We start from the raw sequence: 144,179 nt of genomic DNA, 5'->3' as shown, positions 1-144,179 counted from the left end.
GGATTCGTGCCGGGGACCGACGTGCTTTCGTTCTCGGGAAGCAGCGCGTTAGACCGCGCGGCTAGCCGTCGGGCTTATGAGACACTTATTAATCAGGAGTTTCTACAGAAGTCACTGTCAGGTCTTTTACCCGTAGATCTCCAAACAACACGTAGCTCATTTTTAATACTCTCATTATTCTGAGTATCTTCTTGAAGTCTAATCTTGTAACATCCTCCCCCACCACCACCACACGTGCACTCAACCTCCAGAAGTGTCTTATGTGTAGCCAGTACGTTCATAGCGGATGGTATAATAGGCGTACGTTATCACTGGACGTGCTTTTCCATCCGAGTTTAAGACTGTACGTTCTTTGACTATGTTAGAGAGTCGTCCAGTAGTACGCTTTCTACCTGCTTTCCCGAGAAGCTCTCTAAGATTATGTCCCTCGCAGAAGCATTACCACTGCAGTGGGATTCTCTGTAATGTGCAAGTCTACGTCCCGTGATTGTAAGTGATAAATTGGGAAGCTCTATTATTGGAAATAACATTCAAAAAGGATGCCACTATGATAAATTTACTTACTAAACCCCATAAACTGATGTCGTCGACACAGATGATAATGATTAACTGAAAACAATTGCCTGAGAGTAAGGTCTTACGACAGGACTAGATCGGAAGGCGATTGCCGACTATGGCGAGTAGCCTGCATCCTGTACTCCTTACTTACACTGGTGATATTTCGTAGCCGTTCGTAGGTTTTCCTTTGCTTAAACATTATTTTTTTATTTATTAAGATGCTCGAATATTGGCGTTGTTTTATTGTTGTAAGAAAGTACTCATGATCTGTAGGCTTCTCTTAATATCTATATTGGAAAAAACGTCTTTTATCAGCATATATTTATTAAGCAAAGTTACTGGCTTCGAGCTAGGGTATCTGTGCTTGCCGTAAGTACCTCGCTGCTGACATAACGGGCGTTCTCATGTTTAGCCACAGCGCCTCACACCATCGTCCACTGAAACCTTACTCCCGACTATAAGCCCTCTTCTGTACCGCTTTACTGATTGAATGCTGCATGATATCTGCAGACGCGGTACAACATTGTGAAATTGGAATACAAAGAAATAAAATGCGACTTAAATACAAGAGTACCTTGTACCCTCTGCGAAATTGACATAACATGCTCCACACATTTGTCTGCAGCGAACAAACCTGTTCTATGGATTATCTGTCTGGAACTTATTTCGTTAAGAAATGTAGGTTGACTCTTACACAGAAGAGTCCAGCAACCAGTAGGAGTCACCCTGTATTTTGTGCTCAGCCACGGGCTCAATATGTCAGTTTTTGACAAAACTGCGTTAAGAAATTTATGAAGCCCATTGAAATCGTATTCAGTTAATTGAATAGTTTTGTCTTGTTTTTGTGGTTTTTGTGTGTAGCAAAAAAAGGCGTATATTTTTAACCGCATTTAGAGGAGGTTATAGGTCCCAGTAGTAGCAGACTTTTTCCGTTGCATTACAAACTGACAAAATTTCTCAAATAATGGATAGCGACACAGTCCACAGTCAACACTGGATGATAGTTCTTGCAACGGATCTGGGGACGATAGCGCCCAAAATACCGAGAGTGGCCAACGGGGTTTCCAAGATCACAACCGCGTCCCACAAAGAACAGACCCCAGAACAATACCAGCTCCGCGTCGTCAAGCTAGCTACCTGCCAGTCGTCGCAGGCTCCATATGAAGTAGGCTAAGACTCAACACCAGCAGTGGTACGTTTGTAGCGAAAGCCCAAGACCCAGCCTCTGGATCAGTGAAATGACAGCTGTAAAACTTGTTATGTATGAGGCGGAAATATGGTCATCATGGAAAAAGGGTGACCAGGCTGAGTCACTCAATTTGACTCTTAGTATGATCACGAGGTGTGGCCATTAATTGCACGCGTTGATCACGTAGGCTGACGAGAGGATCTATCAACTATACTTGACGGGATGTATCTGGAGCATCTTAGGTGATCAGAAAGTCAATAGACAGGAATACAACAAAATACTTAGCTTTAAATCAGCATCAGCGGTGAACGTCGATCTTGACTTTGTACAATAATATTTACAAGTGCAGTTATAGACTGAACTGCGAATACTTCTATGCAATTCTGATTGCCTCACACATATAGATCAATTGTCAATGCATAATGTATGTCGCGCCTGGCTAGGTTATGGCTACTGACCTAGCTGAAGGCTATGCTAACTAGCGTCTCTGAAAATGAGATCTCTGAAGCTATAACAAGTGAACCATTCCTATGAAAGTCGGCTGTAGAACTGGCCAGTGTGCTAGCTTGTCTCGTAAGACCAGCCGAGTTGGCGGCGCTCGGTCTGCTAGCGTCAACAGTGGCGACTCGCGGGTCCGATGTGTACTGACGGACCGCGGCCGATTTGAAGCCTACAACCCAGCCAGTGTGATGCCTTGCGGTGACACCACAATCCTCCCCAGCAAATCGGCAAACGGCCGTGGGATACGGCTTGCGACCGCCTGGGGGAGGACCCCATGCTGACGTATGCGAGGAGGTGGGGAGCCGAACTTCAGGCGAGGTGGTTCCACCCGCACCCCTCCATTCGGACGGCGGGGAGAGAGGAAACGCCTGTAAACCTCCCCCAGAGTGCACGCCAACATGAGGTGTCGGAGCCCTTATAGCTGTGGGAGGGGCCGAAGGGTCGACCTCCATCGGTTCAGGGCCTGTAGATTAGCTAAATGTTCTTCCTCCATCCTTCCCGAGACTACAATACCATAGAGCTCACAATACTTCACGTCAAGTTGACGGAGAACGTATTGTATTTCCCACTCGCAAATTCCGTTGGCTATAACTCCATCTCAGATAGGTAGATAGGTCCTCCGCACACATGTAACCCTCGCAAAGAAAAAGCTCTGACACATTTTACGTGAGAGACGTGGAAAAAGTCCTGAACCACGAGATGTAGAGCGAAAACAACAGTCCCGTCAGTCAGTGTTTGTGAGCGCAGCTGCTTCCATCTTCTCAGTGCCTGCGAGTGTAAACACTCGTGTTACATCAGATTACATTCCGTATTTCTACTTTTTTATAGTATCATACCAACAGCTTGAGTTGTGGATGCTGAAAAGAAGGTGAGGTAAACTCTCGCGACAGTTACTGGTCAAGTGATAGTAGCCGGACTTTTCGCGTATTAAGGTGCGTTGATTAATTACGTGAGGAGCTTAGGAGGGGGGGGTGAAGGGGTCAGGCCGAACCTCTAACATTGTCCCGTGGGGGAGGGGGCGGTCTCGGCAAATGCCACGTAATTTTTTCCGCAAGACACAGTGTAAAATTGCTACAAAAATTAAGTAAAACTCGTATCTCCACTAAAATATGGCTAGATCTTTCACAATAATTATATCACAGCCATGCGAACCCCAATAAAGTACCACAGTAGCCCGTAGATGGTTCAGCCGCCACCGGCGGACAAATTCGTGACTTGGGAAACGCTACGGCGTAGGAGCCGGGAGGCAGCCAAACGCGGATAGGTCATGCCCTGCTGTGTTTACGCTTTCTTCCGTTATTCTAGGTGCTCACTCAACGCTGTCACTCGTTCAGTGTGAGTTATCATGTTTATTACGCTGCATGCGTGAAAGGACACGCGTTCGAGATGAAGAAATGGTGCCAGGAAGGAATGACAAAGTTATTAAGCACATTGAAGCAGAGATTACCTAAAAAGGTAGGCTTTGTGCTGCACGTTCAGCTTGAGATCAGACAGCTCCCAGAGAAGGGGCGGAGAGAAAGGCCCGGACTACTCTGGCATTCCTTAGTACGGTAGGGTAAATACCTTTGTATTTATAAACATCGGGAGACCGTGATTCGAAGGGGAATACTCGAGCACTTTCTACTTGGGTTTTTACCACCGACGGTTCTGTAGTGAAAACAGGTATGTACCACACACAATGCCCAATGCACATATGTAGTGTTTAAGGGGTGCAATCCATCCACGGAACTCTGGATTTTGTTCCCATTATTTTCGGTATTGGTTTTTGTGTACCGTATTCGTTGAGCTTCAATCCCTCTTTTCTCTTTTTCCCGATTCCACAACATTTTGTATTGTTTATTTCTTCATAACTCTATCTTTCGGAGTCACACATTAAAGTAAAAAAGTAGTTCAATCCTAATTTTAAACCGTAATACCCGTACAGAAACACACGGTTAGTACACATTTTGAGAAACTCAAGTGAAATTAGGGCGTTGCGGGTAGAGGACGAGCCAGATATCATGACCTCGCCTATAAATCCGCAAGCTCTCTAGGCAACAAAATGAACTTGCACACATAAAGTAGGAGAAACGGGAAAAAATGGAGAAAAGAGACAGGAGAATTCTTAAAAAATTTCTGGGGCACACCGTTGACGAAAATGGTAGCTACAAATTAAAAATCCAAAAGTCTTAGGTAAATAAAATGATCTTACGGCATTGTTGGCCGGGAGGGCCCATTCGAGTTTGGACCCGAAGTGCATGTCTTATTTCAGTCGGCGCCACATTGGGCGACTTGCGGTCGATGATGAGGACAACCCAACACCCAGTCCCCGAGCGGAGAAAATCTTCAACCCGGCCGCGAATCAAACGCGGGGCCAGTGTATGGGAGGCAACCACGTTACTATCGAGCTAAGCAGGCGGACATTTTTAGGTGAGGTCAACAAGAAGACATTAAAAACGGAGCATTAGTCGGAACCGAAATAAACTTCAATAGTTTTCGAGAAAAAGTAAAGAAACGAGGAAGAATCGGCATCAAGCAGAAAAAATAACAGCAGTGCGATGGTATGAGAAAGTACGAGGGAGGCAAGAAGAAGAATCTCATACAAAAGAATAAATCCTCTAAGTACATATTCCACATGGTCCACAGTTGGCCGTAGTGGATGCAAGAAGAATGCAAAAAACAATTTAAGTCGATAATGTTCGTAAAGGGGAGGGAAAGGAAGAGAGGGGAGTTTGATATTTTATGCAGACCGTGTTCTTTTAGATCAAGTGCACGAAATTTTATCAAGCTAGGAATGAAATTGTTGTTCTTCAAAAGAAACAAGCGTACAGATACTCTTCTTTATATAGGCAGATGCAAATGTGTGGCTAGGGCCTCCCGTCGGGCAGACCGTTCGCCTGGTGCAGGTCTTTCGATTTGACACCACTTCGGCGACCTGCGCGTCGATGGGATGAAATGATGATGATTAGGACAACACAACACCCAGTCCCTGGGCGGAGAAAATCTCCGACCCAGCCGGGAATCGAACCCGGGTCCTGAGGATTGACAGTCTGTCACGCTGACCACTCAGCTACCGGGGTCGGACATATACGCAGATGAGAACTACAAAGCGTAATGCGGCTCATCTTCATGATAACAGGTGACACAGTGATATGGTCCCCAGTGGACGCAGGTACTGCTCTGAGTGACGGACGACAGCGGAGGTTTGACTGGCCTTCTACAGTCGCACCTTGTAAAGTCGTTCCCCCGTTGTTGAGTAGGCCATCTGGTCTCCCTTAAGGGGGGATGTAACGGAAAATGTAAGCATTTATTTAAAAATCATTACAGCCATATTTATAAATGTACAAATCTAAAATTTTGCATGTGTAAAGAAAGAGAGCTGTATTTAAACGGAAAAATATAATGAAACATGCGGGATTAATATTTTGCCGGAAACTTTAATTTTTAATTTTTTTATTGTCTTTTGTATAAAAAGCCAGAACTCAAATTGTAATCGTGCAAATAGTCTGAAAATTTTTTGTAGTGTCCTAAAAAGGTTATAAGACCACTGAACTACAGTTACTATTTTATGCTACAAATTGTATCAATAACAGAGATTTTAATCCTCCCATCCAAAATCAACTTCTTTTCTATATACAATCATCTAAAAATCAGTATGTAATTAGAGGATACCGTATTTTTTAGTTCCAGGGAAGCAGCAACACGTTGCGAACAGTTCATGAAAAGTTAGTAGCATTAGCGCATATACTTTTTGACAAAATGCTTCTAATAACGTAGGAAAGTAAAACAGAGAAAATGAAGTTCAAAGACTTTCTTCTCGTACTTCTACATGTAATAAGCTTAAATCAATTTTGAAATCCTCCATACTGATACTCATCCTCTAGGTTTCTCTTTTCTCCTCTTGGAATCTACCTGGCCTGTATTTGTAGGTAAGACACTGATCTGTTAGCTTTTTTGAGCCTGCTCTCGTCGATGGCTTAAAATGCTTTCATCTACATCTACATCTACATGGATACTCTGCAAATCACATTTAAGAGACTGGCAGATAGTTGTTGTAAACACATTAGGATCTATACCAACTCTTCTTCAGTACTTCAGTTCTGCCATTATTTCCGTTATTGTAACATAAAAGTGCATCATAGTCATCTATTTTGAGTAGTTCAAGTCCACAGAATGTCCTTTTTGAGCATCTAATCCAAATTAAATTATTAAAGCTTTCATTTGCATTTTGTGTCTTTAAGTGAACACAATTCCTCAATAAATCAGGGTTTGTAAGAAACCTGATTGTGGGCTTAATTGCATTCATAACAGGTTCTGGTAATGAGTGTTTATGTGAATACGGACTCCATCCCACTTAAGCCACTATAATTTTTAGAGCATGCTAGTGCATGCTTTTCTTGCCACAGTTTCTCACTGTCTTTATTGCTGGACATTTTCCTTATTGCACACTTGTGGCAGTATTTAGAAATAATTTCTACATCTAAAACTTTACCTGAGTCAATACCAATACAGAAGCAACCCCATACAGAGATGTCTGACCCTTTTTCATCCTGATGTCATCTACAGACACACACACAGGTCAGTAACATTTGTAGGAGATTCACTGTCATGAATATCTACCCCAGGATCTAATACTTTTTTGTTTATTTCCTCCAATTCCTCCACTGCTTTCTTCATAGATACTTCGGCAGTATCGCATACAAAATCAGACATTTATTTCTTTTTTCAAACCTTGCGCCATGTGGTGCCATGTTTAGAAAACCACACAATAAATTACATCCTTCCCTGCCCTGTCAAAGGCATCTCAGAGCATATGCTAACCTAAAATTGCTTTCATAGGTACTAATGTCAGTGCCGGCCGCGGTGGCCGTGCCGTTCTAGGCGCTCCAGTCCGGAGCCGCGCTGCTGCTACGGTCGCAGGTTCGAATCCTGCCTCGGGCATGGATGTGTGTGATGTCCTTCGGTTAGTTAGGTTTAAGTAGTTCTGAGTTCTAGGGGACTGATGACCACAGCAGTTGAGTCCCATAGTGCTCAGAGCCATTTTTTTACTAATGTCAGTGTTTTTGGAGGAGGAAAATGAAAATTCATAGCCACACGAATTACAAATTAATTTAAAATCACAAGCTATTTCCACTTTTCTTTCTTCAACAACAATAATGTATTCCGTATTTTTACAGCTAACATATGAACATGAAAACTTTATCGCCTGGCAGAGAAGCTCTAAATCAATAAGTCTGAATGCAGAGGAAACCATTTCAACATTATTCACGCACCTGTACTACTCTCGTGTCCCAAGTTTTTAAGCTGAAGCTGAGAGCTTCTGTTCTACATTTCGAGCTGCTTCCCCTTTTTTGATTGTAAACCGATTTCCGTGAAACCTTCGTTTCCTAAACACATTTTCTCCACCACACATTATGCATAAATCATGACTTACACGTAAAGGTTTACGAATTCAACCTTACACCTACTAATATGTGTTAGTACTGTCAAAACGTAAATAAACTACATGCAAGAAAGTTTTCAGGCAAACATATAGATGTCAACCAGAGGTATAGATGTCATCCAAAGATATCGAAAGAAAAGAACCTTCACACAAACAAAAATTCCGCTGAAGCAAGCAGTTTCTCTAACGTCGGAAAAGATGGGAGTGGCCGCCAGTGTAGAGTTAATCAGTTTAACAATTTAAAGGCATTTTAAAGCTGCTGTCACGATAAAATTCACACACAACTTAGATTAATAGATAATATTTTTGAAAAATCGATTTTTTTGGACTAAAATCCATTACATTCCCCCCCCCCCCCCCCCTTTCGTTTGGGTCATCAGTGTTCGGACTGGTTTGATGCGGCCCTCCACGAACTCCACTCCTGTACAACCTCTTCATCTCAGAGGCACTTGCAACTTATGTCCTCAATTACTTGCTGGATGTATTCCAATCTCTGACTTCCTCTACAGTTTTTGCCGTCTACAGTTCCCTCTCGTAATATGGATGTCATGCCCTCATGTCTTAACAGATGTCCTATCATCCTGTCCCTTCTCCTTAACAGTGTTTTCCACATACTCCTTTCCTCTCCGATTCTGTGCAGAACCTCCTCATTCCTTACATTATCAGTCTACCTAATTTTCTAAATTCTTCTGTAGCTCCACATCTCAAATGATGCAATTTCTTCTGTTCCATGTTTCACTACCATACAATGCTGTACTCCAGACGTGCATTCTCGGAAATTTCTTCCTCAAATGAAGGCCTATGTTTGATACTAGTAGACCTCTACTGCCCAGGAATGCCCTTTTTGCCAGTGATTGACTGATTTTGTTGTCTTCCTTACTCCGTCCGTCATTGGTTACTTTACTACCTTGGCAGCTGAATTAACTTCATCTACTTGGTCACCATCAATCTTGATGTTAAGTTTCTCGATGTTCTTATTTCTGCTACTTCTCATTACATTCGTCTTTCTTCGATTTACTCTCAATCCTTATTCTGTATTCATTAGGTGGTTCATTCCGTTCAGTAGTTCATGTAATTCTTTTTCACTCTTATTCAGGATGTCAATGCCATCAGCGAATCGTATCACTGACATCCTTTCGCCTTGAATTTTCATTCCATTCCTGAACGTTTCTTTTATTTCCATCATTGCTCCTTCGATGTGCAGATTTAACAGTTGGGGGGAAAGACTACATCCCTGTCTTACACCCTTTTTAATCGGAGCACTTCGTTCTTGGTCGTGCACTTTTATTATTTCCTCTTGGCTTTTGTTCATGCTGTATATTACTCGTCTCTCCCTATAGCTTACATCTATTTTTCTCAGAATTTCGAACATCTTGCACCATTTTACATTGTCGAAGGCTTTTTCCCTCTTAAGTACAGACCTGTTCGCTGTCCGTGCCGCAATTGTACTGGCTATCTAAAGTACGAGGCAAGTCCGGAAAGTAAGTACCGTTTTGAAGAAAAAAACGCAATAGTACATTTTGACTTGAAAACAAATATTTGTATAAGAAGGAGCATTTATAAAACTATTTTTCTGTGTAGTTGCCACAATTGTTCAGACATTTGTCATAGCGGGAAACCAAGTATTCTACGCTCGCTTCATAGAAAGATACCGCCAGTGAAGACAGTCACCGCTTCACACCGTTTTTTGCGTCATCATTGCTGTCGAAATATCTTCCTCCAAAATCAAGCTTCAAGCAGAAGAACAAGAGGTAGTCAGAAGGAGCGAGACTGGGGCTGGGCGCCGGCCGGAGTGGCCGTGCGGTTCTAGACGCTACAGTCTGTAACCGAGCGACCGCTACGGTCGCATGTTCGAATCCTGCCTCGGGCATGGATGTGTGTGATGTCCTTAGGTAAGTTAGGTTTAATTAATTCTAAGCTCTAGGCGACTGATGACCTCAGAAGTTAAGTCGCGTAGTGCTCAGAGCCATTTGAACCATTTGAACCTTGGGCTGTGCGGCGGGTGATCGAACTGCTCCCAACCGAACGCCACGCAAAACAACAAGGAATGCAAAGCCCTCTCCATGAAAGACACGACCACACCATAACACCACCGCCTCCGAGTATTACGTTTGGCACTACACACGCTGCCAGATGACGTTCACCGGGTATTCACCATACCCACATTCTGCCATCGGAGCTCCACATTGTGTACCGAGATTCGTCACTCCACACAACGTTTTTCCACTGGCCAGTCGTCCAATGTTTACGCTCCTTACACCAAGCGAGGCGTCGTTTAGCATTTGCCGGCGTGATGAGTGGCTTATGAGAAGCCGCTCGACCATGGAATCCAAGTTTTCTCACCTCCCGCCTGACTATCATAATACTTGACGTGGATCCTGATGTAGTTTGGAATTCCTGTGTGATGGTGTGAATAGATGTCTGCCTATTACACATTACGGCCCTCTTCAACTGTCGGCGGTCTCTGTCAGTCAACAGACGAGGTCGGCCTGTACGCTTTTGTTCTGTACGTGTCCCTTCACGTTTCCACTTCACTAACACATCGGAAACAGTGGACTTATGGATGTTTATGAGTGTGGAAATATCACATACAGACGTATGGCAGTCGTGGACTGTGCGGCTGGTCCCGGCGGAGGTTCGAGACCTCCCTCGGGCATGGGTGTGTGCGTTTGTCCTTGGGCTAATTTGGGTTAAGTAGTGTGTAAGCTTAGGGACTGATGACCTTAGCAGTTAAGTCCCATAAGATTACGCACACATACATACACACACACACACACACACACACACACACACACACACAGACGTATGACACAAGTTACACCCAGTCACCTGACGACATTCGAAGTCCGTGACTTCCGCGGAGCGCCCCATTCTGCTCTCTCGCGATGACTACTGAGGCCGCTGATATGGAGTACCTGGCAGTAGGTGGGAGCACAATGCACCTAATATGCAAAACGTCTGTTTTTGGAGGGTGCTGGATACTTTTGATCACAAAGTGTATGTATATAAAATTGACGTCGTGGATAACGCCGGAAGTTCCACGAGTGTTTTCGAAGTCGGAGCGCTAGAAAATTGTAACGAACTGCAGGAGGATCTGTGCAGGATCGAGGCTTCGTGCAAGGACTGGCAGTTGACCATCGACATAAACGAATTTATCGTATTATCCATAAATTGCCAGAAAGCCATTATTGTACGATTACATGCGTGCAGAAAAATCACTGGAAGCAATCACATCCATTTAACTTGTAGGGATACGCGTACGCAGCGATTTTAAGTGGAACGACCAGGTATGAATAATCGCACGTAAGGCAGATGTCAGACTGAAGTTCGTTGGAGGAATTTCAGGATCCACACAGACAGGAAGCAACTCACGAAACCCTCGTTCGACCAGTACGTGATTATTGCTAGTCACTATGGGTTCCGTACCATATAGGATTGGCAGAGAAAATAATTAATAACCAAAGAATAGCAGCACATTTGTTTACAGGTTCGCTTACCAATGGCAAAAACGTCACTGAGTTGCTCAGTAGCTATAGTGGCAGATGTTACAAGAGAAGCGTTATGCACTACGGTGTGGTTTGCTGTTAAAATTGTAAGAGCGTACGTTTCTAGAAGAATCGAATAATACATTTCTTCCTCCTGCGTATATCTCGTGAAAAGGCCATGAATATAAAACTAGAGCGATTCGAGTTACCATGGGCACTTAGCAGCAGTCGTACTTCCCACATGCTATTCGCGAATGGAACAGGAATGGGGATGTAACAATAATACACAAAGTACCTTCCATCACTCACCATAAGGTGTCTCTAAGAGTATAGATGTAGATTTAAATACAATATTCAAAAATTAAGGATTATTTTTCTCTTAGAATAGCTCTTTTTTCCCTTAATTGAACTGTTGCCAAATGTATTCACCATTTGATCTGTCTTAGTAAGGAGGAAATTTAAAATATGAGGAGCTTTTTTATGTTTCATTATTACAAATTTGTGGCTTTTATTGCAACGCCGCTGTCAGAGGAAAGTAAAATTATCTGGGACAGTAGTTCTCTACTCTTTATTAAATTTTCTTATGTAGTATATTCTCTTTTATATAATGTTATGAAGACAAACAAATGTCCTTTTTCTTTCATTTCGTGGCATAGTTATTTCTGGTGACATGATCTTTACCTGAAGTTAATAAATAAAAAAATGGAAATTAAGAAAAATAAAAGGCAATACAGCAGTAGCAGCTCCAACAAACCAAAAATTCAGGAACTGTACTGACATGGACCGAAGGGAAACATAACAGGACTTCAGACATAAGAAAATAATGACCCAAACATAGACTTACTAAGCGAACTGGATGAGTATATGATGATAAACACACAGAAAACATCTCAACGACGGTAGAGTGGTCATAAACTAATTTTGTACAATAATAACTGCGAAACAGTGAGTTTAAATATCAACAAGCTTGTAATCAAGTTGAAAGTACTGACATACCGGTTGAGATTGGACTCGTACAAGAGATAAGCACGGATGACGACTAGAAACCATATGTAACACGGCAACCTTGCTACGACCTGCTTTTCACATGTCTGATGCCATCCTGGCCAGATGAGTAAGAAAAGCGAAAAGAAAAAGCCTAAAACAGCTGCAAGACATTGAGAGAAACATGCAATAAATTCTGTCGTCATGTCCCACGCGTAAGATTACTTCACAAGATATTTCAGCTAGAAGAAACAATCAACGAATAAACCTCAGACATTCGGCATTACTTATCTCCTTCTCTTTTCGGTAAGTTAAACCATATTTCCAGCTAGTTTAATCTACATTACACACCTCACATATCCCATAGTCCTATACCGTCGTCCTTTCTCCTGTTTCACTCGTCTACTGCGAAGAGGAACTGTTCTTATTCTACCAGTGATTCTGTCTGCACAACAACATCCTCCAGTACCTGGAAGAGCAATATCTTAGCATTACTTAGATTGTCAACAGCATCGTCGTCATCAACATCTCCTGGAATACCAGATGCAACATCACAATCAGCGGTATCGACAGGAGTACCAGCTACAGCATCATCATCACCACCTAGAGTACTAGCTTAACATCATCATCATCAGTGTCATCAAAAGTATCAGCTCCAGCACCATTATCAAAATCATCACCCGGAACACCAGCTGCAGTATCATCATTATCAGTCAATACCTGGAGTACCACTACCAATATTATCATCGTCATCTCTTGAAATACAATCTCTAGCACTATCAGCATCATCACCTGAAGAAGCGGCTGTGGCACTATCAACATCACCAAAAAATGATAACAACCCCTTCGCGATACCACTTCAACAAAGAATAACCATAACAACAGCGTCCATATGTAAATGTGAATAATCACATGTGTACCGTATGCCTTTTTGAAAAATATATTCGGCTTATATGTGTATAACTTTGTATGGTTCCAGAGCAGTAATGCCCCCCACTTAAGAGATGGAATGAAATTGACGATGAAGAGTAAAAAAGAAAAGCAACATGGAAAAAAACAGAGATAAGGCGCTGAGTTAGTCGAAGAATGTGATCACAGTGACAGTCATCGAAAGAGCTCAGCGTTGTTTCGACCAACTACCCGGCTTGGAAAACGAGGAACTTTAAATTAATAACGGAGGAAACACGGCGCCGCCGAACGCACTCCAGCAGACGTCTCCTGTAACAGAGAGTCGAAAACCATAACGTAAAACCGAATTTGAAGACCAGCGCTGGAGATAAATTGCTGGAAGCCGACGGATCTTAACGTAATTCTATCTCGCAGTCTGGCGTATTGTAGGCTAGAAACTGACGGAGATGAATAATGAGATTTTAAAGTGCCCATAGCTCAAAAATTCTGTCGGAATTTTTCTGCAAAGGGTGGACACTTCTCATATCTGAGAAGAGAGCTGCCTGCCGCTTCAAAGGCTGTCAGCTAATAACGCTGCTCGACGGTGACAGCAAAATCTCCATAAAATGCACAGTGACAAACATAGAACGCCCGATGAAAAAAGTTATCAGCCCCTGTCAGACGTGCGCAGACAATTCGGATAGGCCTATAGCTTAGGTTGCCACATTTTTATCTTTCTTACATGTAGTGTGATGGAAATAACCACGCAGTTCAGTTAATAGACTTGTATTGACCCTCAACCTCCCCAGTCCGTATTCAGCGGCTAAATCAGTTACAGAGAGAAATACAATAGGTCTAGGTGCACTGTAGCATGTCCTTCGCCGGTTCCTTCTACGTAATTTACCACTGATCAAAGACTCATGTTCAAGTTGAATCGGATGCGATGATTGTCGCATTACATTTTCACACCAATCTCGTAGATTAAATTTTGATTGATGAGAGCCTTAATGAATGTAGCACAACCTGGGCCACTTTGCCTGTCTGGTTGGCTACATGCCAGGAGCTAACTCAGGACGTCACAAGCCACGCCCACCCACATCTATCACGTGACGAGCAATGCCTCCTTATCTATGATGTCAACAATTGGGCGGTAAGCCAAGCTACTCTCCTGCAATCACAGTGCAAGATTTTACGACGAAACAGCCAATCACATGAAGTAATTTACTGGCCATTAAAATGAAACACATGAGGCAGTATGTACTGGTCGGGTTCAAAAATATCAGAAAGAACTTTATCGTCTATCAAAATATGGACAATATTTTTATGTCAAATACTGTACATATCAACTAATATGTAATGGCTGTAGCTTGCGGTAGTTACACAACTAAAATACGTCGGCAACTTCCGCACATATCCACTGTCACGCACCCGCCTACCTACCCACAAACCCACCCATCCATGCGCACGCATCCCCTCCCCCCTTCCCACACACACACACACACACACACACACACACACACGCACACACACAGATGCATACAAAAACCCAACCCCGCCCCCACCACCTCCTCCTCGCAACACTCACAAAATATTATGGAATGAGCTTACAGGCTATGTAGGGCTCGCGAATGTCCATGGTTCGTTCTCTGTACCAGACTTAGTGTAAGGCACAATGAACCCTAAAATTAGGTATTTACACGTCTAAATTGTTCTGAGAGGCTTGTCAAATGTCACAATGTTTTCTCAACATGTAAAATGTCTACAAAGATACGCCAACAACACGAAAAATGGAGTGAAAAGAGAAACAAAAATGTTCAAGCAACCCTATGGCTTTTGTGGAGCATTTATTTAGATTACCGGTTTCAGCAAACTTTGTTGCCATCCATGGATCTTATTCACTACACTCCAAAGAATAGCGTATATGATCAGAAAGATGACAGCGTAGTTTGCTGAAACCGGTAAAGTTTGAAGTTTTTTGCTTGTGTTTTCATATTACTGTAGGACGCCCCCAAACAGGACAAATGTGAAGAATATACAAATAATGCCACATTTACATCAGGTGTCACTATCCTATTTCAACACACACACACACACACACACATACACACACACACACACACACACACACACACACACACACACACACACACCTGTCAAAACTGAAGTCCAAAATATATCTGGAGGCTCACATATGCTATTTCCACATCTAGGTGGTTGCAAAAACATGCTGGTAAAAATAACATCCTAGGTTATTAGTTGACATTTCATTTTAAGGCCTAAATGAAGCTACGTATCAAGACTGACCTCAATAGGCTTGTAACTGCACAAAAAGCAAGTTCTCTAAAATATGCTGAACAAGCAAGCATCACTGGCAGCAACTGGAAGAATGCAGTTAATGTTATATTAGCCATAAATGACGATATGAAGAAAAACAAAATTGAACAAGAAACATATTAGGAGGAAGAAGGCAAAAAGACCCCTAACGTATATGTCATTTGTCGCAATGTTATATTCATTTTCAAAACGTCCATCAAGCAGATAAATTTTACTTTTTATCACCAAACACCAAGTTTTCAGGGAAGAAGACGGTTTAACAGTGTCTTTATTGCGCTGTATCACGTCCACTACATTCTTTCGTAATACCCAAAAGTAAGTTCATATGTAAAGATGGCTGAAGACAGTGGAATACAAGCTTCGACACATAGAGATAAAATTTCAATACCTCTTTGCACCACAGACGTCTGATCAAAAAATTAAAAATTCAGTCTTTGCTCTAAAATAAAATTATTTATCAAAATATGTAAGACTCTGGGCACAAAGTACATGTGACACTTCTGTCGTAATTTAAACGTTTCGCAACAGTAAAAAAAGAGAGGAGAGAATGCACAGCTTGCATAAAGGCAATACTGATAAAACTTACAGCCGCGCGGGATTAGCCAAGCTGTCTTAGGCGCTGCAGTCATGGACCGTGCCGCTGGTCCCGGTGGAGGTACGAGTCCTCCCTCGGGCATGGGTGTGTGTGTTTGTCCTTAGGATAATTTAGGTTAAGTAGTGTGTAAGCATAGGAACTGATGACCTTAGCAGTTAAGTCCCATAAGATTTCACATACACATTTGAACATTTTGAAAACTTACAGGTTAACATCACTTGCTGACGAACGAAGTTCGGTATCTGGCCACACTTTGCAAGCACACTGAAGCTTCTAATTAAACAGTGCCACTTATAAAATATGTTTTACTTGTCAAAATACAAGTGGCCAGCTTATATGCACTATGAAAATCAATTATAAACTACTCAACGCTTATTTCGATCTTTGTACCATGCATTAAATTTATCATAATGCATAAAAATTTGTTGTATCACATTAATTCCACTTACAGCTTAAAGTGCGTTTGACGATGAATATTGAGAAACTAAATCATGTTATTTCCATGATGTTAGCATTGAAACTATTGTATGCTAGTAAAAAGCAGTTTCACCATTCATCCAAGCGTCTTTCCAAGTTTGGATTGCATTTAGCATAGCAATATGATCTGAATGCCTATCGCTAGCGAATGCTTTTGTTGTTAGATCAAAAAGTGATTGCCCATTAACGTGATGAAATCGCTTCCCATGTTCATCACTTACTTCACCACAATCTTTGGGGAAGAAGTCAAGATGACTATGTAAGAAATGCATTTTCAATGACATGTTTTTCATTAGATGACAACATATTATCTACAATCTCCTTGTAATTTATTGCTCGTTTGTTCCCTAAGAACAGTAAATAGACTCTCTGAAAACATTCCCATGCATGCTTCTCATCACCTTGTGTGATTCCATCAAAAGTATGGTCTCTAAAAAGCTCTCGAATCTGTGGGCTTACAGAGATGCCCTCCTGACATTACATAAGTAAGGGACTTTTTGCCTTAAGTCCTTAAATGCGTCACCATCTTTGTTCATTCTCTTAACAAAGTTTTTCATAAGACCCAACTTGATGAGCAAGGGTGGAAGCAGAATCTTTTTATGGTCTACTAGAGGTTCAATCTTAATGTTCTTTATTCATGGTTGAAGAGATTTTCTGGTGGGCCATTCATGTTTAATGTAATGCGATGCACGAGCTCTGCTTTCCCATTCACAGAGAAAACAGCAATATTTAGTATACCCTAACTGCATATCTAATAGCAGTGCAATCACTTTCAAGTCACCACAAATCTGCCATTGGGAGTCGTTATAGTTGATGGCTTCTAGTAAAAATTTCATCTTTTATTATGACTCATATGCACACTATGCCCAACTGGAATAGAAGTAAGCTCATTACCTACATGTAAAAGCACAGCTTTTAAGCTCAACTTTGATGAATCACCTAATGTGTCTCGACTCATCAGTGTTGTAATTCATTCTGAGAGCCTTCATTAGACCATTTATGTCTGCACATGCCACAAGACTATCTTGCATGTTAAAAAGAGGACTGAATTGTTGCTGTCTTCTGCGGTAGGATGAAACATTTACATTGCTTTCCAGACAATTGAGCTGCTGCAATCTTGATGCTAAAAATCTCAGCCTTAGTTTTAGAGAGCTCCAAAACGCTCATGGGATCACTTAAATAATTTTGAGATAATTTTTGTGAATCATCAGTTGATATATTTGGAAGAAACTCTGGATCTTGTGATGTACATGGTTCAAGAGATTGTGTATCTCGACAGGTACTCTGTCGGTGGTTCAGGTATTGGCAATCCTTCCCCGTGTGGAACTGGACTTATGGCAGATGGAATGTTAGGATAGATCACTGTCCGCTTCTTCTTAGATATTCCCTTCTTGCTAGGAGGAACCATACAAAAGTAGCAGTCACTGACATGGTTAGTTGGCTCACGTCAGATCATGGGCACCGCAAAGGGCATTGAACGTCCTTTCCCATGCATCCAATTCCTGAGGTTGCTGGCACAAGTGTTGCAGATCACATGTGAAGCACAGGGTTTATCCTGATAACCTATTTTGTGCCTAAAATAACAACTGTAAGCTTTTTTAATCAATTGAATTATTTGCTGTTTCTCTGAAGTAAATGTCACTTCTCCCCACACATAGCAAAATCTGTCAGCACTGTTGACACAAAGTCGTTGCATTTTTGTTCACTTCAGTAGCAGTCAACTTTAACAACTGGTAGTTAATCTGGGAGCAAATGTGCAAAAATTATTACATGCATAAATAAAGCCACTGAAGTCGCAGAGGAGGGAGACAGAAAGATCACTAAAATTTGTATCAAAATGTTTATATCCAAAATATTGCACACAAGTAAGACCAGAGGCAATAACATAATCCTTTGTTACTAGTTGTTATGACTTTGACAAACCATTATAATATTTGATTTTAAACTTAACATAAAAATCCGTACATAGTTATCTCACTGTAATAAAACAGTGTAAAATGAAAACTATAGCTAATTTTGAATGGTCATCGTGATAATCGCGATCAGCACATTGAAATTGATAGGGATTGGCTATTTTCATTCGATTTACACCTTAGTGATGGATGATTCAAAACAGATTGGATGATGATATACGGGCGATGACGTTAAAATAATACATCCTGTGAGGGGAATGAATTTACTTACAGTAAATTTGGGCATATGGGATGTCCCAGCTGAAGATAATGTGGCGAATTTAAGCCAATGATTGCCGGCCGGTGTCACCGTGCGGTTGTAGGCGCTTCAGTTTGAAACCGCGTGACCGCTACGGTCGCAGGTTCGAATCCTGCCTCGGGCATGGGTGTGTGTGATGTCCTTAGGTTAGTTAGGTTTCAGTAGTTCTAAGTTCTAGGGGATTGATGACCTCAGATGTTGAGTCCCATAGTGCTCAGAGCCGTTTGAACCATTTTTTTAAAGCCAATGATTACGTGTGACGTTGGACTGTCGGCTGGTGTTAAATGCGCCGATGCTAAATGAGATGTGTGACACCTGCACTGTTTGTGACACTCCCTTGTCTGGTGTACAGACTAACACTGGATTACTTCATGACAGTGTTTCCACCAAAGCTCAAGCTTTTAGGATTCAGCCTCAGTTGGCGCGTACAGGAAACATTCTCCAGGGTTTAACTAAAGTTTATAAAGTTCTAGAGCAAATTACATGAATTGAAGTTTTAAAAAGAGTGTTGGTTCAGCTAGAGTCATCGTCTGGAAAAGTGGGATTAGGTCGTAAGGGTTAGGAACAGGATGAGCATGTTTCAGTAAATTTCCGAATCCACTATCGTCAGTGGCGCAGAACATTCAGAGTGTGTCCATAGATACCAATCAGCGAGTAATAGGTAATTTATATTACTCTGAAGTATCAGGTACGCCAAGATCGCTTGTAACTCTTTTATTGCTTACCAGTTCCGACTGATCTGTGATGTCATCATCCGATCTTCTAACACATTAAGTTCATGATCCTTACGAACTTGCAAATCACATAATGACATCGCGTCGTTTTACATTAAAATGTAGCGAGTGACATTAGCATGTGAAACATAAAATACCTTAGAGATAAAACATACGTTATGTCGCACTAATGTTCTAGCTCAATCGTTCACTTAACGCCACTATGGCGACTGTGGTTTTAACTGAACGAATGCGCCAGGACATCGGTGAAATATGATGTGCGTTTTATTTTGGTGTTATTTTATGTTTGACATGCTTATGTTCCTTGCTACCCGATATTATAAAACGACAGAACAGCATTATGTCACTTGTAAGTTTGTAGAGGTCATGGACTTCTGTTAAGATCCGATTATGACAGCACGATATTTCGAAACCGGTTATCAATAAAATGATTTACAAGCGAGCTTGATGTATCTGATATTCCAGAATAACAAAAAAATTCAAGATTATTTGGTTTTTCAAGTAGTGTATTCTCTAGTGCAAAACAAGTTACGCCACTTGTTTGTGAAGCAATTAATAATAGTGTCTCCATGTTCGTATTTCGGAAGTCATTATTAGGTCATTTGTCCAGTAGGGTCATTTGTCACGAGCTAGTGACGCAGCTGTGTTACCAGGTAAAAAGCGGAAATGAGCCGCTGGTGCATTACACTGAATGTTTACTTGCATAAAATTATAGGAAGCAGACATAATTACAGATATTTTTGAGGTTTACGACCTGAGTACCGTATATGTCTTCTGTTTGTTGAAAGACCGAGAGGTTTTGTGGTTTTAGATAAGATGGTTCTTCAAATGGAGAAAATTCAGTTTTGTGACTGTCAGTGTGTAACTAACTTGGATAATCTCGAAACACATGTGATGGAAGAATTTCTGCCGCAGAGAATGGCTAAGCAAAAGACACGCGAGGAAATGTTGTATTATGTGCGCCGGCAAAAGTGCCATTTGGTATGTGACTTTACAGTGCCTTAGAAAGTTAAAAAAACTAGCTGATGCCAGAAGGATAACGGCAAAATTAGAAGACATGAGTGGTCTGATCGGGAGTTGTAAGAATGATAAGGCGGTGTCATGTGTTTGTTTTGCTATCTGTCTGCGTGACTGTTAACCATGAACCAATGTGTGCGCTAGTGGATTCTGGTAGTAACATCTCAAGTGTTACAGTATGTTCGCGAATATTTGCTAGTTGCCTCACCTTGTGACATTCAGTCAACGGACAAGAATTGGCAGTAATGGGGAATGTTAAAATTAGACGTGAGATTCAGAGGTTGGCATATCCTGTTGAATTTATTGGTGTGAAAGGTTTGTGAACGTCGGTTTTATTTTTGATAAAAACTCAGTGTGGTTCAAACTACAGCTGCAAATGTTATATGGTCAAGTATCTGCCTGATAATTTTTTCTTGTGTACGCATGGTGGACTTGAGTGGTTTTTTTTGTCAGTGCACGTGACACAGGTTTCAAGGTAGATAATTTAGAGGAAAAGAATAACATGTTGTTTGTTAAAGATTTTGGAACTGTTTCCTGACCTTTTGACGGATAAACTCGGTGTGACAGATGCAATAAAATATTAGCTCGTGATAACCGATCATGCACCAGTTTTGCAGTCACCATATAGGCTTACACAGCTAAAGATGAAAGAGATAAGGAATATAATTGATCAACAGTTAAGAGACGGAGTAATTAGGTCCTCTGTGTCGACTTACGCGTCGCAGATATTTTCAGTAAAAAGCCGACAGGGGAGGGATTCAAACCGGTAGTAGATTATAGTCTATTTAACCAGAAGGTTGTGTTAGAGTCTGGTGCCTCTTCCTGACTTGCATAACTGCTTTACATAATTTGCAGGCGCTCAGAATTTTATGATGCTGGATTGGAAGCAGGCGTACCACCATGTCCCATTAGCCGAGGAGTCAAAAGCAATTAAAACTTTTGCAACGGATTAGAACTTGTACGGATGTAATGGGTACCTTCTGGTTTAGCCACAGGAGCCGTAGTTTTGTCTAAATTATTAGATTCTGTGTTAGGGGATCTGAAGTACAAATTTGTCTATAATTACCTCGATGATGTGGTAGTATACAGTAAACCTTTTGAGAAGATTTTAGACATGTGCAGAATAGTTTGAATAGATTTCTAGAAGCTGGGTTGACTGTAAAATACTCCAAAGTGGATCTATCCAGGTGGTGAATTTCCTTTCTTCAACATGTAGTTTCCTCTTCTACGCGAGTTAAGATGGATCAGGAAAGAGCTCAAAGTACTCATCAGTTTCTCCCTTTGTCGTGGTGAAAATGAGTTGTGTACTTAATTTCGATGGTAGAGCTTTTTAGGAAATTTGTGCCATACTTCGCAGAACTAGTTGGGCCATTGAACCAACAGAGGCGAATAAACGAAAGTTTCAGGTGGACTAAAAGCTTTAGAGTAGCTTTTGAAGGCTTAAAACAGACCCAAGCAAGTGCACCGTTTTTTGCTGTTCCAGATTTTTAACATGATATTATCCCCCAAACGGAAGTTTCAAATTTTAGGCTGGCTGCATTATTAGTACAGACAACGAAGGCTACTGCTCTTGCTTCTACGAGGTGCATTCAAGTTCTAAGGCCTCCGATTTTTTTTCTAATTAACTACTCACCCGAAATCGATGAAACTGGCGTTACTTCTCGACGTAATCGCCCTGCAGACGTACACATTTTTCACAACGCCGACGCCATGATTCCATGGCCGCAGCGAAGGCTTCTTTAGGAGTCTGTTTTGACCACTGGAAAATCGCTGAGGCAATAACAGCACGACTGGTGAATGTGCGGCCACGGAGAGTGTCTTTCATTGTTGGAAAAAGCCAAAAGTCACTAGGAGCCAGGTCAGGTGAGTAGGGAGCATGAGGAATCACTTCAAAGTTGTTATCACGAAGAAACTGTTGCGTAACGTTAGCTCGATGTGCGGGTGCGTTGTCTTGGTGAAACAGCACACACGCTGCCCTTCCCGGACGTTTTTGATGCAGTGCAGGAAGGAATTTGTTCTTCAAAACGTTTTCGTAGGATGCACCTGCCCTTTGGAACGCATTGGGTAAGGATTACGCCCTCACTGTCCCAGAACATGGACACCATCATTTTTTCAGCACTGGCGGTTACCCGAAATTTTTTTGGTGGCGGTGAATCTGTGTGCTTCCATTGAGCTGACTGGCGCTTTGACTCTGGATTGAAAAATGGCATCCACGTCTCATCCATTGTCACAACCAACGAAAAGAAAGTCCCATTCATGCTGTCGTCGCGCGTCAACATTGCTTGGCAACATGCCACACAGGCAGCCATGTGGTCGTCCGTCAGCATTCGTGGCACCCACCTGGATGACACTTTTCGCATTTTCAGGTCGTCATGCAGGATTGTGTGCACAGAACCCACAGAAATGCCAACTCTGGAGGCGATCTGTTCAACAGTCATTTTCAACAGTCATTCGGCGATCCCCAAAACAATTCTCTCCACTTTCTCGATCATGTCGTCAGACCAGCTTGTGCGAGCCCGAGGTTGTTTCGGTTTGTTGTTACACGATGTTCTGCCTTCATTAAACTGTTGCACCGCCGAATGCAGTTTCGACACATCCATAACTCCATCGTCACATGTCTCCTTCAACTGTCGATGAATTTAATTTGGTTTCATACCACACAAATTCAGAAAACGAATGATTGCACGCTGTTCAAGTAAGGAAAACGTCGCCATTTGAAGTATTTAAAACAGTTCTCATTCTCGCCGCTGGCGGTAAAATTCCATCTGCCGCATGGTGCTGCCATCTGTGGGACATATTGACAATGAACGCGGCCTCATTTTAAAACAATGCGCATGTTTCTATCTCTTTCCAGTCCGGAGAAAAAAAATCGGAGGCCTTAGAACTTGAATGCACCTCATATATGACTGAGAGTGGCCAAACAGAAATATTCTATTTATGAGCTCGAGGCCAAAGTGGAAGCTGTAAAGGTAGCATGTATAAGTGTCATAATCCGAGGGCCCACTCTAAAGTAACATGAACAATTCATACTTGAAACTAACAACCAAGCTCTTTCATTGCTTTAGTGCGTCCCAGAAAAACGGGTACGCTTGCTTTCTGGGTCATTAGAATATTAGCATTTAGTTTTAAGGTGGAACATAGCAATGGGATAGAAAACTAATTCAGCAGTATGCTGGATTGGTGAATGGAAATGTAACTGGCATAGAACAGGCATGGGTGGCTGGGGTACTTAGTGAAATTCCAGCCCTTTTTGTAAACCTGAGGGAGTGACAAGAGGAAGAGCTAAATCACGGAAATTAGACAACAAATGACGTTGACGTTCCAAGCTATTCTACGCAATGGGGACTTTTGTGTTTTAAAACAGCTTTTGATAAAAAACGATATCTGTCTGCCTACAGAACTAGTATATCTGGTTTTCAAATATTTTCATAGTCAGTTGAAGACATTTTGGTCGTTATAAAACCATTAAGTACATTAAAAAGTACTTGGCTCTGTCAGATCTTTATAAGGACATCTTGAAATTAGTATGTCGATGTCATGAGTCTAAAAGAAGTAAACCAGATCAAAACTGTAGGAGAGGAGAGCTTCATTCAGTCAGGAAAGATCATCCTGTAGATAAAATACTATCGCATGATTTGAGGTCCATGCCAAGTACTAAAGAGGGTAATCCTTATTTGCTTTAATTCTGCTAATTACACCAACCGCTGATGGTTTCAAGGTTAAAATTATTTTAATATATTACTTAGTTATTGCAAGTGCCTTAACAGTCGTTTGTAGGAGCTATTATTATGTGCTGGAATTGAATTACTAAAATTTATGTAAGGCCAGACTGGAAGCTGTAAAGGTGGCATGTATAAGTGTTATAATCCCAGGGCCCACTCTAAAGTAAATGCCGCCATGTAAATGGGGCTCCTTTGGGAGCGAGTCGCCTGTTTCGTACTTACTGCTAAAGGGATTGGTCTACTTGCCATTTCATTGCTCACTTTTTAAAAGACTTAAATTTGGTGATAAATTTTGGAGATCTTCTTTTTTTTATTTTACTTCAAGGTTTATAAAATTACGAAACCTTTGAAAGTCGAAAGCTTTAAATGTTTGCTTTTTTATTTCTTATACCGTTTTTCTTAAAAACTGTTTATATTTGGTTTACTAAAGTTCATTTGAATGCAAAATTAAACTGTCACTGTTTGGAAACCAAAGTAAATGAATGCATTGTTTAAAATAAAGAGATATCTGCAAGTTGTAATTTTGAAACTGCCAGTCTCTTGTAATTAGTACAATGGAAATGGAAATGAGCGTTTGGTGTCATTGGCTGGGAGGCCCCTTGTGGGGCAGGTCCGGCCGCCTTGGTACAGATATTATTACATTCGACGCCACATTGGGCGACATGCGCGCCGTTTAGGGGTGAAATGATGATGAAGACAGTACAACACCAGTCCCTGAGCGGAGAAAATCCCCGACCCATCCGGGAATCGAACCCGAGCCCGCAGGACGGCAATCTGTCACGCTGATCCCTCAGCTATCGGGGCGGACATTAGTCCAACAAATAAGTTTCTTTTAAGCTGGTGGTTAAACATTTTTTTGTCCCAAGATCTCCTACTCTACAAGCTTGAAACTACCTGTTTAGTACAAAATAATTTATATTTATCTGTTTCCAACTGTCTTTGAACTTATATTTTTAAAGTTACTTCATCAACGTAGACCAGTTTATGGAAATTAATTGTATTCCTGTGTAACATAATTGTACTATTCATATGTATCATAATTTGAATTGCATAAATAATGTTCTACACATAAAATTTGTTCAGCTATTGGTTTACCACACTTTTCTACCATCTGAATCGAATTTTATGTTCATTGCGTTGCATATAATTTCGAGAATCTTCCCCAAAGAGAGAGCTGTTCATTAACTTATAAAGATTCTTTTGAAATTCATTGATAGGTGTCTTTCACATCTATGCAGTAAAGTCAACATACTTTTTCAATCATTGACTTTGTCTGAATATTAGGGCACTATGTACCTTTGTCATTCCTAAAGAGCAATGTAATGATGTTTAATGTGTAATGTAGCTAATAGTTTCTGCTTATCGTCAGGTGCTAATGGGAAAATCTTATGTTTTCCTTGTAGCTTCTTTTGGACACTTCAGATCAACTTCAGGTATATTTCCAGTACTTTAATTATCAGTTATCTATTCACATCAATATTGAAATCACTTTGAGTTAGAATTCGACGTTGCAAACCAATTTAAATTATTTGAATCTAAATACATCAGGAAAGGTCATTCTTGGTCATTATCTTTCAAACATATATTATTTGCTTTAACATACCTCTTACAACACTGTGATATGCCACCTTTTGTTTAGTTTTCAAATACTGGAATACAACTATGTAATAATTCAAGTGGTTCTGTAGTCATTTTCAACATTTCATCCCATAACAAATCGGTTGCAGTGTAATGCACCCTGTGTTCCATTAGATGTAATAACATATTTCTAAAATTTTCAAACACAATACATCTGCAAATAATAGCACATTAGTTTTTAGAGAAAATTTGATATTCATCCACAGCTCTTGTATCAGACCTATTTCACAGTAACATCACATCATTCACATTACATTCATTCAGCTTACTATAGAATGATTTCATAGGTGGAAGCTGGATTTCATTCTATCTCTTATAAACATTGATATACTCATATGAATAAAAACCCTTCCTAGTAACCAGATTCACTTGATGCAAAAAGAATTGTTCAATGATAAATTTGATGCTAGCTTGTTGTATAGTGATTGCATGGATCTGACAGTATCAAAAAATAACATTTTAAGCTACTTGCTTGCTTACCAAAGCTTATAGAGTGCTCTTCAGTATTTGGAATAAAATAAATCTCCTTATCACCACATCCAAACTCTTTGACAATAAAGTATTAGTCATAGTCAGCATTATTGTGTAAGAATACAGATACAAACATTTGTTATTGAAGTTTAAGATTATGTACATTACACATCGGAGCAATGTAATCTGCAGTGAGATGGTCGTGATTATATGTCTTTTTATTCTCTGATGTAAACGTGCTTCACACTGTAGACATCATTTAGCTTTATATTGAATTCGTTTTTGTTATTACTTTGTTAGGTCAATCACTGGGGCAGTTTGTAAAGAACCATGTCCAATTGTTTCAGCCTCATTTTTTATTAAATCAGTAAATCATGGCAATTATATATCAATGGCTCTTTGTAAAGTCCATGAATGTATTTTACCTAATAACAAAAGCCTGAGGGTTGCTGTTTTTGGTATTCAGTTGTAGATGATTCATTTGGATTTGATTTGCAAGTATTCATCTTCAAAAGGAAATGTAAAACATCAGCAGAGATAAGTGGAACAAGCATTGCATATTTGCAGTTTATAAATTCCATGTATTCAGATTCATCAGGTAGTGTAATTTTAACTAGCTCATTTTTGAATAACTATCATTGTGCATATTTAGATTATCTTCTCAAGTAAAGTGTAGCACACACGTTTCACACGTATCTATTTTTACGTGATGTGATGTGTACTGCGGTCGAACTAAACCAGAAATATTCTTATTCCAAAAATAGTAATAATTATTACCATCTTTCGTTTAGAGTACACGTATGTGTTTTCCTTTTAATATTAAGTTAGATCTAATGGATGTACTGCGTGCTTCTCATCGTATGTGTGTACATTAATGGAAGTACTGAGTTTACATTTAGATATATCATAAATTTTAATTGGATCTTATATTGGGTCAGTTCCGATCTTTAATTTTTTGATGTATTCTCTGTAGTTACCAGTTTCATAAAGAATTTTACACTTTTCAGGATCAACCAGGTACAATACTGATGCCAAAAGAAAACACATTTTAACATTATTCTTACGAGTTATACAAGCCTCTTATTGGTACCCGCTTTTTTAATTTCATGTTCATGATAAACCAAGGAGTCATTTGTATTTCTTAAAGCCTAGATCTGAACGTATTGTCCTATCCAACAATGAAGAAGTTCCATGTTGCACTGCATGTACTGTAGCAGGAGCAACTTCGCTATACAGTCAAAGGTGGCAAGGTCATACTAAAATGAGACTGAAGTATGGAGTGAGAGAAAAAACAAAAAGAAATTGAAACTATCCTGAGTAGTATACAGTGATGAGTAGCTACAATGGGTGAGTAGGCGAAGCACAATAAAATCCAGTAACCACTCATAGTAAGAAATTTACTCCTCATTACCAAATTTTGGATCATGGTAGAGAGAGCTACACTAAAGAAGCAAGAATAAATGAACTTTATCTATCCCCAACAACGGAATACAACTAAAAAGTAATTCGAATTTGAATCAATACTACGATCTGAATCAATACTACCACTGATAAGCACTCAGCACTGGGAAAGTTGTGACTGCAACATCAGTGCGGCCACATCAGAGGAGATTTGTAGGGTGCGAGGATGGCTGAGAAGAGAGTTCTTGGTGAGGCGGAAGCTTGTGGCCAATCGGAAGAAGCGTGGCTGCTGTGAAGAGATGGCTGCGTCGGATGTGGCAGGTGCTCAGGTGTTCTCCATGAGTGATGGTGAGTTGCACACAGATGGGCCTCAGGTGCGGCCAAGGCCAAGCTCAGCGTGGAGAGCTAGCCCAAGGTGCTGAATGAAGACTCGGGATGCTGCTCAGAGCATAGGTATCGGTGCCAGTACGTAAACGTGAACGAGGCTCGAAGTGACGATTCGAACACCACTCGGATTAAAGTCGTCAGTGGCTACTGCAGAGAACTCAGGCAAGACATGGTGTGAAGACTAAGACCTGACTACGAGAGGTGGACTGGGCTGTGATGACAGGAGCTCAGATTGAGGGACCAACTATTCGATCGTCGCTTGGTCCAGAGTTACTACTGACGCAAAACGGCTCTGGTTGGCCGGGTGGTGTCCTTTACAGCCATCCGACGCTACCATACTTCCACAATGATCGACTGGCACGTGATCTACAGAAGAAAAACCGCTACCCGTGATGGTAGTGTTAATTCTGGTGCTTCTCGCACCGCTATCAGCGAAACTGGTGCCATTTGTTACATGGAGGCTGCGGAAAATTTTAATATTAGTATCTGTTTCGAAAGCTTAAACAAACTTACATTTAATAATCTAACCACGCAGGTTCACAAAACCCATCTGTGTAAAAATATCTTAGATCGTCGCTGAGCAGCGACCACCCGATATTTCAAAGAATACCTTACGCGCCACGGCGCGGAATACGAATTGTTCATAAATTATATCGATAGAGATATTTTGTGTTTCTTATTTTTGACAGTTGAAGAATTGTAATCCTCTTCTGTTAACACAGTCGTGATATTTTTTAAAGACGGCGGACGCGTATATGGCGTGGTCCGCAATCACTAATTAGTTATTATAAAATATTACTATTGTGCAGTGCAATATAAGAAGTTATGTGTGCAGCTAAGACGAAATGTCGAAAATGTTAAAGGACTTTATTTAAAGAAACAGCCAGCAAGGTATAAAATTGAAATGTACGGATCCTATTGTTAGAGATACTGACTAAGATAATTAAATTGGTTATTGTGTTCTCAAATGCTGTAGTGCCTACTTATTACTTAAAGTATGTCTATACTATCCATTTCCTATTAATAGCAACAGAAATAACGATGTTTTTAAAGTTTTCAAAAATGGCTCTGAGCACTATGGGACTCAACATCTTAGGTCATAAGTCCCCTAGAACTCAGAACTACTTAAACCTAACTAACCTAAGGACATCACACACACCCATGCCCGAGGCAGGATTCGAACCTGCGACCGTAGCAGTCCCGCGGTTCCGGACTGCAGCGCCAGAACCGCTAGACCACCGCGGCCGGCTTAAAGTTTTCATACAGCTACGGGGGACTGACTGCATGTCGGCAAACGTCATAGTTAAGGCAGAAGGCGCATTGCTATTTACCTTGGTTGTTATTTAAATCCAACTTCTTTTAATGTGTGGTGTAGAATAGCAAAGAAAATTTCCAGTTCTGTCTGGTCCCTTTGGTTTCACTGTTCGTAGTTGCTATGTCTCATATCTGGTAGTGATCGAACATGATCACGACACAAATAAATTAAGTGGCAATGCGAACTCTGTTCTTAATCTTGAGAACGCTACGCCTTCTGCAAGCGATTTCAGGCGATATATAAACTATCACTTACAGTACTTAAGTTTTTTGAAAAGTCTTTGCTCTTCCCGCAAAGAAGTTATGCAAAACTCACAACAAATTTCTGAATCTTCACAAGAGAATAATAATCTAATCAAAATATAAATATTTTTTTTTTTAAAAAAAAGAAATACACTACAAAATGTGGCTGACAGCAAACATGGTGTCCTTATATCGTGGTCCTTCGTTTATCCTGCGTCTCTCACAATGGGTTGCGAGTCTCTTTGAGAGGCAACAGCCCTCAGTACATTGTTGTTGTTGTTGTTGTGGTCTTCAGTCCTGAGACTGGTTTGATGCAGCTCTCCATGCTACTCTATCCTGTGCAAGCTTCTTCATCTCCCAGTACCTACTGCAACCTACATTCTTCTGAATCTGCTTAGTGTATTCATCTCTTGGTCTACCCCTATGATTTTTACCCTCCACGCTGCCCTCCAATACTAAATTGGTGATCCCTTGATGCCTCAGAACATGTCCTACCAACCGATCCCTTCTTCTGGTCAAGTTGTGCCACAAACTTCTCTTCTCCCCAATCCTATTCAATACTTCCTCATTAGTTATGTGATCTACCCATCTAATCTTCAGCATTCTTCTGTAGCACCACATTTCTAAAGCTTCTATTCTCTTCTTGTCCAAACTATTTACCGTCCATGTTTCACTTCCATACATGGCTACACTCCAACAAATACTTTCAGAAATACCTTCCTGACACTTAAATCTATACTCGATGTTAACAAATTTCTTTTCTTCAGAAACGCTTTCCTTGCCATTGCCAGTCTACATTTTATATCCTCTCTACTGCGTCCATCATCAGTTATTTTGCTCCCCAAATAGCAAAACTCCTTTACTACTTTCAGTGTCTCATTTCCTCCATACCCTCAGCATCCCCCAACTTAATTCGACTACATTCCATTATCCGCGTTTTGCTTTTGTTGGTGTTCATTTTATATCCTCCTTTCAAGACACTGTCCATTCCGTTCAACTGCTCTTCCAAGTCCTTTGCCGTCTCTGACAGAATTACAATGTCATCGGCGAACCTCAAAGTTTTTATTTCTTCTTCATGGGCTTTAATACCTACTCCGAATTTTTCTTTTGTTTCCTTTACTGATTGCTCAATATGCAGATTGAATAACATCGGGGACAGGCTACAACCCTGTCTCACTCCTTTCCCAACCGCTGCTTCCCTTTAATGCCCCTCGACTCTTATAACTGCCATATGGTTTCTGTACAGATTGTAAATAGCCTTTCGCTCCCTGTATTTTACCCCTGCCACCTTTAGAATTTGAAAGAGAGTATTCCAGTCAACATTGTCAAAAGCTTTCTCTAAGTCTACAAATGATAGAAACGTAGGATTTCCTTTCCTTAATCTTTCTTCTAAGATAAGTCGTAAGGTCAGTATTGCCTCACGTGTTCCAGTATTTCTACGGAATCGAAACTGATCTTCCCCGAGGTCGGCTTCTACTAGTTTTTCCATTCGTCTGTAAAGAATTCGTGTTAGTACTTTGCAGCTGTGGCTTATTAAACTGATTGTTCGGTAATTTTCACATCTGTCAACACCTGCTTTCTTTGGGATTGGAATTATTATATTCTTCTTGAAGTCTGAGGGTATTTCGCCTGTTTCATACATCTTGCTCACCAGATGGTAGAGTTTTGTCAGGACTGGCTCTCCCAAGTCCGTCAGTAGTTCCAATGGAATGTTGTCTACTCCGGGGGCCTTGTTTCGACTCAGGTCCTTCAGTGCTCTGTCAAACTCTTCACGCAGTATCGTATCTCCCATTTCATCTTCATCTACATCCTCTTCCATTTCCATAATATTGTCCTCAAGTGCATCGCCCTTGTATAGACCCTCTATATACTCCTTCCACCTTTCTGCTTTCCCTTCTTTGCTTAGAACTGGGTTTCCATCTGAGCTCTTGATGTTCATACATGTGGCTCTCTTATCTCCAAAGGTCTCTTTAATTTTCCTGTAGACAGTATCTATCTTACCCCTAGTGAGATAAGCCTCTACATCCTTACATTTGTCCTCTAGCCATCCCTGCTTAGCCATTTTGCACTTCCTGTCGATCTCATTTTTGAGACGTTTGTATTCCTTTTTGCCTGCTTCATTTACTGCATTTTTATATTTTCTCCTTTCATCAATTAAATTCAATATTTCTTCTGTTACCCAAGGAGTTCTACTAACCCTCTTCTTTTTACCTACTTGATCGTCTGCTGCCTTCACGACTTCATCCATCAGAGCTACGCATTCTTCTTCTACTGTATTTCTTTCCCCCATTCCTTTCAGTTGTTCCCTTATGCTCTCCCTGAAGCTCTGTACAACCTCTGGTGCTTTCAGTTTATCCAGGTCCCATCTCCTTAAATTCCCACCTTTTTGCAGTTTCTTCAGTTTTAATCCACAGGTGATAACCAATAGATTGTGGTCAGAGTCCACATCTGCCCCTGGAAATGTCTTACAATTTAAAACCTGGTTCCTAAATCTCTGTCTTACCATTATATAATCTATCTGATACCTTCTAGGATCTCCAGGATTCTTCCACGTGTACAGCCTTCTTTTATGATTCTTGAACCAAGTGTTAGCTATGATTAAGTTGTGCTCTGTGCAAAATTCTATCAGGCGGCTTCCTCTTTCATTTCTTAGCCCCAATCCATATTCACCCACAATGTTTCCTTCTCTCCCTTTTCCTACACTCGAATTCCAGTCACCCATGACTATTAAATTTTCGTCTCCCTTCACTATCTGAATAATTTCTTTTATTTCATCATACATTTCTTCAATTTCTTCGTCATCTGCAGAGCTAGTTGGCATATAAACTTGTACTACTGTAGTAGGTGTGGGCTTCGTATCTATCTTGGCCACAACAATGCGTTCACTATGCTGTTTTTAGTAGCTTACCCGCATTCCTATTTTCCTATTCATTATTAAACCTACTCCTGCATTACTCCTATTTGACTTTGTGTTTATAACCCTGCAGTCACCTGACCAGAAGTCTTGTTCCTCCTGCCACCGAACTTCACTAATTCCCACAATATCTAACTTTAACCTATCCATTTCCCTTTTTAAATTTTCTAACCTACCTGCCCGATTAAGGGATCTGACATTCCACGCTCCGATCCGTAGGACGCCAGTTTTCTTTCTCCTGATAACGACATCCTCTTGAGTAGTCCCCGCCCGGAGATCCGAATGGGGGACTATTTTACCTCCGGAATATTTTACCCAAGAGGACGCCATCATCATTTAATCATACAGTAAAGCTGCATGCCCTCGGGAAAAATTACGGCCGTAGTTTCCCCTTGCTTTCAGCCGTTCGCAGTACCAGCACAGCAAGGCCGTTTTGGTTATTGTTACAAGGCCAGATCAGTCAATCATCCAGACTGTTGCCCTTGCAACTACTGAAAAGGCTGCTGCCCCTCTTCAGGAACCATACGTTTGTCTGGCCTCTTAACAGATACCCCTCCGTTGTGTTTGCACCTACGGTACGGCTATCTGTATCGCTGAGGCACGCAAGCCTCCCCACCAACGGCAAGGTCCATGGTTCATGTAAGGAAGCTCAGTACATTATTGTGTTACATAACGGTGGATACGAGGGTTACCATAATTGCTTTTATTCGACGTTATTTTTTTCGCGTCAATTTTAATTCTCACATTTAATGGAGGATTCCATGTTAGCAGATTTTTGGCCGAGCTGGTATTCAACTTTATTACACCCTGTCACAAAATGAGTATATACGTAATTCTGCTTTGAATGGTTTTGCTTCTTGCCACCGAGTGCAGTTCACAGTGATTTGCAGAGTATGACTGTTGATGCAGTTGAGCATGCTTTGCAATCTTAGTGAAGAGAGCATTCTTCCTTGCAAATGCTAAAAGTACATCAATAGTTGCTGGAATGTGTTTGCAGGTTATTAACTGGTTCTGTACTACAAACAACACATTTTAGCAGAAATGGATGTACAAGACTCATCCTCTCATTACAATACAGGATGAGCCTTGTACATTTATTTCTGATAAAAGGCATTATTTGTAGTACAGAACCAGTTAATAACCTTCATACACATTCCGGCAACACACGGGTCCGTAAGCACTAACAAACAGACGTGAGTCTGCAGAATACCATGTGACGAAACGAACTTCCGTTTCATATGAAAAAAGGAAATATGAAATCATTTACGCCACCCAACACTGTATTATGGATGACCAAAAGTTAAGCAGAACACGAGTAACATATTTACAATGCATTTCATAGAGTGCAATACACATTAAATCGTAATCAGGAACAGAACGCGATAAAAACTGCTCCTGTTTTAACAGGTGCTAAAGTGCGATTATTTCCACTTCATAATCATCACACTTGCGATATTCGCTTTTAAAAATAGATAATTTTACAGCCAAAAGATACGATGTAATTTATAAAATTTTACGTGACTGTGAACCCCAGCTATCAGAAGTTAAACTTAGTTTTCAGTTGAGATTTCTCGGATATATAACTTTATAAGGACAAAAAATAATTTCCAAGTACTCACTTTACGACCTGACTATGAGGCCCGCCCATAGAGTGTAGATGTAAAATATATAAACTAATACTCGGAGATTGCAAAGCAAGAATACCAATTTGCGCACCACATTTTTTCCGTATTCGAAGTTCACTACCACGTTACTAGGAGTGCTGCTGTCGTTCTTTGTTTCATTATCATAACATGGGATATGCACTTCTTGTAATTCGGTGTTCTGTGCAAACAGTCGAGTGTACCTTTCCGAAGAAACAAGGGATTCCACATAAAGTAGCAAAAGATAATTATAATAATGTCTTATCAACTTTAATATAAGTCCACATAAAGCTGCGATAGAATATTTAATTATTACAAATTCAGCGTTACAAGAGCCAGATATGGAGTCCGCCCAGTCTGGTCACCGAACTTATTTACTCTTTGGATGTAATATGTCGGCGATTTCGATTTGAGCCACGGCGTGGAAACTCCCTCGCCCACAAGTCATGAGTTCAACAGATTACAGTTTCCTCTACTCTCGCTCCATTTCTCTTCAGCGTGACAGAGAATTTCATTAAAAAGTTGGTCACGTCCCCAGCGCAGATGGGGCTCGTACGAACTCACTAATGTATTACATGCGAGGTTCTGACGTCGACCTTTTCCCTTCTCTGTTCCATCCCTTCTCGTCTTGGAGAATGAAAGAGATTAGCGGTCGGAACCAGTAGGAAGGTAGAACTGTAAGGGCAAGAGGAAGAGTTAGCACATGAGAAATTGTAAGAGGAACTATAGGGCTAGACTGAAATGTAATTTGGCAAAAGAGTTAGTGTATGGGCGAGAGGAATCAGTCTACTGATATCTGCTCAAAATGTGGAAGCCAAGTGGGCGATGGATACTTTGTATACTAGATGTCATGCACAACAAGAGAAAATAGTCTGAAGATAGCTTAAATAATTAAATTGATGCAAGTAAGATTCTTTTGAAAACTGCGCACGCAGCTGTGTTTGAAATAAAAATCTTTATGAATTTGCAATCGATGAACTGCTTGACAAACGTGTTTCTAACATTGCTGCAGGAACATAACGTGTCCAGGCAACAGCATTTGATCAGAATTAGAAGCAGTCTCATTTTCTCATTCAGAATACACAACTTCTAAAGTGTCGCGAGAAATTAATAGGTCATATGTCATTTCCTACATACATTTTCACCCAGCATAGGTAGCAACAAATATGCTTTTCTCACGTTGTGCTAAAGCGGTATAAGAACTCCACGTTGTACTGCTGATATACACTGTGAAAACTATTCATGTTTTTACGCGGAGTTTGTAGCATACAGTAATCCTTCCGTTGTTACTGGTGAGATGAAGCATGAATGCCTGAACATGATTACTCTTGATTCACGTAGTGATTTATTTCAGATAAACTAAGAAGCAGTACTGACGCCTTGTTAGTGATGTATCATTACAGTACAAACGAAGATAGGTGACACAAAAAATAAAAACAAGTCGTTTCCCCATTTGTTTCTTTCCCTCTGAACATCAATGTTGTATAAATAAATGAAATAGGATTCACTTTTTTCATGCTGCTATTTTCTATTCATGTAAAAAAAGATAAATCATAAGATGCAAGGAAATAAGGAAGATTAACAGAATACTAGGAATTCCCTCTGCTGCAGCGTTCTGTCAGCAACGATCATATTTTACTCCAGTTTTAAGAAATTATGTGCTGTTATGTATCTTCCCCGTGATAACAAGTGATTTCTTCCCTCTACAAACTGTGCCGATAGCAACACAGTGCATGCAACTAATCAGAGTGACGAACATGAAGTAGATACGATAATGACGATGCATTAAGAATTTTTAAAGGAAATTCTTTTGCTGGTTTTCTAGAGAAAGGCAATGTTGAATTTGTTTTCATTACTTTATTGGAGAGTAGGTGAAAGCGATAGTGTGAAGCATAGAAAGTAGAACATGTTCCTTACATCACAGAAACGCTGTCCAAAGAAATATATTTCGTGGTTATTAACTGTTGTCGTAAAGGAAGAACAGAACGTCGACGATGAACACAAGATGAACCATTTGGTGAAAAAGTTCGTTTTACAGTTTTTCTCTCTACAAGTAACGCTTTGACTTTTAATAAGGTAGCATAGATTAACAAAATGGGAATACTGAGAAACCAGACGTGTCATCAATTCTAAACTTTTCAGGAGATACAAAACACAATCCAGGTCTTAAAAAAATACAAGATTCCGGTTTCTTTCTCATTTTTCGTGAAAATGAATGTAGAGAGGGGAATGCCAGTACAGTGTAAAAAAATGTAATACATTTTCTTGTGAGTTAAAATTTATTTAGTGAACCTGTGAGATTTCTCAATATTTTGTATTAAGCTAGTATAAGCCATTATCTGACTCATACTTTTTTGTTAATATGGATAAAAGTCAAACACATTATGCCTCTTGTCCATTGAAATGCCTGGGCTAGCAGGACAGAGCGGATTAGGTTGTGGAAAGGGGCCAAAATAAGTTGCTGCCAGTAGCACTCAATATACAAACTTTATTTATCAACACACAGTATTACAACAAGGATGCAAAACACTACAAAATTTAATCGACCTCCTTTGATTAACTTTAGATCGGCTGTAGGCCACACTCAAAATCCAAGACAAGAGGCCTAAGCAAGAAATTGAAATACAAGGTGCTTCTGGAGGTTTCACCCAAGAGTATTTTCTAAATCTTCAATCTAAATAGGCTGAAGGCCTTACCAATTTAATTTTAGTGGAGCTTGGCTGGAGGCCGTATATCAAGCAATAAGAAGAGTTTCAATCAAAAGGCAGAAGGCCTTATCTTAAAACATTTCATGCAAAATTCGGCTGAAGGCCCCATACAAAAGCATAACAATCTTATGCCTTAAGGACAAGAGAATAAAATTAATTTGAGAGATATTAAAACTCGGCTGAAGGCCGCACATCAGCAAATAATAAGCCCTAGAAAGAAGAGTTTCAAATTTAAAAGGGAGAAGGCCGTATCTTAAATATTTTTCATATAAAATTCGGCTGTAGGCCAAGATAAATCTTATGCCTTAAGAGAAAGACAGGAACATTAATTTAAGAGATATTAAGGGGCTCCAGAACGCCCTATACTTGCAATGTTAAAATAACGCTTATGAATTACATCTTTCCTCACAAAGTATTTGAGGTAGAAAGTTGAACTTTTTACAGATTATTTATTGGAATATGGGCTGCAACTTAACACAGGGATTTTACAAAATTTTAGTTCAGTTATTAAAGATGATTTTTTTTTCAATTGTAATGAAAATTCACAACATTTTCTTGTAATTTTTTATTTATATATTCAACAATATACAGTTTTTTGGAAAAAGGCTGTGTTAAATTATGCAGAAGGTACTGTGTAACATTTACTGAAAGTTTGAAACAAACATGTTTGGAAGATCCTTAGAAAACATGTAATTAGTATGAGAAAATAAAAGTTTTGGGAATCGAGCGACAAAGATTGGATTAACTTTTTAGTGCATACCAGGTCCATAGGATGGATTATCTTCGTCCTCTGCAAACTCCTCCTCCAGCTTCCTCTTGTTCCTCCTCCTGTTTACTCTTGCTTGTATTTCTAGACTCTTTACAGCCCTGTCTGCAGCCCGAAGGCGTTCATTGTCTAAAGCAAGCATCGCTCGTTGTTGTGTTCGTAGATTTTGCTACCATTTTCTTCAGTTGCAGTTACTGAAACACTGTTCCAAAAGGTGGTCATGTATGAACACTTATCACATTTCAGTTGTATTTCGCTAGCAAGTCCTACGTGCTTTATTATGGAGAGTTCCAGACCAACTTCACTACAATGAATACATCTTACACAGTTTAAAAAAATTCCTTTGAGAACCGACATATCAAATATTTCATTCACATCCGATTCGCCCATAAAACATTCATAATTTTCACTCATTGAACCAAGCTTCTTCTGTGAAGTATTTTTTTTCCCACTTTGACTGCTATGGGCAGGTGTACTTCAGAGGTTAGGTTCACTCACTTGGTTATCGTCTTTATTGTTTACAGTAATAACACATACCTTTGGCTTTCCAACATTTCTCCTTTTCTTAAAAGCCTTCAGAGGATTTCTAATAACTTTACCTTTACTCATTATTATACTTCAACAAAACAGAGACTCAAGAAACAGAATTATTTTCGAATATTTTCGAGATAACGACAGAGTAAATAAACATGAATCAATCGACAATCACACCAGCGATATATATTGAACCATCACAGGTTAGCCACAACACATACTTTATCTCACATCACTAAAATGTACCTGATGAACACGGACGTTAATAATAACACCATTTGACAGCAGTTTAACAGCGCCACAGTGGGTCACGCCTATATAGAACACATTTCAAAAAAAATTTAAAAATTGTTGTAGTCTTCGGAATTCAATAAATTATATACCTATTAAAAGGTAATAGTCTGCAGATTCAGAAAACGCAAAAAAGTAAAAATTGAACTTTTCATGATTTTGAGCCTTTCCGGAGCCCCTTAATACTCAGCTGAAGGCCACATATCAACAAAATATGTTTAACGGCTTAAGGCCTTGAAAAGGGTTTCGATTTAAAAGGCAGAAGGTCTTATCTTAAAACATCTCTTGTTAAATTCGGCTGAAGGCCCCATATAAAAGAATAACAATCTCATGCCTTAAGGGCAAGACAAGATCATTAATTTAAGAGATATTGATACTCGGCTGGAGGCCACACATCAACCAAATAACTAAAACCCAAACAGGGAAATTGCTATGTAACACACAAAGAACGGTGCTCAAAAGTTTCCAAGGGTCGGCCTGGGATTGTAACACTAACGCCCATTTAGGTCAGACAGGCAGCCTGTCCAACGACTGCTGGCCGGAGTGGCCGTGCGATTCTAGGCGCTACAGTCTGGAGCCGAGCGACCGCTACGGTCGCAGGTTCGAATCCTACCTCGGGCACGGATGTGTGTGATGTCCTTAGGTTAGTTAGATTTAATTAGTTCTCAGTTCTAGGCGACTGATGACCTCAGAAGTTAAGTCGCATAGTGCTCAGAGCCATATTTTGTCCAACGAGTTCTTAATCTGAAGGCAACCCAACCGATAGACAGCCGACCGACCAACCAACAATATCAGTTCCTCTCCACGCAACCAGCAAAACGACCACAAGATTTCTGTGGGAGGCACAGAATATTGGCGCCCACAACGACTAACAACACCACAGCTGTCGAACTAAACGCTGCACTGGACAGCAACAACACGACGAGGAAAATACACTGCCGAAAATTACGTCAACGACCAGCGCAGGTAACTGGAACGTCAACGGCCACAAGGCAGAAGATACCTCTGGCCAACTTCAGTAATAGGGAATAAATTTAAACTCCACAGGAAGACGGCTGGAATCTTAGCCGACTTGGATACATACACGTTGTTGCTCAGGGGAATGTCCCAAAAGCAACAACCAGGATCAAACGAAAAAATGTAAACAGTTGAGGCTCGATAGTAGATTCAGCGAGGACCCAACTTTCATGTCCAAGATCTGTGGACGACGAACTTCGTAGCACTCGCAAGCAGCACCTCACACTCCAACCGCACGTGCACGTTGCCAGCGGCCCCGGCTAGAGTACGCGCAACGGAGATTTCCTCGCTGCTCCACGTCAACCGACCGACTGCCCAAGCGCGAAAACGGTGAAAGGACCAAATATACGTCGGCCGATGAGACGACCAATCGTCCCGGCGCCTCACCGGCGCTCCGTCCCCGACTTCACTGCTACTGCATCCCGACTGCACTGCTGGTCCATCTCCAACTGACTGCCAGACACACGACGACCCGGACATACTATCGGCCGCTCAAGAGATGGTACGACAGCGCACTTATCGATACGCGCTGCTGCTGCTGCCGCTCACGGACAAGTAAGGCACGAAGTTAGTGACGCCAGTGAATGGAACAAGAAAACTAGGCGGCAGTACCGTAATAGAAGATGACAAACAATAAATGGCACGAACACGAGCCGTGCATGGCTTATCCATTCTCTTATGAATTATGTTCGACACATAGTTCATTCTTTGGTACATGACGGGCAATTGCATATGCCAATTTGCAAATGCTGGATGATTTCTTCTTTGTTTAGGAATGGTAGAAATCACTTTCGGTCATAGATTTTGTTAGCATATATATGCACATGTCGAGTATTCGATGTGTTCAAAACGGTGCTGACAACATGAAAATCTGAGAAAGCACACATCTTTGGTACATGTTTTGTCAAAAAATGAACTTGTGTGGTTTCTCAGTATTCGAATTCAACTGTTTTCACACTGATGTTTGCACGGCATGATTTCTGGTGATGTCTATAAAACTCTTAAATTGCTCTTTAGAAATTATGATGATGTATCGCCACATGTAACTGCCTATACAAAATGCACCAATGTTCCCATACGCTTGAACATCTGTGGTGTGTGCCAGAATACTGATGGAAGCCACTGACAGTGACACATATCCTAATGTTACTTCTTCATTGTCCATAGCAAGCAAAATATTTAAAGTGTGACGTGCTGTTACTAACAGTTCGTACATACATTTCGCGTTTTGCAAACTCTGCTGCTGAACACCTCATGTTGGGGACTATCTCTTTAAATGGCATACCGTTAGCTTGTCTCAGCTTCTCCAAAATTATTCAGTGCTAGATTGATGGTTTTGCAGGACATATTCGCTTCCAGCCTTCCTCCTACCGTGATCTGCCACAGACAACGTAAAACACTCACATACCGACATACACATTTACATGAAAGCGACAACTACAAATATAAAATGTGAATGATCTACGTATTGCTTGAAAGATAACCCATTTTTCAGATTCTCCGAAAATTATCGCTGTATGTGATTACACGAGAGTATATTTTTTACAATGTGAGGCCAAGAGTGTATAAACTAAAGTGAACAGTTTATGTTTACTGATTAATCTATACGTTATGTGATAATCTGAATGACACTAAGAATAAGACTTTTCTGCCGAAGTACTGATGGGGTATTAATGTATTAGCTTTTATACAATAAACTCGCTGACGTTTGAATTGACCTGGCTTGTTTAAATTCATAGAACCCCTTCCGTAATTTAAAGCTCAAAGAGACAATAATATATATCATCTATTGTTATACACCTCGGTATTGCATAATTATAATTTTGCTCTCGTTAAGTATAAGTGAATTTGCATTATTGCAAACGAATGTACTTACCGAGTATACTGAGTGTCCAGTTCGTCTTCTGGTTAACTGATTTGATTTTCAGTGGTCCCTCTCAAACGTGAATCTGCAACGTAATTATTCTTATTGAGATGCAAAACATTGTTTGAAACCAGAAATGAACCACTGTAATATTTTCTTGTCCCACCCAGATGCCATCGTCCTTGCTGACAATCTCTGGTGTCATCGAGTTGCAGATGTTCGACGGTTCACAGGAACAGGACAAGGCAGTGCGAGCTATCTTAGCAATAAGATAATAACTGACAAAAAAAAATTTTTCCACGTAATTCTAGCAGTCACTCTGATTCGTTGTCCAGTCGTAGAACTCTCTCTTTAGGACGAACTATCGAACCCTTTTCTAAATGGTGTTCGACTGGCATGTACCGGGATGATAAGCAAACACAGTTTCTTGCAGACTCAGCAATAGGCGCCCGAGTATCGATGCATTTAAGTATGGTAACGTTACATAATTAACGTTGATACCGTACGCTTTCGCCCACACAATAACTAATTTTACAACAGATAGTCCACTGACATTCCAATACAACAAATACAGAAGATGGATAGTCACTCATCGTAAAACAGCCCACAGTCCAGACGTAGTACCGTCTGTCCTCTATTAAAATAAAGAGGATAATAGTTCGGTACACCACGTAACTTAATTCACAGTATACTCGCGTTTTGTGATGACATCGCTTCTGGTTCACCTCTTCCTAGCTTAGCGCACTGTTAGTCTTGCTTCCCTGTTGTCTTCAGCATTGATTTCTCGATACATATTCTGTCTTGGAAATCTGGTTCCTTGATTTCTACTTCCCCTCTTGCGACTTCTTTGTTAAATGTACTGGACCAGGCCTGCTGTCCAAAATTTAGTGTTTTATTGCAACAGTTGTTCTACAGAAAATTCTATGTTTCCTTTGTCTCCAGATGCTGATAAACCACCCTCCATCTGAGAACAATACTTCTCTTCTCCTCTTAAAATCTTACGATTTCCCACAAACGAAAACTGCTTTGAAACTTCCTGGCAGATTAAAACAGTGTACTGGACAGAGACTCGAACTCGGGACTTTTACCTTTCGCGTGCAAGTGCTTTACCGATTGAGCTACCCTGTCTTTAGAGCCTGAATTACGCCAGTACCTTGCGTGACTCGTGCTTGGGTAGCTCAGTCGGTGGAGCACTTACTCCAAAAAGGCGAAAGTCCTCCAGAGTTCGAGTCTCGGTTGGGCACACAGTTTTAATACGCCAGGAAGTTTCATATTAGCACACACTCCGCTGCAGAGTGAAAATTTCATTCAAAAAATTGATTTTCCTTCCACGAAAAGACCACTTTTTGTACTAACGACACGTTCTCAACTGTCCAGCATTACATGACTTAGTCCCAGCATAGACTAACGCCTTTCACTTGTTATTCAACCATGAATAAAAACTAAGTACAGATAAAACTATATTACTGAGTCAAACTGTAAGCAGTTTACAAACATAAATTACAGACAGTTAAATTTACATGAAATAACAAACCAAATTCATCAGTTTCATTACGGTTAATTCATTTTAGAACACCAAGTAAATAAAAGTGATTAAGGATGTATAAGTAATTACAATCTTGATTAGGTATGTAACCGAGTATTAAAATTGCGTTACGTTGCCTTGTGATAAAATAATATATCTGTTAAGGTATTGTGGAAAGAGAGCAAAGGGTTGAAGCCGTCAATGCGCCTACATTTCTTTACGCGGCTTTGGTTAAAATATTTGAAACAGCCTAGGATGAGATAAAACTTTGTGAGCGACGTCAGAACCATTCTGTCCCATTTCACTCACATTTATTCACGCGTTCACACAGTAACACTAGAAACATAAAACTGACTCAACGGTTAGTGTATGAAATCCGTAGCTATAATACCAAGTAAGAATGTAAGCCCTAAAATTGTGGCTGGCTAGTAAGTGAGTGGAATGAGGTATATCGAAAAGACTGGGCTCCTCCATGCCAACCAGCAAGGATTCGGAGAGCCTCCTTCATGTGGAACCAAACACGTGATCTTCTCCACTGCCACCCTGAAAGCCATGGATCAAGAAAATTAGATATACTTTAAATTGCAAGAAAAAAATTTCACTAAGTAGCACACCCATGGTTATTAAAGAAAGTACGTCTACATTATGTATCCAAGAAATGTCTGTGATACACCGAGCGAAGTGGCGCAGTGGTTAGCCCACTAGACTCACATTCGGGAGGACAACGGTTCAGCCCTGCTTCCGGCCATCCTGATTTAGGTTTTCCGTGATTTCCCTAAATCGCTCCAGGCAAATGAGAGATGGTTCCTTTGAAAGGGCACGGCCTACTTCCTTCCCTATTCCAATGAGATCGATGACCTCGCTGTTTGGTCTTTCCTCCCCCCCCCCCCCCTCTGGTCTCCTCCTCCAAACAACGCCAATCCAATATCTGTGATACAAGATTTATTAGTGGGGGAGGGGAGTGAGGTTGAATGGGGTTGGAGACGAGAGCATGATATTCTGGTGGGAATGCCGTCAGCAGACATAGAAGTTACCTCTGGCTTGAAGTTGGGAAGTACGTTTTGTATCAATGTCTTATCAAACAATATGAAGCTCAGACAAATGGTTCAAACGGCTCTGAGCACTATGGGAATTAACATCGGAGGTCATCAGTCCCCTAGAACTTAGAACTACTTGAACCTAACTAACCTAAGGACAACACACACATCCATGCCCGAGACAGGATTCGAACCTGCGACCGTACCAATCGCGTAGTTCCGGACTGAAACTCCTAGAACCGCTCGGCCACCGCGGCCAGCGAATATCGGACATTCTGCAGATGATGATTCATCTGTAATGAAGGAATAATGTAGTACATGGAAGCACTCCCAGAAATTTATGTTCGAACATAAATGCATATGCTAAAATAGATCGTTGTACCGTATTTTGCCGGAAACAGCATCTGCGCAATGCCATCAATACGCTGCAAGTGTCAGCAGTTGTCAGAACACTGCTCTACGTAGGTGTGAGTGCTTTATGTCGAAACCGATTGAGTTCGACCATGGGAAAGTTATTCATGTATGCTTTCGTAAGCAAGGGAGTGCTGGCCGAAGTGGCCGGGCGGTTAAAGGCGCTGCAGTCTGGATCCGCAAGACCGCTACGGTCGCAGGTTCGAATCCTGCCTCGGGCATGGATGTTTGTTATGTCCTTAGGTTAGTTAGGTTTAACTAGTTCTAAGTTCTAGGGGACTAATGACCTCAGAAGTTGAGTCCCATAGTGCTCAGAGCCATTTCAACCATTTGAAGCAAGTCGAAATGTTTCTTGTTTCAACAGGAATCGTATCGAAGGTTTACAGATGCAGGGAAAGCAGAGGAACATCATTCGCTAATCGCCCACGAAGACGAAAGTGTGTTTTGAGTGATCTTGACAGACGCTCAATGAAAAGAATTGTGACGAAAAATAAGAGGATGACAGCTGCAAAAGTTACTACAGAGTTGAGTGTCGCAATCCCGAAAACTGGAGCACGAAAATAACACGAAGGGAACTGCATAAGCATGGAACTGTAGGTCGAGCTGGAATCCCAAAACCAGTCATCAGTGATGCAGTTCCCCTAACCGGAAAAGTTGGTGGCAAAGCCCTAAAATCTGGCCCATGGTGTAACAGAAGGATGACTATTGTCTCAGAGCATTTCCAACTTCCGGTCGCGTTTACGTTCCCAGTGTGAAACATGACGGGGTTTCGGTGATGATTTGGTCCGCAGCTCGTGGTCTAGTGGCTAGGGTTGTTGCCTTGGATCACGAGGTTCCGGCTGCGATTCCCTGCCAGGTTGGAGATTTTCTCTGCGGAGGGACTGAGTGTTTGTGTTGTCCTCATCATTTCATCATCATTATCATCATCGTGACAGTGGCACGATCGAATTGTGTAAAAATTGGACTGTTTAAAAATTGGGTCTTTGTACAGGCGCTGATGACCGCGCAGTTGAGCGCCCCATATACAAACATCATCATCTTCGGTGGTGGTTTGGGCAGCCATATCGTGGTATTCCATGTGCACCATTGTAACTGTTGCACAGTCGCATTACTGCCAACGACTGTACGACCATTTTGGCTTATGACATCCATTCCACGGTAAAATGTTTGTTTCCCAGTGGTAATGCTTTGTCCGAAGACGACAAGGCCCCTGTACACGCTGCTCGCATCATCCTGGACTTGTTTTGTGAGCTCGAGGATCAACTGGGATCAACCGTCAGGCCTCACCTGGCTACCACAGTCACCACATCTCAATATTATTGAGCCTTTGTGGTCTCCTTTGGAGAGAAGGTTGCGTGACTGTTATCGAGATCATCATACCTGGCGTTGCCACTGTTTTTCTAAACCTATATTCATCTATTCCTGTATGACTGGAAGCTGATTTGAATGCCAACGTGTTTCCTATATCATATTAGGTTTGGTAATGTGTTGATTTTTAGTGTTTCCACAGTTATATCCAAATCCTGTATGTTAACAGAGCTGCACGTTCACTGAGTCAGAGCTTAGAAGGAATTGAAAGCAGTGGCCGACCTTTGTGACCGAGCGGTTCTAGGCGCTTCAGTCCGGAACCGCGCTGCTCTGCTGCTACGGTCGCAGGTTCGAATCCTGCGTCGTGCATCGATGTGTGTGATGTCTTTAGGTTACTTAGGTTTAAGGAGTTCTAAGTCTAGGTGACTGATGACCTCAGATGTTAAGTCCCATAATTCTTGGAGCCATTTGATTTAAATCGAAAGCAGTGCCGAGAATTTGGAACTTGCTTTAACTGTTCACAATTGTAAAACTGAGTATATCACAAAAAATAAAAATGTTGCACGCTATGATTACAATACCAATGAATTAGAGTGGGAATAGGGCAATTTGTACAAATATCTCGGTTCGACAATCTGTGGGGATATGGAACAGAAAATTCACGTAGGTTCTAACACACTTAAATCAAGTGGCTTCACTTCATTGGTGAGATATTGGCAATCTTTAATCAGTCTACAAATCGGGTTGCCCACAAAACTGCCGGTGCGACGGTACTGCAATGCCTATGTTATTTCGAATTACGATGCAGTGTTTCTTCGGACATGCACTCATGTTCGAAAGAACATTGAATCGTAATGCGGAATAACACAGGTACTGCAATGTCGTATTTATCAGGCGACACCGGGCAAGCGGCTTTCAAGTAAAATGTCTTCCCTGTACGGGAGTATTCATAATGGATGCACGAGTACCGGTTGTAGTGACGTGGTTGACGCCATTGGAAGTTTGGGTCTGGCCGTGAGTCGTGCTCGGTAAGTCAAATGGCAAGTCGACCACTCGCGATAAGCGGGAGAACTGGGTTCGAGTCCCGGTCCGGATTAATTTTTGAACTGTCGTCATTCCATGACGCAATTGATGGTTGTCCCTAATCGCAACTGTGAATACATTTCATGTTCTTCCTGTAGTAGTGCTTTATTACGTGGACCCATGTCAAACAGGAGTGAGGGGGGATGCTGAAAATTTTGAAGATAGTGCAGCACAAATGGTCAATATGCTCTATGCAGAAAAAAATGTCATGGGAATTCTGAAATATCTGAATTACAGACACTTGAAGGCAGACGCCGTCTACCCGATGAAAGCCTGAATTTTCAGAACCTATACTGAGAAATACACTGCAGTCACCTATATACTGCTCCTGCTGGGACCATGAAACTAATTACAGTAGGCACAAATGCATTTCAGACACGAATGGAATGGGAAAAGTCCTAATGCGGGCTTCATTGGGAACAACCCTCTGCCATGCAATTCACAAGGGTTTTCATGGTGTAGATGTAGATGTGGAACGACATGTGATGAATTAGACAAACTAAGATTTCAGTTATGATACCTTACTATATTCATCTCATTGTTGTTGAAATTGAAGGTAGTTCATCAGACAAAACACCGGCTTTCCTCTCGTGACATAGATCACTTTGTTAAAATTAGTGCACAGATATCAGTAACGTACATGCACCGTGCATTGCTAGGGGGACGATTGTATGCTATCCAAAGGTGGATAAAAGTCACTTCGTCTCCCGTCAGTGGTCAATAGAAGATTTCTCGCACAGTGAACAGACGGCAATAGCACAGAGACTGGGGCCTGCAGTTTGCACTTGCATGTATAGTGAAAGGAGCGGAGTGATGGAGGGGGCAACGGCCAATCCATATAGGACGCCGACACGAGCAGAGTAGCCAGACCTAACAGATATCCATCCATGTACGCCGACGACACAGACTAGTCGTCCTCAGCACCATCGACTGCATTAATTCAGAGACAGACCAGTAGGTACAGAAATTACTGAACTATATGACAAAAGCGTAAATTTGTTACAAACTACTGCATCCACACACTTTATTCACCATTCTAAAGTCACTACACATAATCGGATTTACGTTATGATATGTTCAGTACGCCTGCCATCATTGATTATAATGTGATGGTGAAGCGCAAAGAAATAGCGAAATTCTGCATGACTCGCAGAAGTGTCGGAACACAGATGCTTCGATGACCTCCTAAATGGCTGTTTTCCGCTCAGCAACGGTTTTGGGGTTATTGATGTACGCCTTCTGTTTAATATAGCGCCACAAAAATCAATTGCATTGAATTCTGGTTTCGCAGGACAGAGCGGATCAGGTTATGGAAAGGGGCCAAAGTCAGTCACTGTTAGTTACACAAGATCACAGAACTTTATTCCTCGAAACCCAATGTACAGTTTTCTCTTTAAAACAACAAGGATCAATTCACGGCTGAGGGCCCAAGTAACTTCTCAATAATAAAGTTTAAATAATTCCTTTTAAAACACAAGAATTTTTGAGAAACGGCTAAAGGCCTGAATTAAATAAAATTAAAATATACTCTCCGCTAAAGGCCCAATTAATATTACAAATCAGCAAAGGAAATTCTTAAAAGGCAAGTATTTACAAATTTCGGTTAAAGGCCATATTAAGGAAAATCAAAATTAATTCCTCGGCTGAAAGCCCAATAATATTTCAACATAATAAAAGGTAACCTTTAAAGGCAAGCATTTACACAGTGCAACAGAAAAGCATCTTAAGAAAACTTGAAATATCTTGACGGCTGAAGGCCCAAGATAAGCTGACAAACCTTAAGATAAGCATTTATACAGTGCGGCTGAAGGCCATTTTAAGAATTCAGGATAAGTAAAGAGAAACCTTACAGATGGGAATTTACACATTACGTATGAAACCCACAAATTTTAAAACAAACTCAGCTGAAGGCCTAAATACAGAGAAAACAAGAATTTTAAACAAAACACGGCCGAAATCCTAATCTTAAAATACTTCACATGAGGTTCGGGTGAAGACCATGGCCAGCCGGAGTGACCGTGCGGTTCCAGGCGCTGCAGTCTGGAACCGAGCGACCGCTACGGTCGCAGGTTCGAATCCTGCCTCGGGCATGGATGTGTGTGATGTCCTTAGTTTAGTTAGGTTTAATTAGTTCTAAGTTCTAGGTGACTGATGACCTCAGAAGTTAAGTCGCATAGTGCTCAGAGCCATTTTTGAAGACCGTGCCGCGCAGGGTTAGCCGAGCGGTCTCAGGCGCTGCAGTCATGGACTGTGCGGCTGGTCCCGGCGGAGGTTCAAGTCCTCCATCGGGCATGGGTGTGTGTGTTTGTCCTTAGGATAATTTAGGTTAAGTGGTGTGTAAGATTAGGAACTGATGACCTTAGCAGTTAAGTCCCATAAGATTTCACACACATTTGAATATTTTTTTGAGGGCCATGTACTGAACATAGAACAGACAAAATTAATACACGGCTGCAGGCCTGGCGCAGTACTTGCGACAAAAGAAAATCACAATCACAAACAACAGAACAGTGGCGCTCAGAAGTGTTCCAAGGGTCGGCCTGGGGAGGAAACTCTAACAACAATTTAGGCGAGACAGGCAGCCAAGCGTAACACTAAATAATCGGGTGGCAGCACGACCTAGGGACGGCTGAAGAACCAACCAACAACCTAATCTATTCCCTGCTATGTTGCAACCGACCGACTGGCTACTCCAGCACGCAGACAGCATTCATCTGCTCAGCGGAAATCACAGAAGCTACACACCTTTCCACGTAAACACTTGCACAAAGAACTCCGACAATCCTAAAACTAATCACCGTGGAACAACAAGGAGAAATGTCAAGTCACACACACACACACAGAGTTTTCATTAGCGGTCGGCGACCAAATACACGTCGTTTGATGAGACGACCGAGCGAACGACCAACCAAGGTCGTCCCCACTCAAATTATGGGTGTCGGCAACGGTCAGCCGGGTCTTTGGCTGTCCGGAGTTCACTGCAGCTTCTAGTGTTACAGATTTTGCTATTCACACACACTTAATCAAATATAGCAGTAATGATGATAATGTCTGGCAATGTTTGCCGACAAGATAGAGAATGCTACCTATAACACTAGACTGCGTACTCAACGGCAGTTCTGCTTTTCCGTTTTTGGTACGACTTGGAAAGAGAGAAAAATTAATGGATGGTCGCCGATGCGCCGGTTCTCGGTTGTGTTCAGGAGACGTAAGGTTTGATTACGCGAAGGTGGTTTCGTGACTGACCTTTGACCCGTAATCTTCGATGATTTGGGAATGAATGAAAAACAGTGAAATTTTGTAAAAAGTTATCAGACTGGAAATTGAACACATTAATGTCCTCCCGAATACAATCGAGATACCGCGATGAAGAGCGAACCTGTAAAAATGCTTACATACGAGGGTTATTCCAAAAGTAAGGTCCGATCGGTCGCGAAATGGAAACGACTATGAAAATCCGATAAAGCTTTGCACAGATGTGTTGGGTAGTGTCTCTAGTATAACCCCAGTTAGCATCACGTCGCTCTTCTCATTTCTGCGCTCGCAGTGAGTGCGTAAAGATGTCTAGAAAATAGTGTCTGCCGCCAAGTACGAGGGCCTGGTGAGAAATTTCGCCTGAAGCTATGCAGCCAACATTACATAACTGTCGTGCTGTTTCGTCTTCACGACAATTCTCAGCCGCATTCTGCAGGGGCAATGAAGATGCTCCTGCATCGTTTTCAAATAGAAATGTTAGATTACCCACAATACAGTCCGCAATTGTCTCCCCCTGAGTTTCATCTCTGGTCACATGAACCGCTGTCTTTGACGACAACATTTTGACACAGACAACGAGGTGTAGGCCAGCGTGGAGAATTGGCGGAAAGCACTGGCGGCTGCCTTCTATGATGAGGCTATTGAAAAGTTGGTACAACGCTATGACAAAAGTCTAAGTCAGAACGACGACTAAGTAGAGAAGTAGCTGAAAGGTGTAGCTAATTGTTACAAGTAAAACATTTCTGATGTTCACTGTGGTTTCAATTTGGCAATCAATCGGACCTTACTTTTGGAATAACCCTCGTACATTGAAAAATCGTGGTAAGTTTAAAGAAAAGAATAAGCAGAGATTTCCTGTAAAGTGAAGCATCAATATCTTCTCAAAGACCAAAGGCGTTAAACTAATAGACATTAACAAATACATACGATGAATACAAAACTTACGTTTTTCTGTTTCTCTCATATATGTAACAGTTCAACAATCGCTGCTTTTGTCTCTCCGAGATTTCTTAAAAATTAAATGTTCTGGCGTGCGCATAAGTACTAATTTGCGTCACACTGTTTACCAAAGCACTATGCTTGGTGATTAACGTGGTTTTTGACACTAAATAAAATAAAACTTGTAGCGGTGCTACACAACACGCTTAACAAGTCGGCGACCAAACATAAAAAAGTAATAAGTCTCTAGAACATTTCTTAACAAATTATTGATTGTTCTATCAAATGTTTCGCAGCTTATTGCTACCGAGCGCTGTGGCAATGATTTGAATACCTGGTTACCTGCGCCCAGTTGGTCAGAATGTTTATTTGAAATATTTTCAAAATGGTTCAAATGGCTCTGAGCACTATGAGACTTAACTTTTGTGGTCATCAGTCCCCTAGAACTTAGAACTACTTAAACCTAACTAACCTAAGGACATCACACACATCCATGCCCGAGGCAGGATTCGAACCTACGACCGTAGCAGTCGCGCGGTTCCGGACTGAGCGCCTTAACCGCGAGACCACCGCGGCCGGCTGAAATATTTTAACGCTGGACGCGCGTCTTGGTGTAGGTGCACATTATAAAGCATTCCGTCTCTTTACACATGCGCTGTGATGCTTAATTTCTTTACGAACTACAGCTCGATGGCTGTTCCTTTCTTTTATGACAAATATCTCATTTGCAAAGTATCTGAAATCCAATAATATTACATTGCTTCCCGCGTGAAGAGCGGTGACTCCGCTAGGATTATCGCGACTCACGCGTGATTGTAATAATATTGCTTTCGTGCAACAAGTTAGGATTATTCGTTGAAATTCTTTACAATAAATCACACATATGACACTAAACAAAGTGGTTGACATAAGGAATAAAAAGTAAATATATTCGCACCCATGAAATTAATTCTGACTTGTTTACAGAATAATTACATGACGATCGACTTGTACTCTTTCTAACGTATTCTACTAAGATAACAAATGTTCATTTCTCAGTAAGAAACAATGAAATTAGGACCAAGATATACATACATAGGTACATAATACATGGCATAATAAATATTAAAATAATAAAGAAATAAATTATTTGACTTCACAGGAAGCCTTGGTGTATTGTGCACTCTTGGAAGAACATATTACAGAGAATTGAAATTCTTATTCTACCGTGACATTTACAGGAACATTTTTGTCGTGGTTTTGACGAAGATTTCTTGCGGTAAACACATAGTTCTTTAGTGATTTATGGCTTTCATGACGTACTTAAAAAAAAAAAAAGATTTCACTACACTTGGGTAGGTCTAACTTGCACTGGGAGTGACAGAACTTCGGGTAAAAATGATACCACTGTACATGAGTGAGGAAATTCATTGCACTTCCACAATGGAGGAAAATTAGGGCATCACTTTCACTGTGATGGTTAAAGTGGTTGTCTGGACGTGATGGTCCGTTGGGAATACGTCGTGGATCAGGAAATGGAAGACTGGTTCTACAACGTGTTGAGCCGTTTGGCGGCGGTCTCTATTTCACGTGACACATGTTCGAGCTTCCATTCATGTTCCCATACATGAAAATACAAAATCTGTATTAGTATGTGCTTACTTACTGATAACTTGGTCTAAAAGGAAATTGTATTAAATAAGGATAACATTTTTTTGTGTACATGAAGTCTCATTATTTTATGAGTCTTTAGCATTCGTATTGTTTCAACTTTGTTGTTTAATTTTTTGTTGATACCTTTCGTTATTACTTGGCCTGGTCTATGAATTTGGTAGCAATTGTCAAAGTCGAGTTTAAGATTTTTATTATTAGTGCCTTTACAATTTCATAAGGTATATGAGTGCTTAACTTATTGTTTTATCATAGTTTATTCTGGTATTATTTCAAACACATTTGGCGACCACGCTCGTTGTGTAAAGTAATGTGGATTGTTGACCGCGCAGTGTACACTGTGTTAGGTCAGTTTGTCATAGTCACATGATAATAGCTTGACGGTTCGACAACGCTGGCTGCAGTATTCTGCGAGAAGCAGAGCATTTGGTTACTACAAGCCGTGCTGTAAGTTTTACACACTTTCATCGACTACGAAATACAGGAGCAGACAGAAACGACAACTTCCGCATCTGTGTCGAAGGTTATTTCCGTAGAAGGGTGTACAGTACCGGTAGAGGTAAGTACAACACCTATTCACTTGCACTGTTCGGCTTCGCATCGTGGTTTCGTCATACAAGTACTTATAACATTACTTCACACGCGGAATTCCACAAGTGTCCATGGAGTTGTCACCTTTTCAGTTCACAAGTTATTATAAATTCGTGTCCACATGCATTTGGTCGTCATTTTAAGGTTCAGACACTACATTTTTATACGTGTCCTTTAATTGCTTGTCTGTAGTTATTATGTCTTGGTGAATTTGAACAGTTGTAAGCTGACATAATATTTCCATGAAAATAGATGTCTGAAAGGCTAACAATTACTGTTTGTTGTAGGTTGCTTGACAACTATCTTTACATGATACGATGCACACTATCGTCATCTGTTTAATCTGGTCTATCTAGACTTAATACAATGAAATACTGTTACATGCAATATAATTCTTTATAATTACCCATTGTCAATGTATTCTGTAACTTACGAGTGTTTTATTCATACGTGCTGCTGCTTGAAATATCTTCTACCTCTACTTTCAAACAATGATATACTGTCACGTGCAACATGGTTCTTAGTAACCACTCATTATCACTGCTCTTTTCCCTTCAAAAGAAATATATTACTTTCATTAGATCTACAACTTATGGGCACAAAGTTAGAGCTAGCGATGTGTTAACATATATTATACCATGATACAATGTCACATGCAACCTAATCCTCTGTAATCGCTCATTGTCAAGATAATCTCAAACTTACTTCTGTTTGTTTATATGAGTTGCCACTTGAAATAATTTTGTTACAAGCACTGCATGAAATAGTCCTTGGACTTACCTATGCCTTGTCAGTTGAGAGGAGAACGTATACGATGTTTGAATGAGAATCCAGAAAATTAAACCTTGTATCTCAGACCTGCCTCCTACTTAATTTTGAAAATGTGACATAATTTTTTTTTTATTTTCACACTTGGCTTTATGATGTTTAGCAAATATACTGATGCATAAGAAAGTACTTTTCATAATGTGAACATTATAGTACTTGGATGATTCCCCCCCCTCCCTCCCCCAAAGAGGCATCTAACTTTATTTATTGACATGGGATATGCAGTAATTCAATGTGATATTTGTGTACCTTATTTCTATATTTTCATGTTTATGTACTACTTTATGTTTGAGCTGCAACAACTATCATAGTAACATAGTAATTCTGTACCTCGCTTAAGTTTTTCCATGTTTATGTATCAGATATGTCACAGCTTTCAATATTTTCATGTTTATGTAATTAATTATGTTTAATCAAACCCAGATATTAGAGGGACTGCTTGTAAGTCAACTGGTTATATCCAGCATTTGTTACTTGAATTAACCAACACAGTGTTATATATGTCATTCACTCCGTCTTGCACAATACTAATTGTTTACCCTTTGTCGATCAGTCAGTATGGAGTGTTGGGGTTAATTTTAAGGGACTGGGAAGGTGAAGCTGTGGAAAGTCCGTTCTGTAGGGAACGCCAAACACACTTCACCCTCCAGTGCCACAGTGAAGTACTGGAACAGTAGGGGGTCCTGGGGAGCGAGGTAAGGGGGTTTCCTGTCTGTGGGGTCTGTAATCTTTTCTTCTTCAACTCCAACACTCCGAATCTTCTATTTCATTTCTTACTTCTCATCAGAGTATCAAGCTATCCTTCCCTCTGTCCACATGCATATGTCTCTATTGCTGAGACCCTTGTCATTTACCATGTCAGTGACTAAAGCCTATTTTATAAGAGGATCTGGGGAACAAGCTAGCTTTTCTGCACTATTGAAGATACTGAATTTATGTAAATATGTTTTAAATATAGCGCTCAAACCAACTTACAAATGTATAATGTCTATTCATATTTTTGTCGTGACGTACCAGTCACGCATAATTAATTTATTGTGTATTGACACCCAAGAGGTGAAAACTTACCTATGTATAAGGCCCAACCACATAACTGTTGAGATGTTTCAATCACTTACAAAACACAACCAGTATGATGTATTAGTCACTTATTCAAGCTATTGTATATTGTCACTCAGAGTAATATGTAACCACATACTTATGTACCATTCCGTTATATGCTAGCACTTACTGTTAAGGGAAAAGCAACTGCGTTGCGCATATATTCCTGAAAAAATGCATTAATTAATGTTTGAATAATTGTAAAGGTGGGAAGGAGGCGTTGGAAGTGTTCTTGACAAATGAAAAATAGTAAGATTGGTCATTGGTCAGACATTTCATCCTATAAAGCAGTCTGTGTACTGCAAACTTCAAGATTACCCATAAAGCAATCTGAGTACTGAAAACTTCAAGATTCTCTACAAAACAGTCAATGCACTGAATTCTGAATATTTATGTAAAGTACAGAGATTAATGCATTTACACTTAGGAATTTTGTACTAGTTATGAGACTCAAAGTTACATGTTAGCTCATTCAGTTAAGAACCAACCTGTTCTTTCCTTGTACTATTGAGTAATAATTTTTGCATAATGCTTTATATTAATTTACATGTTTAATCAAACACAGGATTTATGTCATACCATAAGTAAAATGACTGTTCCTCCAATTTATTGTACAATGTGTACTGTTGTGTAGATATGTCAGAAAAGGCTTTGTTCAACTTTTAGTTGCACAAATCCTTTTGTGGGTTATTGAGACGTAACCGTCCATTAAAACCGATTTAGAAAAAATATTTTAGACCATAAACAGAAAATTTCTGGCGTAAATACTATAGGTGTGTAGATAAGCATGTAGATGTGGAATAGTTACCAATAAGATAATTAGTACACTGAAATTATACTGAAGAGTGTAGGTCCTGTAATTGGTAGGAATGTTCACGTCAGTGTGAATCTTCTGTAATTAGTAAAAATATCCTAAGTATTGTTAATATTTCATTTTTGATTGTTTTCACTTTTATAAAATATCAAATGGTTAAAGTTTGTTATATGTATTCGTTCTATAAATGCCAATGCAACTGATGGAATCAGCCATTGATATTTAGATACCAGTTATAATTGCAATTTTATTGAACCCTTTATAACAATACTGAGGATTGTTTGGATTTATATATATATGGAGCTTTCTTAGGATAATAAATGATCCTTCATATAAGTGCTGCCACTTGCCACTCTTGTGATGAATCAAAGATGGTTTGAAGTGGGTCTTTAACAGCACTCATTCATTTGTACGATACGATAAAATTTTGCTAATGTGCTTGTCATGCGCCTTTTCTCTTAGGTTGGCATGAGTGGTTAAAGATATGAGAACTTGCGTTAACTTGTCGTCTAATGTTACTTCAGGGTGTTATAATTTCGGAATAGGGTCCACCCATTCATTTCTTTATAGTCGTTTAGAAAGTAGTTCAGATGTGTGAAACCTGTTGATGTGTGAGGTAGCTTATTGACAATCTCTTCAAAGGATGTGACGAAATCAGTTCAGCGAGTCTGCTGGTTTGGAATATAAGTTCGTATGAAACGATTGAACTCTTTGAAGATTCTATCTGTTGGACTACTCTGCGGTCTATATCGGGATATTAAGATTTGCCTGATGTTGTTCGTTGCAAGAAAATTTCTCCACCTTTTTCGTACAAAAGTTGATGCGTTATTGGATAACATGGTTTCAGGTTTGCTAAAGCGAGGAAAATAGTCCTTTTCAATTCGTCTGATCAGTGGAAGTGCGTTAGATGACTTCATTGCATAGAGTCTTACATCCTTGGTAAAAAGATGTAACAATACCACCAGATACTTCACACCTCCTCTTCCCTGAGGAAGCGGACCTGCATAATCTAAACTGACGATTTGGTTTGATCTTTCAATTCGTATCGGGTTTAAAGGTAAGGCATTTGATAGATTCAAATGTTTCGCATTTTGACAAATGGAGCAATTTCTTAACAGCTTGTGAACTTTCGTGTGAAGATTAGGTACATAACAATATGATGAAATTTGGCGTTTATATTTCTCTGACCCCAGGAAAGGTGAGTGTACCAGATGAGATGTTCAACATAATCTTTAGGAACACAGACACACCACCTCCTTGTCAAAAGAGAAGTTAGATGGAACCAAACTTCATTATGTATTTTATAAAATTTCGACAACAAGTGATTGGGACTATTTTGAAGAAGCTGTTTAATTTTTAACCAGTTGCGATCTGTGTCTTGAAGAGTGTTCATTTGACGGCAAAGACGAAGAAAATAACTTCGACGCAGAGGACCTCTCATGAGAAGTATCTTGTGACTAGAAATCTGTTCTGTTAATTCAGTAGGCTCTGTCAATCCTTCCGGTATACGTGACAGTGCATCAGCAATAATGTTACACTTGCCTTTTACGTAAATAATTTCAAACCATACTCTCGTAAAAACAGGCACCATCGCGTAAGCCTAGGATGATAAAGTTTGCAAGAGAGTAGAAAGCTTAGTGCTCGATGATCTAAGTACACCTTGATTTTGCGTCCATAGATATAGAAATTAAAATGGCGAAAAGCACACACAACCGCTAATCCTTCTAATTCAGTTACCGAATATGATCTCAACACTAGGTTAGGACTCGACTGGCCAAACTGATTATTTTGATTTCATCCTGGCCACCAGTTTTTCTATTTGAAATAAGCAAGCACCCAATCCTTGAAATCATGCATCGCAAGAAATGCAGAAATCTAAACTCATGTTCGGAAGACTTAAAATGTTACTCGTTAGAAGAGCTGCTTTGATTTTCTGAAAGGCATTTTGATATTCAGAAGTCCACATCTAGTGGACGTTTCTCTTGAGTAAATTCAACAGCGCTGGATGATTCATTGATTGATCTGGAATGAAACTACGAAAGAATGAGATTAATCCGATGAAACCTTTTAATTGCCTTTTAGTGCAAGGTACGGGAAAATTTTTATAGCTGTTATCTTGCTGGGATCAGGAGAGATTCCTTCCTAAGAAATTAGATGTCCTAAAAACTTTACTTCTCTCTTGGCGAATTTGGATTTCTGAAATTGGCGGTAACTCCGAAATCAGAGAATCTCAGAAAGATCTGTTGTGGAAGAGTTAAGTGTTCCTCCAATAATGTTACAAGCTCCAACCCGGCTCAACTCGATGTCCGTTCGGAACTCGCAGACACGGCGACCCGGGAACACTGGCTCGGATCCGACCATAGAGAGGTAACACCTGGCCATTGGCCACGACATCTCTGCTCAAGGAAGGACCTGACCCACATCCGGCAAGATGAACAACTGACGAGGCCCAGAAACGGTCAAAAGACCAAACACACGTCGCCCGATGAGACAACCGACCGAACAACCAACCGGCGGTCGTTCCCGCTCCAATCTCCTTCCGTCGGACAGGCCAAGTGTATGACCAGCGGTCGGCAAGTACTGGCTGTCCGCACCCCACTGGCGCTCCGTCCCCGACTGAACTGCAGACACGATGACCCGGAAAATACTAGCGATTGCTCCAGAAATAGTACGACAGTGCACTTATCGATACACGCTGCTGCTGCCACTCACGGGCAAGCAAACCAGCAACCTACTGACGCCAGTAAATCGAATTAAAATAAAAAGAGGCGACAGAACAACAAAAACAAGATGACGAGCAATAAACGGCATGACAGAGAGCCGCGCACGGCTCACGCATGTGATCAGATCCAGAGAATGTGACGGCCAATCGAGGCTCATGCTAGTGGCCTCTGGGTATGCCAGAGCCAGCATGGGGTCCCCAGAGTGGTCCTCCGGGACATTAATTACACTCCCGCATCGATGAGATCGAGCTCCGACTTGCATGAACCACATCTTGTCGAAAGCAGGGTCACTTTGGATAATGGGAATGAAATCGTCTTCCAAAACCTTCACATACCGTTTGGTAGTCACTTTGCCATCGACGAATATCGCACCGGTTATTCTGTGACTGGACATTGCACACCACACAGTCACCCGGTGAGTCTGAAGAGACTTCTCTATCATGAAATGCGGATTCTCAGTCCCCCAAAAGCGCCAATTTTGCTTATTGACGGATCCATCCAAATGAAAGTGGCTTCGTCACCAAACCATGTATACGCATACTAATTCCAGTCATGCCACGTGGCCAACCGTGTAGTTTGAACATCCTAAAGCAAACGTTTGAGAATTTATGACGATTTTATTTCATGTAAATCAGTAATTTTCACCCTATACCTATACCGACTGGAGACACAGATGAAGCAAAGGCGAATAAAACCTAACCCAGGCAAGACTCAGTCCTAACCTGCAAACTCAACCTCCAACAATGGAGATTCGCCCTCTCTGTCACGACAAAATACCGAGGAATCCACCTGCACTAATGCCTAACTTTGAAGATCTAAGTTAAGCACACGCTAGACAAAATCTTCAAAGACGAGGACTGATCACACTTCCTCGGATGCAGTACGCCCGCAGCCATTGACACGTACAAGACCGGTAATACAACATGCAACAGCACCAGTAGTTAGAATATGGGGCAACCCACAGTTGGGGGCAGGGTTAAGGAAAATTTGTGGGCTCATCTATTTTCCAACTGAATATCTGTAATGTTTATTTAATTCGTTGATGTTTAGTATACATGTTGAGTTGTTTTAATCAAGGACTTTATTCTTTTCAAAGACATTTTTTACTAAATGAAATAAAAATCCCAAAAACACGGTTGTTGACAAGTAAGGCACAGTAATTGGCACTACTTTGTACAGTTTTTGACAGCTTCGTCAAAATGAAGATATTAATGGCAAAAGAAACCATTCGGTTATTTATTCAGTCTCCTCGCATATTAAACTATCATTTGAATCTCTCTTATGTGGACTGACATTGCTAGCACACGTATAACAAAGGCCTTCCTTACAGGATTTCATACTTCCTGCGCCAATTTCTGTAGAGTTATTAGTAGGCCTTTTATTGCCTTTTCTTCCTGAATTATTTTCCAGGCTTCGCTTGAAGAACAAAAGGAAATTGTTGTATTTGTCGCTTTCCTTTTCCCATGGGTCATTCAAGCTACTCCGAAATTTCATGTAATTGTGGGAGTATGTATGAGTTTCCAGAGCAAGAAGCAACTTGTGCTACACTGGTAAAGGTGCCCTGATTTGGTGTACCCTCATCTCGTGTTGTTGTTGTTATCTTTAGTCCTGAGACTGGTTTGATGCAGCTCTCCATGATACTCTATCCTGTGCAAGCTTCTTCATCGCCCAGCACTTACTGCAACGTACATCCTTCTGAATCTGCTTAGTGTATTCATCTCTTGGTCTCCCTCTACAATTTTTACCCTCCACGCTGCCCTCCAATGCTAAATTTGTGATCCCTTGATGCCTCAGAACATGTCCTACCAACCTTCTTCTTCTTGTCAAGTTGTGCCACAAACTCCTCTTCTCCCCAATTCTATTCAATACCTCCTCATTAGTTATGTGATCTACCCATCTAATCTTCAGCATTCTTCTGTAGCACCACATTTCGAAAGCTTCAATTCTCTACTTCTCCAAACTATTTATCGTCCATGTTTCACTTCCATACATGGCTACACTCCATACAAATACTTTCAGAAACGACTTTCTGACACTTAAATCTATACTCGATGTTAATAAATTTCTGTTCTTGAGAAACGCTTTCCTTGCCACTGCCAGTCTACATTTTATATCCTCTCTACTTCGACCATCATCAGTTATTTCGCTCCCCAAATAGCAAAACTCCTTTACTACTTTAAGTGTCTCATTACCTAATCTAATTCCCTCAGAATCACCAGACTTAATTCGACTACATTCCATTATCCGCGTTTTGCTTTTGTAGGTGTTCATCTTTAATCCTCCTTTCAAGACACTGTCCATTCCGTTCAACTGCTCTTCCAAGTCCTTTGCTGTCTCTGACAGAATTACAATGTCATCGGCGAACCTCATAGTTTTTATTTCTTCTCCATGGACTTTAATACCTACTCCGAATTTTTCTTTTGGTTCCTTTACTGCTTGCTCAATATACAGATTGAATAACATCTGGGACAGCCTACAACCCTGTCTCACTCCCTTCCCAACCGCTGTTCCCTTTAATGCCCCTCGACTCTTATAACTGCCATCTGGTTTCTGTACAATTTGTAAATAGCCTTTCGCTCCCTGTATTTTACCCCTGCCACCTTTAGAATTTGAAACAGAGTATTCCAGTCAGCATTGTCAAAAGCTTTCTCTAAGTCTACAAATGCTAGAAATGTAGGTTTGCCTTTCCTTAATCTATTTTCTAAGATAAGTCGTAGGGTCAGTATTGCCTCACGTAATCCAACATTTCTGCGGAATCCAGACTGATCTAGGCCGACGTCGCTTCTGCCAGTTTTTCCAATCGTCTGTAAAGAATTCGCGTTAGTATTTTGCAGCTGGTTCTTATTAAACTGATAGTTCGGTAATTTTCACATCTGTCAACACCTGCTTTCTTTGGGATTGGAGTTATTATATTCTTCTTGACGTCTGAGGGTATTTCCCCTGTCTCATACATCCTGCTCACTAGGTAGAGTTTTGTCAGGACTGGCTATCCCAAGGCCGTCAGTAGTTCCAATGGAATGTTGTCTACTCCCGGGGCCTTGTTTCGACTCAGGTCTTTTAGTGCTCTGTCAAACTCTTCACACAGTATTGTATCTCCCATTTCATCTTCATCTACATCCTCTTCCATTTCCACAATATTGTGCTCAAGTACATCGCCCTTGTATAGACCCTCTATATACTCCTTCCACCTCTCTGCTTTCCCTTCTTTGCTTAGAACTGGGTTTCCATCTGAGCTCTTGATATTCATACAAGTGGCTCTCGTTTCCTCAAAGGTCTCTTTAATTTTCCTGTAGGCAGTATCTATCTTACCCCTAGTGAGATAAGCCTCTATAACCTTACATTTATCCTCTAGCCATCCCTGCTTTGCCATTTTGCACTTCCTGTCGATCTCGTTTTTGAGACATTTGTATTCCCTTTTGCCTGCTTCATTTACTGCGTTTTTATATTTTCCCCTATCATCAATTAAATTCTATATTTCTTCTGTTACTCAAGGATTTCTACTAGCCCTGTTTTTTTTACCTACTTGATCCTCTGCTGCCTTCACTACTTCATCCCTCAGAGCTACCCATTCTTCTTCTACTGTATTTCTTTCCCCCATTCCTGTCAATTGTTCCTCTATGCTCTCCCCGAAACTCTGTACAACCTCTGGTTTAGACAGTTTATCCAGGTCCCATCTCCCTAAATTCTCACCTTTTTGCAGTTTCTTCAGTTTTAATCTACAGTTCATAACCAATAGATTGTTGTCAGAGTCCACATCTGCCCCTGGAAATGTTTTACAATTTAAAACCTGGTTCCTAAATCTCTGTCTTACCATTATATAATCTATCTGATACCTTCTAGTATCTCCAGGATTCTTCCATGTATACAACCTTCTTTTATGATTCTTGAACCAAGTGTTAGCTATGATTAAGTTATGCTCTGTGAAAAATTCTACCAGACGGCTTCCTCTTTCATTTCTCTCCCCCAATTCATATTCACCCACTATGTTTCCTTCTCTCCCTTTTCCTACTCTCGAATTCCAGTCACCCATGACTATTAAATTTTTGTCTCCCTTCACTGCCTGAATAATTTCTTTTGTCTCATCATACATTTCATCAATTTGTTCATCATCTTCAGAGCTATTTGTCATATAAACTACTGTAGTAGGCATGCTGTTCGTGTCTACCTTGGCCACAATAATGCGTTCACTATGCTGTTGGTAGTAGCTTACCCGCACTCCTCTTCTTTTATTCATTATTAAACCTACTCCTCCATTACCCCTATTTGATTTTGTATTTATAACCATGTATTCACCTGACCAAAGTCATGTTCCTCCTGCCACCGAACTTCACTAATTCCCACTATATTTAACTTCAACCTATCCATTTCCCTTTTTAAATTTTCTAACCTACCTGCTCGATTAAGGGATCTGACATCCCACGTTCCGATCCGTAGAAAGCCCGTTTTCTTTCTACTGATAACGACGTCCTCTTGAGTAGTCCCCGCCCGGATATCCGAATGGGGGACTATTTTACCTCCGGCATATTTTACCCAAGAGGACGCCATCATCATTTAACCATACAGTAAAGCTGCATGCCCTCGGGAAAAATTACGGCTGTAGTTTCCCCTTGCTTTCAGCCGTTCGGAGTACCAGCACAACAAGGCCGTTTTGGTTAGTGTTGCAAGGCCAGATCAGTCAATCATCCAGACTGTTGCCCCTGCAACTACTGAAAAGGCTGTTGCCCCTCTTCAGGAACCACACGTTTGTCTGGCCTCACAACAGATACCCCTCCGTTGTGGTTGCACCTACGGTACGACCATCTGTATCGCTGAGGCACGCAAGCCTCCCCACCAACGGCAAGGTCCATGGTTCATGGGGGTAGAGTCATCTCGTATTGTATAAGAATTTACACCTCCTTGTAAAGTGACTTCTTCTATTTCAGCTGCACTTTTTTGTGTTACAGTAAAATCCTCTTCCCATGTGGCTATAAAAGACTGGTAGGACCCTGGATCATTACGTCACTTATAGTTGGGGCTGTATCAGTAGTCCCTAGGACGATGGTGGTTTCATTAGCAGTGCTGATACATCGCTGTTTCTCTTGGTCAGTCCTACTCTACCTTCTTGAACTATAGCTGATACAGTTTGTTGGATGCTTTTATTAAATATTTCATTCCACATACGAAAGACAATGTAAAATTCATCTGTATGTTCCTCTGTACATTCATTTTCTATGTTGGCAGACTTTCGCAGTAACTCATTTCTAACCATATTAGTTTCAATATTTAACTGGCATATTTCGCCCACTTCATTTGCTTTTGTTGTCACGCGTCCAACATTTGAACTGCCAAGATATTTTGTGAAACCATTCCGTCTGCATTCCAATGGACTGGACCAGAGGCACAGATATCATTGTTTAGGTTCTCTGGTTTCACTTGTTTGTCTAAGACAGCTTTCAAGAGAGGAGAGAAGTGACTCTTAGTCATGTCTTTTTCAGGATGATTGTTCCGCCACCCAACAACTCCTCTTGTCCACCCTTCCTTATTTGGCCTAAATGCTCCTTCGCCTGCAGATTGTATAATGCGGGTGGCATAAGGATGAAGAGCTACAATTAAAATTCCAAACTGGGGGCACAAATCACACCTGACACGTGAGGTGATTTTTATGGCCGTCAACAAAAAGTATTTTTGGGGATATGATATTATTGTTTTTGATAAATGAAGCAAACATAGTACTCGATGAATCAGGAGCAAAACGCAGAATATCCGTAGGAATGCTCTGATACGGAAAAATTACCATTGCTGGGACCATCAATTCTAATGCAGAAAATGAAGACTGTAACTGAAGTCTTGGTCTTTCTTCTTTCGATTTCATACACATTTTTAGCGCGACTTGGTCCCTACACTTTACTGCTTTGTGGATCAAGTGAAGAAGATGTCTCTTCATCATTAAATACTGTTGTTGGATCTTTTAATACATAAACGACTTTCATCGTTAAGGACTGACTAATTTGTGTGAACCAATAACGAATGCACTTCTCACTCTCACAGCTACTAGCTGCCGTCACAGCTTCACTAGTTCCATATGTTATCTCTGCGTGTCCAAGAAGAAACACTCGATACCAACCAAGTCCAGGAGTATTTTTTTTTTTGAAAGGATTTTCCCTCTCGTTCATTTCAAGAATCTTCTTTAGACTCAGGATGATATCTTGCACATGTGTAGATAACCATTATTGCATCTGTCGACTATCCGTTGGTTTTCAGAAAGGATTGGCATTGCTCCTTGACTTGTTTTTATAACATCCTGTTTCATATCAAACTGGATTGCCGCTCTTGTGATGTATTTTTTGGCAGCAGCGTTCTTTGAAGGACCATTATTTACATGTTTAACTGTAGCAGGAAGATCTTCAGGCAGGTATCTCTGCTTCTTAGATGATATCTTAGATGCTGAGAATGCCTATAACGGAAGTATTTTATTTAATCCAGCAGCATATAAGTTATAAACTCAATAACTCTTAGAAATGTAAGACGTAGTTTACAGCTCTTTGGCCCACTCCATGTCAACAATTGGCGCCCATACCAAAAACTGTAATAGTAGAAGGAAATTTAATTTCAAATATGTAAAACTGCTTCTTCAGGTGAGGGAAAACAAATAAAAAGAACTTAATGCCAACCAGACACTTATAGTAATTGGCATTGGTTGTTAAGACCTATAAATAAGCAATATATGATTAAAGGTGTAAGCACCCTGCAGGATGAGATTTATTTGGGGTAAAAACTTGAAAAGTTTGTACAAAATTAATTGGAAGAACCTGTACCATTACAAAAGTGAATTTCATTAAATTTCATTCAGGTACTTACCCAGTTGTATGATGGACGATTTCTAAATCACTAACTACAGCACCAACAATGTTGTACTATTTACAGACACTAGCAATGGAAAACTGTATGGAGACCAGACATAAAACAGTATAGGCAACGTTATATATCCCTTAATAAAAGCGCCCAGTATAAAATATGTTTATATTAATGTAAAGAAGCAAAGGATGAACTTCCAGTAACTGTCAAACGGCCAAGAACTGTACATTGAACCCACTTGACTACTCCCAGAACAGGCGTGTACATTGTAGTGGAGGTCTTTCCCCTGTAAACAGGACTTGCCAACCTTCGTAACAGATACAGACGTCACGTAATCAAAAACAGACTAAAGATGTTCTCCCTACTCATCCAATGACCACGTCCCACGATCAAACCAAAATACAAATACATATATCCGGTCCTTATAACAGCAAACAACACAAATGACAACTACGAGGACGTAAACGGCGAAATGGGCAACCTACTAATAAGCTCCACCTTTGCTCCCCACCCCGTATGCATCGCAGTAGATGAGAATAACTAAAACGCATAATAATAGAGGTTGTCCACACAATTACCACGAGATGCCTGCCCTGTCCTGACTTGACCTGGCCGATCAAGACTTAATTATAGATTTAGCATGGTCAGTGGAGACGTGGCGAGGCACACGGCCGATCGTCATTCCATGCTCAACAGAGACAAGGTGAGGCCCATGGCCAACCGTTATTCCATGTGCAATGGGAACACGTTGTAACACATGAAAAAGAAAGGGACGATTTCAATTAACCTTGGTAAATATTTAGGAGAAATAACTGTGACAGACTAGTATCCTAACAAACTGAAAGAAAGATAGTTTTTGCATTTGTATTTAAAAATATTTGAGTTTGAAGACTTTTATGTGTTAGCAACAGATCCTTATTTGCGATGCATTTAAAATTTTTATCTTGACACAGCGATAATATTTCCTTGTATTTAATATTTTTCAACATGTTTAAATTAAGAAAACCTAAAGTTATCATTTCTTTGGAGGTTGAGATTCTAATGTGTGATAGGTTTGTCAAAAATAGAGGATAGATAAATATGAATGGGCTTAGGTATTCCACGATGTCCGTTTAAATTTTGTAAAGTAATTAGTAGGATTAGAAATTTAATATGTTTGTAAAGGGCAAATCCGAAAATTTTTGTAAGGTTATAATGCATAGACTTAAGGTTTTTGGGGAATATAAACATGTTTATGAATAGGATCATGCCCGTAAAGTCATAGGAATCATTTGGCTGAGTTTAAAATAAATCTTAAAGTTTTATTATAATAAATGAAACTTTCTTAGTTTATAATTGATATGAAAGCTGGAGATATTGAAAAAAGGGGAGGATAATGTTAAATAAAGGTTCCCTCAACTTCAGTGCATATCTGTCATCTTTTAATATAAATTAAGTAGTGAAAGAAAATAGATGAGTCTCAAAGTTAAAAAAAATTGGGGTTGGTACAAGATTACAGATAAGCTCAAACTGTTTGAATTGAAATTAGAATTAAAATGTAGACAACTGTACTGAAAGAAAAAGATCTTAGATTAATTAAATAGAATTGTATAAAAATCAGAAAATTTGAAAGAATGTTAAATTTTGAAAGAAAAAAGGGCATCAATTAAGAGCTCAAATCCGTATACATGATAAGGAGACTACATCGAACCACTGATTAAGGTATACAAAATATTAAAATAGGAAGTTGATCAGTAAATACGTCAATTTCTACATTCAGCAGTTGCAAACAATTTTGCACTGACTTCAATCAATTTCTCAATCATTGATTGACCCAGCTCAAAACTGAACACAGAAGGAGGAGGATATGTAAGATGGCAGAATAAATATAGGTCAATTTCGCACGTCACATAAGAGTTTTATACATTGTAATGGGAAGGTGAATATGACACCTGACTTACTTCTGCAGTCACAAGCAGATTTGCCTATAAGTATGTACTCAATCGATGGTATTAACACACGGCTCCTATATGAAGTATGTCAATGAGCAGAAGGTGAAACAAGCAGCGAGAGGAAACATTTTGTGTGGAAACAGGCGTGGGCAGAAGCAGAGGCCACGCCACAGGAGGCAGTACAGAAAGCTCTTAGGGGGCTAAGCGACCGGACAGGTGACGCATACTGGAGAGCAAGTAGTGGGCCTCCAGAAGTAGGACAGAAATAAGCTTTAGAAAACCGCGTTTCAGAATTCCAAATGGATACGTCAAAGCCAGTGACACTGTTGATCACGTGAACAGTGATTGGTACACATGTTCTGTACGCATGTAACTTTTAGGCGTCTGGAGCGTGCACAAAACGTCCGATTGGCGGAAACGAACTAGGAAGGAGTAAAGTGCCGAGATCTCGACGCAGTTCAATGGTAGGGCCCTTGCGATTCGCAGAGAGAGTTTCCACAAAATAAGAGGAACACTCCCATTGGTCGAAAAATCCGTGACATGGAGAACGAAAGAACCCAGGTGGGGAGAGAGTTCGGCTACGTGAAAGACAAGAGCGAAATTTTCGTGGACTCTTCTCTGAATTGGCGTCAAGTGCAGAACGGGGCACATAATGCTCTGTACGGCGCAGAGGAGAAATTTGTGTGAACAGTGTGTTCACTGCGGCTGACATTCAGCTGCATATTAGCTGAACTGTCGTTGAGCTCCAACTGTGGAGTAACGAACCAGCCAGTTACTTGATTGTTCTTGCGAAGACTGAGAGGACATTTTAATATGCACCCTGCTCCAGCCCCCATGCATGTGCATGTCACCATATTCTAAGACTAGGGATGAGTATTTTTTTTCTTGCGTCATGAGAAACACAGGAAAAAAATCAGCAAAGGCTTGATTAGTTTTTATGGGAATTTCAGTGGGCGAAAGCAGCCATTCAGATGACAACTCATCGCAGCTAAGGTAAATACTGCGAGTAGAGGTGTAAACTTGTTGGTTCACCAGCTTGCGTCCGCTGTAGACTCGAGTGACCTTGGGTAATCTTTCGTTCAACCGGTCACAAAACTAACCATCCTCCGTAGACTTGATTGTCATTCTAAATAGTACCAAATTTTGAACCGGAATCGGATGACTTATCATAGTACTGGCCAACATCATGACATAGCCGTAAGAATAACTTTGTAAAAAAACTTCTCGTTATAATTATGCTATTGTGGTGTTTAAGATTGTTTCACTTTCTGAGGACGAGATGCGTTTTTTTCACAACTGTCGTAAAATTGTTACATTGTAAATTGTGTAATTGCGTGTACTTCTGTGATAAGATTGCATCATTAGATCAAAAATATTTATTGCTCACGCAGTTGTTGTTCTTACCTCAAAAACCTTACAACTTTAATGTTTAGAACTTGGTCTTAGACTTCAGTAAACTCAATGACAGAGGTTATCACTGCAAGCAGCTAAAACAACTGAAATAGGCTCAAATACTGTAAACCTAGATGTAGAATACAGTAACAAAAAAATCTGTAAAACGAAATAGAACATATTTAAAAACAGAACTAAATTGTAAAGCTCGCGCCTTCAGAGTAACACTATACAATTTTTTGGAAGTAACCTGTGTAAAATAAAATAAAATAGTAACTATCAGGGAATGTATAATAATCGCGTTATGTAAAACATAAAAGTTTGTAAATAACGTAAATCGAAAGTAGAACACAGGCCACAAAGGGCCTGAGAACTCTCATCCGGCCTGTCCCTTATACTCAGGCAGGTAAATGAAGGGAAAAAGAAAGTTATAAATGAAAAGCATTAGTTTGCTTTTGTACCACAGTAGTTGTAATGTAGGACAAAAGTAAACTAGTTCTTTTCATTTATTATACTGTTGTTCTACCAAGAACCGACGGAAGATACTGTTAATATAAAAAAATATGAGCAGCTGTCACCAAGAACCACCAGAATACGGCAGCAAGTCTGTTTGCCGAATAACTGGGGAGAACTTACGTCATGAGCCAGAAAGACACACAAGAATTCTACAAGCTAGAAATATTAGAGGCATTGAAAAAAAAAAAAAAGAACGAACCTCTGAAATAGCCCCTCAACCGGAAGAAAGAGAGCGCACTGCAGCTACTGAGCGCACAACAGGCTGTTACCGTTAGCTGCCAAGCTGCAGTCACCACCATGGACGCATCCACAAGCTCTTCGTCAGATTAGTGACAAAATGACAGTGAAAGAGCTCGAAGAACCTCTTCTCTCTCTCTCTCTCTCTCTCCCTGTGTGTGTGTGTGTGTGTGTGTGTGTGTGTGTGTGTACGAATTTTCTTACAAACGTGGTCAAATTATCACAGTAACGTTTGATTGCTTAGGCAGTTCTGGTAGTGGCGGACAAACGGTCTGCTTGGCCACCATGTCTAGAAGAAGCACACGAGTAGATCGCTCTTTTTTTTATATCTGAGTCAATATCCATCAGGAGTTTGTACCACCTGGTCAAACGGCAGACGGTAAACAGGAAAGTCTGTTAACGAGGTTGACAGATGTGTGGCTCGAAGAGGCCTCAACTGTGGGAAAATCAGACTTGATTGTTACCTGACGACATTGTGTTGACACCCGCGCGGGTCCTTGAGCACACTACCTGGCAAAACATCAGGCTTCCGCTGTGCTCCAACCACCGTGTTCTCCTGAACTAACCCAGACTTAAAACTATATTTCCAAACCTTAGAGGATGGCTCTGAGCACTATGGGACTCAACTGCTGTGGTCATCAGTCTTCTAGAACTTAGAACTACTTAAACCTAACTAACCTAAGGAAATCACACACATCCATGCCCGAGGCAGGATTCGAACCTGCGACCGTAACCTTAGAGGAGATTCAGGACAATGTGACAAGGGACCTGCGTGCCACACAGAAAGTACGTTGCAGGAAGGTTTCTAAAAAAGGGAAGAAACCTAAAGATTGGTAAAATACCAGTGAAGGTAAGTACTTTGAGTTGTACAGTGCTTAAAATGTAGTGTGGTGAGGAAGAAAGATATTATAAGCAATGTTCGGTCTTTCTTTGTAAACTATCGTAGACCACGAAAACATTAGACGTAATAGGAGAGTTCTTGTCTTCATTGGCTGCTGATTCTTGTTCCACAAACCATGCCACCCTTCCTACGATTGTGTCACAGTATCACACGCAAGCATGCTTCCCTCAGACCCTTCGGCATACACACCTGTAAGAACATATGATTACATGAACTGCCTCAAGTCTGTTGAATTGTAACGAAGATGCACTGAAGATGGTTACTTACAGCCGAAATCCAGATTTGCGTGGATTATAGAAAATAATGGGTCTACCACTGACTGCTGTACCCCTCGCCTTCCTTACAATTACGGTCGCTGTCCGCAACGGTTCCCGATGGTATCAAAGTTACTTAATGCTTGTTTGTTCCTGGAGACGATTAATTTCATGGAATTACTACGTGATACGAACCCTCCTCAAACCGCTACTGCTGCCGCTGTGTCTGTAGACGGAGAACAGTGTTATCGATTATCAGGATTTCGTTTATCTGCAGCATACAATATAGCTAGGAGCAGGGTACAAATGAAGTTTTTCATTGTCGTGGTGCATCAGTCTTTTGACGATGCAGCCTGCCACCACGTCCATTCCTATGCCAGTCTCCTTATCTTACAGTAGAACGAGCATCAAACTCCTCAGTCGTTTGCTCGATACATTCCATTCCTTGTGTTTCTCTATATTCTATACTCTCTGCAGTTACTTTCTAACTAATTTGAAATAAATTTGCTGAGCCCGAATATCTTGGCATAGGCTGTTTTAGGTTTAGACATACTATTATGCGTCTATAAATCATGCGATTCCGTGATGACAGAAGTCTTCTAGGAAGATGGACAAGGTTAAATGTATGAATTTGATCTAAGGGACCCTGAGCCGAAAACGAACGAGTCGAAAGTTGTAAGCGAAAACCGTTCTGATACCTCTGTCAGTGGCTCAAAATGGTTCAAATGGTTCTGAGCATTACGGGACTTATTATCTGAAGCCATCAGTCCCCTAGAACTTAGAACTACTTAAACCTAACTAACCTAAGGATATCACACACATCCATGCCCCAGGCAGGATTCGAACCTGCGACCGTGGCGGTCGCACGGTTCCAGACTGAAGCACCTAGAACCGCTCGGCCACACCGGCCGGCCTCTGACAGTACACAGCTTTCAGAGGTGATAGTATGGACCAAAACAAGAAAAAGTGTCTAGTAAACAAGGGCTCTAAAATGCTCACCCTAAGAGCATATGTTCAAAAGAGGAGATGTGTTTCATACTAGCGAAGATGAACAAGTGGTCGTAGCTGCTCAGGTACGGATTTTAGAGCCCATATTTACCTGAAATTTTTTCTTGTCTTGGTTCACCCTACGACTTCTGACACTTGCCTACATTCGTAGCAAAAACAGAATCTGTACACGTATTCCAGTGTCAGAGATATCAGAATGATTTTCGCTTTTAACTTTCGACTCGTTCAATTCCGAACGAGGGACCTCCGGCCCTCACCTCAAACTGATGCATTTATCCGTCTTCATCGTCCTTGAATGACTGTAGTATCATCACGGAATCACTGTGTTTATATATACATTTACAGGTGCCGATGCCTATAACTTTGAGGTTCTGTAGCGCAGTTGGATGACGTTTTTGAACCTGGGTTCATATGTAAAGTTGATTTACTAAGTCCCCTCTTAAAGCTCTAGAAGTGTCTATCACCCTGTATATCCGTAAATATGCCTTGTACAACTAATGCAAGGTACTCCCGCTCAGCGAATTTATTTCGAGCTAATTTCACACGGCTGTCTGTCGTCAACAACGTCTGTTCTCTCAGATGTGCATGTGGGTATTACTTTCTGACGTCTTGACATCTGTCATATCATCCTGTCCTTTCCATTCGTCAGTGTTCTCCTTATGATCTTTTCCTTGCTGAAGCTGCGAGGAACCTCCTCATTTGTTACCTTATCATTCCACTTAATTTTCAGCATCCTTGTACAACACCATACATCTAACTCTTCGATTTCCTTCTTTTCCAGTTTTCCCACAGTTCGTGTTTCATTTCCGTACTTGCTGTGCTCCAGACGTCCACTCCCAGAAATTTCTTCCTCAAATTGAGGCTGACATTTGATACTAGTAGGCTTCTTTTGCCTGGGAATGCCCTCTTTACATGTTATATCTGCTTTTTGTGTCTTCTTTGCTTCGACCATTTTTTGGTTGGGTGGAGCCTGGGACTTAAGCGGGGAGACCGCTGTGGTGGCCCGTGAGATGCGTATTTAGAGGCATGCCGTGCTGGATTTGGAGGAAGTCGACCACAGGAAGTAGTAGCTGGTGTGGTTAGTGGCTTGAGTGTGCCGCAGGTCGACGCGCGGGATTAGCCGAGCGGTCTGATGCGCTTCACTCATGGTCTTTGCGGCTGGTCCCGGCAGAGGTTCGAGTCCTCCCTCGGGCATGGTTGTGTGTGTTTGTCCTTAGGATAATTTAGGTTAAGTAGTGTGTAAGCTTAGGGACTGATGACCTCAGCAGCTAAGTCCCATAAGATTTCACACATATGTGAACTTTTTGTGCTGCAGGTCGGTGTTGACATGGGGCAGGCTGGGTTTGGCGAGGAAGGCAGAGATGCTTCTGCAAGGCATGTGCGCGGCAGTGGAAAGTGGGCAGTTAGCGCTCATACGCGAGACGGCAAACCCAGCAACAACCATTGAGGAATCTGCACTCCGTTCGGTATCCAGAACACGGTGAGAATACTGGTGTTTGAAGATGTGTTTGTTCGTGAAAGAGCATCCCTGGTGTTTTGGGTGTAACAGTGTGCCACTGAATTACTCTACAGCCTTAGTGGTGACGATGTGCCTGGTGTACTTTGATTAAGATTAAACTGAAGTCACTTGTGGCTCTGTGTCGGACTTTGTGGATTTAAGAGAAGTCCTGTTGGTAGATCAGGCTAGACTGTTAATTTAGCTTGCTAAGGCTGTAAGTGAATGTCAACGGCATTAGGATCCCAAGTGTAAACATTGCATGAAGGAGCAGGATTTCTTGCCTTCAAGGGCGCTTTTGTTGAACTGTGTGTTGCCTTGAGCGCCGGATACCATGTCTTAAATTACACTACTGGCAATTAAAATTGCTACACCAAGAAGAAATGCAGATGATAACCGGGTATTCACTGGACAAATATATTATACTAGAACTGACATGTGATTACATTTTCACACAGTTTTGGTGCATAGAGCCTGAGAAATCAGTACCCAGAACAGCCACCTCTGGCCGTAATAACGGCTTCGATACGTCTGGGCATTGAGTCAAACAGAGCTTGGATGGCGTGAACAGGTACAGCTGCCCATGCAGCCGAGTGATACGCCAGTATGTCGACGACGAATACACGCTTCCAATGTGCGTTCACCGCGATGTTGCCAAACACGGATGCGGCCGCCATGATGCTGTAAACAGAACCTGGATTCATCCGAAAAAATGGCGTTTTGCCATTCGTGCACCCAGGTTCGTCGTTGAGTACACCATCGCAGGCGCTCCTGTCTGTGATGCAGCGTCAAGGGTAACCGCAGCCATGGGTCCGAGTTGATAGCCCATGCTGCTGCAAACGTCGTCGAACTGTTCGTGCAGATGGTTGTGGTCTTGAAAACTTCCCCATCTGCTGACTCAGGGATCGAGACGTGGCAGCACGATCCGTTACAGCCATGTGGATAAGATGCCTGTCATCTCGACTGCTAGTGATACGAGGCCGTTGGGATCCAGCACAATGACGAGCACCTTACCGCTTCCAACACAGCCACAGCACCACCGCCTCATCTTTCATCCTCAACTTTAATCCCACTCCTGGACCTTCCTTTTATTTCACCATTGTATTGTATTGTATTGTATGTTAACCGGGGACCTACAAACGACGGAGAGGCTCCGTCCCCGCCGCACCCGCAGTGGTCCACAACCCCACGACGACTACCGCAGTCCACTCCACCCCTCCATCGCCCCACACCGAACCCAGGGTTATTGTGCGGTTCAGCCCCCGGTGGACCCCCCCCAGGGAACGTCTCACACCAGACGAGTGTAGCCCCTATGTTTGCGTGGTAGAGTAATGGTGGTGTACGCGTACGTGGAGAACTTGTTTGCGCATTAATCGCTGACATAGTGTAACTGAGGCGGAATAAGAGGAACCAGCCCGCATACGCCGAGGCAGATGGAAAACCGCTTAAAAGGATCCACAGACTGGCCGGTTCACCGGACCTCGACACAAGTCCTCCGGGTGGATTCGTGCCGGGGACCAGGCGCTCCTTCCCGCCCAGAAAGCCGTGCGTTAGACCGCACGGCCAACCGGGCGGGCTTATTTCACCGTTGCTTCATTGTATAAAGTGAATAGTAGTGGCGAAAGATTGTATCCTTGTCCTAAGTGAATCTTCGCAGATAAAATGTTTACGGTCCCAGTTGGATCTCATCGTCTCCAGCGGTGCTCTCGAATTCAGTTCATTTCGGCAAAAATACAGTTTGGATCAGTGTATCTTGACAGCGTATTCAGGAAATTTGGCAGAGCACCCTATGGAGGCCTGTACGCAAAAATTTCTAACCGTTGCGTCCCACACAACCTATAAACATGCCCTCGGAAGGGTCTGTACACGGTAAGTCTAAAATACTCTGGATCTCTTTATAACGCCGTCTTGGGAACGACTCCTATCTCATTTACATACAGCAGCAGGGGTCATGCCAGTACTTGCTTAAGTCGTTAATGGGGACGCTGATCGCGGTCGATTCATGGATTTTCTCTCCATGGGAGAGCAAAAAACTGTATGGAATTTTTGTGACTGTGGGACTGATAGTGGGCTATACCTATGACACACAAGGGAAGTGCCACAGACTGACACGTGGCGGTTCACCAGCTTCAAGACGTCTTCTCAGGTCGCACCTGATGAAGGTTACGAGCTACGTGACCGAAATATCGTGCAAGTACGACGCTGATATCCGGCAGAACACCCGACAACCCAAGATGTCATTACATCGCCGGGAAAGCCTGAAGAGTTACATGTTTACGGTTATTTGAATACAGCTACAATACAGTTTAAATTGCTGTTTCTCACTGCACACCACTCGTCGAGGGCCTTCTGTCCTTTACGCCCTTTTCTGATGGGCATAAATAACGCGTAACCGGGACACAGTCACACGCCACCGACAAATAGGGATGCATTGGGAATTTATTAAACGCTAGAAAAACGTTGGGACTTGCGCCAGACATAAACCATATTGCGCGCTACTGTCCTCATTAAGAAGAGCCGGAGGTGCCTATGCTGCCCCTGTTAAAATCACAAAGTTTCATGAACATTTATGAATAATCTACCAAGTAGAAAAATTTGAAATTTTTTCAACATATAGAGTGATTTTGTATTGCAGTTAAGAAGGAGGGGTATTGGAGTATCTTTTCTAGTTTCCTTTCAATAATTTTTTTATTAATGACCCAACTTTTTTACAAAAAATTGCTTTATTTAATCAAATTGAAATGAAACTACTGAACATATTGCCAAATGGATGTGTTACACTGTAAGTTTATTGTATAAAAATTTCATCCGCCTAGCTTGAGTGGATTTTGAAAAAAAAGTTCCTTACATTCGAAAAATTCTAATTTACAGGAAGTGGCCGTCAAAATTTCTCAATACGTTCCTGCACTATAGGATGGATTATCAGGGTCCTCTTCTTCATGCTCCAAAAGCTTCCTTCTTAGTCTTCTTTTCCGGCCTGTTGTTCCATCATATTTCGCCACTTGGGGTCGCCATGTGGTCTAGGGCGCCTAGCCACAGTTCGAGCGGCTCCCCCCATCGGAGGCTCGAGTCCTCCCTCCAGTAAGGGTGTGTGTGTGTTGTCGTTAGCGTAAGTCAGTTTAAGTTAGGTTGAGTAGTGGGTAAGCCTAGGGACCGATAACCTCAGCAGTTTGGTCCCACAGGAACTTACCACAAACATCCAAAATTTTTCCATCATATTTCATATCCCGTTCTCTTGTTTCTGCTCCTCTTAGCCTCAATCTGTCAATATTTCTTAGTGCTTGTACAGTGTTCACCCCACCCGGAATTCCTAATGCCATCAATACTTCACACTTTACAGTGTTCCTTTGGTTGTAGGTTGCTAGTGAATCATAAATGCCAAAGTGCAGTGTTTCTGTGCTTACAAACACCATTTTAGGAATCGCTATCCAAATGAAATTGTTAACGGTCCCATTAGGATTCTGCATGCATAGACATTTGTGTAACAATTCTGGCTGTGCTAAGTCATGAAAAATTGATTTTATTGCGTTTATCACAGCTGCTGGCAAACTATGCTTGTGACCATTGTCCTTTTTGGCATTATACTTGCACCACGAATCTTTTGGGCACAGGTTGTGTTGAGGGCATTCATTGGAAGAGGAAGTATGAAGGAACAATGCCCACACCGCTTTTCGCATGTCACTAGCATTACTAGTATTTTGCCTTGTAGCATACCCATACTATCTCTGCAGACATTCAATCACCTCATCAGTAAGCCAGCCTCTCCCTCCTATTGACTTTCCATCACTGACCTTTCTTGAACCCAAAATTTGTTTGAGCCTTCGAAGCTGTTCAACCACATGTTTTTGCACCAGTGTTTAAGAAGGGTAGTAGGAGTAATCCATCTAACTACAGACCTATATCATTGACGCCGGTTTGCAGTAGGGTTTTGGAGCATATACTGTATTCAAACATTATGAATCACCTCGAAGAGAACGATCTATTGATACGTAATCAGCATGGTTTCAGAAAACATCGTTCTTGTGCAACGCAGCTAGCTCTTTATTCGCACGAAGTAATAGCCGCTATCGACAGGGGATCTCAAGTTGATTCCGTATTTCTAGATTTCCGGAAAGCTTTTGACACCGTTCCTCACAAGCGACTTCTAATCAAGCTGCGGGCCTATGGGGTATCGTCTCAGTTGTGCGACTGGATTCGTGATTTCCTGTCAGGAAGGTCGCAGTTCGTAGTAATAGACAGCAAATCATCGAGTAAAACTGAAGTGATATCAGGTGTTCCCCACGGAAACGTCCTGGGACCTCTGCTGTTCCTGATCTATATAAATGACCTGGGTGACAATCTGAGCAGTTCTCTTAGGTTGTTCGCAGATGATGCTGTAATTTACCGTCTAGTAAGGTCATCCGAAGACCAGTATCAGTTGCAAAGCGATTTAGAAAAGATTGCTGTATGATGTGGCAGGTGGCAGTTGACGCTAAATAATGAAAAGTGTGAGGTGATCCACATGAGTTCCGAAAGAAATCCGTTGGAATTCGATTACTCGATAAATAGTACAATTCTCAAGGCTGTCAATTCAACTAAGTACCTGGGTGTTAAAATTACGAACAACTTCAGTTGGAAAGACCACATAGATAATATTGTGGGGAAGGCGAGCCAAAGGTTGCGTTTCATTGGCAAGACACTTAGAAGATGCAACAAGTCCACCAAAGTGACGGCTTACACTACACTCGTTCGTCCTCTGTTGGAATATTGCTGCGCGGTGTGGGATCCTTACCAGATGGGATTGACGGAGGACATCGAAACGGTGCAAAAAAGGGCAGCTCGTTTGGTATTATCACGTAGTAGGGGAGAGAGTGTGGCAGATATGATACGCGAATTGGGATGGAAGTCATTACAGCAAAGACGTTTTTCGTCGCGGCGAGATCTATTTACGAAATTTCAGTCACCAACTTTCTCTTCTGAATGCGAAAATATTTTCTTGAGCCCAACCTACATAGATAGGAATGATCATCAAAGTAAAATAAGAGAAATCAGAGCTCGAACAGAAAGGTTTAGGTGTTCGTTTTTCCCGCGCGCTGTTCGGGAGTGGAATGGTAGAGAGATAGTATGATTGTGGTTCGACGAACCCTCTGCCAAGCACTTAAATGTGAATTGCAGAGTAGTCATGTAGATGTAGATGTAGATGTAATGGATTCCAACTTCTCAACTAGAAATTCAATTTCATATGGTTTCAGTTCCTCTATAGTCTTGAAACCTTTGGAGTCACTATCCCCGAGGTAGTATTTGTACCTAACGTTGTATCTGGGATCTGAACGTTCAAAAATTGGTTTCACTCCTTCCAATTCCTTTGCTCCACTTCATCCACTAAAATTTGCCTCACAGGTACCGCTGTGCTCTCCTTTGACTTTATTTTTGCACCTACAGTGTTTTGACAGTGTTGCAACATCTATCACTTTTGGACTATCACCGCAAGCACCAGTTACGACCCCATTCAGGGATTTATGACCGCTCTTCTTCCAGGAACCACCTAATACCACTACCAAGTCCCTAGAATCACCGCTCATTTCTAGAGATTCCTCCACTGCTTCCTTCATGGTTTTCAAAGCCACATCTTCAACAGAGGAACCTATCAGTTCACAGTAGTACCGAAATTGGCTTGGAGGCCATGGCAAGTTCATAATACCACAAAACAGTTAACCAGCAGCACACCCTTTTCCGATGGATCGAAGACCATATACAAGTCGAACAATCAGATCAAACACTTTAGATCGCCCGTTTTCATCAAAGAAACTGGCAAGCGAATTGTAGAACGTCGCTTCATACTTGCATCATGTACAGATTATCCTCGTCGCTCACAAGCTAAAACGAAGTGCTTTGTTATCTCTAGTCCCACTCCTACACTTAAACAAATGTTGCACAGAACACTTTCTTTCAACACAGAAGAAAGCAGTCCAGTATTCACTGTCACTGCCACTCACATATTCACAAAATCTGTCACTTCCACCAGTCACCTTCTTGCTAGAAGATGTCTCACGGCAACGCCCAGCCATTTGTTGCTTATCAGAAGAACGCACTGTTTCCGTAATTACTGTACCACAACTTCCTATTAATGTTAATTTTCTTTTCCCTACATTCTCTCTCTTCTTATATATTTGATTACTAAAATGTTCCATCGTAATCAGAAGATGACACTGAAGTAATTCGAAACAATCAGTAACAAAGAGACCATGTTCGGCGCTCTTTGTGCTTCATTTGTCAGAGAAAACAATCTAGCCAACACTTGCACACTCGCTGTATGGGTAACATAAGGAAATATTCAACTTCAGGACGAGAAGATGCCAAGTAGTTCGCCAAAAGTCACGAGCGGATGTCAGATGCATTCAGTGGCCCCGCCCATTTCCTCTGCAGGGTGGGAGAAAAATGGTAATAACTCCACTTCTAGGGCGAGTAGAACAATAATTGAAAGTTTGCATTAAAGAGGAATGTTCCAATTAATTTTTGATCCCACAAAAGGAAATTGTAGTTTTTTGGATTTGACAACCTCCTGCTCCCCTTAACGTGTCTAAGTGCTGAAAACCATTCCATTCACTCAATGGTGGTTATTTCACCCACCACTACCAGCTCCTTCACAACAGTCACCCCATACTTGACAACCTGAGCAAAGATGACCATCTTGAATTCTGTCTCTCTGACATTCAATTCATGACAGCCATTATTCTGGGTACTCCTTGTTCCTTACAGTCCATGAGCGCTCAAATATGACTGTCCCACCCACGGCTTCCTTATTCCACTACTTGGACAAAATACCACAAACAGAATTAAATATACCAATCACAGCACACGACATCACAAAAAAAGCAACACTTCCTCTGGCCAAGACCACATTGCCAATCGACACCTCAAAGAAAGCACCCTCCCCTTTTTAGTCACCCATGTAACCCTTCACATCACTATCCTCACCACGGTTACTATCCTGAAATGTGGAAAACCTCCAAAATCCTCCATTTACCTCAAAGTGCACAAAGTGATAACTCCTCCTGCTACCCTACATGCCTCACAGCAGCATTTAGCAATGTCTGCTCTCGTAAAGCATCCATCAACACCGGAACCAACACCACCTCCTTGTCGTTAAACAGTGTGGCTTCCGCCAAATTTCTTCCCTGATGAAACCCTCAAATGATATCTCCTACCCCACCATTTGCCTCACTACAGTATTTAACAAGATACCATCTTCCAGTCCATCAGCACCTAAACCAACACCATGTCCTTAACATTAACTAGAGTGAATTATGTCCGAACTTCTCTTATAATGACCAGCTCCTGTACCTCTCTCATAGCCTTTTCCACCAGCTCAACAACCGTATTTCCGCTGTTTTTGTCTCTCTCGACCTGAAGAAATATTATGGCTGTTTACGACATTCCTTTCTCCTTTTCAGACACCAGACTTAGATATTTCCAATTTACTAAATCTGCCTTATTGCATTCTCCCTACCTAGTTGCCAATTCTTTTTCGCTATTGACAATACCAACTCACATACCATCCACATACTACATGTGTACCACAAGACCCCATCCTCTCTCCTCTCCTTTATCTCCTAAACACTGCCGACAACCTCACATCACCTCCACCAGTCCTTCTCCTTTAGTACACATGTGACACTGCTTTCCTCGTCCTGTATACTACACTCATGAAATCCCAACCATCCCTCCAACCCTGCCACAAACAGTCTACTTCTTGGTGTAACCAATGACTCCTCAGGATCAACTCCTCCAAAACCCAGGCAATGATTATAGGGCGAATCGTTCACACCTTCAACTTCCACAACTTCTAAGAACCTTTTACGTCTGCCCAATCTAAGTAACTTTCACGCTACTATATCTCAGACAAACCATCGATGGGCAACTAACATGGAAACCTCAACTAATAATCATCCAACAAGATAACCAGACAAGAACTGGATAGCAGGCCTCCACAGTCCTCCACACCTACAAATTCTTGATCCGACCCATCTTCTCCTATCCAAATGCTGCATGGGTATCAGGCCACCTGTGTTGTACAAGTCTCTCCAAATCCTTGAACATGATGCACTAACCTGACTTCCGCATCCGTGGATCCTCTTATCATCTCATCAATTCCCCACTCCTCCTCACCAACATCGAACATCTCCCAAACCTTACACTAAAAGTAAACTACGTTACTATAACCGCATTTTTCCCCTCTGATGACCAATCCAGGTGTGCTGCCGCGCCTTTACACAATCCCAGCCCTGCAAGCGTTCAGTATTATATCCCAATGCAACTTCAACCGACTGCCTCTCCCAGATAATGAGATCCGCCCCAATATTTCTGAAGAAGAGAAATTTGTTCATATCGAGCATAGATTTAAGTGTCAGGAAGTCGTTTCTGAAAGTATTTGTATGGAGTGTAGCCATGTATGGAAGTGAAACATGGACGAGAAATGGTTTAGACAAGAAGAGAATAGAAGCTTTCGAAATGTGGTGCTACAGAAGAATGCTGAAGATTAGATGGGTAGATCACATAACTAATTAGGAGATACTGAATAGAATTGGGGAGAAGAGGAGTTTGTGGCACAACTTGACAAGAAGAAGGGACCTGTTGGTAGGACATCTTCTGAGGCTTCAAGGGATCACAAATTTAGCATTGGAGGGCAGCGTGGAGGGTAAAAATCGTAGAGGGAGACCAAGAGATGAATACACTAAGCAGATTCAGAAGGATGTAGGTTGCAGTAAGTACTGGGAGATGAAGAAGCTTGCACAGGATAGAGTAGCATGGAGAGCTGCATCAAACCAGTCTCAGGACTGAAGACAACAACAACAACAACTAACTATTGGTTTTCTGCACCTACCCTACTCCACATCAGGGCTCCGCACTTTCCCTCGCCGTCTTTCCCCATACCTTCTCCATTTACTACCACTGCACTGCCCACACACAAAACACCTTCTCCCCTTCGGTCATCCCACTATCCACCCACACATCTTCTTTAATCTCGATAGTTCCCTATGTAATGGGCGCCTTTATTTTCCTACGCACACACACACACACACACACACACACACACGCACACACACACACACACACACATATATACATACGTACGCACACACTACCAAATATTTTTCTCCCAGTGCAGGTCCTTTAGCTTGTAAGTGACAGTGCAGTGCTGCTTCTTAGAAGAATATCATCATTCCTGTGATAAGTTTTTAAAGTATAAAATTTTGTTTCCCCTGCTTTTAATTTTTTTTCAAAAGTCAAGTCTATTTATTACACAAATGCCAACAAAACTGATTCCGTTTATAGTTTTAATACCATAAGTGAATTTCCCACATCTTAATACTTTGTTTTAGTCTTTAAAGTTCTTGGTTGAAGAGCGGAATGTGGCACCGCTGACAGACCACCACCACTCATGTGGGGTGGGGGTGATGAAACAACAATAAATAAAAACTGTATTCCTACAGTACAGACGAGGTTGTTTTTGATAGATGCACCGTGTGACTGTCATGCATGAGATGAGCTGCGAAAGTCGATTTATTCCTAGGATTTTCCTATTGAATCCTCTATGTTCCTTTTATGGCGTTTTAAAATTCCTTCCCCTTCGTCCAATGTAGGTAGTCTTAGAGCAGTAAATTTTGTATATGTCACCGTTCTGGTATGAGCCTTGCATTGTGTTAATGTCGTATACTGTGTTTATATGAGACCTGGCCGCAGAAGGGAGTCAATACGAATTGATTATTCTGTTGTTCCTCGCTTCGTGGCTGTTGTCATCTTTTAGAAATCTTGAAATTATAAATTTTATCGGCTACTATGCTGTGGTAGCAGTTATGACGGGCCAGTGAAATTACTTTTCACTTCATCGGGACCTAATGGCAGTTAAAGAGCCTGTTTATTACACGTCTTCCATTTTATGTAGGATGATACGATGAGGCAGTAATAATAACGTCAGAAGTTGTAGATTTATGATCAATTCCAAAAACGTATTCCTCTTTATTCTTGGTGTTCAACAGTAAAAGTAACGTTACTGTACCTATTGCTAAAAGCAGTTGCGAACTGGTTAGTATCTTTTTACGAGCCACAGAATAAGACCAGAACGCTATCAACATGTCGTTTGTAGTAAGTTATACAGGCATTAATTTCAGGGCGGGCTAAGAAGAATTTATTTTCCTAATGATCGATGAAAATATCTGCCAGTGTACTTGCCAGCGGGGATCCCATACTAAAATTACGGTTGGGTTACAACGTAGGAAGGCAGAGATTCCCAAATTCCGGGAGTAGATATACGAGGTGTTTTATACTTCTCGGAGAGTGTTATTTATTCGTTTACATAAATGTAATGCCATTCAAAATAATCCCCATTAGACATGATACAATTAGCCCGGTGCTGTTCCCAATTCTCGAAACACTTCTGAAACTGGATATTTGGGATAGATTTAGTTCTCTTAGCGACGCCATAAACCGATGGCTCTTTACGGTTATCCTTATTTTTGTGAATATAAGCAATCACATGCGGCAATATCTGACAAATCTGTAAGTTGGAGCAGCCGGCCGGGGTGGCCGAGCGGTTCTGGGCGCTTCAATCTGGAACCGCACGACCGCTACGGTCGCAGGTTCGAATCCTGCCTCGGGCATGGATGTGTGTGATGTCCTTAGGTTAGTTAGGTTTAAGTAGTTCTAAGTTCTAGGGGACTGATGACCTCAGAAGTTTGAGTCCCATAGTGCTCAGAGCCAATTTTTTTTGTAAGTTTGAGCATCATTAAAATATTGTTTTTGATCAAAATTGATGAACAATGAAGTGTAAACAGGTACATTACGGTGGTGGAAAACATGAAACTCTTGAGAAACTTGCATTTGTCGCAGTTGTTGTTAGAAATTTTTGAACACACTTTGCTGCCACACGTTCCACATCCCAAACAATCAAAACATTTCGTGTACTATCGAAATTGATACGCAAACATCATCAGCAATTTTCGTGATAGTAATTCGGAGATAATTCGTAATTATTTCTCCTAGGTTTCCAGGATTTAACCGATAGCAGTTTAATCGGTAAGACGTACGATAAACTAATGTAGGGGAGGAAGCAGTTCATCCACGTGTTCAACGCTGGATTTAACGAAAAAATTTACCACGTTTAGTTTATTTATTTTTTTCATTCATCGCTGTGAAACACGTATTTTCTTTATTTGTTCCACAAATGAGGATAGGCGAGAAGAAGATGTGAAACTGTTACACGAAATGAAGATTACTGTTGATGGCGAATATGATGAAAACTAGTTTTCAATAACATTTTTTATACACCAGTCGAGTGAGTTATGCCTCTTACCGTTCTGTTAGAGCTCATACACCTTCTTTCAATAACAGATGTGGATTGCGCAAATGTACATTGCACGCGTCAATGGGAAGTTTTGAAAAATGAGTTTAAGCTCGGAGCCATCTTGTGAAATGGTAAACAAAGCAGTCACGCCAAGGTTTAATCGACGCAAATACGCCAACACCCTGTATAAGCACATTGCTAGGAAGGAAATCAGAAGAAGGATAAAACTGTTCATCGTCATTAATCTTTATCTACATCTATACGTAATGAACGATCATAAATAAAGGAAAATTATCTCATATTATGTTGCATAGCTGTATTTTAAAACGTTGATGGCGTGAAACTTAAAATTCTGATTAATTAGTGAGTACACATGTGGTAGTGTAAGAAAGATATCCTCTCGTTTATCGAGAACTAAACTAAAGCAACAATTGAAAAAAGACGAATATATCTCACGATCAACTTCATTCATTGTCTAAAATACTAAACGATACGAGGCAGCTTTGGAACAAAAATGGGTCACGTGAAATTAGTTGGACGAAACCGTTTATTCCCGTACGAATGCTGCGTGAAACTATATTCTCTAACGCCATGGTGTTTCTGTCAGGTTTTCCCCCGTGATAAATACGCCAGTCGATCACAGTAGTGACTCATGAAATATGCCTTCATGCTGTTTGGCAGTATGTGTCTGACGCGCTGTAACGTAATTTGCGACCTCTGTTCTCCGGTTAATTGATGCGCGTCGGCTGTACGTCGGCAGTTTGTTGAACGGTCACTGTTTGCGTATTCATTAACTGCAGTGACGTCATTATGACGTTAGCCGAACGGGCTGGAGCGTTTGCATAGTATCCGTACAGTTTCTGTTGAAATTACACATTAGATATATTTAATTTTTCCATTATTGTTTTAACACTCAACTGCATTCCATGCTTTGGGGTGGATTATTGTTTCTCGTAGGACCTATATAGTCAACACCAAATTAGAGTTTCCCGTGGGTAACGTCTGGCCTATGTAAGAACCGGTCGAAACGTTCCTATGTCTTCGGGTAGATCCAGTCTACTGCTTAGATTTTGAATAGAAATCATCAGCGTTAGTGCCAAAAGTATTAACATGTAAGCAGTCATCCCCATTTTGCCGAAGGTCTTGTCAGAGAGAGCGGAGGGCGGGCAGAATTTTGAGGCAGCCTCCTGCTCTTGTGGTAGGAAGCTCTCTCTAAAGGCTGGAAGAATCAGCAATCGTCAAAGTCATGAGGATGCAGAAGGTAATGGAAACCACTCCATTATATACACATAATGTGTTTCCATAACAAAAGCTACGTGTCACCGAAAACTGCTTCCCAATGGCCTCTCCATTGGCTAAAAATTCCGGATTAGTCACCGTTCGGATCCTCGGGAGTGGTGTAAAATAAACGAGATGACCATACGGAAAAGACTAAAAAATCAACGAAAGGGTAACATACAATGAGTCAGGGCGTGAAATGTTGAGTGCCTATTGTGCTAGGGAAGCTAGAATATCTAAAATGGTGAAATGGAAAGGCTGAATCAAGACGTAGTAGGGTTCAGCGATGTGAAATGGAAAAACAGATATAGAATTATGGCCAGGCGAACACAGTGTATTAACAACAGCATCAGAAAATGTTGTACCGGAGTAGTATTATTTATGAATAAAAAAGTAGGGCAAAAGGTTTGTTACTATAAACTGTTCATCAATGTGATTATTCTAATCATGATCGAAAGCAAACCAATATCAACAGCTTTAGTTCAGATATAAATGCCTACGACATAAGCAGATGCCACAGGAGACAGGGAATGGATAACACAATATGTAAAGCAGACAATCTAATTTTTGTCTTTCTTTCGCTTTGAAATAAATCAAAACCATTTATCGAAATGTTTGAATATATTACTTCAATAACTGTCATATTTAATAACTATTATCAATTCGTAATCGCTAGAACTTAACATTGTCAGCCTGTTCTATGTGCGCTTCTACAGACTTCATGTATATGATGAGTGGAAACCTCTTACATGGTCAGAACTTCTTGTAGTTGAAAGAAGTCAACTGGGGGACACTATATATGTGGCACGCGAATATTGTAATGATACTAATGTAAACTAAAATGAAACTGTTATATTATACACGATGTCTGTGAGTGAAAGAGGATGCAGTACGAAGTTTCTGCGGTGCGCTTTATCAAGCCACGAAGTGTAAGATTATAATGTAGGAATTACTAGTAAATTTATTATTGGAAATATAAACGTGGAAGCAGAAGTCTTCTCGCAAGTAAGGTAAAGAAGTAAAATTTTTGTGACTTTCGTTTCGCCAGGGCTTTAGTGTAAATGAGTTGGCTGACAACTGGTAACAGTTTTATGTTGAGTAATCCCAGAATATATGTAAACAGATTTGTTGTATAGTCTAGTTAGATATTTCCCTTTTGTAAGGTTTCTAAGATTTGTTATCACAGGCATACATAATTTGATGATTTGTCTTTACGCTTTTTTAGTGAGGTTAGACAATACTTGCTGCATAAATCTCATTGTTTGTGACTCAGAAAAAAGGATATAGTTTTTCTGAGTAATGTAATTTCAATTGTCAGAAGTTTTGGAAAGCCAAACTTAACTTCGAATACAATTTCACTATTGAAAAGGGCAGTGTTAGTAATTCTCCCAAATCACTACAGCCTCCCTGTTCATGTCACATGTTTTTCAAAGGCATGGAATTTTTCTGAAATGTTTTCATTTATCAGCCAAAAGAAGTTCATGTACATTTCAAGCTATTACGGCCAGCATTGCACACCGCTGAGCCTTTAGCTAGTATGTTTTATTCTTCTTCATGAGAGACCGTAATATATCGCGAGCCACTGTTGCTGCTTTACAGTTAAGACAATTTTATTTATTTATTATGTGCACAGGCACCAAAGTTATTAGTTTTGAACAGAGCCAGGGGTTTCAGTATCTAAGATGCTGAATGTATTTTGCAGTGATTGTATTTCTTTACTGGTATTGGGAGTTGCATTGCTCAATCATTTAGTATAAAGTTTTTGCTAATAATAACGCAGAGTACGCACACCACGCTACACGGTAACTCTAGTTTTGTACGCATCCTCAGTTCAGTCATTCATTCAAAGCAAGCCAGAAGAAAAGCATAAAGAACATTACACCACTTCATTCAAAGAATTGTAATTTAATTTCTAAAGAACGTTCCACTGCTATTCAATATATCCCAAAAGAAATCGAGAGTGAAAGTTACATAGAGAATGTTTGCAAAACTTAATTACAGTGAGTTGGCTATGAACCGTTTATTAATAACCTGTGAAAATGTCATTAGTAGCACTTCCTGAAATTATACTCTAATTGATATTTAGTGCAGTAATTGTATCATTTACAAATAGAAGAAATTTTGCGTGTGGCCTAAGATGAACCATTGTGGAACTTCCCAAACCAATGACGACTGATAGCTTAATTCATTGATGTCTGACAACCGTTGTTTCCTGTCAGAGAGAACCATTGTACAGCAGTGCCAGTGAAAAAAAAATGTTCAAATGGCTCTGAGCACTATGGGACTTAACGTCTGAGGTCATCAGTCCCCTAGAACTTAGAACTACTTAAACCTAACTAGCCTAAGGACATCACACACACCCATGCCCGAGGCAGGACTCGAACCTGCGACCGTAGCGGTCGCGTGTTTCCAGACTGTAGTGCCTAGAACCGTTCGGCTACTCCGGTCGGCAGTGCCAGTAAAGTCCTAGTATGTTGATGTAATTAAAATGGTTCACGCAGTTAAATGACGTAAATAAAGTGGTTAATGCAGTTAAATGTCTTTCACAAATGACAAAAAATACCTGCAGCTCATAATTTACTACATATTGAATTGAGCACATTCTCCTTACATGCGTCGCTTCTCCACCCCCCAAGCCGCTGTCTCTGTTGTGGAACGCAAATAACATGGCAATAGTCACAGTGCAATTGACCACCACTTGTCATTGCACGGACCACACGAGCGGTACGGCAGTGTTAATGCGTTCTCAGTTCTTCGTGTTTGTGTCTATACGTTTGTAAGATCACGTTAGATATGATGATAGCAGATAAAAGGACTTGTATTGGGATAACAAGAATAGGATAATACAAGTACGTGAAGGGAGTCCTGAGTTTTACTCTTTTTCTTTCTTTAGCTACTGCCTTTATCCCGCATTGTGCGCAGCGTCGGCAGGGTTAAGGACGGAATTGGCATGGTTAATTTTAAGGGGTGGCCGGAGGCCCTTCCTGCCGCCACCCCATACCCTGAGACGGAAGTAGTGTACCCCAGCTGTCTGCATCTAGTGTAAATCGCAAAATAGTGTGAATGTATTTCAAATTTCAGCGAGTCGTGTAACTGAGGCCTGACGTGGGGACCAGCCTGGTATTCACCTGGTATGATGTGGAAAACCGCCTAAAAACCACATCCAGGCTGGCCGGCACACCGGTCGTCGTCGTTAGTCCACTGGGCGGATTCGATCCGGGGCCGGTGCTTCTACGCGAGTCCCGGAAGCTGTGCGTTAGCGCTCTCGGCTACCATGACGGGTGGAGTCATGAGTTTTAACTATCACCTCGCAAATTGATGTTACATAATTATTTTTTGTTTGTGTGCAGATAATCGTCAGCAGTACTAGTCCACAGGGATATCCCTGCCCCAAGATCCGCGGCACGCCGTTAGAATATTAAAAACTAAATGGCATTCCCAAACTATATAGTTAGGTGACAGAAGTCATTGGACAGCGATGTGACAGAAGTCATTTGACAGCGATACCCACATGTACAGATGGCGCTAGTGTCACGTACATGGGGTATAAGAGGGCGGTGTACTGGTCGAGCTGTCTTTTGTACTCGGATGAGTCAAGTGAGTCCGAAGTGATTGTGGCCGCACGACGGGAGTCAACAGACTTTGAACGCTTAACGGTAGTTGGAACTAGACGCATAAGACATTCCATTTCGGAAACCTTAGGGAATTCAATATACCACTATCCACAGTATCCAGATTGTGCAGGGAATGCCAAATTTCAGGCATCACCTGTGACCATGGACAACAAAATGGCCAACAGTCTTCACTTAACGACCGAGAGCCTCGCCATTTGTGTAGAGTTGTCAGTGCTAATATCACGCAACACAGCATGAAACAGACGCAGAAACCAATGTAGGACGTACGACGAACGCATCCGTTAGGACAGTGCCAGTGCGCCGAAATCTGATGTTAATTGGCTATTCCAGCAGACTTCAGATGCGAGTGTCTTTGCTAACCGCACGACATTGCCTGCAACGCCTCTCCTGGGCTCATGACCATATCGGCTGGACTTTCGACGACTGGGAAACAGTGGCGTGACCAGACGAGCCCCAATTTCAATGTCTAAGACCTGATGATAGGGTTCGGGTGTGGTGCAGACCTCACGAAGCCATGGAGCCAAGCTGTCAAAAACTGTTCAGGCTGATGGTGGCCCATAGTAGTGTGGACAGTGTTTAAATGGAATGGACAGGGCCGTTTGGTCCAACTGAACCGGTTATTGACTTGAAAATGATTGTGTTTGGCTACTTGAAGGACATTTGATGCCATACAACGACTCCAAGTTCCCAAACAATGATGGAATTTATTGATCACAGTGTACCACATCATTGGGCCACAGTTGTTCGTGACTGGTTTTCAGAACATTTTGGGAAATTCGAACGAATGGTTTGGCCACTTAAATGGCACGACATTAGCCCCATCGAACATTTGTGGGACATAATCGACAAGTCAATACGTGCCCAAAATCCTGCAACAGCGACAACTTCCCAAGTGTGGACATCTATAGAGGCAGCATGGCTCAGTATTTCTGCAGGTGGCTTCCAATGACTTGTTGAGTCTGAGGGCGCGGAAGTTGGATGTACGGCGGAGGATATGGACCTGGTACCCACCAGGGTCTCTGTGCTCCAGCGCGCGCCTGCTCCGCGATTATTGCTGTGCTGGTGAGCCATTCTCCGTACCACGTGAACTCTACGGCCAATCGCGTTTCCCGCAGTCATGTATTCAGGCACGCGCGCGACACTACCCCAGTTGTTTTGTACTCGCCGTAGTTTGGCGTCGATCACGGCCGCACTGCGTTCCAGTTCCGTGTGTTGAGATACATACTTGAGCCGTGCGCGGCTCGTGTTCATGCCGTTTATTGTTTGCCATCCTCTTTTACGATACTACTGCCTCGTTTTCTTATTCTATTTACTGACGTCACGAACTTCTGCCTTACTTGCCCGTGAGTGGCAGCAGCAGCGCTTATCGATAAGTGCACTAGCGTACCATCTCTGGAGCGACAGATAGTATATCCGGGTCGACGTGTGTCTGGAAGTCAGTCGGAAACGGACCAGGAGTGGAGTCGGGACGCAGCGGCAGTGAAGTCGGGGAAGGGGTCGCCGGTGAGGGGCCGACAGCCAGTGCTCGCCGACCGCTGGCGACACACATGAACTGTCCGACAGAAGGAGATTGGAGCGGGACGACCGTTGGTCGGTCGTTCGGTTGGTCCTCTCATCGGCCGACGTGTATTTGGTCCTTTCACCGTTTCCGGGCCTGGGCAGTCGGTTGGTTGGGGCAGAGCAGCAAGGAAGTCTCCGTGGCTCGTACTCAGGCCGGAGCCGCTAGCGGCGTACAAGCGCGGTTGGAGTTGTGAGGCGCTTCTTGCAAGTGTTACGAAGTTCGTCGCTCACCAATCCTGGGCACTAAAGTTGAGTGCTCACTTAGCCTACTATCTAGCCTCAACTGCTATCAGATCTCTTCGTTTGATCCTGGTTGTCGCCTTCTGGGAGATTACCGCGAGCAACAATGTGAGTGCATTGAAGTGGGCTAGAATTGCGGCCCCCCCGTGGGATTAACCAAGCGGTCTAGGGCGCTGCAGTCATAGACTGCGCTGCTGGTCCCGGCCGAGGTTCGAATCCTCCATCGGGTATGGGTGTGTGTGTTTGTCCTTAGGATAATTTAGGATAAGTAGCGTGTAAGCTTAGGGACTGATGACCTTAGCAGTTAAGTCCCATAAGATTTCACACACATTTGAACATTTTTCAAGAATTGCAGCCGTCTTCCTGTGTAGTGTTTAACTTAATTTAATTCATTCCCTCATTAATTAAGTTTACCAGCGGTATCTTCTGCCTTGTGGCCGTTGACGTTCCGGTTACCTGCCTTGGTCGTTGATGTAGTTTTCGGCAGTGTATTTTCCTCGTCATGTTGATGCTGTCCAGCACGGCGTGTAGTTCGACAGATGAGGTGTTGTTGGTAGTTTTGGGCGTTTATTCTGACTTGGCTGGATTCGGTACCAGTATCCAGAGCGTTGTGCTATTGACATCTTGTTGTCGTTTTGCTGGTCGGTGGAGCAGCACTGATCTTGTAAGTTGGTTCGTCGGCTGGCTTTCGCTTGGGTTGCCTTCCGATTAAGAGGTTGTCGGTCTGGCTGCCTGTCTCACCCAAACGTGCGTTAGTGTTACCTTCCCAGGGCGACACTTGGAACATTCTGAGCGGCGCTCCTTGTGTTTTAGATAGTGATTTCCTTTTCAGTTTTAAGTACTCTGTGTGGCCTTCAGGCGAGTTTCAGCTTATTAAAATTGCAAGGCTTTTCTTCTTAGGCCTTAAGCCGTAAAAAAATTGTTTCTTGTGTGGTTTGTGGCCTTCAGCCGAGTTTCAGCCTTTCAAAATTAAAATTGAAAATTCCTTGTGCCTTGGCCTTAAGCCGTAAATTTGTTTCAAGTTGGTATGTGGCCTTCAGCCGAATTTTCAGCCTTTTCAAATCAAAACTTGAAGAAGTTTGTCTAGGCCTTAAGCCGTAAGAAATACTTTCTAGTTGTATGTGGTCTTCAGCCGAGTTTTCCAGCTTAAATTAAAAATTGGAGATTACTTTGTCTGGGCTTTAAGCCGTGAGATTGTTTGGGTTTCGAATGTGGCCTTCAGCCGAGTTTTATGTGAAGCATTTTAGGATAAAGCCTTTAGCTTGTTTTAGCTTCAGTTTAGAAGCTCTTCCCTTTAAGCCTTAAGCCGTAAAATTGTTTTCTGCATGGTATGTGGCCTTCAGCCTAATTTTAATCTCTCTTATATTAAAAATTCAAAATCCTTGCCTTGCCCTTAAGTCATAAGATTGTTATTCTTTAGTATGAGGAATTCAGCCGAGTTTTACATGAAATATTTCAGCCAAATTGAAAGCTCTTCTTCCTAGGCCTTAAGCCTAAGCCTGTTTTGTTGATATGCGGCCTTCAGCCGAGTTTTCAGCCTATTTAGATTAAACATTGAAAATCTTTGTCTCCACCTTGAGCCGTAACACCATTCTTCATTAATGTGAGGCCTTCAGTCGAGTTCAATGTGAAAAATTTAAGCTAAAGCCTTCACCTTATTTATGTTGAAGATAAAAAAAAAATCTAAAGATGTGAAACCTCCACAAAAACTCCTGTACCTCAATTCCTTGCTTAGGCCTTGTGGATCGCATTTTTGATGTGGCCTTCAGCCGATCTAAATTTAATCAAAGCAGGTCTTTCGTTAAAACCTTGAGAGTTTTTGATTTTTGCTTGTGGGATTGTTTTAAGAAATAACGTTTATATCTTGAGTGCAAGAGACAGTAACTTATTTTGGCCCCTTTCCACAAATATAACCTCATCCGCTCTGTCCTGCTAGCCCAGGGATTTCGATACTGTCTTGTCTGGAGCGTCCCTGCGTTGTTGTCGTCTCGGCGTGTTCATCACCTCAGTTCTTGTTTGCTTGCCCCGTGTTGTGTCCTGGCCGGCCATAGTGTCTGTGATTGAAAATGGCTCTGAGCACTATGGGACTTAACTTCTGAGGTCATCAGTCCCCTAGAACTTAGAACTACGTAAACCTAACCAACCTAAGGACATCACATACATCCATGCCCGAGGAGGGATTCGAACCTGGGATTGTAGCGGTCGCTCGGTCCCAGTCTGTAGCGCCGAGAACCGCTCGGCCACTCCGCCCGGAGTAGTGTCTGTGGTCCCCTACTTGTTCGTATGCCATGTGTCTTTTTTGTTAGTGATACCTCTAGCGACTCTCCCGCCTGGCGACTTTGCATATGCATTCTCTACCATGCACTGCTCGCCGGTCGCTCGTGGCTATAACAGAGTCCATGCCACATTTAGCTACTGCACTATGCCAGTCAAAAGGGGGTCTGACACAATATTTGGGGGTATCCTGTGATTCTCTTCAGCTCCGTGTAAAGCTGAGTTTAGTGCAGTATTTAGTTTTCAACATTTGAAGGGGAGCAACGCTTCGCTGTTGAGCTGGTGGAGGTGTATGGTAGCAATGCCCCGTCATATGATACTGATTTTAGTTGACCAGCGCGGCTTGAATGACGAAGAACCCAGTGACAGACTGTATCTCTGAAAAGAACCAGGATTCGCAAAACAAGTGTGGGTCGTGATGCTCAAAGACCGTCGTACAGAATCGAGATTATTGTGGAAAAAGTGAAATTCAGTCATGGATCAGTTTTCAACACCTTGCTTAACGTTTCAAACAGGACAACGATTGCCACCCGCTAGCTTCCGGCACTGCTCACACCCATTCAGAAGGCCAGCAGGGTCAAGGCATCAGTGGAAACGTTGCAGTTGCGTTAGACCAATCCAGGCAACTTCTTTATTCGGCTATTGACCGTTAACAACTCCTGGGCTTGCCGCTAAGGTCCCGGGACAAAGGGACAAAGCAGACGCTGAAAACATGGCCGTTCAAAATCGCCAGATAAGATTCATACACAATCGGTCTAGGTGATGATGTGTTTTGGAACTGCCATGGAGTGGTGCTAACAGATAATACCTGTAAGGAGCAAGCATTCACAGTATAATGCTGCCGAAATCTCCTGAAGAGTTATGGAAGTATGTGAACGCCACAGATCATTATGCACTGGATTCAGTCACACGTCCTGCTTCTTCAGTCTACCAATTTTAACCGCATCAGCCTTTCTTTCCTGACATGGTACACAGTGACTTTTTTCTCTATTCTCTGCTGAAGATATATTGCGTGACAGCCACTTCCAGAGAGACGAGCTGATTTTTGAGGCGGACATTTTCCTGATCAGCCAAAATGCAGACTTTTCTAATCAAACAGTCAGAAGAAAAGGTGTGGCATTAAAATGTGGATATGCAGAGCTGGTCTGAAACCAAAATTCATGACCGTAGTTTGGGTGATGATTAAAACTTCATGTCTAGGATGTGGCGAAGCATGAAATTTTCTTGGTAGTATTAACATATTTAAGTGCCCACCCAGATGAAAACGATATCATATGGCCGGGTTCCAGGATGCCGTCGGGTTTGCAACGGGACATTTGTGATTCATTTTGCTTAGCATGTTTACAAATTTTATTTGGAGAAGCACCATTAATGCCGAGTTTTTACAAACGCCTACATTATTCAAAATGATAGTATAGCAACTCTAGCTCTTTTAGCCACATGATAAATGAATTTACAGAAATGCATGTTACGGAGTGATTTCTAAAGAGCCCAGTGATCTCTTTTAAAAAAGAAACAAAACTGAAGACGACGAGAAAGACAAGACAGTTCACAATTGTACTATGATTAGTCGGATATCTGAGGAGGTTATGCAAAAGTGGTCTGTTATCAGGTGAACACCTGAATAGATCCTGCGCAAAATGCTTGTTGTAGGTCAATATTCTACTTTGTATTTTATTGCTGTCTTACTGTACACATTTGCAATAAACATAATGAATCGCCAGGCAGGCGGCAGTGACACAAAATATTCTGTCTTCTTTCCTGCGCCCATTTAATGATGAAATTTCATTAATGCTTTAATTCGTCTTCCATCGTATGAATCAGGCTGTATGTACGCTGTAGACAAAATGTCATCTCATAGAATGAAATGTATATCAATTAAAATTAAAGACGAAAGAAATCATGTACATCAGACCCTGGCGTAAATGTATCTCTGGACTGCGATACTATAAGTCAAGCTCAGTTGCTTTGTTTAATGTGTTTCGGGTGTCATAAAGGGTACAACACACGAAAAATAGAGTCAAGGCACGTCTACAAAAGAACGAAACTGTATATTTGATGTTAAATGTATATTTTCCGGTTGTGTTACACCTTAGACTCTTGATGTCCTGCCAGGACACTTTCCCAAATTCAGCGTAAATATTGACATGTGCTGCATCACTGCACTTCAATAATACTGTCTGTCAGTCTGTCGGTCTGTCTGTCTGTTAAGACCTCTTTTCCTCAGGAATGGAACGACATATCAATTTGACATTTGTGTTACATACTGAAGTCTATATTCTCTTAGCGTTATAATAAATGTGAGCCTCTATGTCAACACAGTCAAAAGGTACTGCCATTTGCCACATATTTTGATATTGCAAACTCACTCGTCAAAACCTGTAGTGCGCTTCCCGTTGACCTAGAATCATGAAATGTGGAGAGAGGGAAGGCTTCACTGTGAAAAAAAAAGAACGAAACCTGAATTTTCTATTACACCACACGAAAAAATATTTCGTGTGTCTTTTGTTATCCGACTTCAACTTAAAATTTAACACATCTACGAACATCTTGAAATTCTCAGGACCGATATCTTTCCAGAATCAATATTTATAACAGGTACTGATCTTCAAATTCTCGACTCCTGTCACGGATGAACTGCCAATGTACATTAAGTAGTTCGTACGAAACCCTCAGAACGCGGATCCTTCTCGCACCTGGACAATTCGTTTTACAAGGTATCAGTTCAGTATAAAAGTATTAAATTGACTGGAAAACATACTGGTTGCCACAACAATATGAGAAGGGAAAAGAAAGTTTTGAGTATTAGCCTTTTCGAAAACAGTTTGCCCATGGTGAACAGTCTCGTTCCGGTGTCTTGAGCCTTCGTAAAATTTGAGTCATCTTGTCATTTTTCACGGCATGGAACTTCACAGTGGGCCCCAACAACGGTACAGCGCTGCGCATAGAATCAACACTAATTACGGTCGATTTACTGGATTTAAGAGAGAGATATGATTCTGTACCATAGCTTCAGTTCGCACGCAGCAGTTGACAACCCCAAAATGCCAGAGACCTTGCGGTTCACAACACAATCTTAAAATTACGTATAATGAGTTACTTAATCTCGAAGTACCGTGGTAACAGTGGCCAAGTGACCAATAACGAATATATAGCCAGTCTGTAACCAGTTTTACGATGTGAGACCGTAGGATGAGGAAGTAGAAAACTTTTTTTACAGATTATTTTCCTTAAAATGGAATGAGAAAGATGGCATAGTGTAAAAACTTGTTTTCAATCTCTTACGAAAAAAAATTTGGTATTTTCCTGTAAGACGAACATCATTCACGTACTACAAATATTTTTGGTAGCGCAGCGGATGACACAAGTTTCGGCTTTCCGCGGTTGCTGCGTGTAGCTCTATGCTTCTCGACCTGCTTGCCTACAGCACCCCGCGGCTGCAGTTGCGCAGACAATGCACTCGTGTGGCAGCGCCTCAAACACCGCACTGGTGACTGCTGCGTAACTGTTCTTTCCTACCTGCCCGCAATCTGCCGCTCTGCGATTGTCTTAGAGCTTTTGACTCGGGGAACGATCTTGAAACTGCACTAGTGTTTGAAAACAAACCGAGAAATCTAAGTGCAGAAATCTAAGGGCAGAAAACTACACGAAAAAACTGTTGCATATGGTACCTGCAGATAATCTGTGTCTTTACATCCTCTGTCGGGCTGGGACCTTCGTTTTTCCCCATGTAGTAGTGCAATGATCTGGTTACGTTTTAATTGAACCCTACTACAAACGTGTGTTTTCGTAATCGTCACTGTCGCTTGTGGGAATGGTGTCGCACCCAGTGCTTAAAAAAAAAAAAAAAAAAAAATTAGGCTGCTGCTAGCTGAAGAAAGCACCCGTAGTCTAGGGCGCCGCCAAGGTAGCTCAGCATGCTCGATCAGAGGGCTGGTTGCCCTCTGTAATATACACTCCTGGAAATTGAAATAAGAACACCGTGAATTCATTGTCCCAGGAAGGGGAAACTTTATTGACACATGCCTGGGGTCAGATACATCACATGATCACACTGACAGAACCACAGGCACATAGACACAGGCAACAGAGCATGCACAATGTCGGCACTAGTACAGTGTATATCCACCTTTCGCAGCAATGCAGGCTGCTATTCTCCCATGGAGACGATCGTAGAGATGCTGGATGTAGTCCTGTGGAACGGCTTGCCATGCCATTTCCACCTGGCGCCTCAGTTGGACCAGCGTTCGTGCTGGACGTGCAGACCGCGTGAGACGACGCTTCATCCAGTCCCAAACATGCTCAATGGCGGACAGATCCGGAGATCTTGCTGGCCAGGGTAGTTGACTTACACCTTCTAGAGCACGTTGGGTGGCACGGGATACATGCGGACGTGCATTGTCCTGTTGGAACAGCAAGTTCCCTTGCCGGTCTAGGAATGGTAGAACGATGGGTTCGATGACGGTTTGGATGTACCGTGCACTATTCAGTGTCCCCTCGACGATCACCAGTGGTGTACGGCCAGTGTAGGAGATCGCTCCCCACACCATGATGCCGGGTGTTGGCCCTGTGTGCCTCGGTCGTATGCAGTCCTGATTGTGGCGCTCACCCGCACGGCGCCAAACACGCATACGACCATCATTGGCACCAAGGCAGAAGCGACTCTCATCGCTGAAGACGACACGTCTCCATTCGTCCCTCCATTCACGCCTGTCGCGACACCACTGGAGGCGGGCTGCACGATGTTGGGGCGCGAGCGGAAGACAGCCTAACGGTGTGCGGGACCGTAGCCCAGCTTCATGGAGACGGTTGCGAATGGTCCTCGCCGATACCCCAGGAGCAACAGTGTCCCTAATTTGCTGGGAAGTGGCGGTGCGGTCCCCTACGGCACTGCGTAGGATCCTACGGTCTTGGCGTGCATCCGTGCGTCGCTGCGGTCCGGTCCCAGGTCGACGGGCACGTGCACCTTCCGCCGACCACTGGCGACAACATCGATGTACTGTGGAGACCTCACGCCCCACGTGTTGAGCAATTCGGCGGTACGTCCACCCGGCCTCCCGCATGCCCACTATACGCCCTCGCTCAAAGTCCGTCAACTGCACATACGGTTCACGTCCACGCTGTCGCGGCATGCTACCAGTGTTAAAGACTGCGATGGAGCTCCGTATGCCACGGCAAACTGGCTGACACTGACGGCGGCGGTGCACAAATGCTGCGCAGCTAGCGCCATTCGACGGCCAACACCGCGGTTCCTGGTGTGTCCGCTGTGCCGTACGTGTGATCATTGCTTGTACAGCCCTCTCGCAGTGTCCGGAGCAAGTATGGTGGGTCTGACACACCGGTGTCAATGTGTTCTTTTTTCCATTTCCAGGAGTGTATATATAAAAGTAAAGTTCTCAACGATCAATTTGAAGATGTATCATGTGACGTCCGCCCAGACCAAAGGAGGACAACAATAACCAAAAAATTGTCCAACAACGAAGAAAAGATAAAAAGCGTCTTCGATTAGTAATAAAAAATCAAGACGTCCTCGGCCATTGGCATCAGCAATGGAGGCCGAAGACATCCGTTGTAAGAAGTCACCCAACGGTCCTGTCAATGAGGGCGAAGGAGTGGACAGAGATTTAAGGGCATTCTCTTGCCATTGGGGTCGGAAATTGCCCCTAATGGTAGAATAATCAGTATTGATCAACGGTATGAAGACGCAGAATGGAAAACACTGAATTAAAGACTCATGATGTGTATCCACAGGACATGCGGCCTGTAATTGATAGTGTTATTTGACATCTCCAATGGCAAAAGATTCCGAAATAGTCGCCATTTCGGATCTCCGGGAGTGGACTGCCAAGGAGGAAGTGACCAAGAGAAAAAGATTGAAAATCAAAGGATGTATAATGTTCTACGTCTCGCAGCGTGGAATGCCAGAAGCTTGAACGTGATAGTCAAGCTAGGAAATCTGGAATGGGAAATGCTAGGGCTCAATCTAGATATAGCGGGAGTCAGTGAAGTGAAACGGAGAGAACACTAGTATTGCTGGTTAGATCAGTCTAGAGCAATAACAATATCAGCAGAAAATGGTATAACGTAAGTAGGATTCGTTATGAACCGGAAGATAGGGGAGAGAGTGAGTTATTATGAACAGTTCAGTGATAGAGTTGTTCCCATTAGAATCAACAGCAAACCAGCACCGATCTCGGTAGTTCGGGCATACATGCCGACGCCGCAGGCCGAAGACGAAGAGATAGAGAACCTGTATGGGGATACTGAAAGACTGAAAGGGTCATTCAGTGCGTAATGTGAGATGAAAATCTAATAATCATTGGGGGGTTGGAATGTGGTTGTAGGGGAAGGAGCAGAAGAAAGGATTATGGGAGATATGGGCTTGGTACTAGGAATGAGAGAGGAGAAATGCTAATTCAGTTTTACAGTAAATTTTAGCTCCTAACAGGAAACACTCTGATGAAGAATCACAAGAGGAGAAGGTATACTTGGAAAAGGCCGGTGGATACGGGAAGTTTTCAATTATATCACATCAGGGTCAGGCCGAGATTCCGAAATCAGATGCTGGATTGTAAGGCGGACACAGGAGCAGATATAAACTCTGATCACAATGTAGTGACGATGAAGAGTAGGCTGATTTTTAAGAGACTAGTCAGAAAGAACCAATGCGTAAAGAAGTTGGATATAGCAGCAGTCACGAATGAAGAGCTAAGCTTGAAGTTCTCTGAGGCTGTAGATACTGCGATAAGGAATAGCTCAGTAGATAGTTCTACTGAAGAGGAAGGGACGTCTCTAAAAAGGGCAACCACAAAAATGGGGAAAAACAAGCTTAGAGCTTAGGTACAAAGAAGATAACTGCGAAGAAATATGGATAACAGAAGAAATGCTTCAGCTGCTAGACGAAAGAAGGAAATACAAAAACGTTCAGGGAAATTCAAGAATAGAGACACACAACTCATTTACGAATGCAATAAATAGGAAGCGCAGGAAAGCTAAGACGACATAACTGCATGAAGAAAGTGAAGAAATAGAGAAAGAAATGGTTGTTGGAAGAACTGACCCAGCATACAGAAAAGTCAAAATAACCTTTGATAAAATTAAAAGTAAAGTTGGTAACATTAATAGTGCAATGGGAATTCCACTAATAAATGCAGATGAGAGAGCGTGTAGGTGGAAAGAATACACTGACGACCTCTACGAGGGGGAAGATTTGTCTGATAACGTGAGGGAAGAAGAAACAGGAGTCTGTATGGAAGAGACAGGGCATTCGGTATTAGAATGAGGATTTAAAAGAGCTTTGGATGACTTAACGTAAAGTAAGGCGGAAGGGACGGCTAACATTCCATCGGAATGGGAAAGTGGCAACGAAAGACTATTGACGTTGTTGTGCAGAATGTACGAATGTGGTGACATATCATCTGACTTTCGGTAAAACATTATCCACACAACTCCGAAGGCTGAAAGAACTGACAGGTGCGAGAATTATCGCACAACCAGGTTAACAGCTCATGCATCCAAGTTGCTGAAAAGGAAAAGAAAATTGAGGATATGTTAGATGAGGATCAGTTAGACTTTAGGGAAAGTAAAGATACCTAAGAGGCAGTCTTGACTTTTCGTCTGAAAATGGAAGCAAATCTGAAGAAAAATCAAACATGTTCGTAGGATTTTTCAACCTGGAAAAAGCGTTCGACTTTGTAAAATGGGACAAGATGATAGAAAAATGGCTCTGAGCGCTATGGGACTTAACATCTGAGGTCATCAGTTCCCTAGAACTTAGAACTACTTAAACGGAACTAACCTAAGGACATCACACACATCCATGCCCGAGGTAGGATTCGAACCTGCGACAGTAGCAGTCTCGCGGTTCCGGAATGAAGCGCCTAGAACCGCTCGGCCACCGTGGCCGGCAAGATGTTACAAATTCTGAAAAAAATAGGGGTAAACTGTAGGGAAAGGAGGGTAGTACCTAATATGTACAAGAATCAAGGGGGAACGATAAGAGTAGGAGAACAAGAAAGAAGTTCTCGGATTAGAAAGGGCTTAGGGACATAGTCTTTCGTCCCTACTGCTCAGTCTGTACATGGAAGAAGCAATGACGGAAATAAAGACTGAAGCACGAGATTGAATTCTGGTTAAAAGTAGTTCCATGATAAAATTCGCTTATGGCATTGCTTTCAATGAAAGCGAGGAAGAATTACGGGATTTGTTGAATGGAATAACAGCCAGCGTGGCAAGTGTTCTGGCGTAACATGAAGCCCCGGCACGTCGGTCTAGAATGTTACAGTAGAGAGGGCTGTGAAACGACGCCAGCCAATAGTACGCTGACTAGGAGGACACCACGACAGGAGTGGTCCCTATACGAAGAGGATATAAGCGCAGCTCCGCCTAGTCGCGGCCGCACTAGAAGACGAGCGCTTTAGAAGACGAGCCGCGAGGCAAACACTTTAGCCGCGACTTGCGAACTGCCTTATTTGCTTGCATGGAAATTGTATACATCGAAGGACATTGATTATTTGCATGTCGCCATTTGCTTGCGACCCATCTTTGTAAAATGTCAGAGTTAAGTACTGTCAAATAAATTTACTGTAATAAACTCCATTAATAAAACTTGCTTGAACTGTTGTGTAGCTATCAGAGAAACACCCCCCTGGCTCCCTGTATTAGACGAGTGGAAATGATACGACAATAAGAAATATGGACTGAGAGTAAATCGAAGAAAGATGAATGTAATGAGAAGTAGCAGAAATGAGAACAACGAGAAACTTAACATCAGAATTGGTAAAGTACACTGAAATCCGCTTTCGCAATACAGAGCGGATCAGAATAAGGATGTGGAAAGAGGCAAATATCAGTTACTGTTAGTTACACAAGAATACACAACTTTATTCCTCCAAAACAAATTGCAGTTTTCTCTTTAAAACAACAAGGATCAATTCACGGTTGAAGGCCCAAGTAACTTCTCAATAACAAAGTTTAAATACTTCCTTTTAAAACATAAGGCTTTAGACAAACGGCTGAAGGCCTTACGTAAGTAAAATTAAAATATCTTCTTGGCTAAAGGCTAAAATAATATTTCTCATCAGCAAAGGAAATTCTTTAAAAGGCAAGCATTTACAAATTTCGGCTAAAAGCCTTATTAAGGAAAATTTAAATTAATTCCTCGGCTGAAATACCAATAATATTTCAACATAATAAAACGCAACCTTCAATGACTAGCGTTTACCCATTACAAGAGAAAACCATTTTAACAGAACTTGAAATATCTTGACGGCTGAAGGCCCAAACAATTATTCAGAATGATTAAATACAAACTTTAAGATAATCACTTACACAGTACGGCTGAAGACCGTTTTAAGAATTCAAGATAATTAATGAGAAACCTTACAGACAGGAATTTACACATTACGGCTGAAAGCCACAGATTTTAAAACAAACGCGGCTGAAGGTCTAAATACAGAGCAAACAGAATTTTGAATAAAACACGGCTGATGGCCTAATCTTAAAATACTTCACATAAGGTTCGGCTGAAGGCCATATACTAAACATAGAACAGACCAAATTGATGCACGGCTGAAGGCCTGCCACAGTACTTGCGACAAAAGAAAATCACAATTACAAACAACCGAACAGTGGTGCTCAGTAGTGTTCCAAGAGTCGGCCTGGGGAGGAAAGTCTAACAACAGTATAGGTGAGACAGACAGCTAAGCGTAAAACTAAATAATCGTGTGGCAGCACGACCTAGAGACGACTGACGAACCAACCAACAACCTAATCAATTACCTTCCACCCGACCAACGGCCCGACAACCGAAAATATCAGCGAGGACGAACATCGCAGCAGCACTACGTCTTGATAATTGGCATCTCAATACAGCCAAGGCACAATAAAAACTAAAAAATGTAAACTAACACCAAGGCTGTCGAACTACACTCCATCATCCACTCAGTCCAAAGAAAACGACGACGCTCTTGCTGCTACTTCTAAATATAGGTGAAATATAACCCAAGACACAAAATCCATTTCACACCGATAAAAGGAATAATTTCTCGTACCAGTGCAATGCTTGTTTTGTGTCTTTGTTATTTTTAGTGGCAGTAGGCCCAGACTCAGGAATAATGCTCTTGTTTCTACAACTTAATGAAAAATCTGTGAGTTCAGTGATCTCGCTCTTCTTTTCACGTAATTTATCAGACTTTCAGATGCATTGCAGCATTTTCTCCTCGTAGAATGAGTTGATGTGAAATTTAAAACAGTCTTGGCTAATAAGAGCAAGGTTGCCTCAATTAACTCGGCCACGTCATGCAAAGGTTTCCCTATTAAGTTGGAAATGATCGTCGAGGGCAGACTTCCAGCAGCACGAGTGCTACACGCTTGATAGGTTGTAAATTTCACATATTCCACATGATCACCAAAAGATAAGAGTTAAAAGCCAAAAGCCCGTAAGTCAAAGAAACAGGTTTTCGTAATTCGCTACTAATTGGTCTTAAGATGTTGATTCCAGATACTCTAACAAATTCTTGTAAGCAGTTGTTTATCCACAAATACCAGGAATTAATATGAATGATAATGTGAACTACAATATTGTCCAAGCACCAAGTATAGTAGTAAATGGCATTTAATGGCAACTGTTCACTATGGAGTGGATTACTGTCCTGCTACACGAGTTAAACAGTGCAGAATACTCCAAGAAGATTCTCTGTGTGCAGATATAGTGCTGAAAATTATGCGTTGCTGACGTCGCCCATGCCTTTAGAATTATGCGTTGCCGCGCGCAGTGGCCGTGTAGTTTGAGGCGCCATGTCACGGATTGCGCGGGCCCTCCCACCGGAGGTTCGAGTCCTCCCTCGAGCATGGGTGTGTGTGTATGTGTTGTTCCTAGGATAAGTTAGTTTTAATTTAAGTAGTGGTTAAGTCTAGGGACAGATGACCTCGGCAGTTTGGTCCCTTAGGAACTCACACATATTTGAACATTTGAATTATGTATTACGAGCATAAAATAAATTTGAATTTAAATCCCCTTTTTACGTAACTTAGTCGCTCTTCACAAATGAGGACGACATAGTAGTGGTTCAGATTTTTCCAGTCACCAACCATATAAACTAAACTCCATCCGAACAGATCTTCGTTTCATGCTCAGACCACTGGCGTCATTGGATGCGGATAAAGAGGGGCATGTAATCAACACACGGCTCTTACGGCCGTATGTCAGTTTACGAGACCAGTGCCTCTGCTTATCAGTTCAGCAGCTCCTCAGTTTGCCCCCCCCCCCCCCATACACACACACATACAATGTAAGGTGGATATAATTTCGCACCTTATAAGCACGCATCCACATACTTTGCCGTGATCTACATACACAATTAGTTGTAATGTGATAGGTTGTACATCGTATATATGAATACATAAAGGAGACTGACGTTGTCACGTACGTCTTGTAAGTAATTGTTAACGCTTATTGCATGAAAGGTGAGGGAGTGTCTTAATTATCAGAACGGCGTAATGAATGATTGCCTACAATAGTAGAGGTTGGAACGACAGTAGAAATGAAACGGCAGAGGGAACTCAAGCCCTGGGTGGAAGGCCCACACAGGTGTGTTGGTCATGCTTGAACACAGAAATTACCGAAACAGACCATGGGACACCTGAGAGCTGGAGCACAATAGAGTCGCGACTGTGCGGTGTTGTAGCCCGACAGGAAGGATTATACTTCGGAAAGTACGAAAATCTTCTACGCAGCTGAGAGGAGCGAGGAAACATCACCTTGGAAATCACGCAGGCTGGGTTATTTCCGCGGGGTTTTTACTCAGAAGTGTACCATCGTACGAGTATAGGTTTTTACACACAAACTTTCCGCTCTTGACATGACTAAAATATGGTTGGTCGGCGTCCGGAAGAATCTTTAGAGAGGGAGAATATTCCGTGAATTCGGGAATAAGGTTCGTTTTCGGAAGTACGCGAGTGGGGAGCCAGGCCTTGCTGAGAAGCCAGCGGTGGAGAGACGATGCCTTCCGTTGTGAGCGCCCATGTGTGACGGTCGCTCGGTATCAGCTTCGTTGATACAGACGGAATTTTTGTCTTTGTTCTCAGGAGAGTTTATAGTTACAACAGTTAGGCACTGTACTGTTGAGAACCTATACGATTCCGGATTTCACCTCCACGTTGGAAGTCGTCGTTGAGTACGCAGCGTTCAGTAATTGAGAGGTCTTCCTCTGCCTATACTTACGTTGAGACATTATCTGAACTCCGTCCTTTTGGCTGGGAGCTCGCGTTCCTCGTCTGTAGAACACAGAGAGGAGAAGACAGTATTACAGTATAGTAGTCAGAGGACCGTCTTCTGTCGTCCTAGTGTTTGAAAGAGTTTTATTTTGTGGCTGGAGTTCTTTCATCGACGCAGACGTGTACGAGAACCATTACACCGACGCACCAGACGCAGTACATACGGTGATATCGCAAATTGCCTCGGCTTATTAGGGCTATAAAGCTAAACAGCTGTGATAACGTTAGTTTATTTCCACTGAGGTTCCATATCAATGTAGATCATCTTCGAAAGTAGTGTCTTCTAGTGTTTGGTACGTAGATAGCGACAGTCATTTCGCGTTATTTATGTTAGACCGCGTGGCCATAAAAGGGAGCAGAGTTGGGCAATTGATTAACAATTTTACTTAGGAAATATAGACATTTGTCGTAAAGGGTGTTTTTTAATCTGCAATAAACATATAATAATCAACGAAAGGATAACGTTCTACGAGTCGGGGCGTGGAATGTCAGAAGCTTGAACGTGGTAGGGAAACTAGAAAATCTGAAAAGGGAAATGCAAAGGCTCAATCTAGATATAGTAGGGGTCAGTGAAGTGAAGTGGAAGGAAGACAAGGATTTCTGGTCAGATGAGTATCGGGTAATATCAACAGCAGCAGAAAATGGTATAACAGGTGTAGGATTCGTTATCAATAGGAAGATAGGGCAGAGGGTGTGTTACTGTGAACAGTTCAGTCACCGGGTTGTTCTAATCAGAATCGACAGCAGACCAGCACCGACAACGATAGTTCAGGTATACATGCCGACGTCGCAAGCTGAAGATGAACAGATAGAGAAAGTGTATGAGGATATTGAAAGGGTAATGCTGTATGTAAAGGGGGACGAAAATCTAATAGTCATGGGCGACTGGAATGCAGTTGGAGGGGAAGGAGTAGAAGAAAAGGTTACAGGAGAATATGGGCTTGGGACAAGGAATGAAAGAGGGTAAAGACTAATTGAGTTCTGTAACAAGTTTCCGCTAGTAATAGCGAATACCCTGTTCAAGAATCACAAGAGGAGGAGGTATACTTGGAAAAGGCCGGGAGATACGGGAAGATTTCAATTAGATTACATCATGGTCAGACAGGGATTCCGAAATCAGATACTGGATTGTAAGGCGTACCCAGGAGCAGATATAGACTCAGATCACAATATAGTAGTGATGAAGAGTAGGCTGAGCTTCAAGACATTAGTCAGGAAGAATCAATACGCAAAGAAGTGGGATACGGAAGTACTAAGGAATGACGAGATACGTTTGAAGTTCTCTAACGCTATAGATACAGCAATAAGGAATAGCGCAGTAGGCAGTACAGTTGAAGAGCAATGGACCTCTCTAAAAAGGGCCGTCACAGAAGTTCGGAAGGAAAACATAGGTACAAAGAAGGTAGCTGCGAAGAAACCATGGGTAACAGAAGAAATACTTCAGTTGATTGATGAAAGGAGGAAGTACAAACATGTTCCGGGAAAATCAGGAATACAGAAATACAAATCGCAGAGGAATGAAATAAATAGGAAGTGCAGGGAAGCTAAGACGAAATGGCTGCAGGAAAAATGCGAAGACATCGAAAAAGATATGATTGTCGGAAGGACAGACTCAGCATGCGGGTAAGTCAAAACAACCTTTGGTGACATTAAAAGCAACGGTGGTAACATTAAGAGTACAACGGGAATTCCACTGTTAAATGCAGAGGAGAGAGCAGATAGGTGGAAAGAATACATTGAAAGCCTCTATGAGGGTGAAGATTTGTCTGATGTGATAGAAGAAGAAACAGGAGTCGATTTAGAAGAGATAGGGGATCCAGTATTAGAATCGGAATTTAAAAGAGCTTTGGAGGACTTACGGACAAATAAGGCAGGAGGGATAGATAACATTCCATTAGAATTTCTAAAATCATTGGGGGAAGTGGCAACAAAACGACTATTCACGTTGGTGTGTAGAATATATGAGTCGGGCGATATACGATCTGACTTTCGAAAAAGCATCATCCACACAATTCTGAAGACGGAAAGAACTGACAAGTGCGAGAATTATCGCACAATCAGCTTAACAGCTCATGCATTGAAGCTGCTTACAAGAATAATATACAGAAGAATGGAAAAGAAAATTGAGAATGCGCTAGGTGACGGTCAGTTTGGCTTTAGGAAAAGTAAAGGGACGAGAGAGGCAATTCTGACGTTACGGCTAATAATGGAAGCAAGGCTAAAGAAAAATCAAGGCACTTTCATATGATTTGTCGACCTGAAAGAAGCATTCGACAATATAAAATGGTGCAAGCTGTTCGAGATTCTGAAAAAAGTAGGGGTAAGCTATAGGGAGAGACGGGTCATATACAATGTGTACAACAACCAAGAGGGAATAATAAGAGTGGACGATCAAGAACGAAGTACTCGTACTAAGAAGGGTGTAAGACAAGGCTGCAGCCTTTCGCCCCTACTCTTCAATCTGTACATCGAGGAAGCAATGAAGGAAATAAAAGGAAGGTTCAGGAGTGGAATAAAAAATACAAGGTGAAAGGATATCAATGATACGATTCGCTGATGACATTGCTATCCTGAGAGTGAAGTAGAATTAAATGATCTACTGAGCGGAATGAACAGTCTAATGAGTACACAGTATGGGTTGAGAGTAAATTGGAGAAAGACGAAGGTAATGAGAAGTAGTAGAAATGAGAACAGCGAGAAACTTAACATCAGGATTGATGGTCACGAAGTCAATGAAGGTAAGGAATTCTGCTACCTAAGCAGTAAAATAACCAATGACGGACGGATCAAGGAGGACATCAAAAGCAGACTCGCTATTGGCAAAAAAGACATTTCTGGCCAAGAGAAGTCTACTAATATCAAATACCGGCCTTAATTTGAGGAAGAAATTTGTGAGGATGTACGTCTGGAGTACAGCATTGTATGGTAGTGAAACATGGACTGTGGGAAAACCGGAACAGAAGAGAATCGAAGCATTTGAGATGTGGTGCTATAGACGAATGTTGAAAATTAGGTGGACTGTTAAGGTAAGGAATGAGGAGGTTCCACGCAGAATCGGAGAGGAAAGGAATATGTGGAAAACACTGATAAGGAGAAGGGACAGGATGATAGGACATCTGCTAAGACATGAGGGAACGACTTCCATGGTACTAGAGGGAGCTGTAGAGGGCAAAAACTGTAGAGGAAGACAGAGATTGGAATACGTCAAGCAAATAATTGAGGACGTAGGTTGCAAGTGCTACTCTGAGATGAAGAGGTTAGCAAAGGAAAGGAATTCGTGGCGGGCCGCATCAAACCAGTCAGTAGACTGATGACAAAAAAAAAAGAAACAATGTATATGATTTAGTAGTATTAGTTGCCTTCATCATTAATTTATATTTAGATTGTAAATTATGGAATTAAGAAATCGTAAGATCTGCTTCAGGGCCAAATCATCATTTTGACCTTTTTTATTTTCCGTTGCGCACATTCATTTTACACCCGCCTGGAGTAGCATCTTGGGACAAGAGCTTACATATTTTAAGAAGCATAAATATGTTCAACATTTTTAAAGTTATCAGAAGCTTGGGTGTCATAGGTAGCGTTAAGGACTACAGTACTGTCTTTGTTCGAAACGGTGATGATAGAGACTGTAAGAGCAGCGCTGCTCTGTACTGTGCACAACGGACTAGCGTTAAGGTCCGAGTATTGGAGGTAACAACCGACATTCTTGTCTAACGGGAGTCCCAGGAAGTAACCAAATGTGTGTTCAGTTTTTAAGGCAATGTATCAAGGAAATCCATGTTCACATGATGACTCCAGAATCTCTTACTCGGTTGGAAACAGATACAAGATTCTAAGTTTGCAGAAAATTGGCGTTGTTGAACTTACCAGCAGAACAAATGTCGTCATTGAGGAGTTCTTGGCCGCACTAGAAGCGCAAGGTTTCTGCGTTTACTCGGTGGATGCGTTGTATGCGCTAACAGTAATGAAGAACTTGCATATAGCATCGCTGTTGCATATAGCAAGACTTGAGTACTGGTATCGACATAATTCTTGTGCTTGGATTAAATCGCCTGTTGCGAATTACCTCTAAAGAAGTTGATGCCCCTTATGCCAAAGAAGTTGCTGTGCTGGGTACGTAACTTGTAGTGGAATCCCAAGAAAGGATTACAGAAATGTTACGTTAAGACAGAGTTTTACCAGACAACAAGAAATATTTGCAAGACATGTTTAATAATTAATCTAACGAATCCATGATATATGAAATCCCACCTGTATTTAGTCTCTAGTCTCTGACCGTCTGTTCTAGAGGCAAACTTAAATTCAACCCTGTACAGACGCTACACATCGTGGAGGCACCCTTCCGTTATGTGGAAGAAAAGGAGGGTGCAGACAAAGCATTCTGTGGGCGTCCTAGACGACATGGAATTGCAGCAGTATCATTACACAAATTTGTTATGCTTGGTTAACCGTTGCCAACCTGTGTGGCGGCTCTGTTGGCAGCAGAGGGTCACACGCTGTCGAGACATTCTCCCCTTGCAGACCTTCGCTTCCAATAGCGAGGTAATGCGTGGAAGAGAAATGACGTAACTGTAACGATCTGGAAAAGTGTATCACATCTATGTGCTATTTGTACGAATAAGCTGACTATATGGCGCACGGCGCGAAACAATAAAAACCTAGTGGCTACAATGGATATTTGCAAGCGATGTACTTGCCTAGAACTTCCACAACGCTGCGTGGCTGTTTCGCGGTTACTACAAATTGCGGTTTGCTTTTGAGAGTATCAACACCGTCCAAGCAGCTAGCGTTACAGCACAGTTGCAAGATGGGGTAAGATATACACTTTTCTAACAGATGAATGTGTTGTTCTCACATGCATTTCCCTTCATGCAGAGGGTAACAGGCAGAAGTTATGAAAGCAGTCATGTTTTTATACTGGTTTGCTTTAAACTGTACCATTAATACAGTTGTTTTTAATAAGTGTTGACATTGACCCGGGGGTTCTGAGTCAAATTTCTTCGCTTTTGTGCCGTGACCGACAGTATCTTTTATTATTCCCATTTACTGTTAAAGACATCGCGTGGAATTGTTCCTGGGAAACGTTAGCTGATATCCGCTGTCCACATTATTTGTTTGATTACCTTTCTCACGTTACTTCGTTAGTTAAAACTACCTTTGGCTACATCGTGGACAGTGCGACGTGAATGTGTCTAAAGTTGAATTCATTGTGAGTTATCAGCGTCAGACTGGAAAATGTATGAAAGCGCTGGAGCAGGAAAAACGACGATTTACGAAGCAACAGAACTCCTCTTTGAGTCATCATTCTTACCTCTCCTTTGCCAACCTCTTCACCTCTTCATCCCACTTGCAAGCTGCGTCCCCAATTATTTGCTGGGTGTATTCCAATCTCTGTCATCCTCTACAGTTCTGCCTTCCATAGCTCCATCTAGCACCATGGAAGTCATTCCCTGCTGACCTAACAGATGTCTTTTCATCATGTCCCTTCTTCTTGACAGTGTTTTCCACATATTCCTTTCCTCTCCGATTTTGCGCAGAAAATCCTCGTTTCTTACCTTACCATTCCACCTAATTTTCAACAGTCGCCTGTAGCACCACACCTCAAATGCTTCGATTCTCATCTGTTCCCGTTTTCCCACAGTCTATGTTTCACTAACATACAAAACTAATAGAAACCATTAATCACCAGTGCCAGTTAATCAAGCTCATAACAGATATTCCTTTATTTGTGTATTCTTTGGCCGTGGACGTTAGCTGTCAGTGATGAGTGCACCAGCGAATGCATATTGGAAGGGAATAATTAATAAGCAAACGTACTGAAATGAATTTAGAAATAAACTACGAAATTGTTCACCATCTACAACGCACAGTACATTAAGGCACAGCTTTACAGGCCCAAAAATTGCGCCGGCCACGGTGACCGAGCGGTTCTAGGCACTTCAGTCCGGAACCGCACGACTGCTAGGTCGCAGGTTCAAATCCTGCCTCGGGCATGGATGTGTGTGCTGTCCTTAGGTTAGTTCGGTTTAAGTAGTTCTAAGTTCTAGGGGACTGATGACCTCAGATGTTAAATCCCATAGTGCTCAGAGCCATTTGAACCAAAAATTACAACTGAAAGCAAATAATGTGAAGAAATATCAGTCACAGGGGAAATGACACCCAGAAAATGAGATCTCGCAACATATACCGGTATACGCCGGGTATCTCTCCTAGAGAGTCGTCAAGCGCATTTATTCTGGCATTTGGACAGATATTTGCAATATTGTTTTTGCAAAGAGTCGATGGAATCGACTCAAACGAATAACAGTCATCACAGGTTTCATGCGACGGCCAGTGTCCACAGACGGCGTCATTACAAACAAAATAAATTTTAAGACAGGAAGTTTATATGCTCATTCGGCAAAGCGGAGTCAAGTTAATCTAGTGTGATATCCGTCTTATCGATACGTATTAACAGGGACCGTAAAATGCAAAGAATAACCAGTGCTATAGAAGCTACTGGCGGCCCGGCCTGCCCCTCACTGCCTACTGCATACACCCAATGGCGCTGGTCAGCCTCTGCTAGAGTACCGGTTATCCTTCGTGTTTCACTATGTTAATACATAGCGATAAAACGAACACCGCAATAGACGAATTTTGATCCGCTCTATCGATCTGGCATGTAAAATTCCTACTTAAAAATCATTTCATTTGTAATGGCAAACAGACTAGAGCTTTCTGTTGACAGTTGACGTTGAACAAACAAGTGAGGAGCTGTATCTGTTTGCACCGACCGCATCTATACAATGCAGAAATAAAATTGCAGATATCTACCGAAACATAAGAGAAAATGCACATGACGACTCTATGGGGGGATTCTGTACGTAGCAGATTTACCGGAACTTATAGTTATGGTACATAATGTAAGAGGATCAAAGTAACGAAAGATTAAAGTCTTCCTCACACAACAATTATCGTATGTTGATATGATGGTCACAAAAAATGGTTCAAATGGCTCTGAGCACTATGGGACTTAACATCTATGGTCATCAGTCCCCTAGAACTCAGAACTACTTAAACCTAACTAACCTAAGGACATCACACAACACCCAGCCATCAGGAGGCAGAGAAAATCTCTGACCCCGCCGGGAATCGAACCCGGGAACCCGGGCGTGGGAAGCGAGAACGCTACCGCACGACCACGAGCTGCGGGCATGATGGTCACATTGAGTCATAATAGCAACGATGAAAATCGGTCGGCGTAACTGTCATGCATTTTTGATCACACTAGATTATTTTGTTAATCCCCAGGTGGAGATTTCTCTGAGTGATGTGTAATGTGTGTCCGACAGTTCTAATTCTCGGCATTTAGGACGCGTTGGGTTTTACCTTAAATTATTTAAGTTCTATCGCATTCTAGACTATATCATCTTTAATCAAGTCACGTTTACCATGCATCGTTTGCTGTCTGTTGCTTTGTGTATATCCTTGTACAAAATCCTGCAGTTCAACTGCGAAGCTCAAGTTACGGTGACCAACCATGACCTCTTACTCTTGAAGATACAGTTGTTCGTGATATGTTCACTTCTCAAGTGGCTAGTTTCTGTTGTATTGCGTTATTTACTTGCTGAGACGTCCTGCTAACCTGCAGGACAGAACAGGTACTTGGAATTGTAGAAAGGGGCGTAAATGAGCGGCTGGGCTGTCAGTTACATTCGAACACATGTAACTTTATTATTTGACCAAATATTACAGCACAAATTTTGAACTTAGTTATCGGCTGAATAGGCCACATTATCTGAAGCCTTAAGGTCACAAACGCTTAAATTTAAAATCTGCTGAAAGCCATTAACTTAAGATTCTGACCCAAAATAGAATTTTTAGAAGGCAGAAGGCCTCACGTAAGTAAGCTCTATAACTTGGCTGAAGGCCCGACAAATCTAACACTTGACAAGCAAACAAGTTTAATTCAAAGATGGCTGAAGGCCCATGATTCAAGACTCAAAGTAAAATTACATTGAAAAAAAAAAAAAAAAACAGCAGAAAGTCTTGTTTTCAATTAGGCTGAAGGCCCAAACAGTCTCATGCTCAAAAGACAAGAACTTTAATTCAAAAACGGTTGAAAGTCCCATGACTTAAAACACAACTAAAAACAATTCAACCTTAATTCAAAACCATCGGCTATGAGCCATACAAATACACTCAACAGAAAATAAGAAAAGGCAGTGCAGCTAACGGCGCTCAGAAGTTTCGGGGGGTCGGCCAGCACTTGAAATACTAACGTTCACTTAGGTGAGACAGGCGCAATCATCCTCAATCCGACGGCAACCCAACCGACAGATCGTCAACAGGCCAATGCTGAAGGTGAGTTCCGCTCCACACTTGCACCAAGGTTCCGCTCCGCACTTGCACCAGTATTCCAACGATACTGACAGCACAGACTGTGAAACCAAACAAGAACAGATCCCAAACAACCCATAAGGGGTGGACGACCCAAAACCCCACGTCGTCTAATCAAACGACCGACTAACTAGTAAGCAGTACGGCGACAACACTGGAATAAACTTGTCAGTGAAAATCACATAACTACACACAGCGCCACGAACATCTGGACAAGGGCTAGACGATGCTCACGGCAGTGACTGTGCAATAACGAGGACGAACCACGAGTCGGCGCACACAGCCAATCCATAAGCAATCGCCGGCCAAATACACATCGTCTAAGAAGACGACCGACCGACGGTCAACCAAGGACGTCCCCACTCAAAACCTGTGTGTCGGCAATCGTCGGGCAAGTGATGGCTATCTGCACCTTCTGGACGCTGCATGCCCCACTGGCGCAACGTCGCGACTGCGCCAACCGACCAACAGCTACACATCAGCAAGGAAACTGCACTAAAATAACTGGGCAGTCGACATCACAAGCTACACACAATATCACAAACTCTTGGACAAAATCGCGACCAATGGTAAAACCAGTGACTATGCAGTGACGAGGACGAACCACGAGTTGAGACACACACATCTCCAATGCATAAACGATTGGCGAGCAATCACGTGGTCCAGTAACACCAACCGGCGATCAATCAAGACCGTCCCAATTGGAAACATGTGTGCCGAGAACGGTCGGGCGAGTCATGGCCATCCGAACCTCACTGGCGCTCCAAATCGACCGACTGCTGCCGCGTCCAAACCGTCCGACTGCCAGGTCCGAACTCCACTTCTGGAGCGTTGTACGAGGTGCATTCAAGTTCTAAGGCCTCCGATTTTTTTTTTCTAATTAACTACTCACCCGAAATCGATGAAACTGGCGTTACTTCTCGACGTAATCGCCCTGCAGACGTACACATTTTTCACAACGCTGACGCCATGATTCCATGGCAGCGGTGAAGGCTTCTTTAGGACTCTGTTTTGACCACTGGAAAATCGCTGAGGCAATAGCAGCACGGCTGGTGAATGTACGGCCACGGAGAGTGTCTTTCATTGTTGGAAAAAGTCAAAAGTCACTAGGAGCCAGGTCAGGTGAATAGGGAGCATGAGGAATCACTTCAAAGTTGTTATCACGAAGAAACTGTTGCGTAACGTTAGCTCGATGTGCGGGTGCGTTGTCTTGGTGAAACAGCACACGCGCAGCCCTTCCCGGACGTTTTTGTTGCAGTGCGGGAAGGAATTTGTTCTTCAAAACATTTTCGTAGGATGCACCTGTTACCGTAGTGCCCTTTGGAACGCAATGGGTAAGGATTACGCCCTCGCTGTCCCAGAACATGGGCACCATCATTTTTTCAGCACTGGCGGTTACCCGAAATTTTTTTGGTGGCGGTGAATCTGTGTGCTTCCATTGAGATGACTGGCGCTTTGTTTTTGGATAGAAAAATGGCATCCACGTCTCATCCATTGTCACAACCGACGAAAAGAAAGTCCCATACGTGCTGTCGTTGCGCGTCAACATTGCTTGGCAACATGCCACAAGGGCAGCCATGTGGCTGTCCGTCAGCATTCGTGGCACCCACCTGGATGACACTTTTCGCATTTTCAGGTCGTCATGCAGGATTGTGTGCACAGAACTCACAGAAATGCCAAGTCTGGAGGCGATCTGTTCAACAGTCATTCGGCGATCCCCCAAAACAATTCTCTCCACTTTCTCGATCATGTCGTCAGACCGGCTTGTGCGAGCCCGAGGTTGTTTCGGTTTGTTGTCACACGATGTTCTGCCTTCATTAAACTGTCGCACCCACGAACGCACTTTCGACACATCCATAACTCCATCACCACATGTCTCCTTCAACTGTCGATGAATTTCAATTGGTTTCACACCACGCAAATTCAGAAAACGAATGATTGTACGCTGTTCAGTAAGGAAAACGTCGCCATTTTAAGTATTTAAAACAGTTCTAATTCTCGCCACTGGCGGTAAAATTCCATCTGCCGTACGGTGCTGCCATCTCTGGGACATATTGACAATGAACGCGGCCTCATTTTAAAACAATGCACATGTTTCTATCTCTTTCCAGTCCGGAGAAAAAAAATCGGAGGCCTTGGAACTTGAATGCACCTCGTAACTCACTGCCAAAGACCAACTCACGACACACCAACCGGGAAGTAATAGCAGTCCAGCAAAGATAATACGGCGGGGCATATGTCGATAAGTGCTGTCGGTGCCGCTGACGGGAAAGGCAGCAACTCAGTAACACCTGTAATTGAGTTAACAAAACGATGTGGCAGTACAGTAGAAACAGAATGTAGAAAGAGAGACATGGCACGAACGCGAGGCACATACGGCTCACTTGCAGAATAGTTTAATTAAGTCAGCAGTATGCTCAGTACACTACTGCTCGTCTTTGTAATTTTTCGCCTCAGTTACTGAATCGTACGTCCTTTTTCAATACCCTAATTCCTCGACATGTGCACACCTTTAAAGTACGTTTTCAGTCTACCAGACACTCCTGTCCTGACGGAGAATACACCGTTTCAGATGCATAGTTTCATCTCGCATCACCTGGCCTTGTCCATCTGGTTGCGATACCGCTGCTTTCTTTCACTTTTTCCCTCCGTTCGTCACGTTACATTCCTAAGGCGCATGTTTGTTACTTCATTTCTATATTATACTACTAACTGATGTGTGGCGCACTAGGAAGACGCACCAAATGGACCTTGTATTTTAATAACACCTTCCTCAAGGTGCATTACAAAATAAGTCTAATTTTGTATTAACTTTTGCACTGTATCATCTTGTATTGTGGAATAAAGACATTGCTTTCTCAGGTAGGTGGCAGTTCAAATGGAGTATCGTCGTACACTGACAATTGAAACTCAGCGGCAGCCGAAACTCCCGTGAAGCTGGTGAGGTATTATGGGAAGCTAAGAAATGGGAGATTGAAATCAAATGTTTCTCACACGTTTTCAATGTAATTCACACGGTGAACGATTGAATGTTACACCCACAAATGAATACAGTCTCTAGCTTCCAATACAAAACCGAAGAGTTAATTCAGGTTTTGATAATTCGATGTTATGGCGATAGCCAACGTTTCCTTTAGTTGTTCAGATTCTCACTGGCATTGTCTCTACCACTACTTAGTTTATCGACGGGTCAGAACGCCGCAGCCCACAGTTAATGCAGCACTCATGAGCTATATGGTGCTTTGTTTTTCTTTTATATCTACATGACCACTCTGCAGTTCTCAAGTAAATGCCCCTAGAGGTTCATCGGGGCAGCTTCAGACTATCTTCTGTCCACACTCGAACAGCGAGCTGGGAAAGCGAACACATAAATCTTTCCCTGAAAACTCTGATTTCTCCTATTATCTTCGGATGGTCATTTATCCCTATGTAGTTGGGAGTCAACAAAATGTTTTCGCTTTCGGAGGAGAAAGTGGGTGATTGACACTTCAACAAAACAAACTGCAACGATAACCGCATTGTAATGATTGCCATTCCAATTCGCATAACATATCCGTGGCACACTCTCCCCTCTTTTGCAACAAAATAAAACGAGCTACCCTCCTCTGAACTTTTCCAATGTCCTCCGTCTATCCTATACGGCAAGGATACCTATTCAGCAGCAGTACTCTCGGAGAGGACGGACAAGCGTAGCGTAGGCAGTCCCTTTGGTAGTCCTTTTGCATCTTATAAGTGTCCTGCCAGTAAAACACAAACTTTCATTGGTCTTCCCCAGTCCGTCTCAGCTTGGCAGGTGATTTTGGATTTCCAGTTTTTTCCCTAATGCCGGATTGGTTTTCGTGACGAACCAATTGGCTATTCCTTCCACTCCCTTGTCCAGCATAGATTGTTTTCCGTCTCTTATGATGTCAAAGCAGAAACAAAGGATTAGCGACAGTGGACGGCACTCATTGTGGTTCTCTGCCAGGTGAGTTAAGTCTAACTGGTGTACACACGGAACGCATTGAGCTGCAGTGTAATTCCGATGTATATGAATATTTTTAACGTTTCAACTGTCCAGGATGTGCACATTGTTTTCCTTGGAAAGAGGAATGAAGTTGCAAACGTGATAAAATATTTCGATTAACGCACGTGTGTCAAAGGCTTTATTCGAATATGGAACTAAATAAGTAACGATTACGGGCAGTCTAAGTGCAAAAATCTGTGAAATTTCTGTGTCTGTCATTATCCCAACAGTTTGAACCTGGTAAACACCAGATCACTTCTTCACTGCACCAGTGTAAATACATAGTACTGAAAATTTGTTTTGTTTGTGATTTATGTTGTCGATAATTATGAGATAAAAAACCAAGTCGAACGCAGTGCGAATGCATAGCAGTTTAATTGCTGCACATTAGTGGTTTACCCTCTTCTCACTCCACATGCTCATACAGTATGTCGTGGCGGTGGTGGAAATGTGCGACCAAGCGAGAGAGATGTTGCACTCATGCAAGCACAGGGTTTGCGTGCCGAAACCATGGCGGTTCTAGAGATGTGCTATCTTTTGATGGAACTGCAGATTTGTACCTTTCGTTTTGCATTCGAAATATTGACGTCAGTTGTAGAAAAAGAAAGTGGGGATTACTTCGTGGACGACACTCGAATATAGCTTCAGTGTTCTTATCTTCACGTTAGAAAAAAATAATACAACGCCACCTTGAAAATTGTACACACTGTAGCTGTCAAAGCGTCTACTTACTAGACACTTCCTGCCCACTTACAGCATAGTCTACTGCTTTTAAACTTGTGGAATGCGATGTCATTCTTATGTCCCAAACAATTCCCTCATTAGACTTGCAAAGAGTCTTGTGAACAAAACTGAGCATATAATTTTGAGTTATGCTGATAGTACAGTAAATGGATGATTATTGTTGTTGTGGTCTTCAGTCTTGAGACTGGTTTGATGCAGCTCTCCATGCTACTCTATTCTGTGCAAGCTGCTTCATCTCCCAGTACGTACTGCAGCCTACATCCTTCTGAATCTGCTTAGTGTATTCATCTCTTGGTCTCCCTCTACGAGTTTTACCCTCCACGCTGCCCTCCAATACTAAAGTGCTGATCCCTTGATGCCTCAGAACATGTCCTACCAACCAATCCCTTCTTCTGGTCAATTTGTGCCACAAACTTCTCTTCTCCCCAATTCTATTCAATACCTCCTCACTAGTTATGTGATCTACCCATCTAATCTTCAGCATTCTTCTGTAGCACCACATTTCGAAAGCTTCTATTCTCTTAAAGTTCACACTATTTACTGTCCATGTTTCACTTCCATACATGGGTACACTCCATACAAATACTTTCAGAAACGACTTCCTGACATTTAAATCTGTACTCGATGTTAACTAATTTCTCTTCTTCAGAAACGCTTTCCTTGAGTCTACGTTTTATATCCTCTCTACTTCGACTATCATCAGTTACTTTGCTCCCCAAATAGCAAAACTCCTTTACTACTTTAAGTGTCTCATTTCCTATTCTAATTCCCTCAGAATCACCCGACTTAAATCGACTATATTCCATTATCTTCGTTTTGCTTTTGTTGATGTTCATCTTATATCCTCCTTTCCAGACACTGTCCATTCCGTTCAACTGCTCTTCCAAGTCCTTTGATGTCTCTGGCAGAATTACAATGTCATCAGCGACCCTCAAAGTTTTTATTTCTTCTCCATGGATTTTAATTCCTACTCCGAATTTTTCTTTTGTTTCCTTTACTGCTTGCTCAATATACTGATTCAATAACGTAGGGGATAGGCTACAACCCTGTCTCACTCCCTTCCCAACCACTGCTTCCCTTTCATGTCCCTCGACTCTTATAACTGCCATCTGGTTTCTGTCCAAACTGTAAATAGCCTTTCGCTCCCTGTACTTTACCCCTGCCACCTTTAGAATTTGGAAGAGAGTATTCCAGTCAACATGGTCAAAAGCTTTCTCTAAGTCTACAAATGCTAGAAACGTAGGTTTGCCTTTCCTTAATCTTTCTTCTAAGGTAAGTCGTAGGGTCAGTATTGCCTCACGTGTTCCAACATTTCTACGGAATCCAAACTGATCTTCCCCGAGGTCGGCTTCTACTAGTTTTTCCATTCGTCTGTAAAGAATTCGTGTTAGTACGTATTTTGCAGCCGTTGCTTATTAAACTGATAGTTCGGTAATTTTCACATCTGTCAACACCTGCTTTTTTTGGGATTGGAATTATTATATTCTTCCTGAAGTCTGAGGGTATTTCACCTGTCTCATACATTTTGCTCACCAGATGCTAGAGTTTTGTCAGGACTGGTTCTCCCAAGGGTATATAATACACTCCTGGAAATTGAAATAAGAACACCGTGAATTCATTGTCCCAGGAAGGGGAAACTTTATTGACACATTCCTGGGGTCAGATACATCACATGATCACACTGACAGAACCACAGGCACATAGACACAGGCAACAGAGCATGCACAATGTCGGCACTAGTACAGTGTATATCCACCTTTCGCAGCAATGCAGGCTGCTATTCTCCCATGGAGACGATCGTAGAGATGCTGGATGTAGTCCTGTGGAACGGCTTGCCATGCCATTTCCACCTGGCGCCTCAGTTGGACCAGCGTTCGTGCTGGACGTGCAGACCGCGTGAGACGACGCTTCATCCAGTCCCAAACATGCTCAATGGGGGACAGATCCGGAGATCTTGCTGGCCAGGGTAGTTGACTTACACCTTCTAGAGCACGTTGGGTGGCACGGGATACATGCGGACGTGCATTGTCCTGTTGGAACAGCAAGTTCCCTTGCCGGTCTAGGAATGGTAGAACGATGGGTTCGATGACGGTTTGGATGTACCGTGCACTATTCAGTGTCCCCTCGACGATCACCAGTGGTGTACGGCCAGTGTAGGAGATCGCTCCCCACACCATGATGCCGGGTGTTGGCCCTGTGTGCCTCGGTCGTATGCAGTCCTGATTGTGGCGCTCACCTGCACGGCGCCAAACACGCATACGACCATCATTGGCACCAAGGCAGAAGCGACTCTCATCGCTGAAGACGACACGTCTCCATTCGTCCCTCCATTCACGCCTGTCGCGACACCACTGGAGGCGGGCTGCACGATGTTGGGGCGTGAGCGGAAGACGGCCTAACGGTGTGCGGGACCGTAGCCCAGCTTCATGGAGACGGTTGCGAATGGTCCTCGCCGATACCCCAGGAGCAACAGTGTCCCTAATTTGCTGGGAAGTGGCGGTGCGGTGCCCTACGGCACTGCGTAGGATCCTACGGTCTTGGCGTGCATCCGTGCGTCGCTGCGGTCCGGTCGCAGGTCGACGGCCACGTGCACCTTCCGCCGACCACTGGCGACAACATCGATGTACTGTGGAGACCTCACGCCCCACGTGTTGAGCAATTCGGCGGTACGTCCACCCGGCCTCCCGCATGCCCACTATACGCCCTCGCTCAAAGTCCGTCAACTGCACATACGGTTCACGTCCACGCTGTCACGGCATGCTACCAGTGTTAAAGACTGCGATGGAGCTCCGTATGCCACGGCAAACTGGCGGACACTGACGGCGGCGGTCCACAAATGCTGCGCAGCTAGCGCCATTCGACAGCCAACACCGCGGTTCCTGGTGTGTCCGCTGTGCCGTGCGTATGATCATTGCTTGTACAGCCCTCTCGCAGTGTCCGGAGCAAGTATGGTGGGTCTGACACACCGGTGTCAATGTGTTCTTTTTTCCTTTTCCAGGAGTGTACATTCAGAAACTGGCTATTCTCAAATATAGATGTACGCACGGTGAACAAAATATAGAAAAACCAGATGCACAATACGTTAGCATGCCTAATCGGGTGTAAGCAATCCGTCGGGATTCAAAACTGCTTCCAGTCGTCTCGGAATGGATAAACACAGGTGCTGTACTCCCTGTTCTGCGCTCATAGGTAGCACACCGCGCCTAGTACACGTCCACTGCGGTGCTCGGGGTCCACAGCACAGTTGCGACACCGAAGGATGGGCTTAAGAGAGCCCGAAAACGGTGTTGATAATAAAAGAAATTTACAACTGAAGCGGATTTTCAACCTCTAGTAGGTGCTGTATGTTTGTCAAGGGAATCCTGTACCGTTCTTCCTGCAAAATACTGCCGAGTTCAAGCAACGATAACACAGATGTAGAGTGATCAGGCATCCTTCTCTCTTAAAGTAGACCACAAAGGCTCATTAATACTGAGATAAGTGTATGGTGCCTGAGGGCACCAAGAATGGGGGAGGGGATGTGTCAATTAATTCTCATGCTTACAAAGCCAGTCCTTGGATATGTGAGCTTTGTGAGCAGGGGCCCCGTCATCTTAGAAGGACAAACTCACCGTTGTGGAGCAAATATTCTACCACGGGATGAACCTGCTCAGCCAAAATGGTCGCATAATCATTGGCAGTAATGCGACTTTGCAGAGTAACCATCGGCTCTCCGTATGCCACGAAATGTTTACCCTACCATCTCTTAGTCTTGGAATGTAAAATCATTAAGAAGTCTGAAATAGTGTGCAACAAGACTCATCCTACCAAATGACCTTTTATCACTGCCCCACAGTTCTGATTTTACGGCTTTATCAGAATGTTTCCCTGTTATGAGCAATTGTATCGCTGATTAGTGGCTTTGGAATTTAGGTCCCCCCGCAGCTCCCTGTTTAACCGTTTCGCTGCTGCCGGTACGTTTACACGTCCTGCTGCGCCTTCCACCAGGTGCTGTGGACGTGGATACACATGCCACTTGGGTTTCCCTACAGTGCTATGGACGTCTGTGAGAGACCTGAGCCACCGACCTCTCAATGATCCAGAAGAGTTACACGACTGGCCATTAAAATTGCTACACCAAGAAGAAATGCAGATGATAAACGGGTATTCATTGGACAAATAAATTATACTAGAACTGACATGTGATTACATTTTCACGCAATTTGGGTGCATAGATACTGAGAAATCAGTACCCAGACAACCACCTCTGGCCGTAATAACAGCCTTGATACGCCTGGGCATTGAGTCAAACAGAGCTTGGATGGCGTGTACAGCTACAGATGGCCATGCAGCTTCAACATGATGCCACAGTTCATCAAGAGTAGTGACTAGCGTATTGTGACGAGCCAGCTGCTCGGCCACCATTGACCAGACGTTTTCAATTCGTGGAAGATCTGGAGAATGTGCTGGCCAGGGCAGCAGTCGAACATTTTTCTGTATCCAGAACGGCGCGTACAGGACCTGCAACATGCGGTGGTGCATTATCCTGCTGAAATGTAGTGTGTTTAGCAGAGATCGAATGAAGGGTAGTGCCACGGGTCGTAACACATCTGAAATGTAACGTCCACTCTTCAAAGTGCCGTCAATGCGAACAATAGGTGACCGAGAAGTGTAACCAATGAAACCTCATACCATCACGCCGGGTGATACGCCGGTATGGGGATGACGAATACACGCTTCCAATGTGCGTTCACCGTGATGTCCCCAAACACGGATGCGACCATCATGATGCTGTAAATGGAACCTGGATTCATCCGAAAAAAGGACGTTTTGCCATTCGTGCACATAGGTTCGTCGTTGAGTACACCATCGCAGGCGTTCCTGTCTGTGATGCAGCGTCAAGGGTAACCGCAGTCATGGTCTCCGAGCTGATAGTCCATGCTGCTGTAAACGTCGTCGAACTGTTCGTGCATATTGTTGTAGTCTTGCAAACGTCCCCATCTGTTGACTCAGGGATCGAGACGTGGCTGCACGATTCGTTACAGCCATGCGGATAAGATGCCTGTCATCTCGACTGCTAGTGATACGAGACCGTTGGGATCCTGCACTGCGTTCCGTATTACCCTCCTGAACCCACCGATTCCATATTCTGCTAACAGTCCTTGGGACTCGACAAACGCGAGCAGCAATGTCGCAATACGATAAACCGCAATCGTGATAGGCTACAATCCGACCTTTATCAAAGCCGGAAACATGATGGTACGCATTTCTCCTCCTTACACGAGGCATCACAACAACGTATGACCAATCCACGCCGGTCAACTGCTGTTTGTGTATGAGGAATCGGTTGGAAACTTTCCTCATGTCAGCAAGTTGTAGGTGTCGCCACCGGTGCCAAACTTGTATGAATGCTTTGAAAAGCTAATCGTTTGCATATTACAGCATCTTCTTCCTGTCGGTTAAATTTCGTGTCTGCAGCACGTCATCTTTGCGGTGTAGCAATTTTAATGGCCAGTAGTGTACTTCCATACCTCGGTGAATAAAAAAGTATCGAGTACTTATCACACAACATATGTGATTCATTGCGTGCTATCATTTGCAAAATAAACCTTGTTTCGGCATTTTGTATATCTATGAGATATGACGACTGTTGTGACCTATGACTTTCGTGATGCGCAAGGACGGAATGGACGCGTCGCGCGCTACCGTCTTTCTGATATAAAATCCACAAACTCGAGAAAGAAACGAGTTTTAATTTTGCTCTCATTTTTAAATAAAGTTTTGCTACCCTATTTACATTCCATTTGCTGCAATGTATGTGCTAAAAACAACTATACACAAAGTTTACGCAATTTCATTTCACCTCCACAAAGTCTTTAAAAGCTTGGCTACGTTTTATTAAATTTGATGCAACGCAGAACCTATGTTACATAATGAAAAGTAATGAAGTGAATATTTCCGACTGTAATATGTGCAAAAATCAGTTTAACTCAGAAGTTTTCTTCTGATAAGTAATATCGGCCGGAAAGCCATCTCTCAGCACAGGTATCAGCATTTGGCTAGCAGCGCAGCCATAACAAAAACCACCTCAGCAAGAAATCCAGAGGCCACGGCTGCAGCAGGAAAAGTGTATTCGGAGCCCCTTTCTCGTTGTTTTGCTGCTGAGAGAGTTCGCGAGTGCGACATTTAGCTATGCGGCGGCTTTTACAGCTGTGGCCCTTTTATTTTACGTCACAATCCTCTTCAGTAACAGCCCGTCACACTCCCTCAACAAACACTTTCGTCCAGGTTTTGACTTGGTGGTCGATGTTTCTCGACATTTCCAGTATTCGGTAGAAATCTGCGAAACGGTGCAGTAAACATTTCAGCTGCAATTGTTAAGAAAGCAGCCACCATACAAGCACCAGCAATTTTTCCAGGAACTGTCTCACTCAGCTCCGACATAATGCACTCACAGCGGAACTCGTTCTAAACACGGCTGGCACTTCCAACGACGTACTGAGGTCGCTGCGCAGGTGCAAACTGCAGGCTTGGCCAGAATCTGTATTTATGTTCAAGCGAGCGTTTCTCGCGGTCTTTCTATTCTTTTATCCAACTCTATTAAAATTGTTTATAATATATCAATTGAATCGGTTTGAAAACGGGCTAAAAATGTAAAAAACGTGTAAAAAACCAGACACATTTACAAAAATTCCATTGTAAAAGCGAAATAGAATCTTATTTTTAGGTATATCAAGCCAGTCCGTCTCATCTATCATAAAACTGAAACTGGATTTTGTCTGGGAAACAGTAATTTAACTGCAGTCTTTTAAATGCAGCAGGTAATTAGAATCGAGGCATATGGGCTTCATTGTTCGACTGAAGTCCTTCCATTGCTTCAAAAGGCGTTTCTAAAAAATGTCAAAACTATGATAAGCAGCGCCCCGTTATTTTATGGCAGCTATCTTTTTTTTTTTTTTTTTTTTTACTTTATTGTTATTTTAAAACCTGTACAACTCAGGTAGGCTGGCAGTGGCACACTACGCCGCTCTTCAGCCATAGCGTTTTACAAGAGTATAAAACATGGTGAATGACAATGAACAAAGTGACGGGCAAAAGAGAGAGGTTACAGAGACATAAAAAACACGGAGTCGTTCACATGTGACGATAACAACACTGAAAACACGTTGGCACGGCGCACAAAACACTGATGAGGCCGACGGCACAAGTGAACGTAGGAGTGAGACGGCGGACACCAAAAACACTATACGACGTCACACACACGAGACACAAAAGGCGACGATCTCCGGCGCGCGAATGTTCACTATACGTGTGCGAGTCCGGGGACCTGCCAAGAGAGGAGGAGGAGGAAGGGGAGTGGGAGAGCGAGAGGGGAGAGCAGAGATGCCACGGGCAGGGGAGATAGGGGGGAGGGAGGAAGGGGGAGAGGAAGCCCGGGAGAAGAGGGGGAAGGGAGGGGACAGGGAGATGGAAAAAGAAGGGAAGAGAAGAGAAGGGAGGGAGGGTGCCGAAAGGAAAGGACACGGGAAGTGGGGGGCGGGGCAGGGTCAAAGTTGATAGGAGGGGTAGATGGAGGGGACGAGGACATCATCAGGGAGAGGGAGCTGGCGGAAGCCACCTTAGGAGAGGGTATGGAGGGTGGAGAGATGGAGACCGGGTGGGACGTGGGAATACAGGCGCGGCAGCGGGCGGGGGTGGGAGAGGATCGGGGAAATGAGCGGGTGAGGAGGATCAAGTTTACGTGAGGTGTACAGGATACGTATCCTTTCAAGGAAAAGGAGGAGGTGGGGGAAGGGGATGAGATCATACAGGATCCGCATGGGGGAGGGGAGACGGATGCGATAGGCAAGGCGGAGAGCATGGCGTTCAAGGATTTGGAGGGATTTATAGAAGGTAGGGGGGACCTTGCCGTTGGTGGGGAGGCTTGCGTGCCTCAGCGATACAGATAGCCGTACCGTAGGTGCTACCACAACGGAGGGGTATCTGTTGAGAGGCCAGACAAACGTGTGGTTCCTGAAGAGGGGCAGCAGCCTTTTCAGTAGTTGCAAGGGCAACAGTCTGGATGATTGACTGATCTGGCCTTGTAACAATAACCAAAACGGCCTTGCTGTGCTGGTACTGCGAACGGCTGAAAGCAAGGGGAAACTACAGCCGTAATTTTTCCCGAGGACATGCAGCTTTACTGTATGATTACATGATGATGGCGTCCTCTTGGGTAAAATATTCCGGAGGTAAAATAGTCCCCCATTCGGATCTCCGGGCGGGGACTACTCAAGAGGATGTCGTTATCAGGAGAAAGAAAACTGGCGTTCTACGGATCGGAGCGTGGAATGTCAGATCCCTTAATCGGGCAGGTAGGTTAGAAAATTTAAAAAGGGAAATGGATAGGTTGAAGTTAGATATAGTGGGAATTAGTGAAGTTCGGTGGCAGGAGGAACAAGACTTCTGGTCAGGTGACTACAGGGTTATAAACACAAAATCAAATAGGGGTAATGCAGGAGTAGGTTTAATAATGAATGTAAAAATAGGAATGCGGGTAAGCTACTACAAACAGCATAGTGAACGCATTATTGTGGCCAAGATAGATACGAAGCCCACACCTACTACAGTAGTACAAGTTTATATGCCAACTAGCTCTGCAGATGATGAAGAAATTGAAGAAATGTATGATGAAATAAAAGAAATTATTCAGATTGTGAAGGGAGACGAAAATTTAATAGTCATGGGTGACTGGAATTCGAGTGTAGGAAAAGGGAGAGAAGGAAACATAGTAGGTGAATATGGATTGGGGGACAGAAATGAAAGAGGAAGCCGCCTGGTAGAATTTTGCACAGAGCACAACATAATCATAACTAACACTTGGTTTAAGAATCATGAAAGAAGGTTGTATACATGGAAGAACCCTGGAGATACTAAAAGGTTTCAGATAGATTATATAATGGTAAGACAGAGATTTAGGAACCAGGTTTTAAATTGTAAGACATTTCCAGGGGCAGATGTGGACTCTGACCACAATCTATTGGTTATGACCTGTAGGTTAAAACTGAAGAAACTGCAAAAAGGTGGGAATTTAAGGAGATGGGACCTGGATAAACTAAAAGAACCAGAGGTTGTACAGAGATTCAGGGAGAGCATAAGGGAGCAATTGACAGGAATGGGGGAAATAAATACAGTAGAAGAAGAATGGGTAGCTTTGAGGGATGAGGTAGTGAAGGCAGCAGAGGATCAAGTAGGTAAAAAGACGAGGGCTAGTAGAAATCCTTGGGTAACAGAAGAAATATTGAATTTAATTGATGAAAGGAGAAAATATAAAAATGCAGTAAGTGAAACAGGCAAAAAGGAATACAAACGTCTCAAAAATGAGATCGACAGGAAGTGCAAAATGGCTAAGCAGGGATGGCTAGAGGACAAATGTAAGGATGTAGAGGCCTATCTCACTAGGGGTAAGATAGATACCGCCTACAGGAAAATTAAAGAGACCTTTGGAGATAAGAGAACGACTTGTATGAATATCAAGAGCTCAGACGGAAACCCAGTTCTAAGCAAAGAAGGGAAAGCAGAAAGGTGGAAGGAGTATATAGAGGGTCTATACAAGGGCGATGTACTTGAGGACAATATTATGGAAATGGAAGAGGATGTAGATGAAGATGAAATGGGAGATACGATACTGCATGAAGAGTTTGACAGAGCACTGAAAGACCTGAGTCGAAACAAGGCCCCCGGAGTAGACAATATTCCATTGGAACTACTGACGGCCGTGGGAGAGCCAGTCCTGACAAAACTCTACCATCTGGTGAGCAAGATGTATGAAACAGGCGAAATACCCTCAGACTTCAAGAAGAATATAATAATTCCAATCCCAAAGAAAGCAGGTGTTGACAGATGTGAAAATTACCGAACTATCAGCTTAATAAGTCACAGCTGCAAAATACTAACACGAATTCTTTACAGACGAATGGAAAAACTAGTAGAAGCCAACCTCGGGGAAGATCAGTTTGGATTCCGTAGAAACACTGGAACACGTGAGGCAATACTGACCTTACGACTTATCTTAGAAGAAAGATTAAGGAAAGGCAAACCTACGTTTCTAGCATTTGTAGACTTAGAGAAAGCTTTTGACAATGTTGACTGGAATACTCTCTTTCAAATTCTAAAGGTGGCAGGGGTAAAATACAGGGAGCGAAAGGCTATTTACAATTTGTACAGAAACCAAATGGCAGTTATAAGAGTCGAGGGACATGAAAGGGAAGCAGTGGTTGGGAAGGGAGTAAGACAGGGTTGTAGCCTCTCCCCGATGTTGTTCAATCTGTATATTGAGCAAGCAGTAAAGGAAACAAAAGAAAAATTCGGAGTAGGTATTAAAATTCATGGAGAAGAAATAAAAACTTTGAGGTTCGCCGATGACATTGTAATTCTGTCAGATACAGCAAAGGCTTTGGAAGAGCAGTTGAATGGAATGGACAGTGTCTTGAAAGGAGGATATAAGATGAACATCAACAAAAGCAAAACAAGGATAATGGAATGTAGTCTAATTAAGTCGGGTGATGCTGAGGGAATTAGATTAGGAAATGAGGCACTTAAAGTAGTAAAGGAGTTTTGCTATTTGGGGAGCAAAATAACTGATGATGGTCGAAGTAGAGAGGATATAAAATGTAGGCTGGCAATGGCAAGGAAAGCGTTTCTGAAGAAGAGAAATTTGTTAACATCCAGTATTGATTTAAGTGTCAGGAAATCATTTCTGAAAGTATTCGTATGGAGTGTAGCCATGTATGGAAGTGAAACATGGACGATAAATAGTTTGGACAAGAAGAGAATAGAAGCTTTCGAAATGTGGTGCTACAGAAGAATGCTGAAGATTAGATGGGTAGATCACATAACTAATGAGGAAGTATTGAATAGGATTGGGGAGAAGAGAAGTTTGTGGCACAACTTGACCAGAAGAAGGGATCGGTTGGTAGGACATGTTCTGAGGCATCAAGGGATCACCAATTTAGTATTGGAGGGCAGCGTGGAGGGTAAAAATCGTAGAGGGAGACCAAGAGATGAATACACTAAGCAGATTCAGAAGGATGTAGGTTGCAGTAGGTACTGGGAGATGAAAAAGCTTGCACAGGATAGAGTAGCATGGAGAGCTGCATCAAACCAGTCTCAGGACTGAAGACCACAACAACAACAACAACAACAGGGGGGGGCGGAGATCCAGGCTGGATGGGCGTAACAAAGGATAGGGCGGATGAGGGATTTATAGGTGTGGAGGATTGTGGAGGGGTCCAGACCCCACGTGCGGCCGGAAAGGAGCTTGAGGAGACGGAGTCGGGAACGTGCCTTGGCTTGGATTGTCTGGAGATGGGGAGTCCAGGAGAGGCGACGGTCGAGGGTGACGCCAAGGTACTTAAGGGTGGGAGTGAGGGCGATAGGACGGCCATAGACGGTGAGATAGAAATCAAGGAGGCGGAAGGAAGGGGTGGTTTTGCCTACAATGATCGCCTGGGTTTTGGAGGGATTGACCTTGAGCAACCACTGGTTGCACCAAGCGGTGAACCGGTCAAGATGGGATTGGAGAAGGCGTTGGGAGCGTTGCAGGGTGGGGGCAAGGGCGAGGAAGGCGGTGTCATCGGCAAACTGGAGGAGGTGGACGGGGGGCGACGGCGGCGGCACGTCTGCCGTGTACAAAAGGTACAGAAGGGGGGAGAGGACGGAGCCTTGGGGCACAGCGGCGGAGGGGAAAAAGGTGTAGGAATCGGTGTTATGGATGGTGACAGAGGAAGGACGGCGGGAGAGAAAGGAACCGATCAGACGGACGTAGTTAATGGGAAGGGCAAAGGTTTGGAGCTTGAAGAGGAGACCGGAATGCCAGACGCGGTCATAAGCGCGTTCGAGGTCAAGTGAGAGGAAGATGGCGGAGCGACCCGAATTAAGCTGCTCGGAAAGGAGATGAGTGAGGTGAAGGAGAAGATCATCGGAAGAGAAGGATGGCCGAAAGCCACACTGGGTGACGGGAAGGAGGCGGTGCTGGCGGAGATGCTGGTGGATGCGGCGGGTGAGGATAGATTCTAGGACCTTGCTGAAGACCGAGGTAAGGCTGATGGGACGGTAGGAGGAGACGGCGGACGGCGGTTTGCCAGGTTTAAGGAACATGAGGATACGGGAGGTTTTCCACAGGTCGGGGTAGTAACCGGTGGACAGGACTACATTGTAGAGCCTGGCCAGGGTGGAGAGGAAAGAGACAGAAGCTTCATGAAGGTGACGGTAGGTGGCACGATTGTGACCAGGAGCGGTGTTGCGTTTTGTGCGGAGTGTATCAATGAGATCCTGTGTAGTGATAGGGGCATTGAGTTCCGTGTGCGTAATGTTGTCCAAGTACTGGAAGCCAGGAGCGAGGGGAGGGGAAGAGGTGTCAGTTCGATCGCGGATATCTGGGAAGAGGGAGTAATCGAACTGGGGATCATCGGGGACGGAAAATACATCGGAGAGGTAGGAGGCAAAGTGATTGGCCTTACTAAGGGAGTCAGGGAAAGGGTGATCATCATGGAGAAGAGGATAATAGGGGGAGGGTTTAGTTCCGGTAAGGCGACGGAAGGCCGACCAGAACTTGGACGAGTTGATTGGTAGGGTTGCATTTAAACGGGTGCATGTCTGTCGCCAGTCCCGGCGTTTCCTAGCTGCAAGCAAATTACGAATGTGTCGTTGGAGTTGCCGGTGGCGTCGTAGTGTGTCCGGGTCACGCGTGTGGAGGAAGGCACGGTAGAGACAGTGGGATTCATGGAGGAGGAGGACGGCCTGTGGGGGTAAGGTAGGACGGTGGGGGTGGATGGCGACAGTAGGAACGTGGGCCTCCACGGCCTCAGACAAGGTCCGCTGGAGAAAGGAGGCGGCATGGGTGACATCGTCAGGGTGGTGGTAGGTGAGAGGGTGGCTATCGACCTGGGTGGAAAGAGTATCCCGGTACGCATTCCAGTCGGCTCGGGAATAGTCGTGGACATACTTAGGGGGAGGGTCAGTACGAGGGTCGGGGCGAAGGCGACGACCGTCTGAAACGGTGAGGAGGACAGGGAGATGGTCGCTACCAATAGGCTCCAGGACATCCATCGTTATGCGGCCAAGGAGGTTGGGGGAGGAGAGGATAACATCAGGAGTGGAGTTGGATTCAGGACGGGTATGCCGGGGGATGGGGACGAGGTCACCTTGAAGGGTGGAGAGGAACCGATGCCATCGCCGTAACTGGGCAGCGGAACGACTATGGATGTTGAGGTCGGCGGCGATCACGTAGGAGGAAAAGGTACGATCGACGTGGGAGAGGAAGTCGAAGGGAATAGGAGCGTTGGGGCGGACATAGATGGTGGCGCAGGTAACGGTAAGGCCGGGGAAGAAGAGACTAAGGATCAGGTGTTTGGTGGTCCGGGATGGAGAGGTTGGAGCCGAACGGGGATCTGGCGGTGGTGACCAATGGCAACTCCGCCACGCGCAATCGGGAGGGAATTATCGGAGCGGTGGAGGAGGTAGGGCGAAGTGTGAATGGTGTGGTGGGGTTGGAGGAAGGTTTCATTAAGGAGGAAGGCATCCACGCGGTGGGTGGCAAGGGTGTGCAGGAAGAGGTTCCTGTTGGCGGGTAGGGAGCGGATGTTGTTGAAAAGGATACGTTGCTGTCGCGCCATGATAGGGATTTAGACGAGGGTGTCGAGGCGGGAGAAGGTGAAATGGGCCTGGTTGTTGGAGTAGGTGGCGTACATCTTGAGTTGGAATACGGAACGGGCGGCGAGGGAGATCTGTTGGAGGGTGTGTGGGCGCTGAAAGGGATGAACATTCTGGAGGACGATGGTAAGGAACCTGATGATGTCCTCAGCGGTGGGGGGGGGGACGAAGGGAATTGCCAGGAGGGGTGGGGGCGTCCAGGGGACGGACAGGGACGGTGAGTTCAGGAGTGGTTGGAGGGGGTCGGGCTTTACACTTTTGGGAGTAGGTGGGATGGGGGAGATTGCAGGTATTGCAGGAAGGAGGGGATTGGAGGTTGGGGCACTGCCTGAGGAAGTGCGCTTGCCGACAATGCGGGCAGGTGGGGGCCTCGCGGCACTCAGCTGTGGGGTGCGCATTATAGCGCAGACACCTCTGGCAGCGCAGGGATTGAGGAGGGGAACGGGAAGGGTCGACCTTGTACCGCTGGTGGAAGAGGAGGGCACCCTCCTTCAGGAGACGGTCAATGGAGGGGGCGTCCTCAGAGAAAACCCGCATAAGGCGGGTGGGGCCGGCCGAGTTGAAAATGCGGCGGACCGCCCGCACCTCCAGCGTGGGATGGATGGCAGCTATCCAACTCAAACCCTATTATATAAATTTGAACAAGTGGTCGTTCTGAGCTCCAACATATATCGCAAACCTCAGAATAATTTCTGAAGAGAAAGCAAATACGAGAACTTGAATTACTTAAAAAAAAAAAACAACAGATTATATATATATACAGGGTGGCCCATTGATAGTGACCGGGCCAGATATCTCACGAAATAAGCATCAAACGGAAAAACTACAAAGAGCGAAACTCGTCTAGCTTGAAGGGGGAAATCAGATGGTGCTGTGGTTGGCCCGCTAGATGGCGCTGCCATAGCTCAAAAGGATATCAAATGCGTTTTTTTTGTTTTTTTTTTTAATAAGAACCCCCATTTCTTATTACATATTCGTGTAGTACGTAAAGAAATATGAGTGTTTTAGTTGGATCCCTTTTTTTCGCTTTGTGATAGATGGCTCTGTAATAGTTACAGCCGGCCGAGGTGGCCGAGCGGTTCTAGGTGGTACAGTCTGGAGCCGCGCGACCGCTACGGTCGCAGGTTCGAATCCTGCCTCGGGCATGGGTGTGTATGATTTCCTTAGGTTAGTTAGGTTTAAGTAGTTCTAAGTTCTAGGGGACTGATGACCTCAGAAGTTAAGTCCCATAGTGCTCAGAGTCATTTGAACGATTTTTTTAATAGTCACAAACATGTGGCTCACAATTTTAGACAAACAGTTGGTAACAGGATACAGAACGTAGGTACATTTGAACATTTTATTTCGGTTGTTCCAATGTTATACATGTACTTTTGTGAACTTATAATTTCTGAGAACGCATGCTGTTACAGCGTCATTACCTGTACATACCACATTAATGCAATAAATGCTCAGAATGATGCCCATCAACCTCAATGCATTTGGCAATACGTGTCGGTTGATCACGATGGAGTGACGGAAAGTGTCCTTTATGTTACATAAGAACGTGCTTTTATTACGTAAAATTTTCGGTTTTACCTCAGACAAGATTCGCATCCGAAGCAATCGACATGATCTTGCTGTGGATCTTAGACTGACAAAACTCTCGGATAATTCAATAGAATTATTTCACAACAGAGTGCCACAGTACGTGAGACAGTGCAGGGAATTTTTGAAAATCAAGCCAGCATTTACATACCCTCGACATCAGTAACAGCAGGCCGACACATCTCCTCCACTTGTCAACAGTGTGCTGGCTGTAAAATTTTGTTACACCAACAGGATTCGATGCAGCTACCTCCAAGCACTTACGTGAAAAGATTCTTATGGGATGTGCAATAATTTTCATCTTTTTTTTAAATAGATGCAGAGTTTGTATATATTCATGGAGACGATTAGAAGATGTTTGTTGAAAAGTTGCGTAGATCCAGCCTTACCAGACTGCGTAATGCTTGATAGCGTCAGCAGAAAACGCAAGGAAAATAGCACGTGATATCTTCCATCTGCAAACTGTACTGATTGTCGAAGTTTCCACCCCTTCAGGAACACCACGTGCAGTTATATAGTTTTAAAAACTTGAAATGCAGTGCACCATTACGTTCGTCATATTTCGGAACCAAATCATATATTACATGTTAAGCAACGCATTCCACTTTCCATTCGCCTCCTATACTAAAAATTTTTCTCTACAATAATTTAGAACGCTTGCCTCCCAAACACCAGGAAATATCGCCATAGATCTAGCTATTCCAATTACTGTGACCTATACTATCTTTCCCGTCCCACATGAACACTTCAGCCCACTTTTTCCGCTGCAGTGCAATCATACGCAATTCCTAACACGTATATTCCATCTCTTTTGTCACGTTCATACCTTATTTAATTTTTCGTGTATCAGACTCTCTAATCTTACCTGTATCATGCTCTCTTACCAACAAAGACTTACTAGGTAGTCTCACTACTGTCTTCTCCATATCAAACACGAAGAATGCAACTAAAATTTCATAAAATGTGTGCCATTGATCTTTATTTCAAACACTATATTTAATTCCCACGAAGTACAGGTTCGCCAGCTACAACCTTTCCACAGCGACTTTGTCCTCATTTGGTGGCTCTAATAAAACAGATGTATAAGGTGAATGGCTTACACAGCATCCACACTTCTACTTTTCAGTGTGATGTCGGCGAGAAGAAAGGCGCAGATCGGCCACCGTGCGTGACAAACGTGTTCTAGCACCGATGGACGACTGCAACAGCTTCGGCTTCCTTGCTGCTGCCAATGCAGCTGGCTGCTGTTAATAGCGGTGCTGTGTTCCAATTGCAGCATACAAAATGAGATCTGGCAGGTAGCCAGAGAAAACATGATGTAAAATTTGCCTTTGATCGAAACTGCATCCAACCTAAAGTTATTGACATTTAGGCTACTATCAAAATCAGGCCTGATCACAAATTATTTATTCCGGTGACCTGTTTCGACTATAACTGTGGTCATATTCAGACAATGAGTAAGAACCTTCTTCTGGTAAGTTACCACCAGAAAGCGGTTCTTACTCATTGGTCTGAAGATGACCACAGTTGTGGTCGAAACCGGTCACTACAATAAATAATTTCTGATCAAGACTGTTTTTGATAGTAAGTATTTGTAATAAGATTGATCACTGTATACGCCCACAATGTATTCAAAGGTAATAAAATTATTGATTTCAAAACTTGGTTACTTAAGAAAGTTATGAAAATTGAATACGATATTGTCAGTGGTCATTTGTGGTCATTTGTCTTTTGTCGAAAATGATGCCTGTATCTTACTGAAAAATCTTGATTGATGCTGCGTGATTGTAAATAAATCCGATAGTCCCACCTGAATGAGTGAATTTAATGATGCTATCAGTGATATAATTATAACACAAGCCGGACTCCATGTCAGAGTACCATTTGTTTTTGGCTTTAATTTGAAATTCCTGTCAAAAAATTAAATACATCTCCTAAAAAATACAGTTAGACAATTTATAACGATGCAGAGAGATGAGGTGAAGTTCCAGTTCTGAGCGGAGTTCATCAAGTGAAGAAAGAAGCACAGTGGCACATTCCTTCTTCAGTACATACCGGGTTTCGTGCTCTAGTCATTTACTATGGTCGGCTAGCCAGTCAAACGTCCGATCTGTAACTAGGGTTGCCGTCCTTTATGAACAAACAAGGTACATCGGTCTGTAAAGGCATGATTTTGGCAATATTTAAGAAATAACAGTCACTGCTAAAAATATTGCAATGTTGCATTCTGTATTTAAGATAGTTAACGATTAATTTCTTATCAAGCTCAGAGGAGTTTTATTTCTTTTGTCCTCCCACTTAATATTCGCCACAGAAAAGGTATTTCTGTGGATTTACAATAGATTTTAAAACTAATTTGTTCAAATTTTTAAAAACATCACTTGTCTTATTAAATACTTGTAGGTATTTTTATGCAGTAGATAACTCTACAGTACATTCAGAAATATACATTGCATCATATAATTTGTTTAATAATACCATTTCCCCATAAACATCATCCATGTTTCAACTGAGCTTTTGCAGTTTTAAATTTTCAGCTATGTTCAAATTCAAAACTGATATTTTAATTGATATTACTCAATGTAAAAAATCAGTTTGTTACTAAACTCATACCATTTATATAGGTACTCTGAAACTTTGAAAACAAACAATAAAAAGTTTCAGCGAATTTTACTTGTCAGTTTAGGTCAAGACAGTATTTTAATTTTATTTGTACCTTATCCAAAGATAAGTCTTGTTTTCTTTTTCTACTCTGCTTTTAAGATTGTGTATGATACTTCATACAACCAAACTTTTTATGCAGTTGCCTTCCAGGTATTTTACTGTTTTATTAAAGAAATTTAAACGTAGCTACAGGAATCCAAGTAAATTTCAGTCAAGTCATTGTCAGTATTAAGTATCAATAAGTTTTTCAAAACCGTTGGACAAATATCCTAAACTTACAAAGTAATCTCTAACAGCTTTCCAATTTAATTATAATGTATACATGCAGGGCAAAAGAGAGAGCCATCTTATACCCACATAGTGTATCGTTTAATGAAGTCTCCATCCACTCGTACTATAATTTCTCTTTCAAGTCTTCTCTTTTTGTGGCAGACTGAGAAAAACTAGCATAGTTTCAAAATTGCAGTCTTTGTATCAAATGAAAGGGTCTCATGGCATGTCTGATGCAGTGATGCGCTATGTTAATCAAATCGTTGTAAATAAAGAACATACAATTAGAAAATCACCATTTGTGTTGTGATAGCACTTAGCCAAGTTAAATTACGAAAAGATATTGTATATTGTTGCATGGACTTACGAAATGCTCGAAACATGCTGTCAGCAGGCTGTTCATTAATTTTATAAAAATCTATTAACTTATCCAGAAAGCCGTTTCTGATTGTACAGTTTTGCACTGCTGATTGTAACACTTATATTTCCATACTTTTGTCAGTAGTAAAATAAATTGCCAGTCTTTAGGCCATGTATCGGACTTTGAATAGTATATGGCCCCTATATTTCCGTAACTAGAGATTTCGTTTTCGTTCCAGCCAGACTCACTTGGAGCAGTATTCGAATTAACACAAATAATTTTATCCTGTCCTCCAATGGAGTCCATACTGTTGAAGGACAAATTACGTTCTGCGGTGTTAAGGCTAGTTCAACTACAGTAACCTTTTCTTAACTACTACAAGATGAACTTCTATATGTGGAAGCAGAAGCAGAGTTGAGGAATTTCTCAAGCAGACCGCAGAATTCTTTTTATTTCTCATTTAGATTTGTGATGTTTCGTTTCCAGGTGTCGCTTAATCTGAAAGAAATAAGAATAAGCATTTCACCTCGTCTCTCTCCAACTACTAGTCAAGCCAACAACCATAATCATAACGAAACGTACACATCCATGTACACATCATATGCAAGAACTAAAGGTCTTTCTCCATTCACCTGCCCTATTCCAGCAGCAGCAACTGTAAATTTAGTTTCATATAGTTTTCATTTTCCATTATATTAGTTTCGTTTACCATTAGTCAACAAAACAGCATGTTTGGAAAAGGAAGAAGGTTGGGTTTAACGCCCCGTCAACATCGATGGCTTTAGAGACTGTGTACAGGCTCAGATTGTGTCAAGAACGGGGAACGGCCGTGCCCTTTCAAGGGAACCATTACGGCATCATTCTAGAGCGATTTAGAGAAATCACAATAAACCTATATCTGGATGACCGGAAGCGGGTTTGATCCGTCTCCTCTCAAATGCGAGTCTTGTGTGCAAGCCACTGCGCGACCTTACCCAGTAGCATGTCCGATTTTTCGTTGAATTTTTTTCTTCTGCAATATTTTTCTCTTTTGTAGTCATGTTGTCTTTCTTAGCGCGTTTTTCTTCGTTACTAATATATTCACTGTCTACTGCATCCACATCACGATGTACAGGGAGCTTTCAGCTTACTGTAGTTGCCTTTACTCCAATTCACTGCTGCCTAAAGCTATAAATACGAAAAATCGAGCTTCATAGCGCTCAATCTGTCTCACAGCGGACAAATTGAAACCTGCACCACAAGGCTTTGTCACTCTTAAATGGTGCCACAACTGTAAAATCATTAATGTTGACAGCTGTCGTCTGGTAAGGGGACGAAGTTTATGACCGATACCGATATATTACAGGCAGTAATTTGGAGGTTGTAAAAGGACATCCCCCTTTAGTATTACTTTTCCTAAACAGTAGTTCTCGATCCCAGTATTATTTTTCAAATTTTGAACAGGTCAGTATTATCTCAGATACTTTTCTGAAAACTTTCATTTAATTTTGTACATAGCACGTTATATTTCAAGCTAAAATTTATGAAAAATGAACTACTTTATAAAATGTTTTAGTCTCGGTGCTACAATCGATAAGTACCAGTTCTGAATGTACAGTTAAAATTATTTTTTTAGAAACAATTGAAATTACGAACTATTGGCACAGTTCAAACTTCTGTTATATTAATTACGCAATACTGTACTGGTTACTATATTTATTTCTGGATTCATTTATGAAGTAATAATTGAAAGTAATAATGTAACAGAAACTAGTAGAAATTCATCTGTTAAGAAAAATTGTAAGCCCTTTGAAATATGGATATTTCCGCAGAGTAAACGTCGTAAGCACACCTCTGATGTGATCGGACGTATTTTTGTGTTTTGTGCGAACAATGTAATTTCGACTTTGTTATCGTGAAAAATGAAAAGACTGTATGATATACTAAAATGTGAGAAAATATATTAACTTAAAAACAAAACTCCTACAACATACGTCTTCAAATTTCTTTATATCAATCTAACCGTGAGGACCTGAAACGTGACATTTTCAGCTTCAAGAATCGGAACCGTAGACAAGAAGAAATGGAGCCAACTCTACATGAAAAACTAAGTAAACTAGAAAGTTTATTGTAATCTTCCTTCCTCTCAAATCTTCATAAAAGACTAATGTGGACAATGGATGGAATAGGAAGGAGGGGCCAGATTACGAGGTCACCGGTTAACTTTTCGTAAGTGCTAGTAAATAAACCACAGAGATATGTGTACTAATTCTACACAATCTAGCACACTCATAGGCGGTACTTACTAGTTGCAAACAATATGAAATTAATAGGCTCTCTCTCCTTGTCAACTAAAACACTAACAGAACACTTTGAAATTGATGATATTGATATTTGATATCAGGCTGCTGTCAAACACGTGTGCTGTGTTCATGGTCCAGTTGCTCAGCCGATACGTTATACAAAAAATTACGATAAGCTTCATGGTCTTCCAATGATTTACAAAAAATGAAACCTAAAGAAAAAATGAACTGTGTGAAATTAAGTACTTTCATGTACTATATCCCTCTCGTGAAGTATTAAGAACAGTTGCCCGAAACAACGCAGAATATATTGGTATAAACAACGGGTGGCAACGCTGTCGGTATCTCCCCTGGCCACAGCTTGGAGTGAAGCAGAAGGCGAGAATCTCAGCTTACCACTGGGAAGGTCCCACCCCAGTGCAGGCTGTCAGTTGGAAATTACCATATACAGCTGTTGTGCGTGCACGGACTGCACAAGTGGAAATTTCCAGTTAGCAGGAGGTGGCCGAAATGAATAAAGGCGACCCAAAGCAAACGGTGAGCAGGAAATGGACGAATTAATTATAAATGTGCCTGCCCCTACTACCGAGAAGGTAGGGAAATGACGCGAGTGAGGCAAGTGAAAAGCGGATTCTAAGTAATGTTCAATATTTAATGAAAGGAAATCTTTCGGAAGTGACTTGAGTTGAGTCGTAAGTAGGAACAACGTCCCAAACTTAATTTTTCAAAATCGTTTGAGACACTAATGAGAAATATGAAACGGGAATATGTGACTACAGTAAGACAACTGTTAAATACGCATAATTCTCCAACAAATGGCAAAGCAAAATCGACAGAACATATGTAACATCAAAATTAACATAATGAAATGTCTGGATGCCGAATTAGATGGAATAAACGCGTTTGGTATAACCTGTTGTGCTATACAAAAATGCACACGCCGGCAGAACGATGCGTTCTTTGGTTTGCTCAGAGAGGAAATTGAGGAACTATAACACGTGAAACTTTAGTTTCTTAGGCAGACGGAGGTGAGCGAGGCTATGCCGGAGTTTCCTTTCGTCGGTGCGGAATGTAGCGTCTATTCTCTTCTATGTTCTGTGGTTTCGGTGCAGAGTGCCAGCCAACCCTGCTTTGCCTGCCCACGCTTTGGACAACACCCAACACCACTTCACCCCCCCCCCCCCCTTTTCCCTACATCATCATCGTGCAAGGCGTGTGCATGTGACGACGATATGGGGAGCAAGGGCGTATTAAATGTGGAAACAGATGAGGAGACGGAGTGTAATTGTAGCCGACGCCAGCTCCCCGCCCGCATCTCGGTATCCAAACTGCGAGTGAGTGGGAACACCAACCTAAAAATCAGTCACAGGCTGAATGCCTACATCCAGAGACGCAGACGTTCAGGTCAGCTGAGCAGCGAAGTGAACTTCTAGGTTGGCGTGGTGACCTGTAAGAAACAGCATTTCCACAGACATTGGTTCGGGCTGTGTTAACGGGCGCCAAAGTCGGCAGTCGGTGGCAGCGGGAAGTTTTCCTCCACGTATACCATCGTGGATAGTGCTGGCCACGACCAACGGAGAGATGGCAGCGACGGCTGGTGTCGACCCCAGAGATGTGCTGGGTCTGTGAATAAACGCTCTGCAGCACAACCACTGACATACTCAGAAACGCACCGCAACTGGTTTTCGTGGAGCCGTTGTGCCACAGTAGAGCCTTGGATGACCTAAGAAGCACGTCCAATGGCTTTCGTAACGATTCCACACTTCTAACGCTGTTTTTCTTCCAAAAAGTTTGTAGAAGACATTACCTTGCGGGTGAAACTTCGTCTGGCCTGGCGGAACGAAGTGTTCCCGCGGCGGCCACAGAAGATGCAACAGGTACGGTGTCCATGACCGTTTAAGAATTCTGCCGGCGACTTCCCTCCACGTGGCAAGAAGCGGCAGGAGGATAGAAAACAATTTTAAGGTTTGTCCCCGTGTGTAGGAGAAACAGAACTTCTCCATGTGACTTTTCATCGAACGGACAAGGCATTCGGCTTCACAGTTAGACTGAAGATGAAAAAGTCCAGTCATCACATGTTGTATGCCATTGGCGGCTTAACACCATTCGAAATCAACTGGCGTGAAACGTGGCCCATTGTCCGAGGCAATGAGTCAGGAACACCATCGAGACAAAAAATAGAAGATAAAACCGATACGAACTTGCAATATTGGTGGGTGTCATGGGGACAACCAAACTAAATTTTCATGTTCCACAATGGACACACGAAATCAATACGAATGCGTTGTAATGGCCCGAACGTACGTCCTCCCTTAAAACAGCGTTGTGCAAGAGCTGACTGATGTTCCGCTCAAACTTTGTAATGAGATGTCATTTTTAAATCTGTGCATTCACGGCTTGCGAAGTACAATGACGCTCGCAAGCTGCTTCGTGCAAACTATGTCCCAATGACCTTGACGCAATAAGGACAAACCTTACCGCTGAAGACAGTGAGGAATCGAAACGCGTGCCTCGTCGTTCTCTGTACGCAACAGCAGAACACCTGATCTCACGAATAACGCGTGACGACGCGAAAAATAGAGCCGTACCACTGGGTGGGGATTTTCCTTTAAAGCGAATGCCCATCCGTGACATATGTATTTCAAAGCAACCTGAAGAGTGCGTTAGAAGCAACTGCTGTGGCAACATGGCCGAAAATCGAGAGGAAAATTGTGAAGACGTTCAAAATCATGAGAATGTAGCTGAAAACGTGATCCCTGAAGCGTATCCACTGCTGTGTCGCTACCGACTGGTAACCGAGACAACAAGTTAGTTTTGGAATGTTGGGCAATGGGACAACAACAAATCATGCTGATGATTAGACAATGTCGGAGCCCAGAGTTGCAGCTTTTGCTCTGTCTGACGCGGGACAGTTTTGGCAGGAGTGACTGTTAAAGTATCAGCCAATAGAACTTTGGACCCTACAAATTCTGGTGGATCTTCGTAATACAATAGATAACGGCGATTACCTGTTTTGTAAGCCGACTTTTGTTACACTCTGCTTCGTTAAATGTTTTCGAGGCAAAAGCAATAGGTCCATTAAGAGAACCAATTTTATGGAAGAACACTGCTCCGATACCATAAGAAGATGCATCCACGACCGATTGATGAAATGTATCCTCTTATTCTTTGGACCACACCAAAGGAAAATCTTTTTGGTGCAGTCAGTTTAGCGCTGCAGCAATTTGCTCAGGGTTATGAATAGATGTAATATAATATGTGAGCTTCAACATGACTGATTGGATCTCCTTACTGTTACGGGGTGCCTCCGTATCTTTAATTGCAGGCAAGTGCGATGTTGTAGGACGAATACCCTGTGTATTAATTACGGTAGTTCAGTTCTTCCTGGAAGGAGGAGCAGTTTCCTTTGTTCCACTTCGGACTAGCTGCAGAATTACTGTGAAAAAAAGGTCTACATTTGCTAAATCATTAGGAGGCATACAATATTCGGCTATAATATCGTCCATATAGTTTATTCAAGAACAGTCTCTTGCTGTGAACTGTTCCAGGAACCTTTGAAAAATAGCAAGAGCTGAAGTACTTCCAAACGGTAGTCTTTGAAACTGGGCCAAACCTAGGTGAATATTAATCACAAAGTATAGCTTGGACTGCTGAGCCAGCGGTAACTGTAAATATGCCTCAGGCAAATCAGTCTTTGAGAAGTATGTCGATTAGTTTCCCTGGACATGGAAGAGGAAAAGAATCCACCACAGTTTGTGGGTTTACTGTTGCTTTAAAATAAGTACACGCACTTAAGATACCTGAAACCTTCTTGAAAGTGACCAAGAGTGATGCTAATTGGCTAGAAGAAACTGGTTGGATAAACCCGCTGTCTTTCCATCTTTGTAGTCGCTGAGCAACTTGCTCACTTGATGCATGGGGGACAGGCCATGTACGTTAAACTCGTTTACTTGTACTGTCTTTCGCTGTAATGTGAGCTGAAAAATCCTTAGCCCTCTCTGAACCTGGTTCAAACAGCTCCTTGTACTTACTACAAGTCAGAAACACTGGTGTGAGGCACTGAAACAAGATTAGTAATGCGTTATCTTGTATGCATAGGTTGAACAAATCAAATAAATGTAACCGAAAAATGTTTGCTCTGTTTTTAGAAAAATAGTACGCTAAATACACTGAACAGCCAAAGAAATCGATACACATGCCTAATACTGTGTAGGGTACACGCGAGCACCCAGAAGTGCCGCAACACGACTAATGTCTGAAGTAGTGCTGGAAGGAATTGACACCAAGAATCCAGCAGGGTTGCCTACAAATCCGTAACAGTACGAGGGAGTGGAAATCCCTTTTCAACAGCACGTTGCAAGGCATCCCAGATATGCTCAAAAACATTCAAGTCTGGGGTGTTTGGTCGCCAGCGGAATCTTATAAACTCAGAAAAGTGTTCCTGGAGCCACTCTATAGCAATTCGTGTGAGGTGTCGTGTTGCCC

The sequence above is a fragment of the Schistocerca piceifrons genome, chromosome 6 (genome assembly GCF_021461385.2).
Source record: "Schistocerca piceifrons isolate TAMUIC-IGC-003096 chromosome 6, iqSchPice1.1, whole genome shotgun sequence".
NCBI classification, from domain to species: domain Eukaryota; kingdom Metazoa; phylum Arthropoda; class Insecta; order Orthoptera; family Acrididae; genus Schistocerca; species Schistocerca piceifrons.
The sequence above is the reverse complement of the archived record's forward strand: the minus strand, read 5'-3'. Positions refer to the sequence as shown.